The sequence below is a fragment of the Catharus ustulatus genome, chromosome 2 (genome assembly GCF_009819885.2).
Source record: "Catharus ustulatus isolate bCatUst1 chromosome 2, bCatUst1.pri.v2, whole genome shotgun sequence".
Classification (NCBI taxonomy): domain Eukaryota; kingdom Metazoa; phylum Chordata; class Aves; order Passeriformes; family Turdidae; genus Catharus; species Catharus ustulatus.
In genome coordinates, this window is record NC_046222.1 from 11,078,557 (window position 1) to 11,222,735 (window position 144,179).

The 144,179-nt window shown below is 41.0% G+C and overlaps 1 protein-coding gene across 5 annotated transcripts; it reads right to left on the minus strand.

The window, feature by feature from the left end:
* Positions 1-13,321: 13,321 nt before the first annotated feature.
* Positions 13,322-87,232, minus strand: LOC116992585 (nuclear receptor-interacting protein 1-like). Of its 5 annotated transcripts, none has more exons than XM_033052358.2 (4): positions 87,066-87,232; positions 80,300-80,384; positions 37,479-37,527; positions 13,322-22,102 (listed from the first exon to the last, which is right to left on the minus strand). In XM_033052358.2, the coding sequence occupies exon 4, from the start codon at positions 21,745-21,747 to the stop codon at positions 18,256-18,258; it is 3,492 nt and encodes a 1,163-aa protein (XP_032908249.1). In that variant the 5' UTR covers positions 21,748-22,102; positions 37,479-37,527; positions 80,300-80,384; positions 87,066-87,232; the 3' UTR covers positions 13,322-18,255. The 5 variants fall into 5 exon arrangements, with proteins under 5 accessions (XP_032908249.1, XP_032908250.1, XP_032908251.1 ...); XM_033052359.1 differs by lacking the exon at positions 87,066-87,232 and adding an exon at positions 86,837-86,858; XM_033052360.2 differs by lacking the exon at positions 37,479-37,527.
* Positions 87,233-144,179: the final 56,947 nt, after the last annotated feature.

Here is a 144,179-nt window from a genome sequence, read left to right on the forward strand (position 1 = left end):
CGGGAGCCGTCTGTCAGCATCTCTGCTCTGCGGCACACGCCAACTGCTACCACAAGCTTTCCTTCAGAGGAATTCTCCTGCTTCTCTGCAGAGGCAGTTGTGCAGATTTAAGTTTCACCAACGTGAAAAAAAAAGAGCAGCAGCTTCAGACTTTCAGAAACTTCTCCCTTCGCCAGGTGCATCTCGGTCTCTGTCACGTTCTTGGTTTGTGGAGCGGCTGAGATTCCCCCCAGAGGGTGACACTGATGGCTGTGCTGCCATTTCTCCACACGTGGCATACCTCACTGTGGAATCCTTAGTGTGGAGCCAGCATCAGCTTTTGCGCTGTCTCCTGTATTCTGCTGCTGTCTTACTACAAATTTCTCCATGACAGCTCCAGCAGGTTCACATTTCCTCAGACTACCTTCGCTCTGAGTAGCTCATAGGTGTGTCACAGTGTTTTCACTTTGTCCTAGCAACACCTCAGTTCACTGTGTTGGTGGTGCTCCAGCTGGCTGCCAGGTTTTATTGAGTCATTGGCGGAGGAGAGCTGCCATCAGCAGAAGCGCTCTCCTCACGCCCCATCTCCTCCTTCCTGAGCAATGCCCAAGTGCCCCTGAGAGTCCCAGAGCCCTCTCCTGTGACAGGCACAGCCCTGCTCTCCCAGGGCAGGAGGAGTGCCCACACCCAGCACTGTTTGGTTTCACTGTGTGCATCATCCCTGACCGGGTCAGGGCAGCGGCGTGACCCAGCCAGAGCAGCGCAGGGCACGCTTGGTGCCAGGACAAGAGGGTGCAAACGGCTTTGACACGATCCAGGCAGGCCCAAAATAATCTCAGCTCTTGGCAGAGCTGACACAATTTGTGTGAGGAGACTTCAGGCTAGTCAGAACTTGTCAGGAGACACAGCAGATCTGCTTTGTAAAAATGCGCTTGAAAGGTTTGGAAAGTTCCTTTGGGTTATCCCCCCCTGTTTTTGGATTTACAAAGGTATGTCAATGTCAGTGCTTGCACATCTTGTATGCAAATTGAATATATTTTCCAGATGTTTGGAATATATATGGCTCTCAGATGCCACCATCAAATGCCCTGCCTGGGGCCCTACCCTGTGCTCCTTCTGAACAAGGAGAATTCCCTCATCTGACATAATTTTTCCTCCTCTCCCATCACTCCAGCAGGGCCCCATGGCCAGTCCTGTCCCAGCAACTCCCCAGGGAGCAGAGGTGGCTCAGGAGCAGCACCAGCTCTGCCATGGAGGAGGCAAGGGACAGTGACAGCCTGTTGTGGTGCCAGGGCCCTGGTTATACGAATTGTTAAGCAAACAACTTCACAGAAGAAAATAATGGAAATTTGGCACCAGCCAGGACTCCTCCTGGCCATAACCCGATGGTCAACACAAATGTGGTACAGCAACAGAGCCTGCTCCTCTGCTTCAAGCACCTGTGTGCTTGCAGTAGGAATTAATGAGTTTATTTAAAATTCCCCTCCTGGTGAAATTCTTGCTCCCTCCAACATAGCTGTTGCACCATGCCAGATGCAAACCCTCGCTGCATAGAAGTCCTCTCTTATTTGTTTTTTTTTTGGTTGGTTTTTTTTTTATTTTGTTATTTTTGGTTTTGTTTGTTGCTTTTTTGTTGGTGGTGGATATTTTGTTGGTTTTGGGGGTTTTTTTGTTTGTTTTTGTTTTGTTGTGTTGGGTTTTTTTGTTGTTTTGTTTTGGGGGTTTATTTTTGGTTTTTTTGTTAAATAGGAGCATAAACAGAAGCCTCCTCAGCAAGCCATAAAATTTTTAAAATATCCATGTAATATCCACGAATGCTTGTCCACTGCTCCTGCAGAAACCTGGTTTTCCAAAAGGGCCACATGAGGCATGGGACAGGACAGCTACAGGCTCTGGGGACAGACCTTGGTGCTGTGCCTTCCACTGGATCATTGTCTTCTGTCCTGGAACCAATTGTTTGTCTACAAAAACAAATGATGGTCTGATTAAAACAAAACATAAAAAGATATGTTTTGCAAAGCTTGCGTGCTCTCCACGTTCCCCAGTCCAGGTGCTCCTAACTTGGCTTTGAAAAAATCTTCTCTCAAGTGGTAGATGCAGATTCACAGGGGACACACTGGATTTAGATAGCATATTCAAAAGCCCACAGTCGTTTTTGTAAGTAGTTTCCCTAGAACAGAGACACAGGCTCAGGCCCTGCCCTGGCAAAACCACGTCCAAGAACCAGGAGCTAATCACAAGAATGTCCAAGATCCAAATGTCAGGGACTCCATACTGGCAGCATGGCCACATGCTGGACTTTTAAGTAGATAAGGATCAATCACAACAGAGTTTATCAAATCATTTCTGTGGTATAAAAATGTAAGCCCCAGAAATGTTCACAAATTTAATGCTGTGTTCTTTCCTCTGTTTAAGCTGGAACAATGACAACTTGCATTCAAGTCTTAGGAACAGTTCAGAGTGACACTGTACCATTAAAAAAACAACAAACCACCAAGAAAGCCACCGTGGGAATTATAAAAGATGGGCCTGGCACTGGAGATGAAATTCACAGGCACGGCTGAGTTGGAAGTTGTCATGGTACCACTGCTACTACGTGTGAATCACAGCACCATCAGACCACCCTCTGGAAAGCAGCAGTTCTGCCTGCGTACAAAGCAACCAAAACCTCAGAACAAACTGTTCTCTACCTCCCAGGAACTCAACATTCACTCTGATTTAGTTGTCTGGATCCAAAGTTTAAAAAGTGGTGAGATTTAGGAAAAATTGGTAATTTTCTGCAAGCTAGGCTGGAATCCACCTTGCCATGACATTATGGAGTTGTGGATTAAGTCAGAAGCACCAGGAACAAGAACTTTGTCGATGGCAATAATAAAAATGTGCAGCATCCCTGTCAATAATCAATGCTTTTATTTCTATTAGCCCTTTTGTGCTCTGCTACACATTGCAGCATGGATAATTCATCACTATCTTGTTAAACTTATTTTGCAAATTTTTACTTGAATATGTGGGCTAAGGTTTGTTCCCTTTATTGCTATGCTCCTAATAATGGTGTGCAGCCAAGTGTAAAAGATCTTCTGTCTTCTCAATTAACAGGCTATTAAGCTTTCCCCTAAGAGTAATAAACTCCTGAAAACTGGCAGGGGCAGCAGTCTACAGACACATCTTTTTCCCCAAACTGCAGGTTTCTCTTTCCAGATCTGTGTGGAATGTTCTAAACCAGATTTTGCTGAGGAGACACACAGAAGGTATATTCACACTAACTAACATGCTAAACAGGTGAAAAGCCATCTGGTTTGCAAGTAAATATTTCAAAATATTTCTTTCATCAAGTATTTGCTCACAGTACATGAATAATCTTTAGAGACTCTTTCTCAACAACAGATATTTTTTCGAGTAGGACCACAGGGTCTCTGAGCATCCCTGGAAGAGACAGCTGGAAAAAAGCAAATATGTTGTCAGGATGGTTGAATTCACTGACTTAGAAGCATTTGCACTGTTATAAAATAAATGAAGGAGGCTATAAATTCCAGAACCCTTGCTCTGAATTTGGGAGTTGGGGAATGCAGAAACTGAAGATAATGGCAAGCTCTCCCTCCCTGCTCCCAAATGCATAGTCATATGTCTGGAAACAGCCCACAGTTCACCTATATTTGTAACTAAATGCACTGTTCTCCAGCTGAAGCCTCAATGGTCCTGCACAGAAGGTAAGCAGGATCAGGCTGCAGAGGTGAGGTGTTACCACACTCATTAAGTTACACCACAGGAGAGACAAAGATCACACCCAAAAGCAACAGGGCTGCTCTGTTTTCACAGTGCAAAAGTTAAGGCTGGCCATTCACAACTTAACAGGTCCAGGGTCAGAAGGTGTTCTTGCAGAATTTTTGAAAAGGATAGAGAATTCCTCCCTGAAATTCATGATCTTGGAAGGAAGATTGTCTGCCCCTTCTCTCCCTGGTTTGCTTAGGGAGCAGCCAGGATAATCTGCTACCTGCAACTACCAGCCCCAGTGAGTGCACAGGAATAATATGGAAAAAGAGAAGGTGCAGGGAGGTTTCTTTACAATTTACAGAGGGGGTAAGGTCTTCTACTTCATCAGACTCTGTTCAAGACTTCACCAGACTCTGGTTTGAAACCTGCCCAGGAGCCATGCTATACCAGCCACAATTTGTTATTTTCTTGTCCCTTGCAAACAGAAACCAGGAAGATTCCCTAAAATTCACTACTGGGAAGTCCCACTGCATTCTTTTTCAGTTTGCTGTGATAAGATGGTATTGTCAGCACTAACCTTTAACTAAGCAAAGCCTAGCCTTGGGTTCTGTGTGGGGACCACCCCCACACCAGGATTTACTTCTCTGTTGGTTAAAACTAACTAAGCATAAACAAATTGAGGCACTCAAGAACTCAGAGTCAGTTCCCTCCACATAGCTTTTCCTGCTTTTTCCTCTGTACTACTCATTTTTCAGACTCAGATGACACTTAATTTTTTTTTTCCCCCTTCTCTGGACAATTTAATAAGTAACTTCTTTTTCATCCCACCTTTGATCTTCCCTTTTCTTCCTTCATACTTATTTGGGTTAATAGATTTATTTTTTAAGGTATCATTGGACAACCCCACAGCAATAGGTCCCCTTCTGTTTCCTGATCACCTCCATAATATGGGCCATAGATAATAATTCTTTTTTAAATTAAGAAACAACACACTCCTGAAATAAGGATGATCAATGCTCAGGTAAGGAGTTAATTAAATAAATCTTTCCCCTTGTCTAGTCTTGTTTTATTTACAATTTTTCTACATTTCCTGTGGTATTGAATGCTTTGGATTGATTCAGTTCTCAAAAACCATCTCAGTACCATCTGCAACCAATGTTCCTTAACCAGCTCCAAATCAAGCTCAGCTGTCATTTTGTACTTCCATACATCCAAATTATTTCCCCTTTCCTTCTTATTGTTTCCTCAACTTGATCTTCAAAAGCTCCTTCAATGCCCACCATAAAACCTTTCCTTCCAGTCCATCCTGCCTCCCTTTTCTCCTCCTTCCCTCAACTCCTCTTCAAGTGGGAAGTCATCTTTCTCCAGCATCAGGGATAAAATCCACCTCGTGCAGAGGAGTTGGTGTCAGGTCCACTTAAGTCTTCCAAAGAATTTCACCTCAGATGACTTTCCCTTCTCGTCCTCCTCCAGACTCACTCCTTTCACAATGCTTTTCAACAATGACCTCAGCCAGATTCCTTCACTACTGCTAACTTGTACCAGCACTTAATGTACTTTATGTGCCCACAGTGGTTTTTTTCTGAGTTTGTAATAGGCTGCAAATTCCTTGAAGCATGTCTCATTATATTTTTGTATAGCTCGACTCACTCTGCCTCTACTTAATAAATAATGGCTACTCTACAAGAATGCTCACTACATACCTCTCCTGCTTTAGATACCAGCCCTTGCATTGTCAGCTTTCTTAATTTTTCTTTTGTCTGCATGAGTCATTGTACCCATTTTCTGTGTGTGTTTACATACACATTCATGCTCATTGACATTTCTCTCCACAGAAAGAAATGCTAAAGTAACCCTCTGCACCAAAATTCCTTACTTTGCACATAAATCTAAACAGTTTGATTTAGCTGTAGTGTCAGCTTCAAAGATTTTCCACTTTTTTATTCTATTATTTATTTTATTCTATACTTATTTTTTTTATAAAAGCTCCCCTTCCCTCCCCCCAAAAACACCTGACCAGAGAGTATAAAAGCACTGTTTGTGTTCTCCAAGAAAAGTTATTTCAGACACAAGAGCCCATGTTTAACTTGCCCTGCTGTTGCTATAAGAAATATATGGCAGATGATAAACAAACAACATGCTAAAAATACACAGAAATCTTGAATACTGGAACTAAGCCTAAGTGAAAGAGCTTTATGTTGAGAACAGTGAGGTGGAGCCTGGCTCAGAAAAACACTGGCTCCCACAAGCACAGTCACAGTAAGGCACTTTCCCTGCTGCAAGGTCTTATTTACTTGTCCAAGCCTATTAGGGGTTAGACCTGCTCTACAATTGCAAGCCTGGGGTCAGCATTCACAGGTTTCAGGTGCAAATTACAGCCAGTGTCCTCCTTCTGCTTTGGTTACTCCCTGGCTTCAGAAACCCTTGTTTCATTTTCTTCACTCACGTTGGCTTTTAAATCTGCTCATTTAATGCACTGCAAGTGATTTGCAAAATGTTTCTCCTGCGAGTACATTTTAACCTAGTTTTACTCAAAGGTCTCAGGTGAGACAACCCAAGCAGGGGCAGGGTCAGAGAGTATGATTTAAATAACCAGTGCAGACAGGAGTTGTGGTGTTCACTGTCCACTCTGTGATCTGTCACTTGCCAAGATGTTTCTGACCACATCACAGCAGTCCCATCATTGCCAGGGATGTTGACATCTGATAGGAATCCTCACGTTCAGGTGCTCTAAATTCAAAGCCCAACTCACATTCTGCACATTTAATACACCCAAATTTGAGATATTGCAAATCTCTTGTCTATGTCATATATATGTGCAGCTGATATTCCATTAGCACTGAAGTCTCTCTAAAACAAGAACTCCTTTTTCACCTCTTCAGCAGAGAAAACCTGATGTCTAATAAGCTCCCCTTGAAATTTTGTCAAACTCCAGAGCCAACTGCAATGCAAATCTGGGTTCCTCAGTAACAATTTGTGGACCATCTCTACTGTGAGGATTGTGGTAGGAAATACAACCAGTCAGGACAGGTTATAGATAACGCCTGGAAGCAATACACATCTCTGCTTTATACAGATGCTGTGGAAAGAGCCACCCTTGCTCATGGCAGGAAAATTGCAGCAGCTGCTGCAGAGACCAAGTAAGCAGAGGTGAGACAGCAGCTGCAACTTCTGCTGTGGAAAAAGAATACATGGCAAACAGAATTCCTGCTTTCACAGAAGTTTAACCATTTTGGCTTTATAACCCGACTTTGCTCAGATGCTGAAGCAAGGCATCCTGGTAACACAACACTCCTCCTGGGGTCCTTTTCTGCATCTCCCTCTCATGCTGGACTCTCATCTAGCCCAACCCAGCCATCCTTCCCTCCAGACTCAGGATGGAACATCTGCCCAGCTAGCCACTGAGTATCCCCCAACCCCAGTGAGCAGCAGCAGCCCCTATGGCCAGCAGGGCTCTGTTACACTGCCCCTTTCGTAGCATCTCTGTTAATCCCTGTCAGGTCTCAGGAACTTGAATATCAGGTAAGAAACAGTAGTTCTCTAAATACTCCTTTTGACCAATATACTGCTGCAGTTGTGTCCTGGCCTTAATGCATTTCTGAGCTTCATCACCCTCTGATTTGGTCCTCACTCCAGGGACTGAATTTTTCCCCACATATGCTGTTCTCAACCATCTGGTTCCAACTCCAGCATAATACCTGGATTCAGCAGAGGAGGAGAGTGAACTCTGAGCACCTGGAGTGAAACTGCAAAAAGAAGCTGTGCCCTGCTCTACAGATGTTTCCACACTTGTCAAGAACTTGATCTCCTGTGCTGAACACTTTACTTCCCTGCAAGGCACAGCATTCCATGCCACAGGCAGCCACGTTCCACATCAAAAGGGACAGCACCTCAGCTCCTGTGGAATGGTGTTTGCTTTAGGCCAACTGGGCACAGGCTCAAAGGGTGACACTGGCACAGCTGCACCCTTAATGCAGCCTAACAGGAACGCAGAAGATGACTGGAAACCAGCTGCTACTTCTGCAGCCCAGAATATACTGCCAGAAGTCTCCATATTCCCTTGATCTAAAAGATAGAAAAACTGAACTAGACAGAAATGCATACAGTGCTCAGAATCCCATATGGCCAACATTACCATTTACTGCTCCAGGCATCCTAGGAGCCAGGCACAGCAGCTAGCCTGGGTCAGAGGAGACTTGTGTTCCATGCAGGAGGTTCCTGGGACTGCCAGGAGACATTTTACAGCAGCATTGTACTGTGTTACAGGCATGATTTGAAGTCAAACAAGTGATAGCAAGCCACATTGTTCTAGTGGAAACATAACAAAAACGTTTATGTAAAAAAAAAAAGAGAGATAAAGATGGCAGGAAAATTGGAATAGTACCTTTCTCACTAAAGAGAACTAAGTTTTCATGTGCTAGGCAGATGTTGGAAAACAATGAAAAAATCAGTTGAAAACACTGATGAATGAATGATGAATGAATATATAAAACGTTGAGGTTTTTTTTATGCAACTAGCTTTATCCCCAGACCTTTTAAGTTTTAAAAAGTGAGATGCATTCAATACAATAGCTGCTGTCAGTTTCTAGACACTTCCACTTCTAAATTAATAGCTGAAAATCTATGCCATGCAAAAAATACAGGATGATTCTTTGGACTGTGAACATTTTCTGCAGGGGATTTCAGTGCCTTTTCTTCCTCATTCAGGAGCTGCCACGGTTTTGTCCATGTTGGGAGCAGCTGCCACCAGCTCTTTGAGTCAGATCTTGTGGAAATGGCAAAATTTGGCACCCTGGGAAACAACCACTGCCTGCACCACCATAGTGCCTTCCCCCTGGGAAACAGGTGGTGGGACAGAATGGGAGCAGGTAACAGGCTGCCAGCTAGACCATGCTGAGGCTGAGAACACTTGGAAAAAAAAAATAAAATGCCCCTCTCATTTTCCTTTTCTGACCTTGAACCAGCAGTTTTCACTACGTGCCATTTTCAAAAGCAAAATTTTTTTGGGAAAAAGGCTTTGTGTCATACACTTTGCTTCTTTCTGCCACAGTAAGCAGTATTCTAAGATAAAGGGGGTGCTGGGGGTAGTTGCTGTTAGATGTCATCACCTCTCTTCTCAGTGTGCAGGCACTATGCAATGCCTTGGGTGAATACTTTCAGAGGAGAGACCAAGACACAGCATTCAATGCAGCCAATGCATAACGCAGTACCTTAGGCAAACACTCATTTCAAAGGAGTTGTCTAAAAATATATACTTCTTTTGTCTCCTCTGCCCTTCATGGGTGATGACTGGGCTCCTGTGTAGTTTAAAGATGAGATGAAAGGACTCAAAATAATGGGTAAGAGGAAGGGGGGAAATGGCATGAGAGTTAACAGTTCCTTACACGAGAGACAGACAGCACTGTATGCAAGGATTACCTAAACTGTTCTTTTCAGATGTTTAAACATATTTACATGCTGACCAACAAAATCCTGGTGCTTGTTCATAATGAAATGTAAAGCCTCTTTAGATTTTGGAGTAGGAAGTAAGCAAACCTGCATCAGTCAGTAATTCTCCATGATTTAAATGGTGATCTCTGTACACTCAGGCAGATGTGCTGGGCTGCACCCAGAGCCCCGTGGGCAGCAGGGCAGGGAGGGGATTCTGCCCCTCTGCCCCCTCTGCTCAGACCCCACCTGCAGGGCTGCATCCAGCTCTGGGCTTCAGCACAGCAAGGACAGGGAGCTGCTGGAGCCAGCCCAGAGGAGGCACCAAGGGATCGGAGGGATGGAGCAGCTCTGCTGGGAGGAAAGGCTGGGGCTATTCAGTCCAGAGAAGGCTGGGGGAAGACCCTAGAGCACCTTCCAGTGCCTAAAGGGGCTACAAGAGAGCTGGAGAGGGACTTTTTACAAAGGCACGTAGTGATAGGACAGAGGAAATGGCATTAAGCTGAAGGAAGGTAGATTTAGATTTGGAATTTGGAAGAAAGATTTTGCTGTGAGGGTGGTCAGGCCCTGGCACAGGTTTCCCAGAGAAGCTGTGGATGCCCCATCCCTGGAAGTGTTCAAGGTCAGGTTGGATGAGGCTCCTGGTAGAGTGGAAGGTGTCCATGCCCATGGCAGGGGGATTGGAATGAAATTATCTTTAAGCTCCTTCCTGAGTCAAACCATTCTATGAGTCTACTACCTATAGCATGAATAGTTATACAAGATTTTTGTTTCCTGGATTTATCTAATTCTTGCTGCAAATGCTAGTGAGGAAGATTTCACCATGACCATGTTAAATAGCAGAAAATGAAGCGTGGTTAGAAAGTAAAAGGCACTTGAGAATAACATCTTGGAACTTCCTATCTTAAGATTCCCCTTCACTCTCTTTCTTCCCTGTCCACTTAAAATAATTGTGGCACAAAAGCCAAGACCCCCAAGTCACTGGTCCACTACTGAACAGGCAGGGGACAGGCACACAGATACACTCGTGGGGACAGCACACATCACCTAAAGGGACACAGGCTCTCTGGGTGCCCAAAGGTGAATCACAGAGCTATTTGTGAGCCTTGTGAGAGTCAGTGAGGTTTCTTGAAAAAAAAGCCCAACACCAAACCAAAGGATTGTTTCAGAGTAAAATGTGAATTCAGGGAAAAAAAGAAATGTGCAATTATATCAGCTACTGGAGGAACTTCCATCTTGCACAGAAACTCCAGCCAAAGCATTTCCCAAGTCACAGCACACAGAAGGGACTGAGCACCAGCGTATACAATTCCAAATCATCCTGGAATTTCATCACTTACCCTCTCTCAGTACCTGTGATGGGATTTGGGCATGGAATCTAGTCAGGCAGAACTTGAAAAACTAACATTTTGCTAGAGTTACAGAGGTGAAGATAGGCAAATGCTGAGAGGTAGCAACAGATGTATCTGTCTCAGTGGCTACTCACAACTCACCTGCAGAAGCACCCTTTGAGCTCTGTTACTGAAATTTTCAAAGGAATTTGAGCATGCAAAAGGGTGTGACTCTAAAAGTCAGCAGCAGCTTCAGTAAAGACTGGGGCCAGAGATCCCCCACTAACTTGGAGAGTAGCCCACACTGTTTAGTGAGAAATTTCCACCACCTTCCCAAACTAGAGTAGATGAAGAGAATCCAGAATATCTGTAACTGTGTATGAGGACAGTTATTTCTCCATCCCTCCCCAAAACACCACAATGCACTGAAGGCACATGCTGACTTTAACTGTGGAAGCAGGTATCAGGTTTATCTAACTGGCATATTCACATTATGTTTGTTTTTCATCAGCTAAGTTCTGAGTAATTTAACCAGAAAAGTAATCTGGAAATAGTGGCAAATCTCTTTATCCATTAAGAGTGAGCATTCCTTAGAAAGCCAAATCAAAGTGGGCTGCTGTGAGCTGGGATCAGCATATGCTCCTTCATTAGCAGCATTGATAGCTACCAGCAGAGAGGATTTTTATGCTCCAAGTTTGTGCCATGCTCCCTTTGAGTCACTCTGACAATCAAAAAGAAATAAAAATATTATCAGCAATTATTGCCTGCATATCCTAGCCTCTGCTCTAGGCTCATATCAGGTCCCTACAGACATTCCCATGAGTGTATTCCACAGCCCTAATGTGCCAAGCTGTGCCATACAGCAAAACATTGTCATTGTATTCTTCTCGTTTCAAACCCACATTTTTCTTGGCAAGTTTACAGTCAGTGAAGAATAATTTGCTTTACTTTTCTAATTTAAAGACGCATTTGTACTACTGCAGTAAGTTTCTCTGCTCTCATAAAGGCTTTCACAATGCACATCCCTGCAAATGATCTGAGTCCACACCTGTCCTTGACACCCACAACGCTGCAGCTCATTTCACTCAGGAGCAGAGAAGACTGGGGTGCCAAGTCCCATTAATACAATTGCTATCTCCCCTCCCATTTGGAAATCTCTGAAGCAGAAATGAAGATTCCCTCATCCAGCAGCTGTTTTGGAAAAAAAAAAAAACAAAAACAAACCCAAAAACAAACAACCAAACATCAACACCGCATGCAATTTTCATTTTGTGATGAATGAGCTGGGGACCAAGACGATTCCAGGTGACCACAGGTCTGTCTGTGAAGAGTTCACTGGCAGTGTGAAGCACTTCTGAGTGAGTTCATTCTGAACCACCAAGCTGTGGTTCAGCTGCTAGCATTCACTCACAGGGGAATTGGGACTGCACACCCATTCCACATCCTCATCACCCTGCAGGCTGTTCAGCACACCCTACCCTCAGCTCCACAGCCCTGCTTGTTCTGGTAGGCACTGTGCAAGTTTTACTTGGTGTTAAAGCACAACTGAATAAATACAGTGAATTAATAGAGCCTGAAGCCCCCACCAAATAGTAACAGAAAAGACAGAGATATTCAGGTGCTCCTTGGAACAGTCCTAGGACATAACCACTGGAGAAACAGTGTTGGCTTTGCCTGGTGGGCAGACTGAAAAGCAAAAGAAACAAAGCTCTGATGAATCCATGTATTTCAAGAAATTATTTCCAAGCTGCACTGCCATTAGAAGATTAGATTGGCTCCTTAGGGATATTGCTTTTCCAGGTGGCTGCATTTTGGCTCAGCCATTGACCCCTCACATCAAGCCTACTTACAGAGAGAAGAGTCTGTGCAGAAGCTGGGTCAGGGTCCTTTCCCTCTGAAGCACAGCTGAGCATCACTGGTGGCATGACATCCATACTGCAAGGTGATGTATCCCAAGTGAGAAAGCATCCCCATCCTGTTCCATTTTGGATACTGAACAATTAAAATGCTCAGTTATACAGTTTAGGAAGCCCTAGATGAGATCTATGGATTTGGAATTACTCTTTTAAAGTTACCTTTATGTGTTACATTTTCTTCTTTCCAGACTGCTTCCAAAGAAGTTCAGGCACACAAAGTTATTGCTGAGACCAGGAAGTGTAGGATGATTCATGAAAATAACTGTTAGTGTTACCCAAGACAGTCATGACCCATCCTATGTGCTTGCTTGCAACTGTACAGTTCCAGACACTGTCTGGACACTCTGGAACACAATTTTTCTGGAGAAACAGCACTTGCACTACCGCTGCAATCCATGATTTGCACTAATGTCATAAACTGTCTTAAGAAGTCTAAAAGATTATGGACATGCACTGTTAAACCTTTGTGTGGGCATCATGGGCAAATAACAGTGTTCACTTACTCTACATGCTTGCTTAAGGACATAACTAGAATGAACTGAGAAGTCCTTTTTGTGATAGGAACCAAAGTAGATTTTAGTGGGAAAGCAGATGTTTCTGCCCTGCATAAGGGACCTGAACAATGTTTTAACATTCAAAATTATTTTCACATGAGAATTCCCATTTAGAGGTTTCCAGTTTATGGTCACTGATTTCAAGTTAATAAGCAGAAGGGCATTTAAATAAAACATAATACAGAGCTTTGTGAAGTAAAGCTGCTAATCTGATTTAGATTGTTTCATTTCCAGCTCCACAACTCTCAGCTTCCAGTCAGTAGCCTTGCTGAAGGCTGTGTGTGTAAGTTCCTTAAGCTACTTCTGTCAGAAGTTTTTATCAACAGCAGTGATGCAAAGCGCCCAACTAACACTCCCATAACACAAAGTACACATGAAATAAAGCAGATTTAAAAACCATCAAGACAATGCATTTTTCTCATTTATTCAAATCTTCTGCAGGAAGTAAACACTGAAAGATTTAAAAAAACTTCACACTGCAGTATGTACAGTTTTGTGACATCACATGAGGAAATTAATTTCTAATAAAAAAAAATGAGACCAGTTAAATTACTGAAGACACATCACAATAAAACTGGTTGTGGTAAAATCCCGAATTCTTATGTATGGCAATGAGAATCAATACTCCTTTGTTTTACAGGGATGGAATAGTCCTGGTACAATATTTCAGTTATGCAAAATGGAGTCCTGAACTTACATGACTTATTATAGTTGTATGAGCACTTCATGTTTTAAAAGTAGTTTTGCTTTTTTTTTTTCCAGACCCTTTTGAATTGAAGCACATTCTTTCACAAAGCTAAAATACCACAGCAGAAGTCATGTCCAGAAGTGGAATACTGTTGTGTTTTGAACTGACCTGACTTGTTAAGACATTTTTTTTTTTTTTGCCAACGCACAGATGCACAGGGTCCCCCATGCACTTTTCATGCAGCAGGTAATCACAACTTTAAATAAAAGATTTTTTTCTATACATTCTTCCAGACTTGCAACTGTATACATACATGCAAAAGTTTTAAAACCTATGTGATCATATTTACACTTATACATGGAATATACATAACAAAAAAGATTAAAAGGTTTTTTTTCCTTTGCATTAGAACAATACAAAATATGTATTTTTCATTAAGGAAACCACTATTTACATCACCTTTTAAAAACCAATTTCAACATATTATAGGTGTAACAAGTCAACATATTTACATTATATATAAATATATATATAATATATACTTACCAGTTTACTCCTCTGTAAGATGTGGCAGAGAACAAACTGGTAATATCATGTCACTGACGTCAATGAGAGCTGTAATACTTTCACCAACATTTAACAGGGAAAATTTAAACCACTCATTTCTTTTGCTTAAAAACATTTGTAAATTAAAAATTTAAAAACATCACTAAGAGTAAATGGCTACGAAAAGTAAAAGTTATGGCTGAATTCCCTTTTGATCTCATAGAAACCTCTCAAACTGAGCTGCCCAGCTCTGTGGTGTCAGTAGAGAAGCCCTCCAGCTCCCCACCTTTGATTCTGCGGTCATGCGTTAGCCACCATCATTTCCTCAAGCTTTGGCAGAGGAGACCTAGAAACCTGGATATCTGAGTCCCAGACACTTCCCTCTGGAAAAAAAAGGCATATCTGCATGGCAGTTCCGAGTCAATCCCCAAATCCAGCGGCTTTGGGCGTTCCACCAGGCGCTGGTGATGCCCTCGAGCAAGGCACAGGCGCTCCACAGCCCAAGCCCTCCCCAGCTATGTGGGGCCAAAGTTAATTCAGGTTAAAGCTCCAAGGGGCTGAATTGTGGTATAGAGACAACTCCCTAAGTCCCTTCCTCAGTGCTCTGAGAGCTGGAGGCAGCTTCCCCCAGCAGTCTCAGCTGGCTGTAACTGGGATGTGCTCTCCCCTCCCTCCCTGCTCCTTTGATGGAGCAGGGATCACACAGCAGCACCCACTGCACCACCCTGCCTGTACAGCTGCTGCTGAGATCTGCCAAGACCCCAATCCATAGTCTAAAGACCTAGAGGACACAGGAGTTGCTGAGAGCACCGAGTGCTACTCCAGAGATGACCTTGGTTTGCAATCCCATCTACAGGGACTGGTGAAAATCAGGGATCTTAGAGCTGCTTGGGAAAATGTGGCCAGCCCTACCAGTCTCTCCTGGGTCAACAAATCCAGCTCCCACACCCCTCTTTTCTGATGGAAAAGTCCCCAAGGAAAAAAAAAATAGCAACTTCTTTTTACTCACTCATGCTACAAGACAAAAAATAATTAAAGAGCCTTTGGTCCTAAGGTGTCAATGCTGTAAAAGTGGATGGGGTAGATTCAAAGACCTCTCTTCCCTAGGGAGGGGGTAACACCCGTGATACTGGAGAATTCCATGTAGGAGGAGACAGCTGCCCTCTTAGCAGCTGGCTGAGCAGTCCCTTGGCATGTCCTGCCCTTTCTCAAGGGCCTCAGCCTTGTTACCTGCTGTTTGAGATTGCAATGTCTACAAGAGATAAGATTCTTCCATGTCCCAAACTTAAATTGTTGTATATTAGAGTTTACTGACGTCTGTGAGAATGGCAATACCTTTTAATTAACATCAATTAAAAAGAAAGCTAAATCCTTAACTGGTCAAACTGTTAACATTTTAACTTAACTGTTTTATAAAAATTTCAAAACTAAATGTTCAAAAGTATATATTATAACAATAGACTACCCTAGAATAAATACAAAGGTCAGAGCATTGCTCGATTCCAGTATATTTTTGTTAGGGTCAGAATCTCTTCCCTACTCTTCACCTCAACTGGACTTAGGAGAAGTTTTTTTCAACCAGGTAATTCCACATCCTCCCACACTGCATTTTCCTGTGGAGTTCTTCAAGCAAATTACAGCCTTGTATTTAGTCTGGGGACCATCTATTACTCTATATTGTATACATTTCCTACCTATATACACATTGTTTCAAGAAAAATAATCAATTAAGACTTTAAAAGACATTTAATGGATGGAACAAATACCATCTTTTTAATATTTCTGCTGGGTTGACTCATATAAAAAGAATTCAGTTCCACTGTCAATCCAAAATATACTTTATCTCATTAATGGTTATTCTATGAGACATCTGAATTGTCATTGGGCCACTTATAAATGCAATATTAAAGACAAACAAAATTTTATTTTTATATTAGACTTCAGACAATGACATTTAAAATGATATTAGATTTGCGTGAAGGTTTTAAAATATAAATCTTCTTTGTACAGCCCATTAATATATTATGCTTCACCGAAATAACATAAAAATATATCTTTAATTGCTCTGTTATTTCTCATAAAAACCAGGGGGGAATGTGTTATACCAGATACTGCCAAATATTTGTGTTCCCTAAAAGAAGGTATCCCCCAGAGGGAGGCAAAACAGAATAGTGGTGCATTTTCCAGCTGTCAGACAGGAGAAGTCCCTTTCAGTAGGAACTGCAGTGGAAAGAGGAGGAACTGATCTCAGGATGGGGACAGGGACAAGAGAGGGACAACAGCTTGCTCTGTCCCAGCAAGCCACGAGTCTGGGAAAAGGATCTCTGAAACCAAACCAGACAGAAAAGAGCAAAATGCCCCGTCACTCATGTCTGCTATGCAGACAGGAGATGGACAGACACAGCAGTTTTGTCATGTCATCAGCTCGCCACGGGGAAAACAGACAAAATTAAACCAGAGTGCAGCTTTCATTAACCGTGCAAGCCAACTGCTTAGCTGCTTGCTGATGGCAGAGAGGATTATCAGTGAAATCAAGAAGCCACAGAGAACCTTTTTTTTTTTTAGAGGAGTAAAAAGTTCAGCAGAACTGCTTGCCAATAATTCATATAATTTAGAAGAACTGGATTTTGTCCTCTTCCTCCCCCCAGAGAAATAAGGGCTGCAAATGGAGTTAACACTGACAGTGCTAACGGGAAAGCAGAGCCACGAGACGCTTCCCCAGCCAGCAATTCTTTTAAGGTGTCTCAGCTCTGACTGCAATTTTCAGTTCCTCCCATCTCAGGCTGATATCGCCAGATGTTACAAATCACAGCACAGGTGGGGATTGAGGAAAAGGGCAGGGAAGGATTTCTCAGACATATCCCACTATCCATTACAGAACATGACAAAACCACAGTTTTATCCTCAGCGCTACCTGGAAAATTATTCTAAAGCCAGATTTTCTGCAGTGAAAGGGTAGTGCATTAAAGCATGGATCAGCTGTTGAGAGAGTAATAAATATTGGCAGATTATAGATTCTTTTCCCTCGTTGTAGGAAGAGGTCAACACATTTTTCATTAAAATCCTATTCCATCTTTGAGTGAAAGTCTGATGTGCTGCTTTAGTGCAGTTGGTATTCCTCCACAGGGAAGCAGGATGGTGCTGAACAGACAATTCCGCTCATCCCCTTCACAAGCTTTCCAGCATTTTCCTCACTGAATACACGTCCTAAGCCTTCTCAATCACGCTACTCCCAGAGGCATTTTGGCTTTCCCCTTTTAGGCAGGGAAGTGACAGGAATGTGCCGACAAAAGGACTCATGCAGTACTTGCATGGCCTATGAAAATCTGCCCTTCTTATAAAAACCTAGAAAAAACCCTTAATTCTAACTAGTAACTCATAACTATGGCTAAGAATTCTGAGGAAGGCATTTGTTGAGAGGCAGGGCAAGGAAGAAAAATAGATTTTACACCACTATTCTGGCAGGACCACAAACAAGATTTAAAAATAACAATACAAATTTTGGAAGCACTAAAAAATACATTTCAGTGCACTTCAATTATTAACACTGATGCAGGTTTTCCAATATGACGAGCTAATACCTTGGACGGACTGCTCCATTTCTTAAAAGTTATTCTTAAAATTTCACAAAACATATTAAAACATTAAAAAAAAAAAAAAGTACACTTTCTCTATGCTCAGGCTTCAAAAAAATAAGGATTATTTTACAGGGAGGGAGGAAACGCAGCATTACCACCACCTAGGCTGTACGCTTACACTTTATGTTATACCAAAAGCTTGCAGATCCAAATAAGACTCTGATCAAAGAGTACTCATAACTTAATCTGATACATACAGAAACGTCTTGTACAAATTACAACCCTTCTAGTTTCCTTGTGACAATCTACTGTAAAGCAAATTTTATCTACATGTATTTTAAATAACATCACCAGAAAAATAAAAAGTTTATCAAATGAAAACATGTTTCAATTAGACCATGCTTTTTTTTTTTAAAATCATGCTCAATTTATACAGTAGTCATGTTCATACTCATTTTTCTTTTTTTTTTTTTTTAAACAAAGATTCAAAACTGCTGATTGTAAACTCACTGAGGAGGCTGCAGTTTATTCTGGCTCTTTTTTGATTGTTCGCACTTTTTCCAGAAGTCCATGCACTTCTCCATTCACACCACCATGCTGATGAGAGGTGTTGCTCCCCATATGGCTGTTGTAAGGGCTTCTTAAGTTACTAAAAGGAGTTTTAAGCTCTGTGTCAGATGTCAACTCCTCTTTGATTGTAACACGAGTTGAACTCTCGGTAAATGAAGGCTCATTCCAAATTTCTTTGTCATGTGCTTCTTGGCTGCTGACAGAGCTGCCGCCTTTCTGTAACATGTAGTACAATATTGGGTTGGTTTTGGTCAGTCTCGGAGAGTCTTTCTCATAATCGTTCTTGTCCATGCCCGTGATCACCCATCTGATGGGCCCCTTCTCACCGGGCATGGAACACATGCTGAACTGGTCGGACTCCAGTCTGGACACTGTACTGCCCAAATGTTCGGGGAAGGGGGAGCTGGCAGGACTTTTTACTGCTACGGGATACTGAAATGTTCTGTGATCTACACAATTGTTCTGTTGTTGCACAGGGCTTCCCACCAACGATCTTACGGAAGAAATGGTGAATTCAGGTTTATTGATTGTTGCACTGGTTTTGTTTCCTTTTTTCTTGCCCTCTGTTAGTATGTTATTCCTATGTTGTGACAGATCTCTCTCACAGTTTTCTGAGAGAAGCAGCTGTTTCAACACATTAAAGCCTTTACTATCTCTAGACCAACTCCTATTTTCAGTTTCACTATTTGAACCATGACTTACAGCATATTTAAATTCAGCATCACTTCTGCTGAATTTCAGTTCTTGCTGGTTAAGCAAAGGCCCGTACAGTGCCTCAGTAGGAGAAGCATGATTGTTTCCAGCATCAGACACATTACTTTTCATCTTTTTTAATGGGCTTTCCAAAGGCTCAGCGTGAAGCTTCCTCTTCTTCGGTACTGTGCAAAGACTCTTGGATTCAAGGTGTGTCAGCTCGTTGTTTCGGTGACTCCTGTCCAGCTCATCTGCGGGGTAATTGTCTTGATTCTGTCTCAGCAACCTACTTAGCAGGCCATTTTTGGAAAAAGAGAAATCTTGAGGTGAAAGCGGCTCAGATTTCACCTCCTCAGATGCTGGAGAAGTAGCTGTGTTTCTCTGCAGTGAATGAACAAACCCTTGGAATTTGTTACCCTTGCATTCTCTTACTTGTTGTGCATTTGAATTATAAGGAACATTTGATTCGTCAGATGGCTCAGTTTTTATTTTCACCGTCAATATTTGCTCATTCAAAGCCTTGTCTGTCTGTTCTTGAGAACTTTCATCTCTTAAAAGCACCCTCTCTTTCTTTTCACTTTTCCCTTTATTGGGAGTTCCCAGAAGCAGCTGAAGGACAGTGCGCCTTTCAAGGAGATTTTCTATTTCCGAACCTGGAAGTCCTTGTTCAGCGGGTGCTGGCTGACAACTGAATATTTTGTTATTTTCTTCATGCATACCCAATTTATTCGTAAGCAGAGGGCTGTTCAATCTATCAATCAAGCCCACAGGTTTATCCATGTTCCCTGCCAGCAGCTGTTTGCTAGCTCTTTGTTCCTCACTCGACATGGAACTCTGCATGCCGCACTGAGCCAGGTTCTGCAGCAGCTTGCTGGCACTGAATGCAGAGGAGTTCTGGGGACTATCGGTTCTGCTCAGCTTAGCTCCTTGAATTTCTTTGCTTTTGGACAGGTCTATCAAGTGTTTAGATGCGGAATTCATCAGTCTGTCTGGCTGGATGCTGCAGGCGAAGGGCGGCGAGCTCCGCTTGACAGCCAGCGACTGGTGCGAGAGATTTATAGGAGAGTCTGCTTTTGCAGAAGCCAGCAAGGGTGGAGTGCTTAACGGAGTCATTCTGTTGGCACTGGGACTGTCAGTAACAGGAGTCCTTTTCCCAGTCTGTACAGTGAATTTTGCCACATCAGCTGTACTGTGTGGTCCCTGAGGATCATTACTCTTGTCTACCTGTTCTTCACTCTTATGCCCAAGTAACAGCTGAAGTAGTGTTACTTTCTGGTGGGGATTCAGCTTAGAAGCTTTCGGAGTGTCTTTCTCTTCCTTGGTCTCTGGACAGGAAGCTTTTGGATCCCAGTTACGAAGCAAGGACTGAGTCAGGTTATCCAGTGATGCAGGTGGACCTGCATCTGGTTTATCTGTCCTCTGTTTAAAGGATAGGTCTATAGGAAGACAGTTAGAGTGGGAGCTTTCATCATCACTGCTGTCTTCTGTAAAGCTGGGATTGTTGTCTGAATACTCATCAACAGTTGTTGGTGTGCTGCTGTCTTCAAAAATGCTGGCTCTCTCACTCTGCTCCCGCCCTTTCACGTGCTTGGTGGTATTCTGGCTTTTCAGCAGATGTAAGAGCAAACTGTTGCTGGGAGAGGTTTTCAGGTTACTCTTTTCCACAGTACTTTTGTATCCCACAGTTTTGGGGGGCGAGTGCATGATTCCCACCGAGCTCTGAAAAGGTGCCATGCTGCCTTTGCTAGGGACTGTTTTGGGGGACGATCCTGCCTGGCCATTGAGATGGCTCGTCATCCCTTTGGCCAAGCCGAACTGGCCCATGTCCTTCTGAGCGCTCTCCTGCAGCCTGGCCATCGCTGCAAGCCTCTCGCTCGCAATCTGGTTGGCATTTTGTGCTTTTAGAGCGTGTTCCCTGGAGTACTGCTGCAAGTGGGCCTCGCTGGAAAGGAGCAGAGCCAGCTGGCTGCACGCCACGCTGGGCTTGGGCGAAGCAGCAGGGCTGGATCGTTTCTCCACCATGCTTGCGACAGCTTGTAACCTCGCAGCACACGACAGGGGCTCGTTCATCACCTTGGGGCCGCTCTGCACCGCATGAGGGGATTCTATAAACCTCTCCTTGGGCAGGTTCTTTGTGATGTCAGGCAGGCTGCTGTCCAGCTTCTGATCTTTTGCTTTGCTCTTCTTCAGCAGAGTCTTCAGGTGGCTGGATGCAACACCGTAGCACCTTAAATCTTTCTCCACTTGTAAGGAATCATGGCTAAGAGAATAACCCTGCTCCTTAAGACTCTGTCTAATCTGCTGTGACAGAGCAACACTCTGCAGCCTAGAGCTGAATGACTGAAGCAAAGAGGCAAGTAATGTGCTATCCTGTTTGCCTTTAGGCACATTTTCAACCATGCCAGCCAACAAAGCTTCCTTTTTTCCATCTAAATCCACAATGGAATCAGACAAGCGCCTTCTCTTTGCTGCATTCCAGTCTTCTGAAGACTGCAGCAGTCTTGCTTTTTTGAGGTGCAGCATGCCAGATCCTCGATATGTACTCGTGTTAAGAACTGGACCATTACTCTGACAGCTGGGAAATATATTTCCTGAAATCTTAAAGTTTTGATCCTCCCCACTATGGCCAGTGGACTTTTTGTCAACTGCAGTACCTGAGCCTCCTGCTGCTTGATGCATTAGTAATCCCTCTAGGTAAGTTAGAACAACAGAATCCTGGTGCATCTCAGAGCCAAGCTCTTCTCCATGAGTCATGTTCAATAAAAGTTTCCAAAAAGGCTCTGTTTCTGTTCACTTCAAAGACTAGTTTTGCTCAATCAAGATGCAGAGTTAATAACAGGTAGATGTCTATAGAGTTTTCTTAGAGACTTTCAGAAACAACAGAAAATGTATTATCCTAGGCAGGCTTCTCCCAGTGTACACTGTTTGATGAGCCAGGTTTCCAATCATAGCAATCAGCTGATATCTAGGGTATTTATGGATGATGTCTAGGAGCACTCAAAACATGGTTTCACAGAAAAAAAGTTCCATTAAGTATTTGCTGCCTTCTTTCTTCAGGAGGTCAGCTTGCCTTTCTTCCTTTTCCATCTCCACCAAGCACATAAAACTCCTAAGTCAGAAACACAAAACAAAAAGAAAACATTTAGGATTAAGATGTAATTGCATAAGACATTTTTTCCTTAAAAAAAAAAAGAAAATAAATCGAATCCAACCCTCCATGCATTATCTTAAGCAGAGATTCAGGATACATGAACAACACACACATTCCAGAAGAAGCTAAAAATCAAATAAAGGACAAAATACATGGAATTTAAAGAACTTCATGAAAACAATTCTGAGATAAAGTTTTATGCAAAAATTTATACAGTAAATTCACGAATACAAGCCGCACTGATTATAAGCCGCATCTCTGGGTCTTGGCAAATATTTCGGTTTTTGTCCATAGATAAGCCGCACCCGAATATAAGCCGCTTTGTCGTTCGCAGCGAGGACCCGCGTGCAATTAGTAACAGAACCGCGGGAGGGCGGGGTTTACTGGCTGAGCTAAGGCTGTGCAGGCTCGGCCCGCTAGGGGCCGCTGACGGGGCCAGATGGCCCAGCCCGGTGCTGCCGCTCGGGGCTGGCCGCCGCTGCCACTGGGCTCAGTCACCCCGGGTCGGCGCTGCCCCGCGGCGGCAGGCAGGGACGGAGCTTCCCCTGCTCCTACGGCAGCGGCGGCGGGCGGGGACGGAGCTTTCCCACGCCCGTGGCGCCAGCGGCGGGCAGGGACGGAGTTTCCCCGCTCCTGCCGCGGCGGCGGCGGGCGGGGACAAAGCACCCCGTCGGCTCCCCGAGCCGCGGCAATGGCTGCGCGCGCTTCCCCCCCCTCCCCGGGCTGCAGCAATGGCGGTGCGCGCTTCCCCCTCCTCCCTGGGCCGCAGCAATGGTTGCGCGGGGCTCCCGTCGGCTCCCCGAGCCGCAGCAATGGCGGCGCCGGCTTCCCCCCCCCTCCCCAGGCCGCAGCAATGGCGGCGCCGGCTTCCCCCCCCCTCCCCGGGCCGCGGCAATGGCGGTGCGGGCTTCCACCCCCCTCCCCGGGCCGCAGCAATGGCGGCGCCGGCTTTCCCCCCCTCCCCGGGCCGCAGCAATGGCGGCGCGGGCTTCCCCCCACCTCCCCGGGCCGCGGTAGGGGCGGCCCGGGTCCCCCCTCTCCTCCCCGGGCTGCGGCAATGGCGGCGCCGGGCCCCCCCCGTCTCTCCCCTGGGCTGTGGCAGAGGAGGAAAGAGAGCTCTCCCGCCTCTCTCCCCGCCCCCCGTGCTGCCTACAGGGAGCCAGGCTCCACCCGCGGTGCAACAGAGTAGCGATTTGTAACAATCGCAAAATGCCGACTTTGCAGCTGCTCCGCTCAGCACTCTGGCAGGCACTTCTGAGGTTGTATTAGCCACTCCTGATTATTAGCCGCATTTCCGGTTTAGGAGCAAAATCTTAGTCAAATTGGTGCGGCTTGTATTCGTGAAATTACTGTACATTATATTTATACATTATATATATATGTATATATTTATGCAAAGCTTACTTATCATAACCACAGCTACTACAAGCCTTCTCTGAATTTCACTACTCTGAAGCTAAAAACAAGGAATAGCAAACCTGAAAGGAAAATCTTGAACCACTCTAAACACAGTTTTTTAAAATCCAATGAATTTTACTTCACAGTCGTGCGAACTTTTCTTCTGTAAATGTAAATAAACAGGACACACAGCCTACTCTTAAATTGAACTAATAGGAAAAGGCAGGCCTAAAGCCAATGTTTAGTTTCACATTGCACATGTTTCCAAATAACAAAATAGACAGCATCATACATATATGAGCATATTTTTGTTTGGCAGGTGGATGATACTGCTGAAAGGAGAAACAAAGTTGTTAGTTCTGCCCAGGACTATACACCAATGCAAAATCCAGTATGGTAACACAACAGGGGTGCAATCTGTTGTTCTTACAACACCCAAACACAACAAGTTTTTAGAACAATCATGTGATAAGAGTGGGGAAAAGGTTGCTTATGCTCCTGATGCAACATAAATCCTGGCATCAAAATCCTCCCTTCCCTGGAGGATTTTCACCTTTATATCCCTTCTGTACATGAAACACATTATGGCAAAACCAAATCAAACCAGTTCTTCCCTGAAGTCTTGTTATTCTTCAAAAGTGTATAATATCTCTACTAAATACTTTTTTTTTGGATGGGGCAGTGTGGAATAAAAAGCTGTTATAAAATGCTGGATGCTGTTATAAAGTGCTGGATGCATCTCTTCAGTTTCCCTTATTGGGCTGGTCAATGGCAGCACGAACATTGCAGTCACCACAGCTCAATAATGAGATCATGACACCACACATGCATCCTCCTTCACTCATTCAGTGCTAAATTGGTACTAATATTCAACATGAGCAAAGGTAAGTGTCCTTCTGCATACTAAACTCTGCAATTTGCTTTCACGGGCTAAAACTCCATTGAAAACTTGTATTTACAAGTTTAAAAAGGATGTACACAGATGAAATCCTTGCCTCCTTAAAGTGAATGAATATTTTATGATTGATTTCCCAAAGGCAAGTTTTTAATTCAATACCTACAGGCAACTAGAAGTCAGAAAATAATCAGATCTTAAAAATGTAAAGAATAAGAACTATTAAATAGCTGTAATGTTAACTGTCCTTAATCTCCCAGGGCAAATACTCCCTTATTTGGTTTTAAGTCATCTAGAAAAAGTGCAAAAATTGATCTATCTTAAAAAAAAACAAAACACCCAAAACAAATGCAAACAAAAAATCTAATCAGCAATGCATTGTAGTGTAAATGTGTATATCCATGCATTTAAATATCAAATGGAAAGCTGTTAGCTATTACTGAGGTCTCAGTACTTCTCTCAGAAATACATGTCCACATTAACCATCATTTACATAATTAATTGTAGAAGACAATTGAAACATGAAACAAAAGTGGATTCAGCTAACTGAAAATTATTGATCATCTTACTGTTCCTTCAAAAACCTCTGTACCTCTGGCTGGGCTTTTGCAGAGTTTCAGCCCAAAAACAGAATAAAAAAATCACAAACAACAAATCCCTAAAAGAAAACCAAAACAAGACTTCCAATGAAAACATCAAACATCCAACAACAGTAACAGCAATACAATTGGACTAATTTCCTCAAACATTTGGGAATGCACTTTATCTGGAGAATTTATTTTTCCAGCTTCCAAAAGTAAACTGTTTATCTGCAACCAAATTTTCATGTCTCAAACAGCTGACAGTATGCTATTATTAACATTGCACTTGATACCCTCTGCATGGCATTTAAGACAATAAAATTGAAATTTTGTCAGGATTTCTGACCATGGGGTAAAAGCAAGGCTTACAGGTGACCTTTAAGATAGAGTCCCAAACAAATGCACCATTAAGCCAATATTCAGTATAGCCTTACTCACTACACCTATGAGTAATTCAAAAAAGATAATGCATTTATGCAAATCCCTCAGGTACTCCAAAAGCTTCTTGCAGGAGATGACACTTGTAGCCAGTACAGTTTATATACAATAACTACTCCAAGAAGTGTTCTGCCACCTTTTTAATTTTTTTATTCTATTTTAATTACCCAGTGCTAGGAAAATACTGATAAATTTAATGAAATCAGGTTGCTGTAAAGAAGCTTCTTTAAAGAGAATGCAATCTGGAAAGCACTTAACACATTAGAACAGGACATCAGCAATCCTTTTAAAAAGCCTCTATTGATCTAGTGCTGTAAGAAGTATTACATTGTTAAAATCTCACATGACTATGTCCATCTGAGGTGCAGCCATGCCAAACCAAACCAGTTTTGGAAATTAATGTTCACTAGGACACTAAGGCAATCATTTAGCTACCTTCCAAACACATATAGACTGTACAAAAGAAGTTCTGAAGTCCCACTAAAATGTTAATATTCTTTCTTGAAATTAAGTATTTAAGAAATTACCAGAGCAGTGGTAAGGAAAAAGAAAAGAAAGTTAAAAGAAAAGGCAGAAGAAAGAGAAAGAAATCATACAGCAGCAGATTTCTTGTTTCCCAGTAAGGGCTGAAGCAACTGCTAAGATCTACGAATCTCTAGACGCAAACATCCTATTTAATTACTATGACAAAAAAAATTGATAAGTTAGAGTGCATTCCTGACCACAACTACTTTAAATGCACTCTTTTTTTGTCACTTCTAGTATCTTCTCGAAGCATTCTGTACCATAAGAAATAAACAACCCAATTGTTGTGCAGAACCTCCAGGAGCACTCAGTGATTACAGCTCATTAAGCCATGTTTACCTAGACAAAACTCAAGCAGTAGCAGAATCCACAGCACAAATGCTGTAACCCGGTGAGACACTCCCCAAGTGAAGCACACTATGAGAAATCAGTTCTTCAGCCTTTTAAAATGTGCCCAAGGAGAAACTGTAGGCAATATAGGGAAAATAAGGGAATATTAAAATGTTCACTGTACTGCATAGATCCAGAATATTAATTCCACTTTTGCAGTTGAAGTTTTTCTTTGTTTGCAAGCTACAAATATATTTATCCACCACAAAGATTTTAAAGGAATAATAACAACAAACTGTGAGATCCTTTGCTTACCATAAAATATTACTGCTGCAGAAGATAATGAAATCTGACAATGCAGCTTCTAATATGTTAAAGCACAACAGAACCAATTGTTTTTTGCTCCTGAACATTTGATTTTGATTTTTAAAGAATTCTTTGAATGAATGAATACCTCAACTGCAAAACCTAACTGGAGACTAAGCAAACAGAAGACTTTTAGTTCACCCATTAGATATGCAGTTCCTGCTGTTTAAGAAATTATAGATAGTTCACAATTTAACTAGCAAAATCACATTAAGACATTTTTCCAATATCCCAGACGAGCATTTCCAGGTAAATCCTTTTGCTAAATGGAAAAGAGAGCCACAGTAAATTAAAAATATGAGACTAGCATTATTTGAGCACAAGGGTTACATAATCTATTGGGTAATTCAAAAAACATGGTATTATCAAGGTGTCTTCTTCTGCAGTCTCAATTCATAGTATCATAAGAAAAAAAAAATCTTACCAAAATCATTAAGGTATTCACTTAGGAAACTGGCAATGGCTAGCAGATTGCCTTTATGAACATTTATTAGAAGACACATTACCCAAACTCATGCACATTGTTACAATGATTAATAGAGGCTGAGATTAGTATATGTTCACACAGATAAAATATTTTTATTAACTACATTTGCAGAGTTCTTTCATGACGATTAAACTCCTGTAGCAATTTTACGTTCCATTTTTAAGTTGAGATGAATCAAAACATGCATTTGTAAAGCTAAAATCAAACTGGTCTGTGAAATAAAAATCTTCCGTTATTTAATAAATTTGATGTTCTAATGCTTAGCTCCTACTGGAAGAGCCAGAAAGTCTCTTACTAGCTTCACTGACTTCCCATTCTCATATTCCCAAGTGTAAAGGCTCCAGCCCACCACATCAGCCAATGGCTCAGACTGTCATTTTAATTATTACGGATTTGAGGAATGCAGTACAGTGATTACAGTGGCAGCTTGGGATCCAGGGGTCCAATTACTCACTGTGCTGCAGACAGGCTGGCTGACTTCTGGTTTTACTTCTCTGTACCCTGTTTTCCCAGATGGAGTAATAATAGATGGAAACTTCAGAAAATAATTGAGGATAAATATATTAAAGGCAGTGTGTTACTCAGCAGCTCCAGTACCAGCACTGAGTAAGTACCTAAAACACAGGATTTCAAGTGATTCCTCATCCTTACAGCTGCCTGCAGTGAAATGCTGAAGAACATAGTGAAATTAGGTCCTCAAAAAAGAATTCCTGGGTATTGCAGCAGAACCTTGCAGTGAACTAAGAATGAGTATGGGTAATGAGACTTATTGTCCCAGAATTATTTAGTTACTAAGCTCAATTTGCACACCTTTGATTTCAGCAGGAAGGATGTTTTCAGAGTGCTGGTAAAAGCACTTCAGTCTTTAGTCGGCTCTTTTTGCAAAGGTTCTGAGCAACAAAACAGCCCTGGCACCAAATGCACAGAGCTGCACAAACAAGCAGGTACTTCAATGATACTTAAGCACGTGCTTTAAGAGAATAAAGTATTTAAGTGCTTTGCTTCCCCAAATCCACGCTTTATTTGTGTCAGAAATCTGTTCAGATGAATGGAGCAGCTGAGACCTCTTCACAGTTTTGATTCAGGCAGCCAAGACATTTTGAAGGTTCCCTTTGCAAATGTAGTTTCGAAAAAGAAAAAGAAAAAAAGGCAGAAATTATCAGATGGGGGAGCAAAACTCAGCAATAAGTGGGTGAATTCTCCCACAGCTGCACTCAAAAGAACTTGGGAATCCAGAAGCCTTTTTGAACAACCAATTCATTTAAATAAAATAAATCAGGCTCCTCTCCTACAACTGTAGGGTATCAGTCTGAGAAAGCAAAAATAAGCTTCTTCCCAGGAGCATGGCATATTATTCACTGCTCCTAGGCTTGCTGACTGACTCCAAAAGACATTTTAAACATGGGAAGGACAGCCTATCCCTTTCAGACAGCTCACTCAGGAGAGGGCACATGAGGAATCGTGTTGCTCCTGCTGCTGCCAGGAATTCTGCAGAGGCTCCTGAGCCCAGCAGAGCTGGCATTCCCCATCCTGAGCTGGGGCTGTTCCCTCCAGGCTGGCACGGAGCACACGGAGCATCGCTCCCTCTGCGAAACACCCCTTGGATAACGCAGGATTAGCAACAGCCACGGCTCCATGGCCAAATTCTGCAGAGCACAGGGAAGGAAAAGCCTTCTCCCCTGTGTTTTGTTAAGCTGTGTGCTGCCAAGTCCAGCCCCGACCTGACTTCAAGTTTTGGACAACAGAAAGAGGTGTTTTCTTCACTATGGGGATGGGGTGTGTAGACCCCAACCAGCCTGATCAAAACCTTCTGATTATTTCAGCAGTTTCAGTAATAGGATTTTGAAAAATACTATAGCAAGCCAATTCCATTACAGATGATGAAACAGCACAAAATGATGCCACATCTACTGTTTTTACAAAAGCACACAAACCCTGAGTAACTGAGAAGCCTTCAAGTCACACAAAATCGCCAGAGTCAAGAGCACAAGACACAGTTTTTCCTCCGAGAATAAGAACATACAGACCATTGGACTGAAATGTTAGCAAAGTTAAATGGGGAAGAAAAAACCCCAACTGTTCTCGTGGTAGAGACTATTTAGTTTTACTTCAGCCTTTAAGAGACCCTAAAATGTAAATGGAAAGGCTGTTGTTAATAGCGGCGCCAGAGGCACACGAGGGAAGGGGAGGCTGTTCCTACACATTCCATTTGGGGTGTGGAAAGGGGGATTCAGTCACCTCATCTCAAGTGTCCCTCCACTCATCAGATTTCACATGGGATTCTCCAGTCCGGGAATGCGTGACTCACTCAGACCCCGGAACACCACCCCATGACAACGATGAGGAGCTTTGGGATGGTATGGCACGTAATATTTATGGAGGGGGAACACAGCATTTCCAGCATGTGCCAAAATGAGGTGTGGAAGTGTCAGGGAGATTTCCATGCCCACGCAGAGGGTTGCTTGGGGAAGCAGCAAGGTGAGGCTGCACACCCTGCCAGGAGACATGCAAGTCAGAACACCTCAAACTCTGTGGCAAACATTGCCATGTGGAAAACCCAAATTCTGAGCACTGCTGGCTACACTGAGACTCATCCCATGCTGGTGCTCAATCCATCCCAGCCACATCTTCCAGACCGTGGTGCAGAGATTGGAGAACGTTTCAGAACATTGCAGAACACAGGCAGGCATTTCTCCCCAAGTTACATGTGAGTTGTGTTTTTTGGTATCTTACTCCATAAAGATACCAGTAAGGAGTGCGAAAGAAAATGAAAAAAAGAAAAAAAAAAGCCCTAACAAAAAGCCAAACCAACCAACCAAAACCCTGAGAAATTAAAAAAAAAAAAAAAAAAATCCCTCATCCTACATCACCCCAAACCCAATGAAACCCCAAAAGAGATGAAGTACACGGGAAGGAGAAAATGGGGAGCAGACAATTGCCTTGAAAGCTGAGTTTGTGAAAGCCTTAGTAGCAGCTCTCCAAGGTTTACAAGTACACTTAAGCACCATACACAGCTTAATCCAGATCTGGCCTGCACATCAAAAGTTCCTGCTGGAAAGTTCTGCACAGTTCGGAGACAAAACACGTGTGCTGTTTGTGTAACTTAAAATTCACCTGGTGTTTCAGACATTTCAGTCAATTCCTTACCCAGACACACACACACATGTACATTTGTTCTTACAAATACTACCAGAGGAATACTTATATTTTTTTCTCTAATGGCACTGTAAAACACATCTTTGAGTTCACTTGTTGATTATGATCTGCTAACACTCTAGGCATGAACTTAGAAACACACTCTCTGCCAAGTCTTTGCTAATCATAAGGAATGAGGAAGAACAGACATTCCATTTATGAACACCACCTGTGAAGGAAGCAAGTATTTGACACCTAAAGCTGTCCCATCAGTTACTGCTCAGTGGTTCTGCTGCTATTGAAGACAAAAAGGGCAGAAACAGAAAGATAATGCAGAGAAGTTACACCCCCACCACACATCCCTTAAGGACAGGGATACAGAAATAGCATGTGTCACTGAATCTCAACTAACCTGGGAAAGGATAATGGTCCAAGCTCGGAAATACAGTGAGCAGAAATGCTTTTGGTTAATTGAGTCTTCTTATTCAAGAGACCAAGAGCAAAAAACATACAAAAATCTACACAAAGACTTGTTTTCAGAACAGAATATACAACAGAATGGACAGAGGATGCACCTTTCCAATGTTTGGTAAACCACTTCCCTATAAATAAGCAATTAAAAGGAAGCTCAACCAGATTTCCATTCCCTCTGACACCTACAAAACCAAATCACTGATTATGCATTAAACTCTACATCAACTCCCCAAGAATGAAATGTGATTAATATACAGTGAAGAAATCAATGACTTCTCCTGGGCAATCATGCTTTTGAGTTATGATCAATGCATGCAGATAATGCATTTCCACACAACTCTGACCTTCTGCTTGTTGGAAGGTTCTGAAGAACAGGCATTTATTGATAACAGTGCACTAATACAGTGTATTTCTTGGAATAACTATGTTAGGTGGCTTGGCATATGTTAAGTCACTTTATGTTATTTTAACCAAGAATTGGTTTCAGATGTCAAAGTGCAGCAAAGGACTAAAAAGTAATGCACAGCATTTTACTGACAGTAATAGCTATGTTTCACTTGGGACCAAGCATCTCATGGTTATGAATGAAAGGCACTTTGTGTACTTCTCAACAGAATAGGTTCCAGCTAACTGAACACAAATACACAGGAATTCCAGGAAAGGTGAAATACAGGATCCCAGTCACATAGCGTTCAACTGTATGTAAAACCCCCATAAATCCATGTTAGAGACTCAGATGATTTGTGGTTTGGGTTTGGTTTTCTTTTAGAGGGGACACTACAACTTCTGCTGTAATAGGAGATTTCAGTTTATTGTGAATGAAGTTTACAAAGTCTGTTGTGGACACAAAAAAGGCTCATATACCTACATTTAAGTGGGAAAGGAAAAATCTGCATTAGTAAGATGGCCTCTACCAGTTCAATTCAAATTTTTAAAAAATACGATTTTTTTTCCTGCTCCAAAAGACCAATAAAGCCAAGCAAAATTCAAGATAAAACATAAAAATCAGCTTCAGTGAAACCTTGGGAGAAGAGGCTCATAACATCCTGTAAAGACTAAAGGACAAAAAGTCCTTATCATGATGCCAGAGTTAATCTAAAAACATTCACAACATAAATCCCTAAGTAAAATGAGTTGAAGTCATATAGATGTATACAGAGCTGATTGTCTGACCCTCACACAAAGAACAGGAATGCACTTCACCCCCAGCCATGAGTCAAATCAGAACAATTAAAACACAAACTTAACTCAAAACCACTGAAAATACTATTTACTGCCACAAAAGCATAGCAAAAACAACTGATAGCTGGTAAGGGGAAGTGTTTAACTATCCCTCACTTTAAGGATACATACTTTGAAATAATTTCTTAAAATTTATGCTAATAATGGTGCCATGCATTATAAGAAGATAATATACCATCACAAATTTGTGGAAAGGAAATATTTTATGTCTGTTTTTAATGAGTTCTTCATGGAAAAAACAATTGCAATAGCAAAAAAAAAAAAAATTAAAAAGCTACTTACTGTTTGTTCCATTACTGTTAAGAGAGTTAAAACAGGCATTTATGCCAAATTAAAAAGTATAAAATAAACAAACACAGATGTGTGACTGATTTTTGAAGAAAGCATCTGATTTTCTACATAAAACAACATTGCCCCAGAAATAAAAGGCCCATTAAAATAAGTCTATTAGTCCATACTTGCACATAAGTATTAGCTAATTTGGGACCCTATTTCACAATGCCCCTGAAACCAACAACCTCACTAAGGCTTTATGAGCTTGTATGCCCAAAGTGCCAGAGTTAGACCAACCAACTCTGCTGCCCTGTGTCCATGTGTTTGCAGTAAGGGCAGTGCTCAAGAACCTGCTGAGTGCACATGGCACAAAATTCCCACAAGGAAAGCGAGACTAAGGATCTTGTCAGAGTCCAAAGAAACCCCAAAATCCTGCCAAGCATTGGTTTTGCAGTTGTCCCTGTAGGAAAACAGGGTTATGAGTGGCATGAGGAAAGACAAAGAGCAGGGACTACTTTACTTTCACTGCTGAACCTCACTCAATGCCAAAAAAAAGCACAGCCACTGGTGAGATGCTTGAAGAAAAATCTCCACCTCCAGGCAGAAGGCCCATGCTGAATTTAGAAGAGTTTATTGGTGAGCTAAAGATGTCTTTGTAAGAACCATCTCCTAAACAGAACTAAAAGAACAACAACGTCTTCAAACCCACCAAAATCTGTAAAGATGACTGAAAATTTAACTGACCCAAATATTTTAATTTTTATATTTTACTAAGGTATCTTGTGAAGCAGAAGTATAAATCCTATTAAACTGAACTTAGATTGTCCATCCCTAAAATAGATTTGACATACAAACACAAACACAAGGTCAAGGTCACAGATCAGCAAGAAAGATTACAAAGAGGACTGATGTAAGAGTTGGCATTTGATCAAAGTTCCTGGATGCATCTTTTTTTTAGTACACTTACCAGAAATATCACTACACTTGATTTTCTTCACATTGGTACACTACATGTTTTAGTATTCCCTACATTTAAGAGCAGCTGCCCCATCCTTATTTATCTTTATAAGAGCTATTAGGCAGCATAGCAAATAAACTAAGGAAAAGCTCTTATATTAAATGAAAAGAAAGTGAAAGACACTTTTTTCCATCCTTTTCACTCTATTCAGCCATTGCTAATATACATTAAATTACAAATCTAAAAGGAAAACTCACTCACATAGCAAGACCAGTGCTAAAGAGTCAGGACCTCAGATTTTAACTTGGAGCAGTCCAAGACACTTATCTTAATAAAACAATTGTATATTTGGATGTGCACTTCCAAGCACAACACTTGCTTATTTATCCTAATTACCTGTGTGCACAGCAGATATTTCTCAATTAACAAAAAAAAAACCCAAAAAAAAAAACAACAAAAAAAAGAGAACTCAAGGTCTGCGCAGAACACAATCAAACTAACTAACCTGTTCTGCAATCAGGACAACATTTACCTCCTAGAAAGCTTCTCTAATGCTGAGCACAGTAAGTGAGCAGATTAAACACAGTAGCAACAGTTGAAAGACTCATTAAAAACCAGCTGCTGAAAATAGTCAGCAATGAAAGTCATTTACTCATCCACCCATCCATCCATCCATGCACCCATACATTCTCAAAGCTTTCAACACATGCAGGAGAATATTTGGCTTACAGGTCTAGCACATGCACCTTTCTGATACCTCAACATGAGCAGGAGATGTCTTGGGAACACAATGGCACTCAAAGCTGCACTGCTGCACAAAGTTCAGATGCTCATCGTAACAGGTAGCAATTTAAAGAATAGTGTGGTTTATACTTTTAATTCTTAACCTCCACTTTCAACACCAGCACTGCTCTGATGTTAGTCTAGACATGAGTGGGAGCAATTTATATTTAGACAGAGAGACATGTCTATATATAGGAACTGCTTGTGTTAGTGTTAAAGCTTTTATTGGAACCCATTTGGGGTGACCTGCATAGCTCACCAGTATGTGGCATCTTGGACACTGCCAGTAACACCTTCATGCCATCACATACCCTCCTGCACCTTCTTTCAGCTATTTAAGATTTTCCTCTCTTTTTCTAGAGATAGTACATTTGTAGCTCTCTACCTGTATGACTGGGTTGTCTCAAATAAAAGGCCTCAAATGAAAAAAAAAAAAAATGGGACAAAAAAGGTTTAAAAACTTGTCTCCTTTTTGAAAAGATTCTTCACAAGAATTAGGTTGTCACCCTCTTAAGCTGTAGCATTGCCTGAGCTACTAGGGACAGATACAAATCACTCGAAGCCTGGGATGCCAGCTTCTCAGCACTGTGGTATAGGTGCTTTTAACTCTGATAATGATTCATCAGATCTTAAAACAGTCGCTGGTTTAAGATCAAATTGATTTAAGTTGTAGACCTCAGGGCAATACAATTCTGCTCTTAGTCCCCCTTTTGTAAACCCTTTCAGCAAAATGGGAGAATAGAGGAGGTTGGTTAATTTTTTTTTTTAAGTGGAATTTCTATCTTTCCTACTTTGTGAAAGGCTGATAAAGCCTCTCAGTGCATTGATGAGTTAGAAAGGGAAAAATAAAAAAAAGTAAATCAGGCAATGATTACAACAAACCAGCAGAGGTTCCTTCCACATCCACAAACCAGCAGCTTACTGTGAGAACCAAGCACACACATGAAAATGTGTACATAGGACATTTCAAAACTAAAAACATTCTAGGAAACACATCAGCTTATTAGCAGTACAGCTGCCCAACATGTGAAACCCTAAAGCAAGTATATTTGGAGTCATGTAGGTTTTTCAAGTTTACAAACACATGAAAACTGAAATGTGTGAAAAAGCCTTTGCTTTAACTGAGCTGTATTACAGTGGGTAACTGTTCATTCAGTGTCATGGCAAGTCTTCTCTCAAGCTTATACCATAAAAACTCTGTTTAATCTTCACAATCAAACCTCTGATAAAGCCAGTCAGCAGCAGTTGTGGGTTTGGGTTTTTTCCTTTTAAATACAAGCTCACACTCTTTACACGCATAACCTGCAGAAGCAAAAGGTTTTTGCTTGTTCTGAACTTTGCATCAAATCCCCCACTTTTCAATCAGCAGGGATGTGCAGGCTGCTGTCAGCAGTCAGTGCTGGTTTGGGCTGTGACACCATGCAGAAAATATCTGAAATCTAGTTCTTATCCATTTCTCCTTGGAGAGCTGGAACAGGCATCTTTCCACACAGTGATCCAAAGGTAAAGCACTTCAAGGGTAATGACAAACAGGAGCAAACAACCAGCCAATACAGCAGTGACAATAAACACAACAGCTAGCACAAAGTACTTCTGGTCAATTTAGTAGTCAACAACAGTCCACAACCACGGATTACGTTGCAGGACTGGATGGCTATCAATGCCCAGTCCTGTAAAGGTACAATTTTTACTTATTTTCTAGAAAAAATATTGTCTGTGGTTATATTTACATGAGTGAAATGTCAAAATGAGTTTCTAAAAATCTTAAAATACTGTATTGATGAACAGTGTAGTAGTAAGTTCTTGAACTTTGTACTTCCTTTTTACTTATTTTCCCTGACGTAAGTAGACCTATGAATTTTAATGGCACAATAAAATAATGGCAAGGTTATGCATACATACAGATCTGTGCATGAAAAAGGCATCCAAATGATGCCTCTCTCATGCACAGATTCAAGTTACAGACATATGCAAACACATTTTCAAGTTGCAAACACATGTTGATTCCAAATACATATTCAAGTTACAGATGTATGCATAGGACAAAGGGGTATCTACCACGCTAAAACCCAGTAACACATCACCAGTTTACGCATCATGACTAAAACAAACTAGTTTTGAAATATTCTTCTATCTTTCAGGATGCAGCACAGGATTTCCAAGATGTGCAACATCAGTCATCCCAGTGCTCCCATTCCTCAATTTGTTCAACATACAACCACCATCGCAGGTGATTTGGTTTCCCAAATGCTGGAAGTCTGGTATCAATTCATCATCAAATAAAACTGGTCACAATGAAAGGCAGTGGGAGGTAGGTGGTGAATTTCTCTCTGCAAATGTTGTCTCAGCTTTGGGGGAAGTATCTCAGGATTAGTTTTAATCTATTCACTCAGTTACTACTGAAAGAATGTGGTGAGAGTGGGGGGAAATTGTCGTAACAAAAGACCTAAAGGTCAAGAATCTAGCAAATAAACAGGTGAAACTGCACCAAAGTAGCTCAAGCCACGTGTGATGTAGTATAAAGTCATTATCTGAGAGTTATCTATAACCACAATTCTATCAATTCAGCTGATCAGGCTATGTAATTAATTCCAGCTTACCCTGCCATAACAGAGATCTGGGCATGGCTGACAGATCACAACCCATGTTCTTTGTGTTATATAAAGCCATCTTTTCTTGATGTAACTGGAAGAGTCATTTCTCAGCTCAATGTTACATCAGTAAGTAACTCCAGTGTTTTCTGAATCAATATATAGTAAGGCCTTGTCAATAACCTGATGTTAAGTTTCACTGACTGCCTGCATTATTACTAAATCACTTATTTGTTTATTTTCTACTCTTTTTCAATCTATACATAATCTTGCTAAAGAAGGATGGTTTTGTTCAAATTCTGTTGCTCAATTTCATCAGTGAGTGAGACCAAAAGAACTCAAATGAACACATTAATGTGATTTCATTCAACAGCAGCTAAGACTTGTGAGTACCTGCAGAATCTTACATAACCACAAACAACTCCCAAATAGCAAATAAACGCTGAAGCATATCGCTTTGGAAAGGGAGGCACAAGCGAAAAAGGGCAACAAAAGAATATCAGAAAAAAGCTCATAAAAAACCCACAACATCTTCTCAAAGGGACTTCATGCTCTTAAAAGCATACAGTTTAAAATCCATCTGTTGATAAAAAGCCAGAAGTTTTGGTGGGCAGGTGAGCATGTCTTCAGCCTCTCAGGAAACTCAGCAGATTTTTACCTCAGCACCCTAGTTAGCAATCTCAGGAGAAGGAGATCAGGACTACACAGGGATGGGAAATGAACCAAGCTCTGACTGGGAATTCCTAAGAGGGATAAGGACCAAAGCTAGTGTGAATGAGACAAAGTTACACTCCATGTCTAGGGTGAGGAAAAATATAGGTTAATAAACTTTTCAAGTTAAAGGCAAAAAGCTCATACCTTTCAAATGTCAGTGCGGGATCTTTGTGAATCTGGTTTTCACTCCTCCCTGCCAAAAATAAATACATTATAATCAGGATGTAGAAACTTATGGTAGAAAATAATTATATTTTTACAGTAACAGGAAAGTAATTCTATTAATTCAGTATCAGCTCCCAAAAGGGAGCCTGTCTTACTTCTTAACAAGGTATCAACAGATTAACAGAAAGTTTTTCCCCAAAAGTGGTTATACTTGTAGCTGATTTGTGAGAGTATCAGAGTTTGACAAATGAAACTGAGCTGACCAAGCTGGTAAAGATAACCTGCCAGGAGAGAGAGGATAGCTCTCCTTGCCTGGTTAATACTACCCACCTTGTGAAAAAAAGCTGTCATCAGGAGATTATCTTTATTCTAACACTCCCACTATCTGTTTACCCACCATGACTAAAAAAAGCCCCAAACAAACGACCAAAAAGAAACCAAGAACACACAATACACCCATGGCACTGCATCCTGCTTCTCTAAAATGTGACTCATTTTCTCCAGCTATTATCATCATTACTCTCATTCAGTCTTCCCTCAGCTCCCCACTTCCACAACTCACGCTTGTGTAGCATTAACAACATCCAAAGACCATTCCACACTACACAAAACACAGCTGTTATTGTAATCTTTCCCCTGAAGACACTCTGTTCATATAACCCTTTACTTCAACTTTTCAATTGATTTTTCTCTTGCTCTAGATTAAGTTCAGAATTTCTCATCTGAGTTATATGGACATTAATAACTCTGATTTCTATCCACGTAACCTAACCACTTACTGTGTCCTTTTTCCTTACCCTTTTGTTTCTAGAAACACTCATTTTTGCTGTAATGCTCAGGCACCTCTCACACAGGAAATTCCATTATGCTTCTGCACTGCTCCCTAGGCGAAGATCATCTACACTCTGGAGGCTCCTTCCTCCTCTCTTCCAGCAGTAAATTACCAGAGCAAAAATTAACCCAAATCCCACCAAAATACCTCCTGCAAGACCACAAGCCAAAACACAAATTATATATGTTGCTTGCCTTTCTTCACAGACTTGTTTGTTCCTTTTTCCCCCATCATAGTCTATATGAAGTTTAAAATAAATACATCTGCACCTGTGAGATGCTGACAAGTTCAGCTGGACAGCAATTAAATGAAGCCCTAGAGCAACACTAGCCTCCAAAATAAGTATGTTTTCTCTTCCTCTTACAAAAGAAAAAATGCATTTATTGGTTTTGCAGTACAACAATGCTGCTGTAATAAGAGTTTTCACCCAATACCTTTCTTTTACTACATGTGATTGGAAGGGAAAGAAAGAATGATATACACTAAAAGATCAACAGAACACAAAGACTAATGATAGGAAGAAAAGGGTACATAAGGCCTAAAATATAATGCAGAAGGGCTAAAATATAGCATCAAAGGGCTCCCCCTCTCTTGAGCTGCTACTTTTTTTTGCTACTAGTGAAAGCTCTTTCTCTTCTCCAGCTGGTACAATGACAATATCCCTAACCTGATGCAATCTGCTTTCACTTCAGAGGGCACAGAGGCAAGAATGACCAGAGAGTGAAAAAATACTGCTCCTGGGAAAGAAAGGAGGTACACTGTTTTCAGAGAGACCATAACTATCTACTTACTTTTAATCATGGATGATGAAACTTTTGAGGAGCAAGGTACAGGCTTGGGGAGCACCTGGGCTAAGCACAAACCCAGAGCTCCTTCAATGAAACAAAGACACTTTCTGTGTCCCAGCTGCCTTAATGAAATAACCTTCTGAGCCCAAACAGCAGACTTAATTCTGCAAGTTTCCATTTTTTGAACATAATTTCTTCACCTCATACCAGAGTGGTTTGATTTACTGGGTCTACGCCTGAATTCTGCTTTACTGCAAATAAAACGTAACCCTTGCTTCCAAAATTGCCTCAGTATCTCTCCACTAAATCATGTAAAGCAGAGTTTGCTTATAGCACTTTGGAAGGTGAACAGTTTAGCTGCCCAAGAATAACCTACCAGGATGCAAATTCCACTTGCCTTCTTTATATATGCTGCCAGGTTTATGAGAGTCAGTCTGTCTGTGCTTGACATTTGGCATAATTACTATTGTAAAACATTTTATATTCCCGTAAATTCAGGCTACGACCCCAAAGTGCTTACAAACTGACATGAGATGCAGAGATAACGAAGCAGACAGGAAAGATGTAGGGAAAAAGTAGGTATAAAGAAGAAAAAAGTATCAATGCCAGGAAAGATTGTGAGACTGTTCAAGCTGCCTGACCAGCATGGAGTCCTGAACTGTAAAGAATGACAAGCAGATAATGTAGGATACTGTACACTGTAAAATATTATAGTCAATTTGCTTCACTAAAATATAAAGCTAGAGGTGAAATTCCAGGTAGCATGATCCCTAAAACACCAGCTGTGTTCCTCTACCATGCTGTAGGGAGCATTTCCACTAAACTGCAATAAACTTTGTAGCAATGCAAATGGATGGAAAGTCCAAAATTTTCAGAGGTTTACACAATTTTTACTGTGATCTTGACCAAAGGAACAAGAAAGAGGAAGGACTGGAAGCTCTAAACACCTTGACTCTGTTCTGTTGAAGAAAAACAAGTGGGAGGGAAAGAAGGAGAAAAAACAGTAAATTACTGTGTAACCATCACCACTCTACACTAAAAGCTTCACTTATGGGGGGCATGGGGGGGTTCCAAAGATTCCAAAACAAAAATTAATGGACTTTAAACCATTTTTGCAATTCACTTCCACATGTAGGATATAAAGCATGCACTGAATGCAATTTATTTTTGCCAGCTGCTTGGAAAGATATAATGATTCAAGAACATGGAGTAACAAGTTCCTTTTTGTTAATGTATCTAAAACCATCTTTCCTGTCTTTTCCACAAATTCTTGTATCTCACTTCAGTTACTTTACTTAATGCAAGTGCATATTTTTCAAGAGCAAGTATGATCTATGTTCCTCACTAATAATCACAAGAAAGCCAACAGTATTTATCCAGAAAACCCAGACTACTTGATAGGGATATGTATGCACGATCTTTGCCACTTCAGGTACTAAAACCTCCCTTGTTCAACATTTTTTTGTATAATTGGCAAATTTGATTATGAGCTTAATTTTTGCACAGTAAAGCTCATCCAGTCATTTTTAATTTCAGACTGGCTTGCACTCTATCATGACTGGCTGCAATGCTACAAAAACCTTTGACATGATGACCTCATAAATCCTGGAGAACAGAAAAAAATTCTTGAAGGAGCAGGGAACTGTTGGTAAGATACTTCTTCCACTGCTGACTGTACTCTGTCAGCTGTAACTACCTGCAAGTGTCCACATTTGCAAATTACACAAAACATGCATCTGAACTACCCTTCCATGAAATTATTTTCTCTGGTAAAATGACAGTCACGGGTAGAAAAGCTGAGAGGAAGAAAATATTTGAAGTTGACCAAGCATCAGGGGTTTTTTTGATGAAACATACAACCATAATTTAAAAACTTAATAATAATACCAATAAAAAAATAATCTTGATGTACTCCACCACCAAGCTGCAGAGTGCAAGCAACATCCTAAGTACAGAAAGAACTTTCACAGACTTACCCATTCACTACATGAATCTGGAAATAAGATCCCAAACTATTCTGGATTTGCATGAACTACAGAATTAAATTATATATTGCTTATACATAAACTGAGGTCATTAAAAAACCCCACTCACAAGCAAACTAACAAATAAGAGGCATTTCAGTTACCAAAGACCTGTTTCAATCTGACATCTAAATATCTGATGTTAGATGGCTGCTGCTATTTACAGACTGATCACAGTAATTTCACTCCTCCGTTGTTCACCAGGACCTCTCATTACATGCACTGTGTGGGTCTGAACCATGCTGGAGAATACTGGGTACTGTCAAGATTGCAAGAAAAGGGATTCTGTCTTGGAACAAAACAGAACGTTTTAGGAACATCCATGAACATATCATAGCAGTGCTTTGGAATAGTGCTACTCTATGCATGAGGAACAGCGAGGACAGGAAAAGATAAGTAGCTTGCTCAGTAACACATTAACTCCATATACATAGCAAATAAATACAAATTTTCTGAATTTCAGCTGAATTACAGGGTATTCTCTCTACAGTTTGTGAGTGTTTTTGCTTTTGGGGTTTTTCCCCCTACTAGTGAATCCAAACAACAATTGGGTACCTTTAAACTTGAGGAAACAACAGTGCTTACTACTAAAGGAGTAAGAATTGCACTCTACAGTAAATGCCTTTCTCTTCCAAAATAAAGACAAATTACTGGCACTCCCAACACCCTCAGGTGGAGATGCATGTCAATCAAATGCAGTAAATATGGGTGTTCCACTACACCTGCTCCAACAAAACACCACCTCAGTACTGAACTAAAGTACCACTACTGAACTAAACATGAATGATGACATTCTGATCCAAAATTCCACCAACTTTCCCTATTTCTCAGGGAACTAACATGATGAAACAGTCCTAATGAGCTGGGCAAGAACTATACATGGACTGGAGCTGCAAAGATAACTATACAGCAGAAGCTCCCCTGATCCACTGATCACTTTTGGTCTCTTTCCTAACCAAGTACACTAAAATCCTTTCTATCCTGAAGCAAAGGTCTCTCATAGCCAAGTACATCTGTACACATACCTAAGCACTTCCTGCCCAAACATGTCCATTTTTAATTCCTTGCCTTAGAAAGGTGTTAAAACCTGGCTTTTACCAGCCTGACTCAGCTGCAATACGCTCACAGCTCAGCTGGACCAGAACACAGGGTGTGCACTCATCCCTGGTTCCAGTGAAAAGGCAGGACAGCAGCAGCCCATGCCAGCAGCAGGGCAGTGAAGGAACTGATGCTACAGCAGCAAGTGAATCCAGACAGCTTTTTCTGCACATGCTGAAGTGCCCAGTGGTGCCCAGCCTCTGGAATCCTGAACTGCACCAAGCCCGACTGAGCATCCTCTGCAAGTCTCCTGAGTAACTAGAACTAAGTCCAGGTGCAGAAACAAGCTTGCTTCCCCTCAGTAATCAATACAAGTATGTTTCCCAAGGAGTTTGTACAAACTCAAATCCTAGCTTCAAAAGTTGGGAGTTTCCAAACTGACCCAAACTCAGGCAATAACTTGGTGCCTATACCTATTCATTAGCAGAACCTGCAGACACTCTCCTCTCTTTGCCAGAGTGAGAGAAAAATGGATCAAGCAGTTGCCAGGGCCTTAAACATCCAAATCTGGGAAGAAGGGAGACATCCCAAACCTTCTAATTGCTAATAGCCAGTGCCACCTATGGTTGATGTCACAGAAACAAAGTTCCAAAAAAAAAAAAAGTGTTTGGAACTTTTAACAAGGTTTTATAAGTGGCTTCAAAATAACAGATCAGACAAAAATCAGCTAATAATTGGCATCTATTCTAGATTGTTTACCACTGTTGTACTTAGGTAAGGTGCTAGTATCAAAACCAGGTCCAAGCTTTTAATATGATTTTACAACAAAAATATCTTAAAAGCACACCAAAAGTTTTGAAGTACAGCTTTCTAATTTCTTATCTACCACATTTGTCTCCTCCAGTAAAACTCACCTCATTTTTTGTTTACAGTTCCATTTCAACTGTTCAACCTGGCCCTGCTGCTGCAGATGCTTTGTCCAGGGTCAGAAAAAAGATGTCAGAGTATTTCATCAGGCCTTACACAATCCTCCCCCATCACCCCAACAAACTATCAGCAATGGACTATATTTTCTTGGAAAGTTAACCAACACAATAGACACAATAATTCCCTCCAGAGGTTTCACAGCAGTCTCAGTTCAGTACACAAGGCCATTAATTACACAACTGCCTTCAGCATTAGGAGGATTCTGGTAGTGACAGCCCTGGTTGAGTTAAGGCTGCCTTCAGTATCTGCACCAAAAATCTATTTACTTGAAGTTATGCAACATCTCCACTTCCTCTCTTCCTTATTATGGTAGAGCATAGTAACAAAAAGAAAAGGGGTGGAGATGGGGAACAAGCATTTCACAATCTCAAGCAGGGCACAGCTGCCTTTCAAAAATAGATCTAATCTGGTATTCACCTCTAAAATCTGCCTAAATTGACAATACCACTCAAGCAACAACTCTTACTTAAAACTTAGATTAAGTATTTCCAGAGGAAAAGCTGTGCAATATAGGTAACCAATGCTGGAATCAATGCATGCTTCCAATAAATGCAAGAATTGTTTTTAAAATCTGATTTATTTGGTTGGGGTTGTGTTTGGGTTTGGGTTTTCTTCCTCATTTGGCATCTTCTCCATCCACAATGCAGCAGTCTACCCCAGGCCAAACTGTATTCCAAAATTCTCATCAAGATACTAATGTCATCAGTCATGCTCATCAGTAAAGTTGGCAGTAAAAGTTTTAATTCGACAGACATCCTTCTACTTTCCATTAAAAAAAGCCAAAACCACATCCTAACCCCTCAAAAAATCCAAACAAACAAAAAGCCCTGAACAACTGAAACCTAGGAAAATCATATGCTACCCAAGCTGATATATTCCATGGCACTAAGAAAATCAAGACAAAATGAAAAATAGCGCACCATCAGTCCTCTTTTAACTATCATCTGAAGAGTCTACCTCATATCTCTCATTATATGCTCAGAATAAACAAAAAACAAAAGGAAACAAAATCCCCACAATTCTCAAAACTGGCTCTTCTCAACAGAGGAATTATAAGTCCCAAAGCAATCACAGCAATCTTGACTGGTAAAATGTTTTCAAGGACTTGGATTTAATCACATGTCATTTTCTTTTCCTCTGATCATTTATTTAAAGTCATAGGCTGAATTATTTATGAACAAAAGTTAATTGCATTGAAATGCAGTATTGCCCTGTATTTATCTAACACTTTCCTCAGAACTCAACCCCCTGTCACTAACTGGTTAAACTCTACAAAAAATGAATACAGAATTTGAAATGAGGATTGACCATTTCTATGGCATTACTGAAATTCTCTTCCAAAACCTAGTTAAATATGATGAAGTCCCTGGATCCTCCATCTGCTGTGTAAATCATGCAACTGTTTCTACCAACTTTCATTTTTGTTACAGCATGTGTTTGTGTTAAGAAAAAACAACTCAGGGGAAGAATAGCTTATTCACAAAATACTTGGTTTGAAAAAATAAGTTTTGTAATAAAATAATTATAATACAATTAGTTGCAACTAAAGTCATCATATTTGAGTCCAAACAGTGACATCACAGAGTCTCCCAAACTGGAGTTCTTCAAAAATTTTGTTGGCTGTCAAGGGATCTCAAAGATCAACAACTTGCATGTATAAGGCTGTATTCACACTCTTTGCAAGGTGTAAAATGGAAGCTCAAGGGTACACTCACAAATACACCCCACATCCATAAAGTGTTAATCTTAAGCCAGCTAGGCCCTATGACAGAAGTAGCTATTACAGTGCATGACTGCTGCTCTGCACACAGCGTTTTCCAAGTCCCTCATTTCCTTAAAGCAACTCATTTACTTGTCACCTGCCCGGACAAAGAGTAGAGAGAGGATTTCACAAATACCTCTGTGGCTTGTGCGTGTTGATAACACACCAGGAAAGATGGATTTTCATTTTCTCATCAAGTTATTAGATTAGGTTTACACGCAGATTTAAATGCCCAGGAGGAGTCTGCCACCTGTCCTAAACTTAATTAGTTAGGAATGTCTGCATGAGAAGAGCAGATACTTCAGATGTTTTGGAGTGACCACAAGCAAACATCCAAATAATCAGCAACACAATTTCAGTGATGCCAAGAACGAAGCACTAAGCACAGCCCTCTGTGCAACAGCCTGAATTTTATTAATGGAGTGCTTCATACTTCCCACACAACTGACATCAGCTGAGCATCTGTATAACCAGAGAAGCAACTATCTAAAGTCTATAACTGGGTTAAGGAAACGAAGAGATCTAGATTTCCCATTAAAACAGGGGTGCATGTTTACACATTACTAGAGAGGGGGGTGGTGGGGGTGTATGTGTGGGAGATATGAAGACTCAAATCCTCTAAGACTTTTCCTCAGCTTTGTTCTTGTGCTGTTTATCACAGCAGCACATCTAAGATTTGCAGGTTTTTGTACCTCCCCTAACCCCCTCACATACCTCCCCCTCACACACACATAGGACCATCACAGCACATTAATAACTAGGAAAAAAACAACACATTTTCATTTAAAGAGGCAAACACATCCACATTCAAGTATATTTCACATTAATCATCTTGCAAAAAGCTAAACCCAAACCCCCTTAAAACATTAATTACAATTTTATCTGTGTAGGTATGTAGCAACTACTGACACTGATGAGAGTGACTGAACAGAATACAGAGAATTCAGTTAATCATCTCCTTACGTTGCCATTGGCACAGAAATTTGTCTCATTAGCAGGGGCTACTTAGTTCGCTGTAGTAAACAAAGCTGCCGATACGACAGCCTCACTCACACACTTTTCATTCATTCACATATTTTTCTTTCCTTAGACTTCTAGCATGTGCCACCGAAGAGCCGAATGTTAAACATTCCTGGAGTGTCACAATATGTAATACAATAAAACAGATTACAACCATACCTTTCTCTCACAGCAGTGGTGCCAAGCACAGGTACACTGTAGCAATCAATTTGTTCTGCAGACAGTAAGGCTTTCATAGAATACTAATGCAAAATCTCTTTTCTTTCTCCTTCGACTTGACTCCCCAATGCCTGGGTCCCGACCAATACAAGGAGGAGAGCAGAATGTCTTCTGCTGAGATAACCACAACTACTAATCAAGTATACGTGTACAAGGGCACAGGATTAAACCTGCACCGGGCTTGACTCGGGCACCGAGAGCAGCTCAACACACGCACAGCAAGGTCAGAATTAAACACACGCACACGCACGCGCATCTACTTGCGAGAACTAATTTATCACACTTTACCACTGACGGCTTTTTACCTCAGGGGAGTAAAATTACATCCTGGGGAACTGACGAGCCTCAGACACAACAGTTTCCCACAACAAATCAGATCTCCTGGAGGAGGGAAGAGGTGAATGCTCCTCTCCTGGCTTGTCGGGAACTCTGTGCACATCACGCTGTCTGTGCCTGTCCGTGTGTCTGTCTGCAGGTGAGGGCACACCCATGTGTGACACACACCACCAGGCACTGGATGAACCACAAAGTTCAAAAAGAGCCACTAACTCCCTTCGAGACTGTTCTCTTTCTGATTATATTTATCTTTACCTCTTCGCATAATCAATCTATCAAGTCTAATTACTCCAGAAGAAAGCATTTTATTATTGTCTAACATAGCAAATGTCAAACAAGCTGTTCATTTACCTTGAAGTTTATTAGCATAGAAATGCAACATGAAGATGCTCTCAAAACACTGTCACTTGTATTCACAACATTTTCGAAAACCCACTTAGCAGGTTTTTATTGCCTGGCATAGTTGGACACTTTTAGTTCTTAAAATAGGCAGGGCATTATCCTAACTGTATTGCCCATGAGCTGATATAAATAAGACTTTCTTTAAACATTTAATTTATATTTAACTTTTCTTTTTGGTTCTCTTTTCCCACATCCCAGTCAGCTGTACATACGTGGATACATGTGTTTTCATAGAGGTTCATATATGCGCCTTTCAAGGAGTAAAAAGTAAAACATTTGAAAGCAGGGATTTTTTTTTTTCTCCCTGTCCTTAAGTTCTGCCCTGTCATGCATCGTTCCTGTTTTTTTCCCTTCCAGTACAAGCAGATACACATTTTACCAGAAACATCAAGATGAACCCTACAAATTATCATCGGTGGGGTTTTACCAACACCTCTCTCTGAATTGAAAACACTGCACAAACGCTCCCCCAAATAACGCCTGGCACTTTACCTAGGACAAATTAGCAAAACATTTTTGAAATATCGGTGTCTTTGCAGAGACACCGGCAAAAAAGCGGCGTTAATCAATACTGATGAGTTTGTCCTTGACACGCTGACCGTGTCACCGGGCTGTTGTCATGTGATATCATGTCATTTCCCCACCTGGCTCATGACCTTGTCCTTTAAATGACCCAAAGCTTCCCTCAAGTAGCAGGAGGCCCCTCCCCGCTGCCTCAGCAAGGTCGAACGGGTCAGCGTGTCCTCATCTATAATCCAGCACCATTTGTCAGCAGGGAGGCTGGAGGAGGCAGGCTTGCTACAAGGGGAGAATGCCCAATTAGGCAGCTGTCACACAAAGCATAGGCTGCAAAATTATCCCCTGTCAAAAGAAAGAGCAGCTGCGGGTGCCAATTACAGCAACCTTTCAACCCTTTAGGTACTGGAAACTACACAGAAGTAAATGAAGTACAATTAGTGATAACAAATCGATGAATTAGGACAGTAAATTAGAAATTACTAGCAGGTGAGCTTAGGTCTCCCATAATATTAAGGGCACAGCACACCCCGGGCAAGGGCAGGAATATACAGATTTCACAGAGCACATCAGTTTTGTCTCATCCGTGCCTTCCTTGTATGGAGCCTGCTTCCCTCTCTCGATTTCTTCTCACAAGCCTCGCCTGAGCCAGATGGTGCAGGAAAAAAAAAAAAAAAAAAAAAAAAAAGACCAACCTAAAGAAGAAAGAAGTTGTAGCACCCGATCTTCCCTCTTTATTCTGGCAAATGCAGTTTCCTCCTTTTTCAGGAGGTCCTCAGAGGCAGCACAATCTCTTTCTAGTAAGCACGCTCCTAAAATCTGACATTTACTGCACCCTAAGTTCCAGCTGAACAAGGTTTTACTGCCCCCCCCAAAAAAACCAAACAACCAAAAACCAACAAAACAAGAATAAAAACAAGCATCCCAGTAAATTTTATGTCAGTTACTCCTGAAATACTTATATCTGAGTTATGTGCCAGACTTTTGATGACAAGGAAGACTAATTTCTCTACATTTCAGTTCTCAGACAAATCACGCAGTGGCATCTCTGAGGATATACAGAGCTCAAACTTTGCAAGCAAAGTTTATACTCCATGATTTTTTTTTGCCTTTTTCCTCTTAGTGAACAACTCACAAGTGTTTTTCAGCCCTCACTATTTTATTAAGCAGACAAAGCTGGAAAGTTACTGTGTGCTGGCACCAAAAGGCAGGTCCTACAGAACACAGTAAATCCAGGTCCTCCCTGGTGCATCAGGTCAATCCTTTTTACAGGAGAGTGCTACCCATGGATACCTGGGGCTCTGCATGCCCAAGACAACCACAGAAAAGTGGTCACCTTACCAGCCCCTGGCATATACAGGGTAAGAAGCTTAGAAAACAGAGTAAGGAAAAGAATAATAGGAGTATAGAATTAAAAGTATGAATAATTAACATACAGCCACATCAAACCATGGTGGAGACAGTGGTACCATCACCTTTGCATTTAGGAGCTTCAACTCAAAGTGACAAGCAAATTTGAAGAACAAAATTCAAATTCCAAGATGCCATCTCCTCTTCCCGGTCAGCTCACAGTCACTTCAAACTAAGTGAAATTGCCATTTCTTATCAATTCTCTCATTTCTCATTCCCTAATCCATCTTTAGTATGTTCTTATGCCTTGCAACCACACTGAGCACTGAGGACAGGAGACCAGATTCCTCCCTGTATTTCATACATGTACTCACACATGCACACATGTATTTATGCTAATACATTAATCAAGATATGAGAAGGAGCAGAAATTAAGCCACTGATCTCCAACAAACTATTTCAAACGGCTATTTCTTGATCTGTAACCAGTGAGTATTCCACTGTTTAATTAAAAAAACAAACCTTGCTGCCATAACTCTGACAAGAGACAGGATAATAAAACACTAACTATAAATAGATGCAAAAAAAATGCTCATTTAACAGCAGTTGCAATAATGCTCATCAAGTTTGACATTTCCTTTTGAGTAGCATATGGAAACCATAGAGTACCGAAAGAGTTAATGCGTTTAGAATTCAGTTTCCATCATACTTGGGTGACTATCTCTTTAAATAATTTAAATCCTCTCCATCAACTACAAAGCTGTTTTGAAGCCATTTAGCTTTGTTCTTTACATGTGTTCTAATTAAGAAATGACCTTGTCATCACACACACCAGAAATCCTGGATTATTTCCTGCAGCAAAAATCTACGAAGCCAAAAAAAAAAAAAAAAAAAAAAGACTAAAAGGAAAAAAAATATATACTTTTTCCTTTAGTGAGGAACTGAGGAAGTTGTTGGTTGGCTGAATGCTGAGGCAGTTTCACCGCATAATTTCTGTGTGTGTGTGTGTGTTGCTGAATGTCACAGGGCGGGTTAGTGTGACCTTGAGCTGCATCAGCAGCACAGCAAGGGTCGAGATGCCTGCAGGCGCCCTTGTACTGGATTTGCAAGACAAAAACCTTCAAACTGGCTGAAGGACATCTTAAATCTCTTCAAAGGTTTTCCCGAACTAATCTGGGCTGCTCTTAGCCGGATCTGTGCCAGTGTGAGAGGCAAAATTAAAAACAAGGTCTTTGACAGGATGCTGTCTCCTCTTAACCCTTGCTGTGCAGGCAGCATCGCAGAGGGACGCTCTGGAAGGCACAGGGGAGGCTCAACCCGCAGCAATTCTTTCATAACCAAATTATGTAAGGCACCATTCACTCAGAGCAGGGCTCTTCCTCCCTTTGAGCACCCAGACAGCTCCCAGCACTGCCAGCCCATCCCTCGCCTCCCCTGCTGCTGGAAATGCCATTTCCAGCACCCTGGGGGACACCCTGCCTGCCTCTGCTCCCTTCCACAAATATCCCGGTAGAGATGATTTTTCCAGGTGGAAGCATGCTGTGCAGGCTAAGGCCAGGCAGGTAAGGAGGAGGAGGGTCAGGAACATGCAGATGGTTGCTGTGGCAGGCATCAGACATGTTTTAGGAGAAGAAATTAAAAAGTGACCACTTCTCATCCTAACCTGTGATTTCCTTCTCAGTCATCCTGAGCCAAGCAGAAAGCAGAGCAGGGGATATTAACATCCCACAGGCCTAGAAGGAGTTGAAGAGGATGACTGTACACACAGGGGGGAAAAAAAACCAAGTAAACCAACTGCCCAGCCTGCCTGTGACTGCTCATCATCCCACCAGTGACACAGGCAGAGATAACTTCTAGGAAAAGCCCTAGGAATACATGTTACTCTACAAAACCACAAGTGTACCCAATGGATTTAGCAGCTTTATTCAAACACAACTATGGGCACATGGAAGGGATGGGTGCTTCCTTCTGAAGTGTATTTACACACAGAACTGCCAACTCCACCTCCAGCAAAATTTTGCCAAGTAGGAGAATGCTTAGTTAGAAAGCAATATGAATCCCCACATCTGAATGTGGAGAAAAAGGCATCACCATGTTTTCCAGATCTGTTTGAGTGGTGGTATGTTATTGGTCAGGTTAAACTGTCTACTTCTAGAAGAGAAAAAAATAAATACAAATGCGTTAAAATAACCTCAGCTTAATCAAAAGCAGCCAGCATTATACTTCAGAACTATCTTTTACTGTTTTCTAGGATATCCACCAGGCAAGTCCTTGAGGAGAAAAGGAAGGAGTCACTCGCACCAGCAGAGGGTGTTGTGATTCTTCTCTGCTTGAGCACAGAAAGCTTCCTTTAGTCTGGTTTTGTACAGTCATTTTCTAGGCACTATAGTCTGGTACACGGTAACAAAACACATTTGAGTTTACTGAAGAAGGACACAGCTTTGGCAGTTATGTCACAACTGCTATAACACTACCCTTCACCTACCACTAAAATAGATTCACGCCCTCCCTCCCAAGAACCACAGCTCCTCTCACCAAACACCCTGCTTGTTAGAAGGCTTCAACAATTTTAAGCATTAGTTTTTCAGTAACATCAGTGACGGTGCCTTCTGCATCAGCAGCAAGAAGGCACTTGCACCACACAAATGGCTTTTCTAAGGTTTCCCAGGCATTTGTTACACCTGGACAGAAAGCCACAGTGTTCCCACAGCACCTGGCTGTCAGAAGAACCCCTGTGATTACTCAGAGCAGTCTCAGGGACTGTTCTGCCCCATGTCTGCTCTGCAGCCCCAGGGAAGCAGGAGGCTGGGGGTGGCACACACCTCGTGTGCCTTCTCCAACACAGCACAGACCCCATCAAATGGGGACTGACCAGACCCACACCTGGGATTCACTGATCTTCCTGCACAAAGGTGCTTTTTCTGCACCGTTTCAGTGACAGGATACCATATAGGCAGCCAAATGTGGGGGGTTTAAAAAAGAAAAAGTTACACAATTATTGCAGTACTGCATCCTATGCTGTGCTTACTAGAAAACTTCCCAGTTTACCCCAATTGCCAGGAAGAGGGATAAGAAGAGACCAGTAGAAGCAGCTCCCATGTTACATGTTAGCCTAGCAGAAAACACTAAAATGAATTTGCATGGTATGGCCATGCAACATCTGTGATTTCTTAAGTTTCTCCAATGTGTAACAAGACAAAAATATATTATGGTTTTTCCAAACACCAAGTGTTGTGAAAATCCCCCCAAACAAAAACAAAGAACTCCTATTGCAATGCTCCAGCTGAGCAGGGTGACTCAAAGATGCAACAAAAGCTTTCAAGCCACACAGTTGTTGCTGCCAAGTATGGGACACGTTGTGTGGCCCTGCCAAAACTAGAAGCCAAAAGCCAAAAATACAAATTAGCAGCTTTCTTCCAGGGCCACAACAGTTCAGTAGAAACTTTCCAAATCAGGCTGTCCCTAGGAGGTTCAGACAGAAGCAGTGAGTGCAGTTACACAGCACCAGCACACCCACCCAAACCACAGCCATCTGACAATGTCACATCTGTGGAGCTGGGCAGTCACTCATTTCTGATGAAAGTGGTCTTTGTGACTACAATTTCTCAAGGATGGCAATCTGCAGAGACTGAGGCTGCTCCCTGCCTGTTCCTACCACAGCGATACTCACAGCAGTACACACAAGCTCTATCTGTGAAGGACAGGATCAGCATTTTACAGACCACCTAAATACAGGTTGGCCACTCATTCTTAATTCTACCCTTTTCTAACTTGATTCTGAATATTCTTTAAACCTATGACTTATTTTGTATACAGTGCAGCAGAAGAAAAAGGATAAAGATAGCAGAAGGTAATACAACGTATTCTCTTTCCACTTGGACACCATCATTAGATTAAAAAATACCTGCTAAGGATGCTACTGATAAAGCCATTCTCTTGGAAACATACATCCCCTCAGCACTTGCAGAAACAGTTGAAAAATCACATCGTGACTGATCACATCTCCCAACATTTCTGGCCTAACTTCCCAGCAGCACCCAAAGAAGCCCTTGGTCTACCAGAAAAATGAAAATTATTATTACAACAAAACATTAGGAATACCTACTTTTTAAGAAGTTTTATCAGTAGTTTATTAGTTTTAAGCTTTATCAATATAGCTGGCCTTCTTATACTAGTATGCAATAACTGACTTATACTAGTATAAAATAAATTAATATTGTAATTACTTGCTGACAGTAACAGGTAAGAGCAAGGAGTACTGAATAATGTATATCAAAGAGATTGAATACTGTGATTCTTTTCATATTCTCCATATGGAGCGCATCTACAGGAGGGCCTCAAGGAAAGGTCTGGAGGGGAAGCCATATGGGGACTAGCTGAGGAAGCTTGGTCTGTTCAGCCTGGAGAAGAGACTGAGAACAGACCTCATTTTGGTCTTCAGGACCTGAGGGAAAGGCTTGAAGCTGAGTCAGGGGAGGTTTAGGCTGGATATCAGGATCACCCGGAGAGTGGCTGGGCACTGGAACAGGCTCCCAAGGGAAGTGGACAACACTCAGGCACATATAGAGCTGCATCCAGCTCTGGGCTCCAGCGCAGCAAGGACAGGGAGCTGCTGGAGCCAGCCCAGAGGAGGCACCAAGGGATCAGAGGGATGGAGCAGCTCTGCTGGGAGGAAAGGCTGGGAGAGCTGGGATTGTTCAGCCTGGAACAGAGAAGGCTCTGGGGTGACGTAACTGCTGTTTTCCAGCACCTGAAGGAAGCCAATAGGAAAGATGGAGAGAGACTATTTACAAGGGTCTGGAGTGACAGGACAAGGGGGAATGGCTTCAAACTGACAGAAAATACATTTAAGACAGAATATTGGGAAGAAATTCTTTCGTGTTGAGGGTGGTGAGGCACTGGAACAGATTTCCCTGAGAAGTTGTGGATAACACATCCCTAGATTGTTCAAGGCCAGGTTGGATGGGGCTCTGAGCAACCTGGTCTAGAGGGAGCTGTCTCTGGCTCATGGCAGGGGGTGGAACCAGATGATCTTTCAGGTCCTTCCATCCCATTCTGCTGGTACAAATGAAATAACCTTATTCTCCTGAGATCCCAACTATCATCATCTTCCAGAACTCACTAGTAAAGCCCAGTGTTTAATTCAAGTCTCCCACTGACTCAAATTCTCACCACAGCAACTTTCTGCAGGTGTTTTATTAAAAAAAGTAACTCCCAAACCTGGTACGCCTTTTCAAAAAGTGGATCTCATAAAAACAAGGCTGATGACCCACCCAGATAGCCCCATTCATTTTTGGGGGGGTTCATTTCCTGCTTCAGCCATCTAAGACACTAGCTTATGGACATTATCAACACTTCATACTACATATATTCACACATAGGTTTTATTCTAATATTTAACTTGTGTCCTGATCATGAATTACATGAACATTTGCAGAAGAATAAGGACTGTATCAGTGTTTAAGACTCTGTTTTGCTGAATCAGGCCCCTGAACCTTAATGCAGGTTTTTCTCATTGCTGTGCCAGTTTATTTTATTCAGTACAAAGCCACCAACAACCTTTGAGTTCTTCTGCTCAAGGTCATTTTTAACATTCACAAGCACAGCTTTTTGGCTGTCTGCAGAGCACAGAATTTTTTTTTAAAGTGGATTTCAGAGCAAAGTGATGTCTGGAAAACACCCTTTAAAGCTGCCTTAATCAGTTGCCTGTTAGTAATTCTACTTGGCTACCTTTAATCCATAGGCTCTAATTTCATCTCCATCTCTGCACCCACCCATATCTGGAAGGTATAAACACGATATAAAATCAGTTTCAACTCCTGCAATCTCAACGTCTAAGCTACACCTCCCACTCTTAGCCTTTGAAGGCATCCAGTACACAATCAGGTCCTTGAGCTCCTTCCCCTGTTTCCGCCAGACACAACATTTTCTAAATTTGCACTTAAAAGGGGGTTAAGGGTGGGGAGCAACCTACATTCAACAATAATTTTCAATATTAAAAAAAAAAATCCAAAAGTTTGTTTATATTATGTTCTGTAAAGTTAAACATAATTCCCTATTCCTCAGTCATCCTCTTCCATCACCCCAGCTAACCTCCTTAAGCTTCTGTATCACTTCCTCCTTCTTATAATTAAGCATGTGGGATTGAAGGCGGTAATATAAGGAAGTATTTATTTTATTTACACTTCTGATTGTACTGTATTAAATATTATTAGTATTTTATCAGCACCTGACTGATAAAGAAATATCACAAGCCTAGGAAATGAAGACAACAGTATGTTTTGGGTTTTTCTGTATTTTTTAAACAAATATATCAATCTCTGCATCATCACAAACGCTACACAGCCAAAGTTCACCTTCAAATACTCCTGTTTAAATACTCTTTGTTTTGTCTGTGCAAATCTCAGTATGAAGCAAGAAGCAGCATACTGATTACAGAAAATACAGCTAGCCATGAAAATGGAAAAGATGGAAGTGTCTGGCAGGCAGGCATGTTTTGTACACACTACTTCCACATGCGTGCATCTACGTTAGCCATGCACACTTCATCCTGGTACCCCAGGCCACTCAGAAGAGAGTAAGAAGCTCTCAACCAGATAAGCCCAGCAGAAGAGTGAATTACACTTGTGAGGTTCCAGCAATGACCAGACTGTAAGGCTGTTTCTGTGTGTCCAGCAGAATAGCTGAAGCCAACAGCAGAGATTCCTGGTTAAGTGTATTTGTGTACTCAGCTGCCAACAGCACTTCCTTCTCCAAAACAGCCTTCATTAATTCCTAGGTCGTGCAGTGGCTCAGACTCGCTGGCTCTCCAGCTAGCAAGGGTGTCAGAAACCCGCCCGCCACAAGTGTTCTCTTGCTATTTATTATTTCACTTTACAACAGCCTCAATTTAGAATTACAGGTGTCTTGTATTATCCTCAAGCCAGAGATTCCCACCTTATTGCACACACATCTGAATTTGCAACGTTTAGGCTGTCTTTCTTTAGTCTTAGAAATCCAAATGGTTATGAATCTCTTTACATTTCAGATCTCTTGACTACTTCTTAGAATAGAACTTAAGTGGTATAAATCTCACATTAAAGTTAACAGAAACTCAAGTAGAGGAAAGTGAGATTTATCCTGTTCCTCATCAAGCCATAAGCTTAAGCAAGGACCACTTCTTCATTTACTTAAGAACCAATAGTTTTAAAATAAGTAACAACAGAAATAACAAAAAGAAATGGAAAGAAAGTTCCTAGATGGGTCCTTTTAGAAACAAAGCCTCTGATCTATCTTGTAGCAAACATAACCACTCAGCCCAAACAATGCCTCTGTAAAACAGATATGCAACAGCTCCACACTCTCAAGCATTTTTTTCTAATTACAGCAGGTCTTGCCAAACTACTGGCTTAGGAAAATAGAGAGCACACTAAAATTGTTCTGCTTTTTCAGAAGATACATTAGGTTTCTATTTAGTACATACCACAAGATGTAAGACAAATTTCTCAAGGTGTGCAATGGTCCATTCAGGTTTGTCTTAGTATTTTGCCAATACTATAATTGTTACCACCACACCACCCCCAGGCTGGCTGATTTAAAGAATCAGAAATATGAAGCTTTCACAACTTTTTTAAATGCACCCAAAGATTTCAAAACATTTGCAAAACCCCTGTCACTTTTCAATTATTTTCATTTACGGATGACTAACAGTATGTCTTTGCCAAGCACACACATAAAACACATTCTTCAGGAGGCATGAATCTACATAAAAACACAGATTTGCTAAATTAAAATACTGGGAGAACAACTATTTACCTCAAACAAGAACAAAAAGGAACTTCAAATTAATTTGTCAGTTTTCCAAACTTCCATGAACATCACAAAAACGTAAATGTACATAAGGTATGTATAATGCATAATGTACATAAGCATAAAAACCAGCATTATTCCACTGTTTCATCTTTCCTGCTGTAGAAGTGAACCACTGTTGAGAAATCATGGATAAGCAGAAATGCAGCACTGGGAGAAGGCAATCTGAGTACTAATTTGAAAAAGATGAAGATGGAACATTACTACTCTAAATATAACTTACATAATTTATAAAACAGTTGTATAGATAAATATCAGATGTCCTCCTACAGGCCGTCTTAACTTTCTGTGGTTAATGGATCAGCCATAATAGGGAGAGAACTGACAAAACTGTAAACCTTTCCTCCTTGCTATGTTTATGTGTTGGTACTAACAAACACCAAACAAAGCATCAACAACGAAGCACTGTCCACAAAAAAAAATAAAAGGACCCAGTTTATGTGCTCACAAGAGCAAAATAAACATTATAGTACTCCCCAAAAGCATGAGATGACCAACAAAAACAACTGTACATAGAGTTCACCTACACAGATGGCTCTGTGTTGTGCATCCCCACATCACCCAAAGGCTCTCCCATACTCATGGGGCAGCCTCCTCTCATGTCACACTGACAACCAGCATCTAAAGAACACAAAAGAAGAACCTCACGGAAAATTTCCTTCCCTTAATTCTCTTATGTATAAAGTCCACAGCAGGAACAATTTGGCTGTGGAATATTCATGCTCACTACCACCTGACATCAAGGTTCATTTCTCTGTGAAAGAGTCTCCAAAGGATAATAAAGTAAAAGCCTGAACACTTGCAAGAAGCATGTAATAATGCAGAGAAGCAGTAAAGATTACTCCTGCCCTAAGAAAAGGGAATAAATAGATAATTGTGGAAAAGAAAGTACTAAGGTCTTTCAAAAGTCTGCTACTTAAGAATACAGGAAGAATCTGGTCTTTCAATGTAATGACCATCAACATCTAAGGTACATCTTTCAAGACAAGCTCGAGTCATATAAATTAATATAAACTTCTTTTTTTGTGCTCAAACCGGAATGCCTGAGCTGCAGCCTGCTGGCCAGATCCAATCCAGTGCAACAATTCATCTGGCCAGCTGCCCACTCCTTGCTGTCCTCCCCAATGGCTAATTAGATATAGGAAGGAAGCAGGCAAGGGCTTGGGGAATTACCCTCACATCTGATTTCCCACTGCTATGTTTCACCAGGGCCTGCAGCCTCTGCTCTATCAAAAAACAGGGCGGAAATTACCGCGTGCAGCAATGGTGCTGGTGTAACTCCATATGCCTGCTGATAAACATGAATTTTGCTCCATGCTTGCTAGTACTGCCAGCCCTGTGTCAGCACTGTGTGTTGCCCACACGTTTGTGTTACAACACAGGTTGCACACACCCTACCCCAGTTCTCCACACCTCTGCACACACTGTCATGTGCATTCCAGATCCTCTGCCATCAGTGCAGCTCCCTGAAAAAGCTGGACACTGGTTCTCCAAACCAACAGGTTTTACACCAATCCAGGCAAGAAACGTCCTGAACTGGGGTGAGTTTCTTCCAAAACGTGCCCAGCTCATGGAGGAAGGCACTCCATGCTCCCTGAGTAACACTTAGAGCTAAGTTGAGAGTGACTGCTAGCTGCCACCACAACTCCATCAGGCCATGCATACTAATGCTCTTGGACTGCTGCCATATCATCCATATATGCTTTATTGCAGCTCATCTCCTTAATGTGCAAGACATTTATCTTTGATTCTTTCAAAATGAGAAAGGAAAAAAAAATCCTGATACTGTAGAACTGGTTTTAGTACTGTTCAGACCATTTAAACTGGGTCACTGCAAGCTCTTCAAGCAGATGTTTCTTTGTCACCACTTTTGCCTTATTAAGAAACTTTTCTGGATTGTAAGAGCTAGAATTCTTAAATAATGATCAGGTAAGCCTCTAGCCACAGTTTTCCCATTTATCAGCAGGAAGTTTAAACACTACAAATACAGTAAGAGCAGGTTAATCACATCAATCAACCTACCAGCCCCAACACTAGTCAGTCATGGGCAGCAGGGACGACAGATGGGTGATGGGACAAACACAAAACTCGCAAAATTGAGTCCACAGATTCAAAGGCAGATCAATGACCATGACTGACAGAAGAATAAGTAAATCTCAGAGACATCAACCAATCATCCTCAGAAATATGAAGCTCTTCCCATTCCTTAGGTACACTGAGATCAAGAAATGCAACTGAGAAACAGCAACACTTTAACAGCAACACAGGCTCATTGACATCGCCTTTTGGAACAAAGGTACTGAACTAGAATATGTTATTTTAAAGTAATGAAACCTTTTGTCAGTAGGGTTTTATTTTGAAGATTAATTGTAACAATTAATGTCCTGCAAAAACATGACCTGTCCTAAAAGCAGGTGTGGAAAAAGAAGAAAACAAACAAAACCACCAGAGTTGAAATGCATACTTCAATTAACCAATTATTCATAAAAATTTACCGACCCACATGAAAACAGGATTTGCTAGTTTTTCATAATGATGAAGAACCTTCTCTGTTCCTGCTCTCCCCACATCCAGTTTCCTGCCAAAAAATGTATAGTACAAAACATTCCCACAATCTCTTCTAAAAAAATTTAGAGGTTTAACAAGCAATGATTACAACTCGCTAAACTCAATAATGTCCCTGTAAAAGATTTTACCCCTTTAGTCAGATGTCTTACATCTTAACTCTAGTTCTGTGCATGTAAACAAAACCACTGAGTAGACAGTCTTCTACTCTGAAAATAGGATTCATTTAAGAAAGAAAGTGTTCTTGGCAGTTGTTCCCTTGAGAGGGAAGCTATGCCACATGATGAAGCTGCTTCCCATGGAGGCTGGCAGGTAAGAGGTGAGCCCTGGGATCTGCTGCTCCCCCTTCCAAGAGCAGCCTCTAGTACAACTGAGCACCTGGGCTGCTACTTTCTCTCAGACCAGCCAAAGAGAACAGCAGAAACCAGAGTTACAGTTCTCCATCAAGTTTTGTCTCACATAACAAAACTTTTGCAATAGGCATATGTAGTTGCAAAACCCCAAAGAAATTTTTGCCATGCCGAACTTGGTTTTTCATCACCAGATTCTTTTTTTTTAATTTCCCCACAAGTTTACAGAAAAAAAAAAAACTTGCTCTAGGAGAAGGTCATAGGGGGAGTGTATTTTAAATAATCCACACTAAATTTAAAAAGAAAAGAAGCAGATGGATACAGCTGTTGAGGGCAAACAGAAAAAAATTATTGGTTCTCCTTCATGGTCTGAAGAAGGATGAAACATCAACAAAACACAAAAAAGGTGATAGCGACCTCACACATTTGTAATGAAGAGGCTAAAGGAAACAGATTGTGTTCTCATCAAGAAAGAAGACATTCTGAAATAATAGCTATTCAAAGCACTGATTGAAAACACTAAATAGACCAGTCCTGCAGAAGTACCAAACGCTAAGAGTGGCAGAATTAATTACTGCAGGTGGTAACTGAAACAGAACGTTTATACAAGTTCAAGAAAACCCAAAATTAGTTTCCAAGTTAATGATGGAGCAGCAGCTTCAAATACAGTCACTTTGCTTTTTGTTCACACAAAGTAAATCTTATTATTACATGCCACCATTTTAGTGCATTTAGACTTCTAGGTCTTTAATATTGTACACCATTTGCCATTTTTAATAAAGCAGGTTGTACATCCATTTCATTAAGATGTAACAGTGATTAATCTCTAGTAGGAAACACTGACACCACACCAACGTGCAGCACTCATACATGGATCCGACCAATCTTCCCAAAAATTGTATTTTATACGGATTCAGCCACCCCAGACCTCAGATATGAGTGAAATGCATTCTGAAAAGGATGAGCCCTGGTACTACAGCTCCCCCAAGCTGAATCCCACATACCAGCCAAGTCTGATGTCTATCCCACCTCATTTTCCCTCCCTCTGCTACACAAGAGGAATCATTATACAGTCCAAGGCTGTGAGACTATTTCAGCATTAATCTGTGAAGACAATATGAGCACAGACATCCAGGGCTATGCTGAGCTTGGGCACCATCAGAAGTTTGTCCTAAACTCTCAAAACATTTGATGTTGCTTCTGTAATTTTCCAGACCTGACTGAAGAGTAAATCTCTTTGAATATGCCATGAAAGAGACACAGAGGATATACAGCAAAGTAAACACTGCTTGGGGATAAGGCATAAATAAAGAAAAAATATTTTTTAAAGAAACAAAAAAACCCAACAAAAAGCATCCAACCCAGATTTAGAAGGGGAGAAAAAAAAAGGCAAGGATTCAGAAAAAAAACCAAAAAAAACCCCAAAAATGCAACCCAGACAAAAAACATAAAGAGAGCACTTCATCCCAAACAAAATAAGCAATAATAAAATGAAAACAGAGAGATTAAAAACTAAAAAAGTATATCAGATTTAAGCCAGATACTTCTGGTCAGCTATGTTACATTATTTCCTACATTTCAATCAGCATGCAAGCACTCACCCAAATAGCTGTATCTTAATCCACATCAGCTTAGTTCTGCTACTCAGCTCCAGATGATGTCCTTCCCAGAACTGAGAGACTTTGCTAGAGTTTGGTTATATAGCCTAGCTTATCACCCTGTCCACTTTTTAGGTCAACAGAGGCACCTTCTCTCAGCTCTCTCCAACCTCCCCAGCAGCATCTTCTTCAAGCCCTTCAAAGTCAGTGCCTGGGTCACTCACAGCCCCAGTACAAGAGCAATTTGTCAATGGCTGAAGGTCAGAAAACACACATGAGGACAGGGAGAAGACTGGTGGAGGGTTGGGGAGCAGGAAACAGGGAAAAAAATACTGGAAGAATAAAACAAGGGAAAAAAAGAAAGTGGTATTTCCAAAAAAGAAGTGCCAATTATTGGGGGAAAAAAAGTGAGAACCATCCCTTTATAAATGTAACTTTAGGCTTTAAAATATATTAAAGGTGAAGAATCAGCCTTACTAGTCAATTAGCTACAGCTTTACTGGGTATGAATTCAGCTGCTACTATTGCTTGAGCTTTCTCCACCCCCGCCCTCCCCCCAATCACTGTTTCATTGTGAAAGAATTTAATTATTATTTTCATTAGCAGATGCATACATTATAAAATGAGCCTGCACAGACACAACGAGCACTTTAAGAAAATAGGTGTAATAATGAGAATGATATGTTTACATTTTTCTGCAATAAAAATGAAGACATTCTCAACAAGGCTACTTTTTAAAATATACTTGAATAAAATAATTCATAATAGTCATAACACTAAATGTGATGCTCCTTTTCTTAAAAAAGGATTAGTCCAGTGCCTTAAATTTTAATGCAACTTAAAATCAAAATAAAATAGGGGTTTTATTAACTCCTCTCTTGGATACTTTCACAAAAATTTAACTTGAACACATTTCACAATGACAGAATATTAAAGCTTTCCTGTTTTGTCCTTAAAAAAATTTAAAAAATCTGTTCCAGAGACATCAAGTATACTGCATACTCAGGGAAAGAATACTGCAGTCACTATATAATACACTATAATATGCTGGTATTCCAAACAAACCACCAAAAAATCAAGAGAAAAAAAATAGAGTTTTCAAATGAAATACAGATACATGTGTATAATTATTTGTGAGTTTTGCAGCATAAACAAATCTCACAGCCATGAAGCAACAAAAACATCTGTATGGATGTAACAGAAACAACACTGTGGTAACATCTGCATATTACTTATGGCCCAAAACTACTGACATGGTAACAACAAAACCTGAGCTCTTGTGCTTTATGCGACCCTATTTAACAACACAGGGCAACACTCCAATTTCACCCAGGAACCAGGTTCAATAAATCATTTGCTGCTCATGGCCCACCAAGCACGCACTGGGTGATTTACAGGTAAGCACCAGGGCTGCCACCAGCACAGACCCCCTGCTCTCACTCACAGTGTCCCCAAGGAGCTCACCCACCGTGTGACCGCCCGTCACACGCACACATCTCACCTGTAAATCAGTCACTGCTGCAGGGGGACACTTAATAAGCCATGCTCCCAGCTCCTGGAAGGTTCCCCCTGCTCCACAGCTGCCCATGTGCGCTCCTGTATGGCCAGGACTGTGCCTCCTAGCTGGGATCTGCCCCTGGTGTCCATGGGCACCAATGCCAGAGGAGCAAGGAGTCACCCTGGGCTGGCTCCTCTGCAGAGGTGGCACAAGGGCGATGCCCTCAATGTCTCAGCACGCAGTGCTGGCCATACCTGGGCAGACCTCTGGAGGCCCTGGAATGCCAGCTTCCATTTTGGAAAGGTGTTGAGTCTTTACTCAAGTAGGATGGAGGGCATCTGACACTTAACCACAAGCCATAATAACAGAGCAACCTTCTCTTCCCATTCTTAGATGTGGATGCCAAGCCAGGATTCACTTGAGCAAATGAAGATGTTTACAGTGTAGGTGTCTGTATCTGAGCAGGTCATGTTGGTATCCCTGTACAGCCCATGGGAAGAACTCAGCTCTTGGACTGAACTTCTCCTACAGAACATGTCAAAAGGAGGTCAAATGAATCACATCCTACAAGTGCCTGCTTCTCCCATCTGACAATTCTCCAGCATTCCTGTCTCTCTTTGCTGGATACATTTAGGGTTTTCCCTTCACTTCCACCCAAGAGTTAGACCTTAATAACACAGGTGAGACAAAACCCACGCTGTCCTAACATCAGCTTAATCCTCCCAGTTTAAAAATGAGTAACAGAGCACGTTGTGTACATTCCCAGCATTTCCCACTCAATACAGTGGGTGCCTGCTCCCAGGTAACACCAGCCCTTCACATAACTGCTTTTAGTTACATTACTCCAATTAGTGTGTTTGTTTCAACATTATTTGTCAGCTTGCACTTATTCCTTCAGTACTTTTCCTCTCAGATGTTGCAAGCATTGCCTGATTCTCGGCAGTAACTCTTCTCATTAGCACAGAAACTTCCTCTTTTTGTCGCCAGTCTTCAAAAACAGACATACCAAAAGATCTCTCTCCTTAGGTGTGACCTATATATTTTCTTCTACCTTATTTCCTTAAGTTCTCGATTTCCTAAACCTTTTTCTTTTGTTCCACACTTAAAAATATTATCCAGTAGCTGCTGAAACCTGTGAATCTTCATCTGACTTTGAAACATGCCGCCTGCTCAGGTTTATCACCTCCATTATCTCTTATTTTTGACTGTAGAGTCCTCCATTTTTTTAGACAGACAAGAACTAAAGCAATGAATATTCTCGAGTTCCCTAATTCTACTTCTGATTTTCTTCCTCATCTTTTCCAGAAACACGTAACTTTTTTTCCTTTACTTCTAATTCCTCCTCTTTCTTCTCCTAAACTATATTCCCAAAGGTCTCCAGAAACCAGACTGACAGGAAAAGAGTTAAAATGTATTCAAGAAAGGGTGGTAGGTAATTTTTTTTCTATCCTGTCCAAAGCAGACACAGCAAGCTGAACTCCCTCATCCTGCAAGGCCAAGCAGTGTCTCACCTCAGCAAAAAGAGACACGATATTGATGTACTGTTAGAAATTGGTTCCACACTGAATTAACAAGTCTTAGCTGCTTAAGATGAAATTTATATCCCCTCTTCCTTTCTTGTATCCTTCTATACCCAGACTCATCTTGGTTGGCTGTTGGGCATTTGCCAACAAACCTGCAGACATCTCACAGCAGTTGTAGAACAGAGCTTTTCCAGGCCAAAGTTATGTCTGTATTTATATTCCAACAGTTCGTCGCTCCAGCTTTGGCATGCAGTTGCCATGTAGCACTCCAGACAAAATCCCTCCTCCTCAAAACTACTTTTGATCCTGAACATCTTGCTTCAACAACTGATCAACGAATGGCACAGCTAAGAAAAAAGCACCAAACACCCTCCCCTGGGGGAAAGCGGGCCCTATTACAGCCTGTTCAGCTGTGAAACCTGGAGATGGTGCTTTAACTTAAAGCACTTGGTGATGGTTTTAATGCTTTGACAAATCTCTCCCAGCAGGAAGGAAACTTTCCATGCCTGGCTGTAGAGTCTTTCACAAAGCTGAAAGAAAACAGCACTTATCTAAATTTAACTTGCCATACTTTTAAACTGGTCTGTGTGAGGAAACATCTTCTGCTTTCATTTCATGCAAAACATTCAATTAAATTCTCTCAGGAAAAAAGCTCTTCCATACTAAGGCACGTATGCTAATTTTTCCTTCCACATGTATTTCACTTTTCTTCCCACGTGCCTCGAGTGGGAAAAAAACCTTGGTGCGGTGATTATAGACCCACATCAACCTGCCTTTCTTCAGGAGCAGAAGAGGAGAAGCACTGAGCCATTCCTCATCTCCATAGGCCAAGAAATAAGATAGGCCTGGCTCAGAGCCCGCCCAGAGAGCCGACTCCACCACACCAGGTTGGGAGCACATTCCACAGGCACAAGTACTTCTCGAAGAACTTCCTGCCAATGGCTACTTGACATTAAAAACTAGGATGATCTAGGTCAAGTATCCCAGTTGACATTAATTGCTATGTTGGATCAAAAAAAAAAAAAAAGGCAGGCAGCCTCTCAGCCGTAGCTCAAGTCACATTAGGCTTAAAAGTGACCGAGGCCAAAACCTTGAATTGTACCCAGAAGGCAAAAGGAAGCCAAGCAGCTGTTGAAGAACTGCCCGAGCATGTTCTAGGGCTCCTGCCCTCCCTGTGCACGGCCAGGGCCGAGGAGCAGCGACTCCATGGCCTCGCTCCGAGGTCACACAGTCACAGACAGCCCTGGGACATGCCACCCTCTGCCTCCTCACGCAGGAGGTTGGGGCCTGCTGGCTGTACCTACCTCAGAGAGCCAGCAGATTACAAAACACTTTGATAAAAGGACAGGAGAAACGCTCCAGAGGCTGGTAAACTATAATAGCACTTCCCTTTACTGCTTTATCTCTGTTTGCTGCTTCTTTTATCTACATACTCTGAAGGTAAAGCTGTGCCATGTCCAACTGGCAAGGAAAGATTACCTGGAAAAGCAAGTCATCTTTTGACTGACCAGAAAACAAGACCAGGTGACTCTCAGTCACCTAGAAAATCCAATGGCAAGAAGTCAGATTCTGGAACAGCCGCTACCATGTGAAGGGTATGTCCTTCCTCATATTCTTCCAATCATCACCAAAAATGTCTTACAGAAGATGGAGATAATTTTCAGGTACATAATGAGTTCCTGACAAGAAGAAACAACTCCATGAGCCCTTTCAATTAATACAGCTACAGCTGAAAGAGAAAACAACTATGGGCTCATCTTACTTATCCACACACCTTGAACAATGCAGCCTTTTATACAACAGGCATAAAAGGAACAAATTAATTTTTAAAGAGCAAAAGATGAAAATATATAGCTGTACTCCATAACTCATAGCAGGTTTCCAAATTGTAATCAATATTTTCTTTTGCATTTAAGAATTGCTGAATCTTAATGCTTTTTAGATGTCCAAGTACCAGAAATAATAATTTTATTATAGATAACTGTATGTGATTAGAGTCTGACTGTAGTTTTTGAAGTTCTCTGCAAAGCCAATATGGGTTAAGTGCCCATTTGTATTGTTATAAAACTTCTTTACAGTACTGTAATACAATACTCAGACAGCAGACTCTGAGCTAATATTTAGTATACAACCTGATAACCTCATACAGACCCAAGCACAGCTGGAAAACCTAAAGTCTACAGCAAGTTCAATGATATTTGTATTATTTTATTCAAAAGTCTAAAAATACAGGTGTTAAAATAACTCCTCAAAGCAGGAACAGTATTTGGAAAAAGTAACTTATCAGTCAATTTAACTATTCAACAATGTGCAGTACTATGGACCATCGACAGCTCATTTAGCCCAACAACAACATAAAGTCTTTCTTTCGCCCACATACAAGCTCTTTAGTCAGTAAAGGTAACTAGTACTTTGTCCAAATTTTACAAATAACAGTCTGGGGCCAAATACAAAGCTATGTCAAGGACAATTTTCGAAAAACCTAGTCAGTGCCATTTAAAAATAAACAAAATCAAATAAACAACAACAACACAACCTCAACATAAAACACAAAATCTGAAACATATTTACTTAAGAAGGTGAGGTGTTTTTTCTGCTTTACAGATCAGATCCAGGTAGGGCATCAAATGTTCAAATATTATGACAATAAAAATTAATCTTGAAAGTACTTGTAAGAAAAAGTGTGTAGCATTTCTCCATGCATGCCAACAGGAAGCACCACAGTCTGTTTGTATTACTGAGAGAAAGTCTGTGACTCTCCCAGCAATTATGGACTAGAGAAGATCTTTCCCATGCCCATTTGGACACAAGGAAAAGGTTGTTCACTGAGAGGACAGTCAGTCAGTGGAACCAGCTCCCGAGGGAAGCAGTCATGGCACCAAGCCTGCCAGAGTTCAAGGAGCCTCTGGATGACTTTCTCAGCCCTGTGGTTTAGTGTTAGGTAGTCCTGCAAGGAGCAGGGACTCTGACTCAACAACCTTTATGGACCGCTTCCAAATCAAGATATTCTATGGCTTAATACACTATTTTTTCATCGTCAAAATGTTGATACTCTATTAAGACTTTTCAAAAGGCTTTTTTGGTTTGGAAATATCCAATCATGCTTTTTCTACTTCATTCACAGAAGGATGTCAATACTCTTGTGATAGGTCTCCTGCAGTCTTCAGAGCAAAGCTCATGAACACCATTTATTGAACAGGAGTTACCTACAGGAATTCCTAATGCACGGTTGATCAGCTGCACGGGCTAAAGATAAAAATGAGGAGTCCTCATAAATTCTTTTTTGTTTGTTTTTGTGAGTTGGCTTTGTTTGTTTAAATTAGTTTCCATTACCAAATGCATTCAGAAGTTCCTGTAGCAATATTTGCCTTTTCATCAATACTAGGCTAGAATGGTCACTTATTAACAATGTAAGAGTTGCATTTTAGAGTGAAAGAATGTAACACAGATGAGTCAGGGCTCGTGTTTCAATAAAATTTCCTTCAGCAAAACTGGAGCAGAGTATCTCATAAACCTGATTCAGAAACATCCTCTACTTAAATACCTGATTATATGTTTGTTTTGGAGAAGTGTTAAAAATAAATAAAACTGGAAAACAAAGACAAAATAAGAGGGGGGTAAAAAAACTCCCAGACAGCATCCACCACTGACAGTCTCCCAGAAGGAAACAGTCACCTTTTTGTTCAGAGAATCACCTAACATATGCTATTCATTTTATTTATTAACTTTTATTTAACCCAGCTCTTGCTGCTGTTCCTGATTACCTGCAAGGAGGCTCAGGTGAGCCTACTGAGGAGAAAGGCAGAAATAAAATATATAAAAATTATCACTTCCAGTCTCCTACTTTCCTTTACTTGCTCTCATGCAAGAGACATCCTCCAGCTCTCCCAACTCTATTCACTAACACCACGCTGTTTTCTCATCCTGCAGCAGGCTCAGAAAATGAAGATGGCACAAATATTTATGTTCTTAATATGACAAATAACTGCACCTCTTTAAAACTGCTCCCACGAGGGCAATACCACAGCCCATGCCTGTACCAGTGAAGTGGCAGGACTGAAACTGAGCTGTAATATCAATGTGTACTTTGTCTTTTTGTGTAAGGAGTCACTCTTGCAATTCTCTTGTATTTCCATATCTAAGTGAATATGCCCAAGCCTTCTCTCACATGTGCAATGCCAGCCTTTCTGCAAACAAAATCTCTCATTATTTGGCAGCGGTTTAAAATGAAAATTCTTTAGTGGGGGTAGACAACAACTGTAACACTGAATCCTGATTGCATCATTGATCCACACAGGTAGCAGAGCCTCTGCCTCCATACGATGACCTCAAGTAACAGAGGTACTCTAATTTCTCAACCAAAGCACAGGTGCCTTCTAATCTCCAAGTCTAGCAAGAAGAAACAAACACAAAAACCAAAATAAGGGATATTTGCTCTATTTCTATATAGACTGTCTGGTGAGAGGGTTACCTGTTGTCACACCTGGCCTTAGTTTTGTCCCTGTCTCTTCCACAGGCTAACCTCAGGTGTTGCCCTTCCTGCCAGTTCTATGTAAGCATATTTTTCCAGCATTCTATTGTTAAATAATGCCTGCATGCAACTACAACCAGGTGTTTGTCAGTGCTAAATTGAAGTGGGACCCTGGGATGGCTCTCTTGCTACAGACTTCCCTTCTGGATGCTCTGCCCAACATGATACCCCACTCATTTTAGCCTGTCAAATTTTAACAGTCCCATTCTTACCCTGTTTTAGTGTGTGCATGTGGTTTTCTGCTCCAAAACACAGTGGAGTGCTATTTCCAGCCACCATTTCTGTTACAAAACAATCATTAGCATAGCAAATGAAAACCACAGCCACACCTGGGGGGTGGAATCGCTTGTTCCCTAGGTCCTTCCAGCAAAATGAAACAACAATACCTAAACCACTGACTCACAGAAGACCCTCCAGTTTCACCAATTTTCAAGCTAAGCTCCCCCTGAAATAAGTACGTGGTATGGGGGTTAAGGGACCCACTGCTCCTTGGAAAAGGCACATTTACTGCAATGCTGCTATTAAAAGGGACAATTAAAACTAATGTTAGCATATTAGAAACAATGTTAATTGGTCACAAACTCAACCTTCACCTCTAAAAAAGAGCTCACTTTCTGCAGGCAGTAGGGATATTTCCCCTAAATTTAGGTGTGTTCCATTTAAGCCTGATGCTCTCTCACACTCAGTGTCAAAGCTTATGAGAGGAGGAAGCACTGAAAGCAAACCAGGACAGGTTTCCCTTAAAAACAGAATAAATATTTTAAAGCATCAGAATCATGCAATTTGGCATGCTGAAAGATGCAAACAGCTATTCCTTTAAAAAACCTCTTTTAGGACCAAAATATTTTACGTTCCCTTTCTCACAGCTACATGTTCACATGCTCTGATCTATTTTTAGAATGTCCTTCCTAGATTAATTTTTAAACTTGAGTCTGGACACTTTTCACCCTCTCTGCACCCAGATATCCCTGTTGAGTCTGTTCCACTACTGAAGGCTGCAAGGACATGGAAGTCAGCCTGCCACAGGTTTGCATCTCACCCTTTCCCACTAAAAGCAGAAAAAAAACCAACTCAGGGATAGAGAGCCTGTAAGAGGAACAGGGCACAGCACTTACAGGGCAAGAGCCATAACTTCCTACAGCAGGCATGCCATTACATGTACTTTCTGTCACAGTAGATGATGACTTAAAGCCATCTCATTAAATGCTGCAAGGCGTAAAAAGAAGGAAAAAACCAGTTGTTTCCCAACTTTCAAAGAAAAGAGTATAAATAAGCATACCTGCTTTCATCCCTAAAGTAACCAGCCCAGACTTAGGCTTGACTATCTCTCTAAGAAAATAAACCCACCACAGACTTCACAGGATAAATAACTAAACCTTCAGGCAGATCTTACCAGATATAATTTTACAGCTTTAGCTATGTTGGCTCAAGAATGTGACAATTTTAACCCAAGCCTGTTTATATTCTTTTATTTAGAAGGGTCTTGTACCTGAAACTCTGTATATATCACAAATCTTGAAAGGAAATAGATTTCAGGCAACCACTAATGTCAATGTGAACTATTTAAGGAGTAGTAAGTTGCTTTAGACTAAGCCAGTTCTTCCTATTCCACTTACAAACAGCTGGGATAAATAATGCAATGGTGATGAAAAGGAGTGGGTAGGGGGAAGGGATTTATTTAACCAGCTACTTCACATAAGACGCTCAATGAGCAATTTCTGTGGACTAAAATTTAATCTGACATTAGTTCACGCTTCTGTTATTTACATGTGTAGTCCCAAGGAGTGGTAAACAGCACTTGTAAACTGAGAGGAAGCTGTGCCCGCAGACCACAGCGTATCAAAATATCCAGTGCTGGTCAAATCCAGTGGGAGACAAGTCTCCCAGCCATACCATGGCCACTGAACTCCTGAAACAAACCTCTTCTGCATTTCCAGACAAATACATTCTCCACATGAGCAATCTGCAAAGACTGAAGAGCACACACAAGGTAACCAAGGAGAGCTAATACAAGCGCAGATATTACACTTCTTTCTTCTCTTCTGTGATCTCATTTTAGTAATTACCAGTTATTTCTACGTATCTTGAGAGACACACTTGTAAATAACAAATACAGGAACACAGTGCTGGAACACACCAGCACACATACAGGCAGGCAGAACTCAGGAAAGTAAGTTTACCAATTATGTTTACACATTTTTAATATAGCCTAATGATTAAATCAAAAAGGAAACTAGTAAGAATATTTGCCCTTATCTTAATTAGCAAGGCTGTTTATGCAGGCTGAAAGGTAAGCATGTGTTTGTTTCTCCATCTCATTTTTATGTATTACAACTGAAGAGCATTGCATTATTTCAACTCTTGAAATTGTAAGAAGCCTCCAAACATTTTTTCCAGAAATGAGACTTTAAAATTTCACATTTGATCCATGCAAGACCTACTTTACCAAGAAAAAATAAGGATCTCACTTAGCAGAAAGATTCAAAAGCATGCAAAATAAACAAAACTCCTTTCCCAAACTTCTATCAATACATTTTCCCCCCTAAAATTTCTACAAGTAAATCTCATTGCTACAAGTTCAATTATGTCAATGTGGCTTTTTGACCTAATTCTTCCAAACAAGAATCTATGAGGTCATTTGATTGATATCTCAACTACAGAATCTATACTGGGATTGAAAACCAACCAACAAAACACAACCCCAAAACTGATAACACCTAAAAAGCTGATCACAGTAGGTGCTTCATCCCAGACAGATGGAAGGGGGTCAGAAACTGTAAAAATGGTTCCCATCCATTACATCTCTCTCACTCGCAGAAGCATTTGCTGTTCCTGCTATCACCAGCTCTACTAAACCTGTTGTTACATGACCTTTCACACAGTCTTTCTTCTATCTATGTGATATCTGCAATACTCAGAAATATTGCATTATCTTAAGTTACTTTCCTGAATTATTTAATCCACCACTGCTATTTCTACAATGCAGGACATCCTGCCAGAGTTTTCCAAATCCTGAAGATAATGTCCATGGGACACAGGCAAGTTTTTAGATTTCAAAAAATAAAAAAAAAAAAAGAAAAAAAACCCACACATAGGACAGCTGCATCTCCAAGCAACTCTCTTTGCTCAGCAAGGTACAGAAGTGAGGAGACAACACACCCTGAGTTGTGCAGGGAAGAGACCTTCTGCACAGGAATGGAGCAGGTCACCAGGGTCAGCAGCACCGCCACGGATAAACCTGACAAAGTCCACCTGCCACAGCACCAAGCACTAAGCTAACAAAAATTAGATCAGATAGCAGACCTCCAAGTGTTTATAGCCCATGACTCAACTTTCCCTCCTGTACAGTGACCTTTACGGAGGACAGGAAAAGGAGGCGAGCATGCTTATATGTTAAATTCATACAATCCATTATCCAAAAGAGTAACTGTTTTCAGAGGCTCCAAATCTACTTAAGAAGCAGAACAGCAGTGGCCTATGATATCCCCAGAAGGCTAGAACAGAGGAAATTTGATTGTTTTTGTGCTCCTGGTATCTTGTGAAGCATGCACAATTTTTCTCAAAAAGTAACAACAAAGTCATAAGATAGAAGACACAGAAGTAGTGTCATCATCAGCACAAAGAGGGTATTTTAAGACCTGCCCTAATGCTCAAGCTCAGTTTTGCAGAGAGAGAATACAGCTGACATTTGCCTGGATAAGACATCAGAGCCAGAGAAACCATACAGCATTGCAACCCAAAATACTCAACATTACCCCAAAAATAGTGTCCAAATACTGTTCACTTTCTCTATCAAGTGTTAGAAAACTCTGAAAACAAAACCAGAGCAGGGTAAGGCAAAAGTGAAATTGCCTGGAAAGCCTGAAGGGCACACTGAACAGATCCTTTTTTCCACTTAGGAAACTCATAGTAGAATATCACTAATGGTAAAACTTGAGGTCCAGAAGATAAAGTTCAGCAAAGTGACCTTTTATGCATTTCAGATCAAAAAACCAGTTGGGTCATATGCATGCTCAGATAGCCTTGGGCACATGACAAACAAGCTTAAAAAAAAAAAGTTTGTGAGCAAGCACTCCAGACAGCTGTGCTCAAGAGCTATATGCACGAGACATGCTCAAACTTTCATGTTTGATATTGCAATCTAAAGATGAGCCAGAGTTCAGTAAACAGTAAATGTGATTCTGCACAACCTTGTTATCTTCTCATCTCAACAGTTAAACCTATGTGAGGGAGCACAAAGAGGTTACAAAATACTATCAGCACAGTTTATTAAATGGTCTTTTTGCATTTATTTTGTAGCAAGATAAAATTTAAGGCAGCAGACACTTAATCATCAGTAAGTCAGAGGACCAGGACAGATTGTTCAAAAATCCTCTGGACCCCCAGAGGCAAGAGAAAATTTTTCTTCAAGAAATTCTGCACTCTTATGTGGCCACTGTTTACCAGATTGGAGAAATTTTGCTATATATGTTAGCTAAGTAAAAGTGATCAGCAAAGTTGCATTGATTCTTCCTCTTATTTTCCATAAATAGGACCCAAAGTAACAGATTATGGGGATTTTTCTGCTGGTTTTGCCTTTCTTTCCCATAGCCATACACCTCTAGAGATCCATTATTCTGGGAGTTCTAGAACTTTAACATATGATCTTGGAATTCAGGTGAAATTTTGGACTTAGAGAACTCAACACCACCACCCCTGACTTCGAAACAGAATGACTTCACACTTATCTGTGGTATTCCAGCTCCCCAACCCCCTCAATCCTTTTGGATCATTATATTCTGGTTTTGAATTTTAGCTTCTTATCCTTCTCACAAATCACCCAAAAAGATTTTGCTATCCACCTTCTGAAAGCACCTTTAGATCATTTCAATTTATGGTTATTATCATAAATTCAAGAAAAAAGAAGCCATTGTTCTATCTTCATACTTAGGAAGAATAGAATCTGAGACCTTCAGTTCTTGCAAAAATGGGAGGGCAAGGGGTGCTCTTGGGTTTGAGTTACAGAGTACCTCCACAATCTAGAAACAGTCAAATAACACTATGCATTGAATTAATGAGCGTTTGAAGGATATTCACATTGTTGCATAATTACTTTAGCACATAAAATTAAAAAAAACCAGAATAAAGTTAGCTACCTCAACAGTGAGGAGCACACATGCTTCTCTTGTTTGAGAGAAATTACAAAAACCAAATACTCTGCAAAATCAGGTAAACATAGCAAGAAGTCCTTGTTGCCCAGATGGATCCAGAAATCTGTGCAGGATCCAAAGTTGTGTCCACATTTCACATGGCTTTGTCCTTCCCCACCAAAACTCAGTCCAGTAGAGGACTGGCAGAACACCCTTGCTTGGATTCCCCAACCCAGCAGGGATGTCTGCTTCTCCATCTGGAAGCTGCAATCCTAGAAAAACACCACGACACAAAAAGATGTGGGAAAAAGTTTTTTGGGGTCCTTTTGTTGTGTCCAGTATGACACTTGTCACGTACTCATCTCTTTGCCAACTACAAAAACTCCTAAGTGGAGAGGAAAAGAAAAAAAAAAAAAACCCAACCCACTCAGACAAGCAATTTTTTCCATAAATGATAAGCAAAAACAACTATAGTCAAACAAAGTTGAAGGCTACTGGTAAGAAGAGAGAGGCCTAGCCCCAGTTCTTTCTATTGCCAGAGAAATGAAGGCAAAAACCAGAATCTTTATATTCTTCCCTGCTGTTTCACACTGCTTTCTCACTGTATTTCTGCAGCAGTGGGAATAAAGACAAAAGAAGCACCAAAGAACAAAGCCTGAATCTCATTCTGGCAAAAACAGGGAGGGGGAACAAAAGGCAGAGTGGAAGTGGATGGACTACTTATAGCAATTATTGTCAAACATTTCTGCACTTCCTTCCTTAATGTAGCTCCTTTTGTACACAAAGGCCTCCAAATAGTTCTGAGAGGTTCCCTTTGTAAAAGGAGGAGAAAGGAAAACTGTAATAAGACTATGCAATGAAGATAAATTTTCCCAATAATGCAAGCTACAGGAAACACATGGAGGTCAAATAAAACTATTATTTGCCTTTTTGAACACTATTTTCTTCAGCTGCTAAATAAAAACATTATGAAGCCATTTTACACAGTAAAATTTAACCTTCTATTAACCTTCCATATTAAGTAAACAAACCTTTCTAGCCAATAAGCATCATTGTGAACTCTCTGAGATGATAAGCAATACCTTAATTACATTCATTTACATGACTTTGAAATTGTTCCAGACCAAAGTCAACAACTACAAGGTCAAAGAGTATGGAAATCTAAAATAAGGAGAAATCCATAGTCGGCCAGTTCACAAGGATTGTGCAGCATCCTTTCTAACCCAGTCTGCAAAGGGTCAGGGATACCAACCAAGTACTCGCTTTTCGTCAATTAGATTAAAAAAGCAAATCCTCTAAAATACCAAAGACCAAGTCCATCCTTTTTTTTTTTTTCCCCTAAGACTACTCAAAGTTGAAAGCAAGGGGCACTTGAGAATTGTTTTTAATGCCTAATGGACAATCAAGCTGTATGAATACCTTATGCAAGTGTTTTATAATATTCTAAATGAAAGCCACAACATAAAATACACTTTTAAAAGTACATCTGTACTATGGAGAACTAGCAAATATTTGGTATAGTGCCTTTATACTTGTGAGTGCTAAATTGACAAGTTTACAACTTGTAGAATGCTACATGAAAACTAATGCTAATAATGCTCAAACAGCAATTACAAAAAACTTTTAACAATGACTACTGCACGCAAGAAACTTCATAAAGTATGACATGCCCTGAAACAGCAGAAAAGTTAAGACACAGTCCATCCATTCCTAAGACATTAGATAATGGCTCAAATATGATCAATAGCAATCAAATTAGCCAAAATGGAGCACACATGCACGCTGCACTGATGGATCATTTCAGTATTACATTTTGTGTATTATAACCATGAAATTAATACAAATATACATATACAAAAATCAAAAGTACAGCTTTCGGATTTAGGCAGTCCCATATCAATACACTGCAGCTGACAACATTTTCTTAGTATTAAATTAGATAAATCTCCCTGCACCCTATTTTACTAGCCAAGCACTTTTTATACAATTCTCAAGCCAACAACCTTCTGCAATTTAAGTATGATTTAGTGCAAGAGAAGCAATGAGTATTATAAAATTTATGCTTGTTCACCTTCTCTCCCCACAGAGAAGGGCAAGACGTTTTTTCATGTAAATATGTATTAGATCCAAATCATTTAAATAGATATTATTCCATAGAGAACATGATGCTGCATATGCCCATTTCAGCTCCATGTTACTAAATAAACTGCAAGATAATGATGTTGCCTTGCTCATCCTAAAGGACACTGAAAATATTTCTGGGCATTTCAAACAGAAGTAAAAGGAGGAGACTTTTACAAGAAAAAAGAAAAACTAGGATGGTTCTTACAGAGCTTCCTAAAGTGAAGACAAGTTACTGGCAAATTAGGAAATCTCTTTAGGAACAGGTCACAGCTGCCACAGAAAAAATATAGTTCAGATACATGGAATCTTTACAGTATGAATAGCAAATCATTGCTATCATCCAATTTCATTTTCTTTTAAATGGAGAAGAGAAAGATAATCACATTTGCAAGGAGAAAACCAAGAAACTTTAGACAGGTGACTAATTCTAAAAGTTAATGTAGAAATGCTAAATGCAAGGTGCCAAATGCTAATTTGTCTCTAATACGTCTCAGTTATATTTAGCTACAAGTGTCACTGCTTGAATGGAAAGGAGACAGAAGAGGGAAAACTTGAACAATGCCTTAAAAATGAGAGCTTTAAGCATGGCTTTGAGGTGAATGCATGTATCTCCCTGCTTTTCACAAAATGCACCAGAAGTTAATCAGCATGTTACACAAAATGCAATTTAAGTTAACAATTTGTTTCTAAATCCTGTATATATTTAAAGTGAGGAAGACTGTCATTTGACTTGAAGCTATCACATACCATTTGGGCTACAGTCAGTTATCTTACAATACAGTCTGACCTCTACTTGATTTTAAAATAGGATAATCACCTTCAACTGTGTATGAACCTTGAACATTATCAAAAACAGTTTTATTGCATCAACGATTTATTAATAGTCTTTTATTAATAGTAATGTAACTTTGACTTTACAAAGTCATAAAGATGACGAGAAACACAGTCAAGACTCATTGTGCTACCCACTTTATTTTAGGCTTCTAAGGCAACCTCATGACACAATCAGAAAAACTATCCTGCAAGTAAGAGCTACAAAGGAAAAACAACAGAACACGCATGTGTTCAACAGCAGAGCAGCAAGGATACAGACAGCATAATGAGTTCAGACAAATGCTGAAACCTTTCAAGTACCAAAACTGTCCTGCAGCCAGCTGTGCCTGGAACTGGGGAAGTGCTCGTGCTGAGACAGGTAACCATCCTCTGGAGAACACAGCAGAGGTGTGAGCCTGGCGTGGGAACGCGCTAAGCCAGGCTCCCCTTCCAAGCACAGCGCTGCAGAACGCCCAAAGCCTGCAGGCTCACATTCAAAACAAACCTGAGGAAGGAGGAAATGTTCCTCCCAGAGTGCTGCTGGCTCCCAGCACTCACCGTGGCACCCCTGCTGCGCGGTCACTTTTAGAGCTGCTGGCCCCGTTGCACCACAGTTTAAACAAAGAGCGGCTAAGAAAGCACAATATTCTATAACTGGCATTTACAGCATCGGCCTTGGACTCCTAATCTTTACCAGACGGGCACACAAATCAATCTATCAGCTCATAAAGGTATGCTTTTTAACCTCCAAAACAGATGGGATTGGCCAGAAACGTCTGGCATGTCAAACTGCTAATCACGGCTGCCCTTTGCACAAAATAACCCACTTAAGTTGAGGCATGGTTGCACTGTAACAGACATTAGTCTGTGGGAAACCCATTTAACTGTCACACACTCCCGCCACTCTTGCTCTCCCTTAATTAAGCCTAATGCCTTATGCTTTGACCTTTTGTTCTAGCCTATTAACCCTATCTAGTACAAGTTCAAATATGTTAAACCTAAAAGTTTGCTTTTAGTATTAAATGCCAAGCTGCAGGAGGAGTGAGGGATGCTTCTCTACCCTGCAAGTTAGCAACCCCTGTGTTAGTCCCCCAAAGGTATGTCCAAATATGAATCAGTTTAACAAAAGAAGTTGAGTTTCTTCCACTGGCATACCCTACTTTTTCCTCTTCAGAGGAGAGAGGAGGGTGAGGAAAAAAAAAAAAAAGATACTAAACTTCTGCTAGCAACTTCATATCCTCAGGCTTTTGGGTTTTTATCCAACAAGAAAAGCACATGCTATCAGCCAAGATCATACTGCACTCATTTGCTGTTCTCTGAAACCCATCATTAAAAATAAGACATAATTGGTTTACAGTGACCAATTTCTCCTCAATTAAAGGCTGCCTCTGCCAGCCCTCCTCACACTGAGTCACCATCTTGTTCTTTTGACAAGATAGTTACACTTACTATTAGTCTGTAATTCTCATCTGCATCTCCAGGTGAGTTGCATCCTTTGAAGTTTCTCAGACTTGCACAGACTTCGAGACATAATTTATTCATTCTAGCTACACACTTTTCCTTTTATGCAAGCTCAACTACAGCATGGCTGCCTTCTGCTCCACTATCTATTAATTCATGAAGGCTACAAAGCATCAACAAGACCAGCAGATAGGTTTCTAATGCAGTACTCCTTTGGAGAAAGTCTACCCTCAGGGTCCAGAACTCTGACTTAAGAACTCTAATTCCAGTGACAATAACAAACCTCTGATCAAGACACTACTGCACTCCACAATAAAGCTATTTATGTATGCAAGCAAGCTTGGTATACCAACAGAGGTATTCCACAATTAGTGTTCATAACTAGTAAACAAACCTATTCCCCACTCCAAAAAAAACAATGATGACTGCCCATAACTGCTTTATAACACAGGTTAGGAACAGAAAACAGAATGCAAACTGTGTGGGGATTACCAGCCATGCATACACTGACAAACATGTTCTCAAATCTTTAGTTTAACCACTCTACTGACAAGCTGAACACTTGGTGCAACATCCTTCTTTACAACTTATGCTTCTGTAACTCTGACTAAATAGAACTCCTTTTAAAAAGAGGAAACAATCTTGAACCAAAGCTTTGAATTACTTTAACTGTTTCTGAAGATGTGAAAGATTTCAAAAGGCTTGTTGCCACAAAAGCCACTGTCTACTAAGTTCTATTAAAGCTGTATAGGAGACCATCTGGTGCTGATCACAACAATTCTCCAGTTTTAAATTGCTAATTAATTAATTATGTTTTAATTCCAAAGTGCTTGTCTTACTGATTCTGAGACCAGCAAGTAATACCATTAACTTTTCTGTAAATACAATTGCTCTGATAACCATAAGATGCACTAGAACAACATTCAACTCCTTTTTTCGAAAAGAGAAATAGAATAAAAAAACATTGTGGAGAAAAAAATGGATCTCTAAGCTCAATTTCTGGTTATTTCCAAAGCACTGATTCTGGTTAAATCCAATTCCCTACAATTTAAAAAGTGCATATATTTTCTAATGATTTCACTTGGCTATATTCTATTGTGCTGGAGATGCCCAAACAGAACTACACAGACCAATGCTGTATTTGAGTAAAGTCAAGCAATGCATGGATTTACTTAAAATAAATAAAAGAAAAATATATCCTTGCATCTGCAATCTGTGTCATTACAATGGATATGAGAAGCTCTGCAGGCTGGGATTTGGTATGACTGCCTCCAGCTTCTAGACCTTCCCTACTAATGCTCACAAAAGTTGCCACTGGAGGCAATGCAAATGAGTCCTAAGAGAGACCAGAAACAAAACAACAACTGCTTGTCAACCATTACATGCCCAAATTGTATTCTTTATGCTCATCAGCATTCTCAAGTTCTTAGGCACGCATGCAGGCCCACCGAGGACAGTGGGGCTACTCAAGTGAATAAAATGACTCACAAACCAAAGTACATATACATAAGCAATCACTGGACAACACTCAGGGAATTATTCCCTGGTATCAAAGAGAAATAGGATTTAGGAAATGGGAACCGAGGGAGCAGATCCAAACAAAATGACAGTGATGCTAAATGTCTACAAGCCATTGTAACGTAATATCTAATAATGATTTTACTGTGACGGTCCCTTGCCACAGAAGCTCAATTTGGATCTGTTTTATTTAAAAAATAAGAGAGATGATAACACAGTAAGTGTTATTTAATCTTCTCTTTCACTCTGAAATTACATGTAAATCAAGCTCTTCACTATTTAGCTACCTCTCAAACAAGTGGTCTAAACCTTTAGAACTTAACAGCAAATTACACACAAAAAGTTCAGATGTCACAAAAATACTTTTTTGCTTTAATCAGCACACGTTAAAAAAAACCACAACTCCTACAGTAAAGGAGATGGATTAGCTTGAACATTTATCACTTCAAAACATATTATAATCCTAAAAGGCTCATACATGGCACACAGTCATCCGACAGCTTTGGCAAGACAAAGAACAAACCCCAAACCAAAGAGACAAGGTAAACAACCCAAACAAATTATCTACCTTGAATGTGGTTCCATTAGGAAAGTTCTTCCTTCAGGAGTCCAAGGATGCATTAATTTTCTTCCTCAAAAATTTCATGCTTGATCTGAAAAGAACAGCAGAAAATGTCCTATGAAATTCTGCAAATCATTCTTTCCTTGATCTACTTTCTTGCTGTTGGTGTAACAGAAAGCAATAGTTTATTTTGGTTATACAAACTGCAAATAACACTTTTATATCAGAAGAAAAATGTAGTTCCAAACTTCAGAAATCAAAATTTTCCAGACAGAACCATGAGTAAAACTAGTAGAAACAACTCTTGTTGTCTTGACTTGTACTAAGGGACATTATTCTGCAAGAACAAAATCCACATTCAACTCTAAGCCAGAATCTCCTCTTTTCCTTCCTTTCATTCAAAAAACAGCTGTGACATGAAAGCCCTCTTTCCTATGTAGTGGTTACTGCTTAACACTTCAAACTTGCACCCATGAACATCAAAATCAGTTTTTAAAGAGCCTCTATTAATTTACACATACGTAAGGAAATGACAAGAGTATAACAGGTGAGTGTATTGCCAAACACAACAAAATTAGTTAGAAAAAAATAAACTAGAAGAAATTGTACTATTTGCTTTTGAGAAATTTCAGAATAGCATATAACACTACTTTATTTTAGTTAGAGAATGCTACCCATTACAATCACAGCCTTCAAAGTTCTTCTCAGCACTTGACTATTACTCTTAAGTGAAACACTGGTAAAAATTGTAAGATGCAAACTTACAGCTAGCCTAGATCATTCTACTATTTCAGCCTCATTGCTGTGAAAAGCCTCACTATTAAAGGTCTTCAAGTTACCAACCAAGCAGCAGGCTTATTAGGCATAGAGTCAACTTTAAATACAATAAATTACACTAAAAAAATGAAAAATAATATACTTTCTCCACCACTTAGCTGAACTTTCCCCTCCCTCCTTCTGCTTGCCAAGGGGTGAGTTCCTCTCCTTATTTCAACACTTTAGCCTCTGCTCCCACAAAAAATGCATACAAAAGCTTTTTAAACACACAAGTCCTCTAGCACCAAGGACCCCAGAGGTGGGTATGGGTGGGTAGAGGATAAAGGGGAAGAGTGGGAAGTGTGTGTGCTGGGGGCACATTTCTCCCTCCACAAAACCACTTGGGTCCAAGCCAGATGAGACAAAACATCTAACTCTGACCACTGCAATGTGCTTGCTAACTGGGAAAAAAGATACAGGTGTTGATTAATGGGTGACCATCCCAAAAAACACCAATTCAAAGCTTTCAGGTACATGAAATAACAGTAGCATGCTGGACTACTGCCAGCACCAAGACCCAACAAAGGATGCCCAACAATAGGGCCAATTAAGCTGAAAAATAAGGAAATACCCTGGAATACTACATGCAGATCCATTTTAAAACCTTCCTCCATATACATCACAAAATGCAAAGGTAAGCTGCACCACAGAAGGGGCACAATCCTCAAAATTCATGTCCAGTTAGGGGGGATATCACAGTAAAAATTAACAGAGAAGTGATAGGTACAGTGACAAAGGTGCTAAAAAACATAGTTCAAAGCCTTCTACACTCCATTTTACTGAAAGGGTAAATAAGATGGATGTGGAATCTTTTGTGGACAATGACAAACAGGACAAGAGGTCCCAAAAAGCAGAAGAAAGCAGTGCTACTAAAATACATTTTCATCCTTCCAAGCCACTTGAATTTGAAAAAAAAAATTTAATTCCAGTATTACTGCTCTATACTATAGATGTAGACAAAATGTTTTTCATCATTGACAAGTGGGTGAATTTAATCATTCCTACTTCCAAAAGAAGACTGATTGCTACGTAGTAGGGAAAAACAAAAACAAGGCAAAAAAACTCCCACTCCATCCAGTATTGTCATCAAGGTTGAACGTATAGATGGGTTTTCCTCTTGGTCAGCATTTGACAGTCTTTTTTGTACTGTTCCAAGTGACTACAAAAGGTTTGTGAGATTTCAGTGAAAAGACAACAACAGAATTTGTTATTTCTGGGAAAAAATCCATACTCCTATGTTTTAAAAATTAAAGAGAAAAAAAAAAAACTTTTCTAGAAGAGTATTTTATTGCCAAACACTTTGCATCTGAACCACTTGCTTTACACACCTTATCGTTTTTGGAATGTTGATTGGTGTTGCTTTATATGGACTACCAAATTCAGGATAGGTGATAAAACAAAGACCACCAACAAGGGCAAGGGCACCTCCTGGGCCAAGAACCATCATTTCTTTCTACATCTGAGGCAAGCCCTGCTTTTGACATCACTGAAAAGGCCTTTTCAGTTCATTTCTCCTCTCCCTTTTCACAGTGGGATGGGACACAGAGAAGAAGCAAGTAGCTCTGAATCTTAGTTTGCTATGGGGGAAAAAAAAAAAATCAGAACAATATCAACCAATAAGAACAAAAATACTGCTCACCTGTGAGCAAGACTTACAGCTTGGATACATTTCAACACAGAACTTCATGGACTATTTTTTGGGGGGCAAATTAAATACTCCCTTATTTGTTTTCAAAGAATAGTTTCATCCTAGACTGGAACACACTTGACATCTAGCAGCTGATCTCTTCACGAGGACTCCCTCACAACTTCCTTCCTTGAGAGGAGGAAGATCATCCCCCCAGAAGTGTTTCCCAACACCAACTTTCTTCCCTACATTAAACTGACCATCTTAGAACCCAGTGACTAAACCAGAAGATCTATAGCTTCTGCTTTTAATCTGATTTTGTCTACAAGCAGAATTAGTTTTCCTCTGCTGAAGGCAATGGTATTTAAAAAACAAGTGGTATGAAAACAAAATTTCACTCAAGACAGGCAATTAAACAAGAGCAATGAGCTCCAATAACAACTTAAGTATGAGAAGACTATGCCAGGAGGGGTTTGACCCAAGCTAAGATGTCTAGAAACTGCTTCTTCCCCTTTCTACACATGAATATTTATTTACATGAGTTTTAGTTTCTATTCTCCTTCTTCAACCATCAAGCCAAGTGACCTGCAACAGACAGCCAAATAAATTACCAAATTAATTCTTTCAAGTGCTAAATAGGTCTGCTAGCATTTCCAAGTATTTGAAATAAATAATCCAGAAACCCTAAAGAGCAGGCATTCATCTTTACCAAAAGAGTCCCTCTGCCCACTTTTCCCAAGGAAAACCTTCCCACTGGGAAACACATGAGCTTACACATGATCCCAGATGTTCACCCAGAGGTACTGGCTGCCAACCCTTGTAATGCTGTTTTCTAATTCGGTGTTTTACAATGCAACTGGTGAACCCCTAACACCAAAATGTCCAAAAGCAATGCCACAACCCTGTTTGAACACTTTCCCCCAGCTCTCCCCCTCTTTGTTGCAGGCAGGCCAGCACAGCTCAGAGTTACTGTTCTTATCATTTTGGCCTGTTGGCAGGAAGAAAGAGCAAACCACAAACGCTGTTACCATTAACCTTTTTGTCTTTAGCTCAAGACTGTTTAGACAGACTGTCAAATTTATGCTTCCTATCTTTTTTGTACATTTATGCATATTCTGTCACACCTTCTCTTGTTCAGGCTTCGTTCCCTACCTACGCACCTTTCTGCTTGTTTGACATTGCCTGCCCTCCTGAGCAGCAATGATTTATACTTCAAAATTTGCACCTCTTGTCCCAAAAGGGTATTTATCCTTTTTAATCCATAGGATAGCTATCCTATTAACCCTGCCTGCTGCTCATGACCCAGCCCATCACTCAGCAGGTGGGAGACGAGCCCTGCCCTGCCAGACCCACGCATGGTGGCCACCAAAGCCCCTCCCTGGAAAAGAGGATTGTGCCCCTAAAAGCCCCTCCCTGGAAAAGGGGATTGTGCCCCAAAAAGCCCCTCCCTGGAAAAGGGGACTGTGCCCCCAAACCAGGCACCCAGCTGGGAACCCCACACTCCCCCCAGGCTCTCCTTCTGGATCCCCTCCACTCCCTGTACAAAAGAAACACAAGACACAAACATTTGGGATCTGAGATAACAGGCAAGCTCTGAAGAGCTGTTCTAAAATGATAATTCTCAAAAATCTTCTCATCTTCACGTGTTCTCTGATAGCTCTGCACGGAGGTGTCAAGCACAGCCCTAGAGCAGGACAGCTGACTGGGGGAAATGCAACTCCCTGGCTTTGCCTTGGACAAGTTTATACATGTGCTCTGCACAAGGCAAAACAGGGTTTATCTTTTATTATAGTCATGTCACTGGTAAAATTAACAATGCTCTCAATGCTAATAATAATAAAGCTAGCATCACATAAACTTTTAGCCAATGTTCAAAGCCTGAAAAATAGAGTTAGCTCTGAAGATAGAAAGTAAGCTTTAAGCAAGCAAGACTTCATCAATTCTTTTAAGCAAACCCAGCAATAAGCAAAACTACAGGCAAATACGAGCACCATAAAGTTAATTCACATCTGAGTTCTACAACGTTTACTGAATTACTTAAAAAAATTTTTCTTGATGTCTTTTACAGAACAAATTTACCCCAAACACAACTATTAAACAGTGCAGGTGATACAGCCAGTGATTAGATTACCCTTTTAAGTTTACAGTACAAAAACATTTTTACTTCTACTTATCAACATAGTTTTTATGACTATAATAAATTTTGGTTAGCACATCTTTCGCTTTAGGAAAAGAAACAAGTACAGGAAGCAGAGCAGAAAAGCATGTTTTCACCTGCAATTTTCTGCCAAAAGACTAAAAGGGAAAAAAAGCCAAAAACCTCAATCCAGCATGGTTTGGCATTTGACTGCATGTTGTATTCTGTGCATGCCTGGCCTACAAACCCCTGAAAGCCATTGATAGATAGCTCTTGCTCATTAGATAACCCAGAAGCACAGGTTGGTCTTACAGATTATAGGTCAGATTTCCCCCTGCCCAAAACACACAGACACCACTCCTCACCTCTCCCGTGGCGCTCACAGAACACAAACACCTTCACACACGCATTTCACTCATGACTAACTTGCTTTGCAGTCCATGTCAACTCCATCTCAGGAGACCACTGACAGAACAACAAGTCAAACTTCTCGACCACAAGTTTCAAGCGGCAAAAACCCCAAAAGCTGCCTGAACACTGCTCTCTATGAGTTTTGCCTTCCAAGATGTTAGCTACTGATGCCCAGAGAGTAGGATTACTCAGATGCCATTAAATCTGATCCCAACCACAAGATATCCTCAGCTCAGAGAGCTTTTGTCATCTGGCATCTTAATGTGTCACTCTCTCATGCGTTCAGTCAGCCCTAGAAGCAGTAAATCGCATTTGTGAATTAAAGAAAATGTTTCCTACTCGCTCAGGAACACGCCACCCCCTTTCCACAAGTGACTGCCTCCTCCCTATAGGTCTTCGCAGATTGGATTCGCACTCTTTGTTAAATAAAGCTTTACGGTATCTCTGAACATTTATAGTGCCATGACTCAGTTAAATTCTAATCAGCCTGTGAGCTGTCTGACACTGCAGCAGGTCCCCTCAAAATAAAACAAGGAATAATATAGTCTCCAGATTCCAGAGAGATGAGGCAAAAGAGGACAACTTCCACTTCAGCCTTCTTAACAACAACACAACCCCAAAGCCAGAAATCCCACTGTTTTTTTTTCCAACACCTTCAACACGTGTCAAACATTTTAGCTGAATCCTTCTTGAAATTAAAAGGAAATCACCAGGATGCACAAGACAAGAAAGGTGCAGCACAGACACAAGGCTGGCTGCTCGCTGTTTTGCCTTAGGTTTCACTACCAACTTAATCACCCCCTGACACTTGGAAAGAAGAGCCTCAAACAGCGTGTTCCGTAGGGAGAAACGGAGGGGAGAGAAGAAATTTTAAAATTCACCTTTAGAGGGCTTCGGGGACGCGCACACACACACACACAAAAAAAAAAAAAAAAAAAAAAAAAAAAAGCAGCACGTCTGGAAAAGTAACCTTTAGTCTAGAAGGGAAACAGCGACGTCCCTAAGGAGCCCGAAGCGATGAGAAGGCATCTTTGGGGGGCGCAGGGAGCCGAGGCTGAGCCGCGGCCGAGCGGCGGCGGCCCCGGGCTGGCTGCGGGCCCGCAGGTGGCGGCGGGCGGGCAGCGCCAGGGCCGGGCGGCAGCGCCAGGGCCGGGCGGGCGGCGGGGGCGGCGTGGCCTTGCCCGCAGCCCCGGCACGGCGAGGCCGAGCCCCGCGCCGCCGCAGCCGCAGCGCTCCGAGCGAGCGGCCCCGCTCCGGGAGGGGCAGCGCGGAGTCCCTGCCACAGGAGCGGGGTGGGGGGGGCCGAGCGTGCGGCCGGCGCTCGGTGAAACACTCGCGGCTCCCGCGGGGACGGACTAGTAACTTTTGCGTTCCGGCGGCTCCCCCAAACCCACCGCGGCCGGGCAAACTTTCCGGCCGGCCCGGGGGTGCCTCGGGGCGGGCGCCGCGCCGGGCTCACCCCGGCATTGTTCCCCGGTGCCGCCGCCCGGCACGGCGCGGCCCCGGCCCGCCCCGCTCGGCCATTTCCCCGGCGGAACAGCGCCGCACTCACCCCGCAGCCGCCGCGGCTCCTCCCGGGCGGGCTGCCCGAGCCCCCCGCAGCCGCTCCGCCCCGCCGCCGCGGCCGGTCCCGGCGCTGAGCTCCGGGGGAGCGGAGCCGAGCGGGCGGAGGGGTCCCCGCGGCCGGAGGACAGGACGGGGCTGGACAGGGCAGGACGCGCCGCCTCCCGCCACCCCCGAGCCCGCGCGTCCCCCCGCCCCGCGCATCCCCGCGCACATACAGGGCGAGCCGAGCTCCGCTGCGCTGCTCTCCGCGGCTCGGGGCTCTGCTGCAATGCCTGCGAGGCTGACTTTCAAAGCCTAACCCGCAGCCGCGATCCTCCCTCTCCGCCTTCCACCTCGCCCGCCGCGGCGCAGCCCGGCCCCTCCCCGCGCCGCGCCATTCATCTCTCCAGCCAAGTTTCTTAACCCTTTGGTACCTCCCGGCAGGAGGCAGGGCGGGATGCGGGCGTTCGGGGATGCGCCCCCCGCCCCGCCCGGCGCAGGGCAGGGCACGTACGCGGATCCCATCCCCTCCTGCCCGCTCCGATTAATCTGACCGAAGCGCAGCCCCGGGAAACAAACTTAGGAGCCACAGCACTGGAGGACCCGTATCTAATGAAAACAGCAGTGGCTTAAAAATAACACTTTTATTTTGGTCTTTTTTTCTTTTTTTTCTTTTTTTTTTTTTTTCTTTTTCCTTTCCCCCTTCGGCTGCTTTGGAATAATAAGGGGGGAGGGCGCTTTTAGTATTACTAGTATCTGTCGGTTTAGAGCTTATATTTTCAGCGTTTCCTCCGAAAAAACACGTGCTATTATTATTATTATTATTATTATTATTATTATTATTATTATTATTATTATTATTATTATTATTATTATTATTATTATGGAAAAGCCGGGATGCTCTCGGTAGCGCACCTGCAGCCGCTCCCGGCTGGCGCTGCCCCCGCCCGCCCCGGTCGCATCCCTGCCGGCTCCCGACATCTCTCCTTATCCCAGCCCCAGCTTTTCCTGCCCCCGGGAGCGTGGAGCATCCCTGCCGGCTCCCGGTACCTCTCCTTATCCCAGCCCCTGCTTTCCCTGCCCCCGGGAGCGGGGAGCATCCCTGCCGGATCCCGGTACTTCTCCTTATCCCTGTCCCAGCTTTCCCAGCCCCTGGGAACCAGGAGCATCCCTGCCGGCTCTGCGCGGTCCCTGTGCTGCAGGGGAAGGAAGACAAGCAAGGGGAAGACCGGGGGCAGACCGGCTCATGGAAGCCCAGCTGTCTGCCCACGTGGCAAATAAATATAGTTTTGGGGGAAAAAATAAAAACCAAAACCAACCCGGAGTTGGGCAGTGCTTCCCAAGGAGAGTCAGCCCTCCATTTTGGTAGGCGACGTCCCCCAAACCTCTGCTGTCAGAAATTGCACTAAATGTCAAGTTGTTCTTTAGACTTTGCTGCCACCAAAGAAGAGAGTACACAGAGATACAGGCTGAACTTGGCTGCATAGACGAAGCTACAAAGTGCATGCGACCTTCATCACACCTGCAGTGTGCCCGTGTTTAACAAACGTCTCGACGTGTCGCACGCTGTCTGCCAAACACTTTGCAGAATACTTCATAATACTTTATTTCTGCGAGTCAAAGACTGACGAAAGAGGAGCAAATTTGCTTGCAAGTCACATATAAACTGCATGGTAATTACTGCATTAACACATGCCAACGTTTTAGTTTTACAATTCAGGTAAAATAAATGATCTATTCAAATGATCTTTTTAGTGAGAGACTAATATGGTTCAAGAGCACAGGAATTTCCACCTTAAAGAAAGCAAAAAGGAGTCACATTTATGAAAAGCTAAATATTTTAACTGAGAGATACCATGAATGAAAGTAGATGTAGGAATGTTAAGCAAAACCTCTTTCACTTTGGAATGTACGGGTTGTGTACAGGCTTAGAGTGGAGCTAGTAATGTATTACTTGACCTATTTTTTTAAGCCAATGAAAGATTTAGGTTAACTTCATCATGTGTTTTTAACCACTTTCTTCCAGACATGCAGCAGCATTTTCTAAAGCCGCTGCATGTCACAGTGTTTATGCAAGTCTATTTTTTTGAGTGCATATCTCATTAAATAGCCTGATCTTACTTCCATTAAAAGAATGGGTTTGCTCTTCATTTCCATTATAGGCTCATTAGCAAATTTTGATCGTAAAGAAATTATCCTTAATTTTTTTTATTTCACAAAGAATCTTCATCTCAAATTTTTTTCAATGCTAAGCAGCTGAGTTATCTAGGGAAAAGGAAATTTTCTCATTACTGCAGCAATTTATCTGCTATTTCAATCAAAAGTGTCTGTAGTAGAGACGTCTTTCATTCTTAACCTTAGGGAACGTATTGCGTAGATGAGAGACCTACAAAATGAGGAATCTTGGACAAGCAACAGAAAAAAAAGGTGTGTGTGGAGTATTTGTTCAAATGATTGCTGTCAGGTAACCCATGGTTGCTTGAGGACACAAGTTTCAGGAAGATACAATCAACTGAGACTGTACTAAATAACAAAACATATAGATGTAGTAGGTTATTTCCACCACTTAATAGTTGTATCACAATGAGTTGTGCCACTAGTCCATGTTTACTTAACTATGAGAATTCAAACAACATACCAAATAAATACCCTGTACAAGTAAAGGAAACATTCCATCACACAGTGAAATCCACCCCCCAAGAAGTATGAAAGTGCTGATGTTTATTTGTTGGTCCTTCCTGTGCAATCTTCAAGCAAACATAAACACACACTCACTCCCCAAACATAAAAGTTGAGTATCCATGGTTGTACCTATCTACCATCTCTGGGGGGTGTCTGTACCTTCACTTTCTTACAGACATCACAAAACAGGACACTTGTTCAGTGTTTTTTTTCAAAGGGAATTCATCACTATAAGATGCTGTTAAATGGAAGGCCAGTTGTGACAGGGAAGCATAAACTACCTTAACATCAGTCTTGGAAGGGAAAAACGTATTTATAGAGCTTACATTAGAGCTCACTCCCAGAACTGCAAGCACTTAGTGGACAGCTATTAGTGTCACACTTTGGTAATATCATCGAAACACTTCTTTTTTATACATCTAAAAATGTATAATAATGCACCCCCCCTCCTTTTCAAGACAGAGAGGTGTATTTTTGACCTAGGAAAACTATCAAAACCAAAATATAACTATGATTCTGACATTCTTGAAGAACAAAATTAATCTGTGTGACCATTTTAAAATGGTTAAATAAATAATTGATGTACCTACAACTTTTCTTTGATCATTTTGATGATTAAAATACTGCATTTAAAAATTATGAGCAAAGCTGCATCTTCATTAACAAGCTTTGTCTTTAACTTGCTGAAGCAAAACCCATTGGTCTGTGCCATATAGTAAAAAGACACATATTACTATCAAAAAGTAAATGCAAATGCTATTTTGTTATTTCCAAACATTTTTAAGCTAATGCTAGCTTATTTTTAAATCACATAAAGTGCTTTGAAGAGCTTGGGAGAACTACAGTTGCTTTTATTTTGATTTTTCTTTAAGGTTATCTCAGCCTCTCAAAAAGCTAGCCACTCTGAAACTACCTTTTTCAATCACAATAATTAAAGCCTTGCTTTATGGCATCCAGTCGTGATATGAGAGGCTTAGGATGTGGTCGAGAAGCTAGCTAGCTTTACAGAAATGCATTTCCAGACCAAATCTTCCTCTAAAATAGTTTGTCAGCCTTACATAGACAAATAATGAAATTCCGTCCTTGACTCAGCCTAGTTCAATTCACGTAATATGTCAGATTAGCCACCATTTCAAAGGTGCCTTCACAGAGCATTAAATCACCTAGTTATTCCAGAATTTAGGAATACACACACACACACACACACCAAAATTAAACAGAAAATAAATATAAAATAAGAAGGAAAAAAGGAATTATTATTAATTCTGTTTATTCAATAAAGGACCTCAAAGGAGGTTTGCTTAAATTAATGATCATCATGTAGCAGTGCTCATAAACCTGCAGTAGTAAGGTGCAAAAGTCTGCTGTTCTTCAGGAATACTGTCTGGGAGCACCTGGAATCAGTGGGAACCCTAAAAGTGTCATCAGAGGAAGAACTGGTGCAGGGAAGGGTTCCTGCAGGGGGTACCATAGGGCATCTCCTGTTTTCCTCATGACAGCAGCAAGTCTGCAACTGTTGGTGGTGGAGTTGAATTACACAATAACATGTAAAAGGTAGAGTAATACACTCCATAGCTGAAAGTTATAAAACTGTACACCTCTGCTTTTTCATCTAACTACATTTAAAATTATAAAGGTGTTTGCATGCATATATATATCATTCCCTACTGCAGCTGTTTTCCACTCCCTTTATTTTATTTTTTTTTAATTTTATTTTTAAATTAGAGAGCCTACTTCCATTTTTACAAGTACTTCCAAGCAGGTCATCTGAGAGGAATGCACCCTTAGCAACTTAAATTAATTTTTTTCCCTGCATTATTTAAAAGTAGACTTCAGATCGTGACTATTTGTTCTAAGAGTAATAAGCAAAGGACCAGATGCTGGAGTCTTTTCAATTACAGAAACATTTAAAGACAGCTGTACCATATAAACTCTCATGGAGGAATCATATGCTTGCAGCATCTGGTGAGTTTTGGCCATGCCTCCAGCACGCCGTGTATGCTCTGAGGCAGGAGCTAGGGTGAGGCTTACTTTGCCATGTGTGTTTTGGGGGTAGGCATGTGCTGTTTTTTGACCCCAAACAAGGACTAACACTTCAGTTCTTACATTTAGTGGCAGGAAATAAACATTTTTTGTAACACCTTTCATAGAAGAGTCAAAGGGGCTGGTGCTAAATTGATATGACTACCTCACATTATTTATTTTACCAGAGTAAAATACCAGGGTTTTTATCCAGGAGAGAGCATCCTGTACTTTTGAATTTTCTGCAATTTCATCCCACTTGCACAAATATGAAGAATATATTGTTCTGATGAGTCACGTTCCTGGTAGTGTGAAAGCACATCCAGAAAATAACCACGCTGTTCATAAACTGGCATGAGAAGTACCAGTAGGGCAGGTATTACACTGCATAAGCACTGCTCCTGCATGTGGGTTGATGGCCTTGCAAAAATAACGCTTGAGAAGGTTATAGGCATGTAGATGAACTGCTCAGAGCACTCGTTTTCCTTTCAGAATTTGTATTTGCCTCTTTTCTCTGACAAAGGACTTCCCCATGTCAGCAGTAACAGATTGAAAGAGGACTGAAGAATCATGCCCTCTTTCACACCCTGCTTTCAGAAGTTACTCTCAGTAACAATTTTGTTTCACAGCCCCATTTTTCTGGCTGGCTAGCATGAGCTCTGGGTAACCCTTTGTCATGGTTCTCATGATGACACAAGGCATGTTGTTGAAACAGTATGTTCTAAAATGAAATGAACAGTACGTACGAATTATACACACACGATCTGGCAGCCAGTACCACACTGCAAATGAATACAGCTCTGGACAGGACCATTAGGAAGCACCTAAAAAAGCAAAGCTTAAGTATCCTGTGTTTGTCCTTCAAAATAACACAGGTGCTGGACAAATATTTTAAAACATACGAACGCTTTAATTACGTATTAAAATTGCAATAATATTCTTTAGTACAAATGATACTAAGTGCTCTGACTCGAGTACAGGAAACTGCTGTGTTAAGCTAAACTGTGCATCTCATGTATTTTTATTAAATCTATTTCCCTCCCCACGTATTAGCTTATGTACAACCAAGAAATTGTGAAGAAAATCTGGCTTCTTTGTCTAGGCACCTAGAAAGAGATCGTTTTGAAAACATGGCTCCAGTTCTGAGGATGAAATATTCTGAAAAAAGTTGTTGCTTACCTACCTGACATCACAAATTTAGTCACAAGTGATTAATTAGTGTTTCTGTTTACATACAGATGCCTAATGAGAAAATCCATTCAAATTGTGCATCGAAAAACTTTAAGAACTCAAATCACTGGGCCATGTAAAGTTAGATAAGTTTCTGCTTGATTGTATTTTACATAAAGAGTTTATCAGAATCGTATTAGCTGTGCTTTTATAACTGATCCAACTATATATCTTTTCATATTTTTATTAGCATACAAATATCTAGGTTTTATTAGGAGACATTAGCTCTGCTAAATGTTAGGTGTACAACAACTCCAGCTTTGATGCTGTTGATCATCACACCAGCAGTTTACATCTGACATAAAACTGTCAGAGGCATAGGAGCGACTCAAGTCACCATAAACCACAAAGCAACAGCTCTGTTCACATAAGTTACATCCCTTTGCAGAGCTGGGAAATTTCCTTTGCCACTTTTTGCATATATTTTAGAGAGCTGCCTAGCCAAGACTGCCCTTGCTTTAAAAGGAGGGGGAAACGTGAGGATACTGCCATATATAAACAGCAGACACTATGCTCTGTTTCTATATATGTAATTCTAATTTTGGAATAATTGCATCTCTTTTTTCTTGTTTGATATATGATTAAAAAAAAAAAAAGGTGGAAGCGTTTTCTGTGGAGAAGAAAATTCATTCTGAGTTTTGATGACTTAGCAAAGAGAATATCTGGGTTACATCCTTAATTTGAACAACATTCATTTTGCTGCATTACAGTGGCCAAAACAGCTACTCTAAAATAAAAGCCTGAGTAGAGAAAATAATTGCATTTTGTTTCATGTTTATTTGGTTTGGAAACAACATTTTGAGTTGAATTTTGTCTAAGCTGTATGCCCACTTTTTGCTTTGTTTTGTTATTTTGTTCAAGCAGAATACTGTCATCTTACACAAAATGTAAATGGATCCATGTTTTTTCTGAAAACTTCTTTCAAAATTATTCCATCCCCTAAAATCCCTTCTTTAATGTAAACCATACTGAAACTCTTGGTAAATCATACTATTGTTAACTTTCTTAATATAAGGACTCACATTGCTCCATACAGGCAGCTCCTAAAATATGTTATGTCCTACATCCCTAATAACTCTTAAATATTTCAATGGCCTGGCCAATTGTCTACCAGTAGAATCATACAAAAACAGTTGCTTGAAAAAATGTGTTTGAAAAAAAAGAAATAATTGTCTGTGTGGCTTGCCTAGAGCAGATTTAAACTCTTAAAAAGGTGATCACTGGTCACAATTATTTAACTAATTGTTAAATAATTATTACTTAACAAATAATTATTAAGCAGTTCAATTGGCCAGGTTGAGACAACAAAAAATAATTAAATCCATAAACATTTTTTCACCTCTCCCAATCCCGTTTATTAACCAGTTATTTGTAATTTTCCACTCATGCTGTCTGGTTAATGTCGCTCATATGGATGCTTAAAGAAAGCTAATAAATGGCACAACAAATCAGGTAAATCCTTGGATTTTTGAAACAAGTATTTTCATGTGCTTTCCAGAGTTATTACTTCAATTGTAAGTAGATATTGTTCATGCCCTTTCTATAAAGAAAAATAAAAGGTAGAAACAATTTACTATCTTGAGTCTCACTATTCTCCACTGAAATTCTCTTTCCCAGTATCAGAGGTGTACTGCAATTCCAGTAATAAGCTGTACTTGGATTTATGAGCAAAACACAGTGTAAATCATGACATGAGGACATGTAATTTTGTTTTCTATGACTCATCAGCTTTTTTCCAGCTCCCACCTGGATATCCAAAATCCCCACTATTTTTTAAAATTTATTATTTTTGGGATAAATTGTATGGGCCAGACACTCCAACGAGAATACTTTTCCTCTGATTGCACAGCTGTTCTCTTCTGAGTTTTCATTCTTTGTTTTCTCCATCTCTTCTCTGAGAATTGAAATATCACTGAACATTTTCATTGACATTTTCTGATCCTGCTAGAATGCTTCTGGTAGAAAGAAAATCCATAAACCAGAAAATAAAAAGCAACCTACTGAATTTTTCCTAAATGTTGAAAACGGATTTTTTAAAATCATTATTTGCAGAATCTGTTATCTTATTATTAGGTTTAACTGTCTTTTTATTATCCCTTCTGGGCTTAAATGAAAAAAGTGTACCAATAAGCATTATTCAGTTGCTCAAATCCAGAAGAAAGCAAGAAGTGCCACACCATGCAATAATTCTGTTTGTTATAGGTTGATACACAACAAGAAGCATAAAATCCCTCCAAGAATTTCTGTGTTGTTTTACATCCCCAGAAACCAGCATCACCAAAAGACATAAAAGATTTGTTTTTGACTTCAGTGAGTATGGAAACAGATTTTAAATTTTGGGTGAGGTTTCCACTACTTAAAATTTTCTGCAGGATAGCAAAAAGATGTAACCTTCTCCTAAAGATAGGCTCTCATACACCAGCTACTCTCATTTTGCTAGATCTTAATGTTCTCCTTGAATGCCTGAGGAGCTTTATCTTCCTGTTTGGCACAGTTCTAAATTGGCTTAAATCATATTTATCCAACATTTACCTGCATTATATTTTCAAGGGTAATTTGTATCCTTCTCCCACAGCCTTTTTTTTTTTTTTTTTTTTTTGTGCTCTGTAGGGTTCCACTGTGGCCCTGTTCTTACTCAGCAATCTGAGTCTGCCTGTGAGCAGTGTTGGACCTTGGCATCATCCTGGATTTCATTTCTATGCTGACAAGACACAGGTATTGTCAACCAAACCAGCAATTTCAAACGATGCTATTACCATATTGACAAGCTGGTAAGCATAAAAGCCTCTACAAGCCTCAATTTTCCTCAGTTAAAATCAAAGAAAAGCCCTGAGCTGTTCATGGCTGGCTCTCGCCATCAACCCACACCCACTTGAACTTCTAACTCAGCTTTAAAATTCAACGTAGGTTCTTTGGCTCAAAACCCTACATGTTTTATGATTGCAAGCTCTTTTTCAGTGTTGCAGTCAAAAGATAAGGCTTCTTATTATTAATTGAACTAAATGTGCTTTGCTTATTGCTCGCTCATGATTTTATGTTCCCTAGGTTAGATTATTTTAATGCCCAGCTTGTTGATGCACTGAGGAGGCCGATTATCAAATTTCATCTTGTGTAGCAAGTGCTGCTTCCAGAGCAAGTATTGTACAGACTAATGCATGTCTCATACCTGCTGCTCTCTCACGGTGGCTACTAGCACACCACAAAATCTTTTTAAGCTCTTACTGCTCTTGTACTACCAAGTTTTTTCATTAACTTTGACTTATCACAAGACATATTTGTCAGGGGGCTGATTCTACCAGGTTAAGGTAAGGGAAGCTTCACCACTGACTTCAGACAGAAAAAACAAAAAAAAGGAGATGTAAACACCCATATATTGTCTACTCATGATCTTAAATCTGTTGCATGGGCACTGGGTGTGGATTTCTACTTGTATCCTATATCTATTTCAAAAAGTGTTGGTGTGTCCCAACTGGCAGATTGATAATCTCCTGTTCCTGAATCCTGGTGCTTGAGCACTGTGGTTGTACCCTATGTACTGAAATAAAACTGTGTAGGCACCGTTCCTTTGCAAAGTCTGATTTTCTTCTAAAGGAAGACTTCTCCTGAGTCATCACCCTTCTGCCAGGCTGGTCAGAGCACTAGGACTGACAGGGGCAGGCTGGGCTGCTCTGCCTGGTGATGGCATTGTTTTCTGAGGGGTTCTGGCTTCAGCTGTGTCTGTCAGCTGCCATGAAATGCTTAGTAAGTGTTTAATGTCTAAGCTGTTCACTTTTATTCCGGTATTTCCTGTGAAAAAGAGTATGGTAAGGGTTTTGTTCCCAGGACTTGGCTTTTAAATGACCAGAAATTAAACCTACCAGAATAGTGTCATTAGAACCTTTCCTGAGAGCACAGAACTTCATGAGTGGTGGGGAGTGAGAGGATTTATAACTCTCTAGCACTGATAATTTCACAACAGACTGCAGAACTTACTTGTTCATAGGAAGTACTTACAAGAGCTCGAATTTCTGCACAAAGGAGTGCCACCATTTAAAAGGAAAAGAGCAGTTGTAGAACCCCTAAAGTTGCAGCTCAGAATATGGCCCTACAGGGATTACACTGAAGATTAAAATATTTTGGCTCTAGTGTCTGCTGTAATGAGAATACGTATAAACTGGCAGAGCTGAAAAGTATTTAATTTAGATGGCAGCCTTAAAAAATTAATGTGAAAATGAGCATTGCTTAGGGGTAATAGATTGAGGGTAAAAGACTCATATTTTGTTAACCTTTTACATGACAGTGTAATACTGTAATTAAAATGGCAGCATTCTTTGTTTGGGAAATTTTTTTACATTCTTAATTGTTTTGTAATTCCTAGGTTATGATTTTTTTTTCTGGTAACTTCTGACTGACAGAAGTTGAGGATTTTTCATATCAATACAATGGAATAAGTGAGCTTCATTGTACCGAGCAAAAGATTAAGCAGCAACTTGTTGTAATTGTTGTAAATTATTAAATTAAACTATTCTTGAATATTAATATTTGCTCTGGTCTATCGTGAATATGAACATGGAAAATCAATTGATTTTTTTTTCTAGTAACTGGATCCTTAAGAACTTACCCCAAACTTTGAGCCACTTTGATGTTCAAAGGCTGAGATCAGAGATGAGAAGAAAAAGAATGGAGACCTCTTCACAATATTTTTACCTTTGAAGTCTCAGGTTAAAAGTACTATTTCTGTGTGCTTAAACAAGCAAGAGAATGAAGGATAAGATCATGAATTATGATAACAGACAAGTGACAAATGTTTTGCATGGAGTACTTTTCCTTGTCGGGGGAGAGAATGTTCTTCTAAGAGATTTCCAAAGAGATTGGCAATTTGTAGAGTCAATTATTGGGAAGGAAGAGATATATACTGTATTTGGGTTTAACTGTTTAAGTGGGAATAAAAGATTCATTTGGAACTTTTCCCCTTATTTTCCCTCTACATTTTATGCAAGTGGTAGCAAACACGCACATTATCCAACAGCAACAAATCCCCTAGATTCAAGCCTGGAACAGTACATCCCATGCTTGCCCCCATGAAAGTCTTTCATGAAAGCTCCTCTGTCATTCAAGATCATACTATTCCCTCCTCTATTTATTTCTAAGTGTCACTCAGCTCCATTCCACCAGCTTGGAAAAACGTCAAGAACTTTTATCTTCAGAGTCAGTTGCCAGTTCTGTTTAGTGAACAAGCCAGCAGGGACCTCTGGTGCCATCAATGCAGCTCTGTCAATGCCCCCCTCTCTTCAGGGATGGAGTATATCATTATCCCGATGGCTGGACAGAAAAAAGCTGCATTTTTAGAATAGTTCTCAGGGAGCAGTTACTGGAAATCTCCTCCCTTGAGACAGACTATTGGCAACAAGTTTTGCTGCTGTGACATGAGGTATTGCATCAAGGCCCAATCCTGCCACTAATAAAGTTAGTGGGAAACGTGCCATTCTTTTCAAGTGAAGTCAACAGGATTAGTGTAGCAAATCGGGACTAAAAAACCTACCTTGCATCTACAAATGCAAATGGGAAGTCATGTCCCAAGTGAGAATGTCATTGTACGTCTGGTTTCAGAATCTGGCAATGTGTCAAATCAGAGTAAGTCCCTTCCCCAAATTTGAAATCGACATTATAGAAAAGCGAAGTTTTATTTTCATGTTGCAACACTTCCATTTTGGTTTCAGGGGTGTTTATTTAAGTTTGAGTCTAAAATAAGCCAAGAACAGACTGTTTCACTGTTGGATTTCTTTTTCCTCTTTAAAAGAACAATTCATTTCCTCTAATACAAGGCATACGCATTGTACAGATTTTAATTCTTTACAAAACCATTCTCTGATAGAAAATGCTTCACTTTACGCTTTTCCTTAACCAGCTCTAGCAGACTCTTTTAATTACCAACAGATACATTACACAGCTGTGCTAGGAAACATTACTCAACCTGCTCAGCCTGAATGGAGAATTTCTGTTGATGTCAGCTGTCAGACCCACAGGCTCTTGACTGCACTAACAGGTAACAGTCCCACTCTCTTGGCAAGGGCCCTTTTCATATAGAGAAATAACATGGTGCTGGGTTATTTTAATTTATATATATATGTGTGTGTGTGAGAGAGAGAGAGAGTTTGTTCATTCTTTTCATGAGATATTATCATACTTGGCAATACTGGCTTTAATTCTACTTAAAATGACAGAACTGGATTGTCATCATTTTTAATGGGTAAAATCTATGCAGTTCATCAGAGGTGCCATAAAACCTAATCAGAAATTAGACTGTAAAATTAATAGGCCTATATTCCCTATAATGCAGTTTTATAAATCTGGAACTGTAGATTTGGAGTTCCACACAGAGTGCAATTTAAACAAATAACGTGTTCAGTAGCTGGTGCCCCATGCTAAAGAGCTGCTGGCTGTGTTTTACTTTGAGTAGTAGGGTACCAAATCCTTTCATTCCATGAAATTCCATTCATGACTGGGCTTTCACCTGAGTGTGCATTTCTATACCACAGCTATAGGTCATGGGATAACTTACCCCAGTTCATTTCTATGCAGCAGAGGTCAAGATTGGCTGTGAGATGCTAATTTTGGACTGCACAGCCCTTGTGTATGAATACCCAGGTGACAGAAGGGCAGTGATAACTCGGCTGGCTAGAGGGGAATGATGGGGAGCAATGGGCAGGGGAGGGAGGCTGGGAGAGGAGGTGAGGAGCAGCACTGTGGAAAAGGGGAGCAGAGCCAGCAGGTCCCCAGCAGGGATGGCTGATGGTACCAGTGTCTCCCGCTCCAGAGGGTCCCCAGCAGGGATGGGTGATTGTGCCAGCCTCTCCCCTCCCAGTGCCTCCCCAGCAAGGATGGGTGATTGTGCCAGCCTCTCCCCTCCCAGTGCCTCTCCAGAAGGGAGGTTGATAATGGTACCAGCATCTCCCCTCCCAGTGCATCCCCAGCAGGGATGTTGATGATGGTACCAGTATCTCCCGCTCCAGAGGGTCCCCAGCAGGGATGTTGATGATGGTACCAGTATCTCCCCTCCCAGTGCATCCCAGCAGGGATGGGTGATGGTACCAGCATCTCCCCTCCCAGTGCACCCCCAGCAGTGGGATGTGGGTGATTGTGCCAGCATCTCCCCTTCCAGTGCATCCCCAGCAGTGGGATGTGGGTGATTGTGCCAGCGTCTCCCCTCCCAGTGCATCCCCAGCAGTGGGATGTGGGTGATTGTGCCAGCGTCTCCCCTCCCAGTGCATCCCCAGCAGTGGGATGTGGGTGATTGTGCCAGTATCTCCCCTCCCAGTGCATCCCCAGAAGGGATGTGGGTGATGGCACCAGCATCTCCCCCCCGTGCCTTGGTACCCGCACTGACCGGGGCTCCCGTCCCCCACTGCCCGATGGGAAAATCCCGAGCGGGACTCCGCGGGGTTTTCCTCCTCCCGTGAGCGCAGCACAGCCCGCCCTGCCCCGGCAGGACCGGGCAATCTGGCGGCACATATGTGACATATGTGACATTATGTAAGGAGCGGCTGCTGCCGGCCCCGAGCCACGGCAGGGCGGCCAGAAGAGACACAAACCCTCCTTCCTTCCCCGCACTTCCAATGGGATTGGCGCCGCTTTAACGCCGAGAGCCTCCCGTGAAATGGTTGTACACTGGCACTGTAAAACCTCAGCTTTCATCTGCAGAAACTTCCCTTACGCCGGAGCTCTCTGTGGGGACGCACTTAGAAAAATTGGTGTGAGGGGAAGATTAAATGGATAAGAGCATAAAAACAGATTATGGAATGAATGCAGCCTTGTGGAGCAGTTCAGTGGGAAGGCAGGAGCTCACACTCCTGATTCTCCTCCTGAATTCTGTAATACTGGGCAGATTCCTTCACCACTTCTCCCACCTCACTTTCCCAGATGTGAAATGCCTGTTTCAACTCTTTCTCTAAATGCTCTAACACAACAGAAAAACCTTCACTGCTGTCTAGCCTATGGAATCTGGACCTCAGTTTAGTCTTCAAACTTGGAACAAACAATTATCATGTTAAACAAACATATAAATATGCTTCCTTTTGGTTTTGGATTGTGTACTCTTTTCTTGAAAATCCTGCTATTCATGCCATCCTTTTTTAAACTACCTGATAGAGAATAAAACTACGAAAAATACACTTTTAAAAAAATCCAGTTTAAAAACATCTTCAGTAATATTTGTTTATATTAATAAAGCCATTGCCTGAAGTAATCATATTTTACACCATTAGTGAACAGCAATACAAAACAAGGTGGAAACCTTTGAGAAAGAACTTAAAGGAGTGAATCTGTAACAAGAAATACATTTTCTCTCTGTCATAATTGCACATTTAAGAGGCCTCTGCTTTACCATTGGCAATTCAAAGTGAAAATGCCCGGCTTAATTCTGTTGTCTTTTAGCAGCTATTATAGAAATTGCAGCTACACAATTTTCAAAGTGAGCAATTTTATGAAGTTAATTGTGTAACATTGTTTATGAATTTTAACCACACAATTAATGTATTATTCACAGACCTGCATAATGGACTCTTTGTACTGAATGATGGTTTAAGAAAAAATTTAACTGATTTTGGAGCTACACTGATTGATTTATGAGGTAAAATTAAAAGTCCTAAGTATGTATTATTTGTCTACTCACCAGCTAAGTGGATGGGGGTAGTATGAAAAATATCTATACATAACTAGTCGCAATGCATGGATATCAAGGAATCAAAGAAATTATTTAAAGCAAAGCAAAATATTGGACTAGAAGTAAATGGTGAAGATTTAAGAAAGACAATTGGCTATCAAGGGAAACCAGACAAGAATTAGATGTTCTTGCCTATAAAAATCTTCTCTAATATTAGTTAATGGGAGCTTTATTCTTAGAAATTTTAAAACAGCTTGGTCGAACAATATCAAATTAAAAGACAGCACTCCAGTAACATCTCTCATTAATATCTTGCTTTTTAAATAATGTTGGGATTTCAAATGAAATGGTACCAAATATGAGTAATGGAAACTACCTGCCTCAAATGAAGAAAGGACCTCTGTGGTACCGAGGGATCTGACTTCTTGGTACTTACCAGGAAGTACTGGAAGTACTTTCCATTTTTAATTCATTTGAAAGAAAAAGAAAATCATTATACATGGTGAATATCATATGAGCTCACAGGCAGTTTCATTAAAGAGATTTAAACCAAGTAAAAAGATCACGTAATATGTCCTACTATTCTGCTCTAGTTTTTATACTAACAAATTTTAACAACAAATCGAAGGAGGTACTTGTTTTATTTCATTCTCTGAGCTGATAGTTTAACAAAAGTACTTAAAATCATATTAATTCACAAGGCCAGTTTGGAAGAAACACACCAAAGCAATGCACTAAACTTGTTGCTTCCACCATCCTCATCACTCCAACTAAGCAAAAGAACCTCAATTCACTGTTAGCTAAATCCCATGAACATCTTGCTATCCCTTATTTGAGCTAGCCTGCTTCAGGGTAAAAAAATTAATCTACAGAAAAACTACTCTAGTAAAGGACAGTTCTTGACAAAGGGCAGAAGGAGATGGGTTTAGGAAGGAAGTTTGTATAATTTAATACAAAAGTTAATCTAAATGTAATAGAAAAGTCAATCTAAGTGTTCCCATATTGATGGGTCTTGATTTAAACTCTAAAATTAAGGAAGGTTCACATTTCTGTGAAACAGCCATGAATTGCAGAATATAATATAACTTACTTTTAAGCTAGAGTAAAATACCCCATTTTTCCTAGACTGGTAGCAATCACATATTTTTACATAGAAAGAGGACAGATAGATTACTTTGATTTTAGATACCTAATTCCATCAAAATATTACAAAGCAAAAATATTGCGTCAACATAGAACTTTTTATCCCTGAATTTTTGATGGGCAAAATTCAATAAAATTTGCTCAGATCTTGTGACTTTTATTTTCTGTTGAACACACACACACACACATATATATAAATTTCTATGCTACACTATTTTTTGTATAAACAGTGAAACATATATATAAAAGCAGTTTTCTCTTCAGTCAGATTCACATTATTGTCTACATCATATGAGTTGTAACTGGGTAAGTATCAACTTCAGTTCATTTTACAACTCAGCTTTGTACTCCTTATCCATCCATTCTCCTGCCAAAGCAACCTGACCCTACTTCCACCCAAACATTAACGCACATTATAAGTTTCAATTCTTCCTCTTTCTGGAAATTTATCTTCATACTTTGTGAACTTTGTAACTCATATTTTCATCAAGTTTCAGTCACGACACTCTTGTGGGTCTGAGTGACCGCATTTTGAGTGTGTTTACACTCTTATGTCATGTGTGCTAGGATGACATTATGAACTCCCATAAAAAAAAGCAGACCACACTTACTGTATATCAGTAATGCTTATAACATGTGGCATAGAGATGAAATGGAAGTTCTGACACCACTGCCTTTCCCAGTGTAATTTATTGAACTTGTGGCCACCAATTTGAGATGTTTATACATGCTAACATTTCTGTTCACCCGCTCCACTGGCTCAGGCATGGCAATATTCTCCCAAAGAAAGGATGGCCATTAGGCACAATACAATAACTAATTGTTATTGTAGAAGCTCTCATTTTGCAATCCAGCAAAATATTAATAGAACACCAGTTTACAAATAAATAGCTGCAGTTGTCACAAATGAAAAAAAAAACAAAACAAAACAAAAAAAAAAAAACCAAAAAAAGCACCCAAATGTATCTGCTAGATTTCATTAGTTATTGAGTAAGTTAGAGTACTCTCTACTACAGATGACCTGGTGACTGTCTAGGATTACACACTGGAGCATGGGCTATCCAGCCCAAAGGTTAGGGCCTGTGTCCAGAACTGGGAAATGAGCCGAACGTTCATGGCCAAAAACCAGGAACCACAAAGTCAAACCAAGGGTCAAGCAGCTAGAGATAGGAATAAGCATCTGCCCAGGAATCACAACCTGAAATCAGAAACCCACGAGAAGAAACTGCAACCACAGGGCACAGTGAAGAGGTGGCTCTGAAAATATACACTGAGATGTGTGAGAGGATGCACTGGGGTTCCACCTTGGAGACCTGCTCCCGAGCCATGGCTGATGTGCTCTGACTAATGGGTCCAAACTGCAGAGACCCTGATTTACTACTACAGAAAAAGGTCTTTTCACAGATTAGCAATTTTTTCCTGAAAAACGTGGCAAATAAACCCTACCCTCCAAAACTCTGCCCTCCAAAACTCTCTGGATGTTGAGAAAGATGGAAAGTCTTTTCTCAGTATCACACTTATTTTGGTAGATTCATAGAAGGCTTACAGCTCTGTTGCAACCAAATCAAGCAAGTTCCAAAGGAATTACATCCACTTAATACTAAATTTTGTACTAAGATGCAACTTCCAAATCTCTTAAAAGCAGAAATGAATTAAAATAAAAATATCAGAGTATGGCTCATTAGGGTTTTGATAATTCTGTGACCTTCTTAAGGGTTTTTGTAGCACCACTGGAGAGAGGGGTGCCAAATGATCAGACTGGACTTCTACCTCTAATTGTGTATGCCATGAAGCAGCAGTGAAGGAAGGTTGTGTGCAACAGGGCCTGGTGTGACAAATCAGATTAAAAGATAAATAAATGGTTTGGGATGGAGGTCATCTAGTCCAACCCCCTGGAGCAAGCAGGGACATCTTCAACTAGACCAGGTTGCTCAGAGCTCCATCCAGCCTGGCCTTGATCAGCTCCCAGGGATGGGATTGCTCTCTCTGGGCAATCTGTAACAGTATTTCACCACTCTCATCATAGAGAGTTTCTCTCTTGTCCCTAGTTTCAATCTCCCTCTTTCAGTTTAAAACCATTACATCTTGTCCTATCACAACAAGCCCTGCTAAAAAGTCTGTCCCCATCTTCCTTATGAGCCACCTTTTACTGCTAAAAGGCCACTGGAAGGTCTCCCCAGAGTCCACTCTTCTCCAGAGGCTCCAATTCTCTCAGTCCATCTTCACCAACTTTGCTTAGGTATCTAAGGATGTCTTAGGCACATAAGAATTTAAATATACAAATATTGTGCAGTGGGTCAGAGCACCCACATATTTCTTAGAAAAAAATCATGTTGAGGATTTTGCTATGACCTCACCCTATTTTTCTATGGGAAAGAAAAATATTGTCTGACTTCCTTCACAGCATATTCTACATCTTATTGACAAATCACTTATGACACTAATTTATTAGCATGGAAATATTACTACACTCAAGACAGCCTGCTTTGATTTAGTACATCAGGGTTTTTCATATGCCAAGGTCCTATCATCTCTGCTGGATCATTAAAAGTCCCTTGGCTTTTTTTTTTTTCTTTTTTGTGCAACATAAGAGTTTTGCCCTGTGGCCCTGGCTAAAATCCTGAGTATTGGAATGGATTTGCTGCTCAAAGGAAGAGTCACTGAGCTGATGCTTAAGATATACAGGACGTGTTTATCAAAACAATCTTTACATTAGCTCCTTGCCATAAAAGTCAATGGCAAAGAAAGGGAAAAAGGGGGAGCATAAATGCAGAAAAATAAAATCCAAAAATTAGAGACAAGCTGCTTAAACTGTAACAGTTTTATCCTCCTTTTGGGAAAGCTACATTTACAACATTCAAAGGGAAGGAATGCAACTAAATCCATTTATTCCTTTTCCATACAGTTAGTGTTTCGGGGTCGATATCTGCTAGGTTTTGTGAAAACATCAACACCACTTTAAAGAAGCTGGGTCTAATATCCAGAAGCACCTGTTGAATTGCACAGAGATGTGAAGCATTTTAAGATTCAAGAGTCTTTTGGCCATCACCATTACATTACAAGGAATCTGGGTGGCCAATTTCATAAGCTGTTGTTCCAGCTTTTTATCTTTCTTTCATGGTTTCATTTCACTACGTGCACAAGCAGTGACTGACCACTAGTCCTAGTCAAAGTAAGCCAGCCCTGGATCACCAATATTCCAGACTACAGAAGTCCATTCAGAAAGCACACTAAAAAAAGAAAACTTGAGACTGAAATGAAAACTTAAGCTCTGTCCCTCGCATAAATCGATTTGGTATTTTGAAAAAGAAATCAAAGTCTCATTGACCTAAAGCTTGTGGCTCAGATGAAATCCATAGAAAATCAACTGGCTTATTTTTAATTCAAGGATCTTTCCTGGAAAAAGAAAAAAAAGTACGTCTTAACACCTAGTTGAAGATAAGCAATTATTTTATCTTGTCTTTACTTCTTTCAAAACCAAATAAGCCCAAACAATTTCACTGTTACTTAAAAATGAGCATTGAAATGGGATGAGAATTTACAAAGCAGACACATTTTCAAGTCCTTCTTACATTCTCAGAGTTTTTTATATGTATTTCAGCAAATGCTATTGTAGCTGTAGCAATAAATTTAAACACCTGTTGTTTGTGTAGTGTGTACCTACCAGTCTGTCAGACAGAACAATTCATGCTATAATATAATTCCAAAGAGTCTGTTCGTATTTTGTCTGAAAAGTAAACAATTCATCTGCTCACAAGGAAACAAGTCTGCTTGTCAGCACAGAAAATAAATGCATAATTTATTATGAATGCTATATATCCAGAATATTGTGGTGCTATATACCCAGCATAAAAAAACAGCACAGAGTTTTGAAATAAAAATAAATTTATCAAAACAGTTCAGTTAATGCAAACAAGCAAAATCTAGTTAGGGAACTTTTCAGCTGCATTATGGAAAATGGGCTACTCATGCAGGCACACACCTTGAAGTCTGTGAGGAGCACATTTGCTCCTTTTTGGTCCTCACACCAGCCCCCAGCCCTGCTAAGGCACTGAAACACCCTGATGTTTTCCCCTCCCTCTCCTCCCCAGCAGATACGGGAGATACCCGGCTGCGTCAAACGATCGCGGGGGAAGCAAAATCTTCAGCAGGAACTTTGTACCCGTATATATCAAAAAGTCAACACGGCTCATTGTCGCATTAGGGAGCTGCTGCTGTCCCAGGATTGCTGAGATACTTGGCAAGACAGACGGGCAGCCTCGCTGTCTCCCCGACGGCGTCTGCCTTGCTGCAGATTTGTCATGCGATTCATCGAGTTGAACTGAGCACATAAATTTTCAGTTATGACTAAAAAGTTGGAAAATTCTCCACGGATGAGAGCTGCATATCCTTGCTGATAGTCAGGCAGGGAGCACTTTGGGGAGCAAGAGCAGGAACAAAGGATCACTCCCAGAGTGCGAGAACGACTTAGAGAAAGGAAGAGCAAGCTAAAGGTAACACTGGTGAGAAATTAATTCAGTGTTAACTGCAGAAGACGCTTCTACATTCATTCATTTTCCATTCAAAACATTATTAAATATTTAAATCACCCCCACCACAGGTGGCAGTTTATTGAGATTTGTCTTTGAGAGCTGAGAGTTCAGTAAACCAAAAGCTGCTACCACAATCTCAAGTCTGAATTTAGAACCAGCAAGTTCACAACAAACCACTGATCTCCACCCTTAACTGTGCCAAACCAGCAGCCAGACACACTACAGAGATCATGTAGAACCCTCCGCTTAACACAGAACCAATACAAAGCTGGATTTCCATATAAAATCTCATGTCAGACAAGAAGGCCAAAAACAACAAGGTCCTTAATTTCAAACCTTTCCCATATCATATATCTTATATGCCATCGATCATAATTCACACGTTGTAAGCAAATTTGGTTATTTTACTCTTTTTTCTTTTCCTAGAAAAGCTTATTTTCAATCTATTTTCCATGACTGAAGTGCAAAAACCTTAACTTCTTGCCAGGGAAAGACTTAAAACCTGAAAATGAGGAAACAGACATTCCTGTTGGAGCAACTCTTTTGAAGAAGTTTGTCAAAGTCCTTACATAGTAAATATCTGTAGACCTATAAGAATAATTTCATTTTAGTCCACTCTTTCCTTCTAATTTTGTAACAATGTGTGCAATTTGTCTAACGTGTACTTGTTTCCTCTTTGCCAACATATAAAGTAGTGAGCTACTCAGAACCCTCTTCTAATTTTAGCATTTATCCGGAGTAATTTGTATTTTATTTGAAATATGATTTTTTTAAAAAAACTGGCAAAGTCCTAGCGTGCAAACAGCTTTACTGAATATGACACCAAATGATCAATGTCTATTTGCTTTAGAGAGCACTCTAAGCATCTCTACAAGCACCTTCTTGCTGATATAACACAACTTACGTTAGGAAGAAGCAATGGGTGGTGGAAAGTTTGCCTTAACTACCCCAGGAGAATAAAGCAGTGAAACTGTAGCTGCAGAAAAGCCTCTTACTTTACCCAGCTAGTGTGGTCAAGATTGGATGAAGAAGACACGCAGAAAAGAAAGGAGAGAAAAAACAAAAAAATAATGAGAAACAAATAAAAATGCCTTTTGGACTATTCTGGTTTGGCTTTTTTCAGTATTCCAGCCAAAGGAAATCCCCCTGCATTTTCTTTAGACACCTGTATTTGCATGGGAAGGAGGAAGCAAGATGGGAGGGCTTTTCTGATAGCCTTACCTGGAGGGGTTTGAAACAGGGACTGGGAAGTGTGTAAACTGAGAAGAAAACATTTCACAGGCACAGATTCTTAGTGTAAAGGTACTAGTTCCCAGATTAAAAAATATTCTGCAAGTTATATTTGCATGCATACACCATTTTCTGGCCACATTTTTCAGAAGGGGCAATAACAGTCTTCTCTTTTAAGAGTCTCAGTACCTTGAATAAATTCCAACTTTTACTTACCTGTTAGATCTCTCTCAATATTAGGATCCCAGTAGATCTGAAAGCAACTAGTATGGCACAGTCCTTCTCTAGGATCTGGTTCTTGGTTCAGACAGGCAATAGATACCTGCTGAGAAAGAAAATAGGTAGCTTCAAACAAAAGCAGGTACACCCAGGCAAACATTTAAAATATAACAAAAAGGGGCAAAAAAAGGAGAGAGAAAAAGTAAAGAATCAGAAAACTGAACGCAAGAATTGACCTGCAAGTAATTTTCCTGTTTATTCTTGTATTTCTAACTGAAGCCAGGTGACACAGGCACACAAGACTGTGATGAAAATGGGGCGAGGGGAAGGCAAGAGGGAGATGCAAACATTCACCTATCTGCTCCAGTGGAGCCAACAACCAGCACAGCTGCTACCTTGCAAACCCAGTCCCAGTTGCTGTTTTGCTTGATTTGGACTATGTACCTGAACTTCAGCCCACTGCCCTGGCCCATGAAACCTCACTAACCACGAGGCTATAGGCACTCTCCTCCTTCCTCCCATTATACCTTCCACTGTAAATATATCATTATTAATATGTGGTCACTGCCAACAGAAAAGAATGAAGGATCCCACTCCACACAGGAGTAATGGCCTGACAGGGCTCATCCTTTCAGATGAGGGAAGCCAAGGCTCAAAGCTGTAGTTACCACCCAGAAGAACTCTATCACCTGAAGGATTTTATCAGTGCAGCAAGCAATGTACACATTTTATAGCTGTTAACTTTATCATCTTCTCCCCACCTTTTGTGTATTTTCAGTTGCCAGAAGTGCTGGGGAGGGTAGAGACAGTCAGAGTTTCTTAGGAAACAAGGATTCCAAGGCCAGGTATAATCAGCCTAGCAGAGAGAGGCCAGGGACTCGGGTGGAACTCAGCAGTGGGAGTATCATAAAATGTTACTCACCATTGCTGCTATGTCAGGGGTTTGCATCAGTGCAGACCAAAGGATCTGATTACAGATGTGCTGTGCCACAGTCACTACTTCCAGCTGTGTCTCAATGACTTGGTCTGTTCACTGCACCAGTTCCATGCACACAGCAAAGAGTAGCAGGAAAAAACCTCCCCTAATATTCCTGAATTTCTACAGTCCAGGACAGGAATGGAGCATTACAGGTGCAATTCCTCTTATTTCTCTTTCTCAGCGTTTTCTCAGGAAGAGCTCAGCCATTCTAAAACATCATTTTGGATCTGTGGACCTTGGCTGACTTTTTCACCCCCCCATTTCTTTCAAGCATTGAGTAGCTCATGCTCTCTTCCAAGTCCTCACAAGCCATGGTCAGGAGTGTTCACTGCAGGGTCCTTGTTATTTTCTTAAATATATTGCTTAGAAGGAGAAGGTCAGACCTGAAGTAATAACAAAAGCACAGGACTAACTCATCAGAGGAAGGCTCCTCTGGTGTTTGGTGGACTCATGAATGTTTGCAGGAAAGAAAAGATCATAGTTTCTAAACACACAAATCTTTTGGTCCAGAGCTCATGTTTTTTGTTACTACAGTCCTTCCGTGAAACCTGGTTTTAATTGTGGCTCTCAGCAATTAAGTTTATTGCACCCAGACTTACAGCAGCTGTGATACAACGGGGGCAGACTTCTGATGTCTGAGAAAGTTTTCTGAGCACGCATGTTCCTTTCAGTGAGGTGAGCTGACAGCAGTCTGCAGCATGCTGTGGGCACTGAGCACTGATGACTTGCTTTACCACCCATGGTTTATCATCCTTTCCATGATAAAGGATGTGGCAACAGACAGGAAACTTTTCTCTATCTGTAATACAGCTACAGTATTGCCTGAAGTATAAATTCCTCCAAGGGTGTTTGTACCAGCCTTTGCTCTCAGCTGTCAGTCTCCGTTCCCACTCAGGGTCTGTGCTTGGGTACAGCAGCCTTTGATTTGACCACTGCTAATCAAAAAAGCTGCACAGGTGGGGTTTTCAGCCCTTATGAATAAGAAAGTTGGGGTTGGCTTCGAAAAAGCCTCTGAAGGAGGTGGAAAAGGAGGATTTGAAAGCAGGATATCCAGACATATTAAGTTCTCTTCACCCCCATGGTGTGGAACACCGTTACCGTGACACAAAGGGAACACAGCGACTAGCTTTTTTTACTTTCTTGTTTCTTTTTTTGAAAAGAGTTGTTTCATCTCTTTGGCTATACAGAATTAGCTCTTCATTTTTCCTCATTTAAATACATCTCAGGAGGAAGGAGAAGGCACATGGGCACTACTTCCCACATGCATCATTCTCCTAGCCTGCTCCTCCAGAGGGGTTTGCTGAGGTCACTCCATTATGCAGCACGTTATTTTTAAACACTTCAGCGACTCCTTCCAAAAGGTTCCCTCTCTAATGAAACCTGACACACCAGAAAAGGGAATGGGAAGTTTTTGTGGGTTGCACTTTGCAATCTGAAGTTGCTTATCCCGAGTGTGTCAGACAGCAGGGCCATGGGGCCAGCGAGGCTCCAGCCACTGACCTCTGAACCCTGGCTGGACCTTGCCCGGGTCAGCTCCATGGCAGGAGAGCTGGCAGACTTTGAACCCAGGCTTTGGGGCTGCAAGCAGGGCAGCAGCTGCACTTTGCAACACGAACTTTGTACTTCGACACATGGACATTTAATCTCCATAAAAGAGCCTTTGTTTCATTACTTATTAACGTCTCCTCCTTGAGTAAAGTTCTTTGTTAATGAGGCTTTAAAGCATGGTGTGAGGGTTTTTCCCCCCACCTTCCTATGCCCAGAAAATAAAACTCACCATCCAACTTGATAGGATTACATTAAATGTTAAAGAGTACCAAAAAAAACCCACCACCAAAATCCATTTAAAACTTTATGCACCTTCTGAGTACTCTGGATATGTGCTGTGTGCTCTCTTCTGAGTGATCAGTTCTAATAAATACAGAGCTAAACACAGAAATCAGGGAATGTTCTGAGGCCTGTCTTTGCAGACATCACTTTTTGAGATGAAACCTACAGCAATTCAGCCCACAGCGACATCCAACCTTATTTAATAAATCAGCTAAAAAGATGAAATAGTAGAAAAGTGTCAGCCCATCCACACTAAAAAGCCATACTTTATGACAATGTCATGAGTTTTATAGTTGCACAGCTTTTTGCTACCGGTTTTACTTTTGAGCAGTGTCAGTTCTTGGCTTCTGTGTATTTCATCATAAAATATGCTAACACTCACAGCCCAGCAAATTTGAAGAGAAGACATTTGTGCCCTGTCCTTCACTAAAATAAATCTTTGATCAGGAACAGAAACCTACCTAAACATCAAATGAAAACCTCAAGAAAGAGGCCACCTAAGATGCTTTAATCATTTCTGTACCAACAGCAAAAGCTCAAGATGCCTGTATGCATTTACTGTAACAAAACCAAGTGACAGAAAAGTACTGGAAGATCCTGATAATGCTCCATTATATCTGTGTTGTCATAAAGATATGGAGCAGCAAAAGAAGATTAAGAAAGTAAAGGTGTACTGAACAATTCTTCATCTGCAACTAGAATAAAACAAATACTTGGAAGTATAATATTTGTTACAGCCTCTTAGAAATAAATTATCCACAGACAGAGGGATCACAGTCACACTCTTCCTATTTTTCATCACTACCATCTTTTCAACGTGAATTTCCTTCCATGCCTCTCTGGTGAGCTTTTTTCTCTTCCTTTTTTATTTCTCTTCCATATGATGGGGGAAGACATCCTCACACACACCTGACCTAGTTTTCCTTCATCTTCATTAACAGTACAACACAAAAAAGGAAATTTCCAACTAGTCTAGCAAGTCAGGTGGGTAAAGAATAAACAAAGTGAAGCAATATCAAAGCACTCCCTGCATGAGGCTGGGCTAGCTGGACTCAGAGCAATAGGATGAGGATGGTCAGCTCCTGCTTCTTTCTAAGAGAAACCCATGACTTTTCTCGTTTGGATGTCTTTGTTTACCCCTTCAGGGCACTGCTTTGTCAGCATCATCATTCATCTAATCCTAGAGTTTGACTTGCACTCTTTGCAGAGAGTGGACTGACAGAAGATGACACAATCACTTTACTTCTGTTATTACATTTTGAGTAAGAGTACTTTTCCCCTGCTATGACCTGCAGAGCAGCTGGCACAGCCACTGCTGTGTTGCACCTTCTTTCCCTCTGTAAATCCAGCAAGCTGTGGGTTTCTCCTCCGTGAGGAGCCCCCCATGATAAGGCAGGCATTATGCATTCCTCATCACTGGAACTCAGCCCTCCAGTCACACGGACCGACCATCAGGATCATAAGATTTAGCTGCTGCTAAGAATAGGCACAATGGTTTGGAAGAGCTCCTGCTTAATTCCTGGGTGCAGCTTCTGGATGGTGTTAGACAATAAAACCCTTTGGGCTGGATTCTGGATGGCACCTGCCTGCTCTTTCCATCAGCCCAGGGAGGTCAGACCTCTCTCCACGAGGGCAGGCACCAAGGTCTGTGCCATTTGTTTAGTTAGGGACAGCTGCAGACATCCACAGGAAACCATAATGTCTCTGGGAACAAAGCAGGAAAGCCTCTGGGAAACGACAATACTTTTAATTTAAATAAATAAATAAATAAATAAATAAATAAGCTTGGAAAGACAGCTGAGAAGAGCAACAAGAATTATTTTGTTCCGCAAAAAAAAAAAGTCTCCTTCCAGTGAGACAATGAACCAAATGTATTTTGCTTCAAAGACAAGATTATAATCTTTAAGGAACTAGACAAGAAGAAGATATTTCATAAGACTCTAAATTAGTGGGCAGACACACAACAGAATCCAATATTTGCAAGTTCAATCTGAAGATAAAAAGCACGTTTTAAGTATAATTAGCTACTGAGATGAATTGTCAAAAGATGCAGTAAATTCTCCATCACTAAGAAGCTATTTTAATTATTATATGCTTAGCTTCCACTAGAGCCCAGAAGTCTCAGACAACACAAGCCCAATAATCTTTAAGTTTATCTAACATCTAGCACAAGCCACCCCCTCTGTCTGAAAATTGTTCCTGTTGCTAATTCCAACGAGATTATATTTTCCCCAAGAAATTCAAGGTGGGAGAATTATGACAAGTGGATAATTAGGGCATACAACATCAGGTCACGTAGACATTATTTATATAATAGTAGCATTCCTCAGTTCAGTGCTTCCAGGGAAAAAAAAAAAAAAGAGAAAAAAGGTATTCCCTAAAGTCTAATTCAGGTTAGAAAAGCAAAACAACAACAACAACAAAACCCCAACCAAACAAAAAAGGACTATCATGTTATAGATAAACTTTAAAATATACAACCTTGTATAGTACTGTGATGTGATTTTATTAGTTCCAGAATTCACCACAGAGAATGGCCTGGGTTGGAAGGCACCTTAAAGATCATCTGGTTCCAAACCCCTGCCATGGTCAGGGACACCCTGACCAATATCCCAGGTTGCTCAGAGCCCCATCCAGCCTGGCCTGAACATTTCCAGGGATGGGACATCCCAACCTTCTCAGGAAAATCTGTTCCAGTACCTCAGCACCTTCACAGTAAAGATTTTTTTCCGAATATCTGATGTATTCTAAACCTGTTCTCTCTCAATTTGAGCCCATTCCCCCTTGTTCTGTCCCTACATGCTCTTGTATATAGGAATATTTACAGTATTTACGTAGCTTGGCACTATCAGGCACTCTACCAATTAATTCCTGAAACATTTTAGCATTGTTCTATACCCTAAACTAAAAACCACAGCAGAACATTATTTCTCTTTTGGTCCTCTAGGAGTTTACTTGGGTAGCTCCTATTAACACCAATCAGAGTTAAGGGCAGAAATCCCCCATGGACATCCATGTTGTCTGGGGATACGTCCATAATTAATGTGCTCTAAGAGTCTAATTTTGAAACAAAAGTAATCAGGCTTAAGATGAGTTATATTAAGAGCAATAAACCTGTGATTGCATATTTGCCTATATATATATATATATATCTACTGTATCCAATGTCAGACCAATGTATAATTCACAAGACAACTACAAAAAAAAGCCCTATCTTAGCTCAGATTGGGAGCACCATATGTGAATATGCAAGAAGAGAAAAAACACAGTGGGGCTTGTCTTCCTTCTGGTCCTTACTCTTCTTTGCACCACATCATTATTGTGTTAATGCTCATCATTGTTCTTCTCCACGTCAGAGTGCCCAGGCTCAGCAAGCTAACATAATCCTAGCACTTCTGATGTTACAAATTAAAACTAACCCTGCAAAACCTTGGGAATATTTGTAATATGAAAGATGTGGAATGGAGACTTTGTGACAAGTACATGGAGGAGATGAATCTAGATTGCTTGAACATGAATGGTTTTGCAAGTAAGAGATACTGTAATGGGACAAGGAATACAAAATAAAACCGTGCCAACAGAACTTGGTTTCAGCATTATTTAGGATTTCTGTCACAGAAAGAGACATTTTCAAGTCTGTGGCTGCTGATGCTCCAGCACAATTGATGCCCAAGTCATACATAATGTATTATATACAACACAGTATATTAACTCAGCTTCAAAGTGTTAATATGTCATGAAACTTAATTCAGATATCACAGATTATGCAAAGGAGGTAGAGATGTGGAGACACACTCTCGTTTCTCAAAGGTGTCAGCCAGACAGCTTTGTGTCCCCCAGTCCAGGAGAACACAGCAGCAGCTTGCTCTAAAGCTCTTTCATAAGGTGAAGGCTGTGTGGCTCTTCACCCCAGTGTTTTTGACAAAGAAATCCCATACTCAGGGCAAAACTATGCATTAAAAAAAAAAAAGCAGAAGAAAACAGCCCAGGTTTTGCAGTGTCACAACTACCAGTATATTTTACACTGCAGATGTGAAAACTGTACAATATAAACACAGAAGAACTTATTTTCGTTATCTACAATAACTCCAAATCCTAACTAGCTCTCTAAAGGTAAAAAATCCAGCTGTACCCTCTGAGTGAACATGAATAGATAGCAGCAATGGAGACAATCTGTTTTGCTGGTCAGATGCTGGGAAGAAAGATCACAAACTAAGTTGGGAATGGAGATTTATCCATGCATGGAGACTTATCCAGTGCCTCTGTCAGCTGGAACAGAGCCCACAGAACTTAAAATGGAGGCAGAGACCTTCTTCCATTTCCACACACACTGTCTTTGAGTCTCTCACTAACTGTTCTCTCCCTGAGGAATTCCATGCTTCACATAAGCTGCTACTAAAGGAGACCATAAACAACACCCACCAAAATTACTTTGGAAGAAATAGAGGGAAAGAACCTACAGGAAGTTTTTGCTCATGGTATGAAGCTTTCAAAATCCCCTTTGGAGGCACTTCAGCTGAGGGAAGAGGAATGTGATCTACATCTAAAAGTGAAGTTTAGCTCCTGACACTGCCATATTATTTTTGCATGAACTTGGGCCCTGATGCTTTTAAAAACTAGTGGGAAGAGCTGGATCTAATTGTCTCTGTGGGAAAGGGAAAACAGATGAGAATTTTCTGCCTATAGAGACAATATAGGTAGATAACATGAAGCACTGAAGAAATATTGAGATACTCTGGACATGTGTTAAGTCTTTAATATAGACAGTCCACTAATATCTATCATGTTTGTGGAAGTTTAACTTCAGGTTACAGAATGCAATTAGAAAACACTCTTATACAAAATACTTAATGATCTTATTCAGAAATTCTGTGGGACTCCCATTATTTGAAGCAAGAATACAAGATATAAACCAAAGTTGGTTAAATAAGTGCTTTTTGCTTTGTTAGGAAAAAGATCCACCTATTTTTAATTAAAAGGCAACTCTGTCTCAGAAGCTACACACGCACACAAGAACCCAAACCAAAAAAAACCCCGTCCTAACTCTTGAAACTCTGAGGAATCTACTCTTAGTAAATGAACTGGGAGGGTTTAAGCCTCCATGATTATCTAGGTTATGGCTTTTTTTCTATTGTCTGTACTAAGCCAAGAGGAAAAGGGGATGCTTTCATTATTCAGACTTAATGAACACGCTCAATTTAGACTGGCTAGATAATACAGAGTATTTGGAAACAAAGAAAGCTAAACTAGGAAAACACATGAAGCGCAGGATTCCCTGGAAGAGAAACCAGCTTGCAGTGCTGATCATAGCCCTGTACACCACCTGATGCAGGACATGTCCCTCCTCAGCGACCACTCTGGGGAGGACAGGAGGAAATGAATCAAAGCAAATCTGCAGGAGAGGGTCCACACACACAGTACAGAAACCTTGCTGTCATTAAACTCTGAGAGGTAAAGGAGCTGCACTCTCATTACTTCTGTGATGAACTAAATGTGTTCTTTCTGCAAGATCAACGTCTAATGCTACCAATCCCCAAAATAACAATTTCTTGAACATTTTCTCAAGAAAACACCATTCATGGTGGCTGATAAACAATTTAAACAATTTGGGAGTCTATTAAGCCCTCCTGTGACAAATTCACACCACCAATGTAGAGTTAAACTTTTTTTTTTTTTTTTAAATGACAAAACAGTAAAGTACCTCACCAGGTCGTATTTGAACATCACCTTCTCCCTTAACTACATCAGGGGGTGTCCAGCCTGCACTCACCAGCTTAATTCTGTCCCATTCTGTGGTGGCAGGAGCTCCAGGTTCTCCTCATCTCCTCTTGGCCAAGTCAGAGCATCCTGATGCCTCCCAGTGCTCCTCATGAGGGCTCACTTCCTACTTTCTCCTCTAATGGCAAATCTTATTCCAGAGCTCCTGCCAAGTATTTCTGTGAAGGCTTAGTTTTCCCATCCCCTGTTTTCTGCAATTAAACTTAGGATATAATAGAGGACTTAGGATGTGTAATTAAGGCTTAGGTTGTAATAAAAGGGACGCTCTTTTGTTTAAATTCTCTGCCTTACTGTGGCTGCTTTAAATTTGTGTTTCTATCATTCTCTAATTAGTATCTCTCTTCTGTCTTTAGGCTGGCTTTTCCTGTTTATAAAGCTGTGGTAAAACATTATAAATCATTTAACCTAGAAAAAAGTGATTGTACCAACAGCTTACCAAAGCTACAATTATCAGTTTGCTCTCAATACTACCTAGAAAATACAGGCAACAACAACGAGTGTGAGAAAGGGGTTACAGGAATTATTTAAACTCTTCTTCCTACACAGACAGCACAACTTCTGGGGACTTCCTCACAGTAAATAAAAATATCTCTGTGAAGATAATTGGTTCAGGTGTGGCAGCAGTCTAGAGGGTGGTTCACCTGGAATCACTCAGGTATTCACCCACCACCAAACAACACGAACATATTTTCCCCATCTCTCATCCTTGTCTCAGCAAGCATCCTGCCATGCAGGGAAAGGCAAAAGCACAGGAGCCAACACATCAGGCTCACCAGGACTAAGAGTAATGCATTAAAATATATATAAAGGTCAGAAGAGTGGAGGAATGAGGAACTCATAGGAGTCATTTCCCTCCAGTTCCTCTGCTCATCCATTTTCACACATCCCTCCCCCCATTCCTCTGGGACAGCTCTTCAGGTTTTGTTCTAGTTTACCCTATGGAGATCCTAGGTCAGCTCCCCCAGGATCAGAACCTGTGAAAGGAAAAAAAGCTGCAAAGCAAATCAACCACCAGTTTTACAACAGCACCCTGCAAAACACTGATTCCTTCTCCACCCTTTCTGTCAGTCCCACAACACTCTCATGTGCTCCTCAATGTGAAAATAATTGCTGTCCAACACACAAAAACTCTCTTTTTCCATTTAAAATGCACACATTTTCAAATTCTGTCCTCTTCTGCAACAAGGAAAGCCTGTGAAGCTAACCACATCCTAAAATGGACTTTTGGTTCAAAACAACCCAAACATGGCATATACCTTCAATGTTAGGATAAGTCAGGCAATTAGGCACCAAGCACAGCTCAATGAAACCAGTCACAGCAGAGCTCTGAGAGGTGTTCACAACAGATTACACAAAAAAATCAAAACATCACCATCAACTCCTGCACTGGGAGATGAGACCCAGCTCTCTGAGGCTGGGCCATGTGGTAAAGAATCTATTATACACCTTTGATCCTGCATTCCAGCCTCTGCCAACAAATCCACTTTGAAGATACTCTTAACTTTCCAAGTCCTGAGAAGCTTTAGTCTGTATTAATTAATTAAAAAAGGAAAAAAATTAGACAGATATCCATGTGCCTTAGGGTGATATTCAGCCTGATCCCTCTGACAGCTTTCCTGATGGCTTTGAAATCTATTATCTTCTGCAAGAGTAGGAGTTTTGTGACAACTTTCAAAAGGAAGCTTCTGCCTTCAACACAGGAACTGTATTTGTTTCAGTGGCAGATCAAGGTCTCCATGTACAGAACAGAAATTATCCTGTGAACATAACAAATAGGCCAGAAAGCACGTAGGAAAAAAAGTATATGCAAAGTCAGAATCTAGTCAAAACTCATCCCAGAAACTCTTTTCTGAGCAAAAGTTTGTGGGAGAAGGGAAGGGAGGATTAAAACAAGTCTGGTTGCACATCTTGAACTTGCTGAAATCTGAAGACATTTAAACCAAATACAGTAATTTACTCATAGAGGCTGAGCTCTTGTTTGTGCAATGACTGGATGGGGAAGAAACAGAAAACTCCTGCTAAGAATTTCTTCTCCTGGGTCAACTGGACCTAAAAGGATTTAAAATAAATTGGATGCCTGCTCTAAGGAAAGCCATTACTGTAAAAGCTCTACCAACCTGTAGATTTAGGAGAGCTGTGACCCCATTTAGGGATGCTAGACCAGAACATTGGGCACGGGCTCCTTTGCTAACCTGCCACAAGAATTGCCCCTTTAGCAAGGTACAGACTCTAAACCCCACACAGCCAACAAAACAGGTGCCAAAACCATGCCAAAAACTTCCCAGAACTTTTCATTTTTCAGAGGAGGAGGAGACTGAGATTAAGTCTAACCTAAGCATGTCTCCCATTCCCTCCATGTGAGCCCCCTTACCTGCCTGCCTTCCTTTCTAGCTGAGCTGCAGTACCAGTTGTGGGCTTTGCACCTCCCAGCATGTGTCTGTCAGTAGGGATGGGTGGATCTTCTCCCTCTGCCCATCATCCTTTCCAAAACACAGGAAACAGCTGTCAGGTCAGTTCTGAAAGTTGGTTAATAATTACACAGACTAATTATTAGCCTTTCATCTTAATAATTAGCATTTCAAAAGTATTTTATTAATCCATCTTGTTGCAGGTACAGACTATTGTAAGCTTTGGATTTTTATTTTTTTCTTCAATGCTTTTAGAGTCTTTTTTTCATAATTAAATCACCATTGAGGTTTCCAGAGGTGCTGTTACAGAGCTTGTAATAGCTTGACATCCTCCACCCCTCTTTCAAATCCAATTCACTATCTAGGTGAATGACTATCTAAAATTATCAGCATACTCTCCAGATATCACTATCTAGAATAATCTGACTCCTAATGCTTAGCAGATACAGTAATAACGTAGCTAATTTTTAACTTTCATAATAGGGCTCCCCTGGGAGAGAGTAGAAGGAAGACTGATTTATTATTAATATTATAAATAATTAAAATTAATGAAATGCATGAAAAGTGGAAAGTGTGAACCAAAGGAAGAACTAGCACAGAAGCCTTAATGTAAATTATAGTCTCTGTGTCTGTACAATACCAGTCTGTACTCCTTTACATTCCTGCAAAGCATGCATAAAACCTTATTAGAACAAAGTGATATAATTTCCCACTCATTTTCCACACATAGAAGTATCTACAGAAGGTGCAAGGCAGGGGAGAGAGTGGTCAGTCAATCGTGTTTTAATTTACAGCTATTTTTGTCTAAGCCCTGAATGGCCTGCCAATTATGAACAGTACCAGCTGGGCTGTCAGGAGAGCAGGCTAAGAAGGACACACAGAAAAAGAAAACAATCATAATGTGAAAATGAAGAGCAGGAGAAAAGTTTGGAGTGGGGAAGACCCGATGGGAAGCCCAACTCTGGTTTTACAATGCTTCACTACAGTCTTCCAAAACACCCAAATAAAAACATGACTATAATTTATCACCATTATCTGGACACAGGTCTATAACACAGCTAGGATTATATTTTTGATTTCTTGGGGCATAATCCAGATACCTATTAGTTACAAAAACTGTGACTTTTCTGTGCTTATATAAGCAGCAAAAACAGGAATTTCAAATGATAAGGAGGATGAGAATCTTTCAATGGGTCTTCTATTCATTTTTCAAATAAGTAACAAAAACTTGCCTCTGCTTTTTAAATTTTTTAAACACAACAATTTTACAAGAGTTTGAAATGAAATGGAAAAACAAAAAAATGTTAAAATTTTCAGTAAAATGGAAGCCCTGCTGTTTTAAGAGCCTCTTTCTCCAGACTGTCTTGCAGGGACAACATAGAAAACAATTCTTCTAAACAAAACCTTATCAGCAGAGTCATGTCTTGAGCAGCTATTGAGGGAACAAGGAATAAGCATAAGCATTAAAAGACAATTTTATTCCACTGCTATTAGGATGTCAGTGCTGGACCACACTGGTGTATATATAGAAATGTTTCATTTGGCAAAGGAGCAGTTTTGGAAGCTGACCTGCTTTTCATGACTGCTCTTCTCTGTGGGAAAAAAAACAAAATAAGAGATTTACCCCATGCTTTATTGTAATCTGCTTATTTGTGGGTGCAGATCAGTTTAAAAAGGAGAAGTATATTTATACTCACCCACTTCACTGTATATCAGCATCACACTGACAAATTCCACAGCATCCTCCCCTCCACTCCTCCCCACAGCCTTGCAGGAGAGGCAAGGCAGACAAGGCAGTCTGAGAAGCCAGCAGGCCATAACTCCTCTCCTCCAGACAAGCAACAATTAATCACACTCGCCAGCGAGGCAGGTAGCTCTTGTCCTTTCACACTCAGGGAAACATCAAGCTCCTTTCTCTGAGCACTGATTGTCCAGTTGATACTGGAGCTCTCAGGAGCAGCGACTGAGCTGCTGAGATGCTGAAAAACAAGGTAACCCAAACCCTAAATATGCCAGTCTTCTGCTTTAATAATCCTGATTTTTCAAGGGAGCAATGAAAGGACAACCAGCGGCTGGAGTACAATGTTTATCACCACTTTTCCCTGCAAGGTCCCAAGGTGCTCCTCCCCTGTCCGTGGTTCAGGGCTCCTGGGGGTCACTCAGGCTCTGAGCACAGCATCCCTGCTCAAAGGGAGCCACCCCACTCGTGTCTGTGGGAGTGCAGAGCCAGGGATGAAGAGACAACCCCTCCTTTGGAAAAAGAAGGAAGAGAGCAAGCCACAACTCTATCAAATATGTCTGCTGTGGGACTAGGAAGAGAAGGATTATTGCTCTTTTTTTGGTTTTGCTCTCAAGCAACTAACCTTTCTGTTTTAGTTTTCTCCATAGAAGCGTAACTCATTGATTAATTCTGAAAATTGCATAATTCTTTTGAAGTGCAAAGAGAGACCAAAGAGCATATCCAAAATCTGGGACAGCCATAGCTCATCTGTTTCTTATGGCTTCCTAGCATAGGTTTTATTTCCAAGTGAGTAAGTCACATTTCAGTGAGTACAAGAGATATTTTTGTAACCCTTCCAAAAACCCTTCCAGTAAGACGAAGTGATGTCCCCCTTGGAGGGGGAAGGGATGACAGATATAATTTCAGGAGACCATACAAAAATGATGAGATTATCTGTGGAATCCCTCCTTCAGTCACTCAGCAGCCTCCAAGCACTTAGAAACCCACCTTCTTGGAAAAAAGAAAGATGCGAGTTTTATTTCAGTCACTGAAGATTATTTGACCCAGAATTGCTGAATTAAAAAACTTTTACGTGGCAACTTGATCCCCAGGCTGAGGGAGCCCCTTGTTGGTTTTACTAACTCAAGAGTAATCCCAGTGAAAGAAGAGAACTGCAGTAAGGACGCGTGAAACGAGGAGTCTTGTTTGTTGTAGAGGTGCTCTCATCTCACTGTCACACAGGCTCCAGCCTCCTGTCGACCCAAAAGCTGACGAAAGGAACATTTCAAGCATGTAAGCCAGAAGTGTAGGCAGAAATGGGTGATGATTGGGGCATGTCAATAATGTCACACTGCTGGAAAGCTGCCCAGTACGTGGTGAACAGCTGCTCTCCCAATGACTAATCACACAGGAGGAGGGAGACCATAAAATTCTCCATTTTCAGAGAGGAAGGTTCTGTTCCTCCTGATGGCACCTCTTGCAATGAGTTTCTCTTTTTCTTTCCAAATCCATGCTGTAATAGCCCAGCCACAATGTTTACAGCAACATCTCATGCACCTAAGTGTGAACATCAAGCGTGCCAGTGTTTCGCCTTCAAAAAATTGTCAGCAGTGCTGCACTCTGGATGTGGAAGCATCAGTGATCAGTGAATTAATTTCAGAAAGTTCTGAAAACAAAAGCAATTTATAAGAGCAGTTTATAAATATTCTTCCTACTACTGTTCAGTTACAGAGAAGAATACAGTGATGTTATTAAGTTGTAATAAATCCAACTCAAAGTTCAGTGCTTTGTCTATTGAAATTATCACTTCATTAATGACAAAACCTAGAGCCAAAGAGGTCCCAGGGTGGAAGAAACCAAGATAGAGGGTGCATCTGTTTGGATGTACCTCACATGTGCAATGACAAATTCTGTGAAGAAACTAAAAATTTGAGAATAGAACACATGAAATTATTTTAATTTTATTTAGAAACCCCGAGTTAGTCCATCTAAATGCAATGCTATTTCACAGATGCTTAAAGATGATAGCAGGCAGGATAACATCCATAAAGCAAGACAGAATACAGCTTTCATCATCTCAAGTGTTTGAAAGCCCAGCCCATGCCAGGACAAAATGGCTGTGTCTGTGCTAACCATTCCAGTCATCCTGTTTCTGAGGATGGCAGTGATAAACAATTCCCTGAAGTATACTGTAATTCTGCAGCACTGATGAGCCCAATATCAATGCCTGTGTTAAGGGCAAGTTCAAAGACTCTTCAGTGTTTGCTTGATAAGCTTCTCAGAGAGGTCATTCACTAGGACAGCTCGAGTACTGTACTCTTCATGCAAATTTTCTGGGGTTTTTCTTGGTTTTTTTGTTTGCTTTGTTTGGGGTTTTTTAAAAATATTTTAAAATCTTCCCCAGCTGCCTTGGATGACCTAAAGGGAAAGGCACACATGTAGCTCAAGTTGAGACTCACATACTATAGCCTGTGAGTCTAAAGTATGTTTATGGTTAAAGACTCTTACCACATGAGACCCAGAAAGGTTTCAACTGGGTGAAGCACAAAGCTCTTACAGGACTGAAGACAAGACAGGAATGGAGTGGAAAATATTTGCAAGGCTTAGATCCAGTAACAAAGTTATTACAGGAGATGCTTAGGGAAGCTCCTGGTGATTCTCATCTCTAGTACTTGAGCATTAGAAATAAACAAATCCAGCCAGATGAGAATCTTGGTGCTACCTCATCCTCCAGAGCTAACTGCTGCTGCTAAAGTCTCTAAAATCACTGTGGTGTCATCCTGGCCCTGCACACGGCAGGGCATGGAGGTGACCAGGCTCAGCCCCAGGGATGCAGTGCTGCACACAGCATCCATCAGGACAGCTCTGGCTGTCACAGCCAGCGTGGGACAACTGCTCCTCAGCCAGCTCCTTCCAGCAACCCATGTACAGAGTCTGAAACAGTTCCAGAAGAGCCCCTCACTGACACAGGAGTGCTGCTTACCACACCATCATTTTTCACTCAACAGAGCAACAAGACAGAAGCAGTTGCTGCTGCCAGTGAACCATTCCCAAAAATCTGCTCCAACACAAAGATTCAACTGCATCCATGCAAGGTGTCTGCTGGTCAGACAACACCAATCCCCCTAGCCAAGGGCAAGACAGGCCTGCCTAAATCCATCACAGCTCCACAGGTCTGAGTAAGTGGCAGCTTTGTAGGGGATCAGCTTCTGTCTCATGCAGGGCCAGAGGCTCCTGCAAAGATCTTTAAGCAGCTCCAAGACCCAGAAGCAACCAGAGCTGCCTGAGGCCATCCCAGGCATCAGACACAGATTATTCACCATAAAAGTCTCAGGGAATCCCCAGATGACTCTGAAGGGTGGCTGCTGGCTGTTCCCCAGCCCTGTGGAGCAGAGACAGGAGCAGGATCCAGAGGTGCCATGACTCAGAACCACCAGGAGAACAAGCTTCCTGAGAGGCTGCTCCAAGCAGGAAAATTAAAAGTTAAACCCTGAAAGATTTCATTGCCAGCTTTTTAGTTTTATAGCAGAAATTAATTCAAGCAGGGGGGGCAAGCCAGCTGACCAAACCAGCAGGACAGAATTAAAGAGAGATGAAGAACCACAGCAGGGTGGGCATCTCCCTCCTCCACAGCAGTGGTGGCAGTGGGAGGACCCAGGATGGCTCTGAAGGGACCTCTCAGCACCTGTGTATTGCCAGAGAAATTTCAGCTTTAGGACTCCTGCAGGACACACGCAAAGCTCTGGCCCCAGAGGAAAGACCAAGTGTAAATCTCTTTTTTCTTTTGTTTTGTTCTTTGTTAACAGCTTCTTTTAGACTGTGCATTCCTTCCTAACTGCTGGATAACCAGCCAGAGCAGACAGATCAGATCTCACACACAAATGCTTTTCATCTCAGAAGATCCCACTTGAGCAATGTCATCAAGTGCCCAGGTTTTGACACTAGACTTTACCCTCCTAAGCACTGGTATTTGTAGTCAGGATGATATGTAGGGAGAAGAAATATATATTGTAGATATGTACATATGGGGGATGAAATTCTTTACCATGAGGCTGCTGTTGTTTTGTTGTTTGTTTTTAATTTAAACTGATTTTTGCAGTGACAACTTCACTTGAAAGAAAAAAAACCCAAACTTGCTCAGGTCTATAAATGATGGATAAAAAGCTGCTTCAAACAACCTACAGTTACTCTGGGCAATCTGTTCAGCTTAGCTAAATACTCTAGAAGTTTAGGTTTATGTAGTTAGTCAATATAAAAGATAGTGATGTCAGCCTCTCTCATTTATTCAAATATCCCCAGCCCTGTGAGCCTCAGATGTTCCCTTACAGGAAAAGAAATGGAAACAAAGGGGGAGAAGGAGAGGAAGGGAAAACCATCCTGATACACACTTCTCTCTAGACTTCCCAACAGATGTTCCTCAGAGAGGGGCTGGCCAAGCTTGGATACTGGAATAGCCAATCATTTATTGATATGCATTTGTTTGTAATTAGAATTACAGGATATTCCCATGGGAAAGAACCCAAAAGGATCATCAAACCCAACTCTGAAGTGACCCACAGGGGGATCAAACACACGATCTTGGCATTATTAGCACCAGGCTCTAACCAAATAAGCTATAGAACCTTACCAGACATCCGAAAATATGGATCCGAAGGAACAACACATCCACCCTGGAAGGCAGCATTTTGACCACCCTCAAAGCTGTGAAATATTTTAAATTCACAAATTTTCCACTTCATGCATATTTTGAGGTTTCAAAATGTAATACTACATTTCCCATTTCTAAAGCAATATCAACAACAATTTGAAAAAAATATATATTGTCAAGACTGAAGAACAGCAAATCAGCTTTCCTGGATTTTACTGGTGGGTGGATGAAAAGGATTGAGAGGGGACATGCTGTTGATTTTTATTTTTTTCCTCTGGCCTTTCAGCTAATGCTGTAAAAGAAACATTTTTTGAAATCTCCACAACTCTGACACAATAGGGAAGAAAAAGAGCACAACCAAATCAATCACCCTGCAGCTGATACTGCTGCAGAATGAAATCCATTCAGAGATCTCCTGGAAGCAGAACAACACTTGTGAGTTGCAGCAAATCAAATCTGGCGATAAAGGGGCTGCTCTCGCTTCCTCCCTCCGTGACAAACAGAGGCACAGGTTATCTGCTCCACCATAGTCAGAGCAGCTGGAATTAAGCAAGTCAGTTTTTATTATCAGTCCACCTTCACTTTATACAACTGCCTGCACAGCTGCTTCTATGCATTTGTCTGCCTTGCAAAATAACTTCAGTTTTCCAGGGTGATTTCAATGAGATTTTGACAGAATGGTAGCAATTATAAAAATACTGTTCTGATCAAGTTCTGTACGTGTATGGATGGCATGGCAGAGGAAAGATAATGTTCCTGCAGAGGGAAATTTCCTATGTTAATCTATTGGACACAAGAAGATTCACAAATTAGCACAAAGCTACAGGAAATTCGATTTCATAACCTCTATTCATTACGGCACTGCTCTTCTTCCTACAGTTGTGAGATCCCAAAAGATTGCAGAATTTCAGGCAATCATTTTGCACTGTATCAGCACTGATTTTTTTATATAAAATACCAACTAAAAGTATAATAGTAATATAATATAATACAATATAAAAGTCACTGAGGTGACACAGTAATTTAACAAATCTGCAATGGAAACACATGTACCTGATGAAACTACAGAACGGTCCAACAACAAAATCTCTACTTGGATTTTATGCCTCCATCTGTCTCTATGTATGTTTTTATCAGGGATTTGGCTTAGAACAATCTTTGCTGTACATACAGGATATCAGAGGGAATGATTGTTGAATATACATCAAAATGAAGACACTAGTCACATCTCTGTCACATGTCACTTTTCACTTATCAACATGTTTCCTTAAATCTGTCCAAATTTTTATTCTGAGTGAAGATTTTGGTGTGTAAAATGGAAACCAGTCTTTTATTAGGTCTTATAACCTCTGAGTTAATACTGTTTCACTGGGTCTCAATATATTGTAAGTAGGAACAAACAAGCAGAAGTATATTAATTTTTAGCTTGCAGTTCAATAAAAGAATCACATTTCTCAACAAAAATGTGAATATTGGGCTACAAATTATTACAGAAAGTCAAATTTCTTTTTATTCCCTCTGCAGGTTACTGGGTGAAGAACTGTATTTGATTTTTGTGTTCTAACAAAAATTGTATTTTGTCCATTGAAAAAAACCCAAGCTCTTTTACCTAAAGACGAGGTTATCTAACCATCCTTTATTTGGGGCAATCAGCCATCACAAAAGAATTCCTGGGAGTAAACACCATAGTTAGAGACATGCAAACAAAAACTAGCATCATAAATGATAGCACCACACATGAAAGAGAAAGAAATCAAAGGCATTACTACATGAAGCAAATCTGTATTATGCCTCCCACTGAGTTGTAATATTTTCCCTGTACTCTGCTTTGGGGGGTTGGTGTTTGTTTGTATGTTTTTCTTGTTTGGGTTTGTTTTTTTCTCTTAAGCAAAACCATGTGTACCAACAGGGTAAATCAGGTAAAACCATTATTTTTTTTTTAAGTTTTGGAAATGGCATAGGGTCTACCTCTCTTCCAGCATGCCACTGTAATAAGTGTCTCAGCACAGACATCAAGAAGATTTAATAGAATTTAATATTAAAAAAACCCTATGCAACAAAAACTAGTGCTACACACACATTTTAAGATTTTGTCAAGTGTTAAATTCTGGAAAACAAGAAACCAAACAACAACCAGTACCAGTCACATAAAATCAAGTATAACTTTCCTATTAATTTGTGAAAAGTTTGCCTTTATGCAAATAGCCAAAGCCTTGGGCTTTGGGAATGGGCATTAATCTGCCACAGGCAACAAAGCACTGCTGATCTGCACCAGTATTTGATTTGGCCAAATATCTGGAACAGACAATTACTACCTCAAAATAAGAAGTCTCTTTGCTGAAAGGAAGGGGTCCTGTTGAAATGTTACTGGCTGAGCAGCACGTCATTTCTGAGTTTTATGCATGAATCAGCCTCAGGGAAGATTCACAAATATACTCTTAATTAAATGCTTTTCCATTATTCCACCAGCCTAAAAACATAAAGAGAGGAATTAATTACATAGGGACAGACCTTGAATCCATTAGTTGTTAGGGATGTCCTGTGTATCAAAGACTAGATACAGTATGTAAAATAGCATTAATATCATTAAAGCTTAGTGCATTTCAGCTACTGGTATAAGTTTAAAAAAATGAAAATAAAAAAGAACATTCCCTGAAAAATTCAAATAAATTTGCTTTCTGAAAGACTGGTGTGAGCCTACATGTAATCAATCAGCTCAGTTGCTACAGCTGCACTGTCAGAAGTGCAAGGAGAGATTTACTGCAGGAAGGTACTGAGAAAGAGCTGTGACAAAGACACGAAGATGCACCAGAAACTCTTTCCCCCACCTATGGTCTCCGTCAATTAAAACCACAATTCACCAACAGCATCAATAACAAAGCAACACTCCTGAAAATTCAGCAAGAAAGTGGAATACCAAGTGGATGCTGTAAAACAGAATCCCTCTGCAGCCAGGCATAGCAGCCCCATAATAGCTACAGAGTATCAGGGACTGCACTGCTGTAATTCACTTGTCCCTCCCTCTCTCTTCATACTGTCTTCATACATTGGTGTAAGCTATATATCCATCATTTATGGGAGAAATGTGGGTTTCTGGGCATGAGATAATCTATTTTATTGTATGCTCTTATGTTCTCCAGTTTCTTCTTCCCACATCTGTTTTTGTTGGCTCTGTGTGCACAGCAGCTGCATATTTGGGGACACCAATTTAAAACAAAGGAGAAGTATTCCTTACTTTTCTCTTAGATCACTCTTCAGACAGTATACAACTCCAGAAATTCAGATAATTAGGCCATATCAGTTATTTTTTTCCACAACAATACTATTCAACATTATTTCCCTAGTGATATTCCCCTCCTCTACCTAGAAAACAAACTAGATAAGTGCACTTCGAAATCCAATTGTTTATATCTACTTCTGCTCCATTAATTAGAGTCCAGCCTTTTATACAGCTCATTTCATGCCCTATCATTATCACTTTCTGGACTGGAAAGAACCTGAACAAACAATAAGAATCACAGTCTTAAAACACAAGGAATGGAAACTCGTTGTGGTCCACAGAGAGGATGGCAGGATCCACTTTCCTTCCCCGAAGGAGGATAAAGATATTGACCCCAGAGCAATTTCAGCCAGCATGATGCTGTTGCTTCTCAAAAGGCAATTCTCAAGCACAGAGAGTGAACATGACAGGAGCACGTCACCATCAACACAGAAGAGCTGACAGAGCATCAGCTCCTCTGAATCCCAAGCCTGTGTATTCCTCATTTGCTAAACCCTACAGTCTTCATTCAGGCCACGTTACTGCTCAGCTTAAAAGGAGTTACCATCAAGGAGATACACAGCAAGGTTTTAATGACAAAGTAGAATATGCAAACACTACATCTGCCATATCATTAATAATTCTGTAATAGAAACCAAATTATATATGGCTAACATTCCCGTGCTTAACCATTTCATATTTATATAACAAAGTGAAGATACTGTGAAAATGCTACACAGAAAGTGTATTTCGTTCATTAGATGCCCATGAGACAGTTAAGAATGTACAAAGAATGTGAAATTAAAACCAGCAAACCCTGAGCCAAATGTTATGGATTCCATTAGTTTAACACCCTTTCCAAAATCTTTCGTAAAAATCTCAATGCAGCTTCACACCCAATTCATTAATTGCCCCTCTTTTTTTAAACACCAGGCAGCCTGCAGGCCTTTTGTTTGTTTGTTTGCTCTTAATTCAGAGACTGATGGGGCATCTGAGGTGGTTTAATAACAGCCCTGTACACAATCTAATTTTTCCAGTCTATATAGTTTGAATGTTTGTTTTGGGTTTTTTTTTGAGGGCATGACTGGTGTTCCTGGAGTTTATGTGCAATAAAACATGGCCAGCTCATGCTACAAGTACAGCCAAATATCTGGTTTTAAAAGACAGGATTGAGCAGACTATTTTCTACATGAAACAACTCCTGCACACAGTAGGAGCACACGGTAGCAGCACTGCAGCAGTACACTATGGCTGCACATGCCTGACATGCAGATTTTCAAACTGAGTGCATCCATTAGGAAGCTGTTTGCAACAAGCATCAGGTGAAACTTCACAACCTGTCTGAAGAAGAAAATTTTAGGCACCCTTATATGTGTGTGCTCAGCCCAGTGCTTTTCTAATCCTGCTGCTACTTAGAGGAGATTGTACTTTACCACAAACCTGTAAGAGGCACCATGGGTGGTCTCTACCTCTCCAAGATGGCAAAAGCTGCTTGCAAGCAGGTCTGCTGGCTCCATTCAACAAACAAACAAACAACAAACAAACAAACAAACAAAACAAAACTACAACCTACTAGCAGTCCAGATCTTCTGGTACCATCAAGACAGATCCATAGAAGGGAAGGTCTTAACTAATGCCAAATGCCAATGGCCTTTGCACTGCACAAATTCCCAAAGGCAACCACAAATCAACCCAATCACGCTATAACCCAAAAAAAAAAAAAACAAAAACAAAAACAACAACAACCAAAAAGAAAAAGCAGAAAAGGTAAGAGATTTCTGCTCTGCCATTTGCCTAACCCTCATTTTGCAGCTGCTCAAAGAGAAACTTCCCTCCTCAAATAGTGCACACCAAGAGTAGCTGGGGACTTCGCACCTGGGGGGATCAGCACTGGCAGGCTGAGCTGAAATGCTGAGGCATCTCTCATCACAGCTGCACAGAGCCAGATCCCAGGGTTGCTAATCAAGCACAAGTCAACGGGAGCTTTGCCCAGTTAAGTCACAGAGTTTGGCTCATTCCAGCAAAGGATTACACTACAACAGCAGAAGCCCTTCAGTAACCAACGCTGAGGTCAATGCCCCTCTTCCCTCTTCTGGTTAGCTCCCTTCCTTTATCCTCTTCTCTACTAGTCCTGAATAAGAGGATTTAAAGACAAACTGTGAAGTGATGCTGAGAAAAGCAGAGATGCAATCCACAGGAACATGGGGCATTTGGTTTTTAGTTCTCTTTATCTCAGTTTCACCACCTGCCCCACCTGCACCATGAAGTTCCCCATTTTTCTCCTCTCCCCAAACAATTAGAAGACAACAACGTTTATGTGCCCAGCATCCTCAGGTATACTCCAAACCCCTGTGCAGCCTCCCAGCCACATGCAGCTTGGATCAGTTTGTTTCCCCTCCTGAGACCTTTCTCTTTCCCTCCAAGGAGGTTCTCACCAAGGTTGGCTGACCTACTGAAGCCTGATGTGTCTGTTCTTTGCTAAAATCCAGTCTCTGGCTTTTTGCAAGATACAGAACCTTATTTAAGAGAAGGAAATTTTTCTTACCCAAGAAATGAAAATATTAACACAAAATTAAAAAAAAATTTAAAAAATCAATGTATCTTATTAAGTGGCTGAAGTGTTCAGACAGCATCCCAAGCTGCAGAGAAAGTATCCTATTCAGGAAAGCACACACTGCAGAAAGAAGTGCCAGGCTGTATTTGCTCTAATCCCACATTACCCTCTTGGATCTTTGATTACTGGAAAGATTACTTACTCTCAGGAATCTGAAGATCTGATCCTGCACAAAATACAAGGGCACAGTAAAATTAGAACAGGTTCAGTGAGAAAGTCAGTAATTCTCACCAAAATAAACATTTGTTGAGTGTCTACCACTAGTCACTGAGAAGACAAGACCTACAAACTTTTATGATCACCTTTATTTTGCAGCAAAATTTGTATAAAACCAGCTCCCAATACCAGATTTGCAATAAGGCCTGACTTCAGGATTTTCAAACTCTGCTATCAAGAGAAAATGTTTCTTGTCCCTTCTCCCCTTAAATAAGAAGCCTGAATTACCAGCTATACATTAAAATCTATTTTTTTATTTACATTGATCTTCAGAAACGAGTGCCATGATGATTTACATGCACACACTGCCTGTGGTCCTGCTGAAGCCAGTGAGATTACTCTCAGAGCAGGGAACCAAGCATGTGAATAAATCTTGGCAGGACCTCAGCCAAAGAAGCTGTTTTATTGGGAAACAGGAAAGGGAGACTCTGAGACACTCTATTTCTCTTTGGGGGTGTGGGGTTCAAACACCCAGCCTTGGGAAGGGAGGCAGGGACAGGCATGAGCCCCTTCACCTGCAGAGAGCCACAGTCCATGAAGGAGCTCCTCACTGCAAGGACACAGAGGCACCCTGGTGAAATTCAGGCGCAGTTTTGGCTGAACACTCCAGGAAAACATAATCCTCTGTGGTCTCCTTGGCATTCCATGGTTCTCATTGCTATGGGGGTCACATAGCAGGGATGTATCCAGGTAGGTTGGAGAGGCACGTGCAACTTTTTACAAAGGATAATGGAGCCTACATTATTCATAGCATAACTGATTTCAATTGCATTATGCTTTCCTTTCCAGATTTTCAAACAAGGACATCCTAATAGGACTGTACAGGTATATTTCTTCAAAAATTCATGCCCTACACTGGAATTAGATGTCTTCCACCACAATTGTTATTAAAATTAGCACTACACATCCTTAGATTGGGGCCTAAAATGTCATGGTTAAAATGTTGTCTACAACACTTACATCTTCTATTTCTCTAAGAGAAACACAGAGAATAATGTAAAATTTTAAATTAATGACAAGGACAAAAATATTTCTCAGGAAAACAAGAAGCAATACAGATCTAAAAGCACTGTTACTGTAATGTTTGATGGTTGCTAAATGAAATAAAATAAATAAAATAAAAATATGCTTCTGAATCACCCTAAACCATCTGTGAAACAGTAAAATGGAAGGGAAAAAAGCCCAAAACTAACCAACAACAGAATTGCCAGGGCAATGGAGAATGGCTGGGGGAGGATATGAATTGAATTCTCTCCCTTCAAATTTATAACCATATTTTTCTTCCCCAGAGATATTCTTCATGTGCAGCACCTTCACAACGTTTCCTTTGGAAAAAGAAAACCTTGCATGTAAACATATTTTCATTTGTCACAGTCTACACCAGGACATGGCTAATTCAGTAAATCTGTTCTAGAGACTATTATTGACAATCCACTGAGAAGAAAACACTGATTTTCATCTTGAACCAAAACATGACACAACCTTTTGTCCATCTATTAGAAGAAACCCCATCACAACCCTCCCCAAATCAAACAACCCACCCTGGTAATTGCAGACCCCCACACAGAGACAGCAGAGCTGAGCTAGATCCTTCATTCTGGACACCCAAAAATCTGTTCTCTTCCCAGTATTAAGGTGAAATTTTCCTTGAAAAACAAAGCAGAAGGAAGTGTTCTTACTTGGTATTACCACTTGTTCACACTGTATTTCAAGAACTGCTGTTTTAAGACAACCAAGTTGGGTTTTCTTTCCTTACATTCACAAGACAATATTAGATGTTGATTAATACCAGTTTGATCAACTGGAAAGGGTCCATCATTGTCAGCATCACAAAAACAGGCACTGAGACCCTGTTCTGCAGTGCTGGAGAAGAAAAAGAGGCTCCTTTAAAATCATCCAAGCAAAAAAAAAAAATAGTGCAAAAATCGGTATTCATGAAATGTTATTGTCCAAGATAGAATAGTAGAGGCTGAGGAGAACAAACAATATAAATAGAGAACACATTTTTCCTTGCCTGCTTCACAATAGCTAAGATTCTTTAAAAAAAGAATAGGTAGAAAGATAAGACATGCATGCCTGATGCTGAAGAAAAGACTGTTTGTGCCCAGCACATTGGATAAATTGTTCTAGAACAGTTCAGCCATGTCAAGAAATGACCCTTTCATGATGCCAAGGTCAATTAGACCCGTGACCAGTGTTAGTCAAAAAGGTCATCACCACTCATATATTTAAAACAAATTCACCTGTTTTCTCCTAGAAACTTAACAGAGACCAGTCAGGTAGGAGATTTTAGGTGTGATATTCTATGGTTGGATGTGGTTTATTGATGGATCAAGAGTTGCAGGCAATATTTGGCCCAGTCCTAAGACTATCACAAAGTCTGCATGCTGCTGCTGCAGCCCCCAGTTACAGATAGAAGCAGGAGGGTGACAGATACACCAACAAAATGGGAGGCCTGACCCCTAAACTCCTAATTCTTCTTCCTCCTGGTGTTCAAGACAACATTTGTTTTAATCTTAACCTGATCTCTGGTAGACATAAGGAAAAAAATTAATATAAGTCTATTCCCATGGAAATTCATTATACAGGTGCATTCTAAGAAGTAGTTTACTTGAACAGGAAAAACAACAACAGTGCATTAAGATGTAAATTAAATGCATGATTGTAGTTAGTCTTCCACTCAAGCAATTCCCATTGTTATTTTGACTTACTGATCAACAGAGAAATGCTGGAAAGCAGAAGCTTTTAAACATCTGCTAATCAATTATATTATTTCTCTAATTCCACAGTTTTGTTTTAAAATACTGGTTTCAAGGGCAATTTATAGCTGGAATTATCTGATGCTTGCATTGAAATGGGGATGGATAGTTTTATGGTCCTCACCTGTGTGCATAAAGAGTTAATGAAGAAACAAATAAATAGGAACAGTTGAAACATCCAGACCTTTCCAAATTTATAAGCTGCTCTTTTGAGACAGTTGCCTTGCAGGGTATATAGGGAAGAGAAGGCTCAGCTGGAATGTCTCTCACACAGTGTGAAAGAAATAACATTCAGCTATGCCATGATCCCCAATGTTATTTCACAGCAGCTCTGGCAAAGATTCCCAATCCCTACAGAATTGTTGCCTGCAGACAGTGAGGTTTCTGCTCCTGAGGTTGCCTTGTTTTTCCTAAGGAGACCTTTGTGTAGTTATGCCCACACTTCCACTGCATACACTAACTAGGCAGGATCCCTGTCCGGAGCAGAGGAAACTCAAGGCAGGCAGTGGAATTATAACATTTTAAACAAGCTGCAACTTTGTCCCATGATGTCTAGTCAACAGATATGCACCATTGCTAATTGGCTGTCTGGTCTCATCTGTCCACAGTTGAAAGATAAAAGTGCAAAACAAACTCCTCTAGAGTTTAAGGCCAGAAGACACTAAAGTTCAATTCATTTCCATGTGGGTTTTTTTCCAGTGTTTTCAGAACCTGAATACTGAGTAGATTTCTCCTTCTAGAAACTTCCTCTAGAAACTGCCTTCCCCAATGAACTCATTGAAAATCTACCCACTTAAAGAGAAAAAAAAAGAATAAATAAATAAAGTATGATGGAAATCACAGATCTTTTTTGTGTTCCATGGTTTGGCAGCAGTTAATGACATTACAATGGCTTAGGTGAGAGGGTAGCAGCATATCCAGTACTCAACAGAGAAACAAAGAGAATGGAGAGGGAGGGAAAAGAGCCTTTTCTTCAGTGAACAAAAATGATGACAGAAATCAAAGTGAAACTAAATCAAAATGTGCTGGGAACCTGTGATATTTGCAAAAATGGAAGTACCCAGATACTCCAGCGCTGAATCTGGGCCATCTGATTTTGGAGATTTTCTATTAACTGCACCTGCCAATGATTACTCATTGAGAAAATTTTGTACTCATACTAGAACTAAAGTGACTGTACTGTGCACTCACTGTCCTGCCTCAAGAGTGCTCTGGTAGAGCTGAAGGCTTGAACAAGCAGTGCTGAGGCTCTGCCTTTCCCAGACACAGGCTGGAGGGACTGTCCCGTGCTGCTGGAGCACAGGGATGCACAGGGTGCTGAACACCCCGCACTCGTGCCCCTCTGCTGCCTGCACACAGCTCTTGTTTGCTTTGAACAATGACTTCTGGCTTAAAGCACGAGAGCCAGCCCAGACCTCCTTCTGCTCCCACGCCAGGACACCCAGTTCTCTGCACGACTGAGCTGCAGAGGCCAGCACAGGTCCTGCCTGTGCAGAGAGCTGTTTATTTCTTGGGCTTGGTAAGAGCAAAATGAATTTTCAAACTGATCAAGAGTATGGGATCTGAGGGTAGAAAAACAAGGGGATTTTCTTAAGCAATATACTCAGCAAAAGGTTAGAGATGAAGTAGTAGCAGAAAGAAATTCCAGAGCTGAACAGCAATGACTTGTATGGTAGACTACAAAAATTACTGTTGATTAAGAAGAGAAGAACTCCATGAAAACAACATTACTTTAATGTGCAGAAGCCAGCACAGTCCCATTTCAGAAGCCCTGTCAGTGCCACCCTTCCTACCTCCTCTCCTCCCAACTTCTGTGGTCACTCAGCTGTGAGCAACCATCACTGAACAGGCACTGAGGCAGGAAAAGCAAAAGAGGTCTTTTTTAGCCCATGAATATCTGGAGGAACTGAGAGGAGGCTGAGGAGCACAGCCTGGGGAAAGATCCAGTGTCCAGCTGCCTGTATTGACAGGGGAGTGATGGAGAAGATGGAGCCATATCCTCCCATCAGTGCCTGGCAGGACGAGACCCTGCAGCTGAAAGATGAAATGAGAGTCAGACTGGATATAAAGAGCAATTTGTTGTCCGTGAGGGCAGGCAGGCAATGGCAGAAATAATCAGACAGTCTGTGTAGGCTCTGTGGCTGGAGGCTTTAAGAGCTGCCTGGACAAAGGCTTGAGTAACATGGTCTGGTGTCACAGGTGACCCTGCTCTGAGCTGGAGCCTGGACAGCAGACCTCGATAGCCATCCCAACCTAAATGCCCTTTTGAAAGAATTAAATGCAGGGCTTTGGTTCACATGAAGACCTGCCTTCTCTCTGGTGCATCAGAGAGGTCATTTCAGGACAAAGCAGATATTTTCTTCTTCAAAGCACTCCCACTCCTGCGTGCTTTGTGAAGGTAAGGCGTGGGTGCCCTGACCCTTGTGTGGGAGCAGATGAGGAGCTCCCAGGAGACCAGGTCATGCCATTTGGAAACATGGGCAAGCTCTGGCTGCTGTCACACGCACAGTGACCCCGCTGGAGCTCAGTGCAAGATCTTCTTGGCATTGACAGGCAGTCCTGCCATTGCTGCTGACAAAACAGAACCTAGCTCTGTTATAGGCAAAAGCCTTAGAGGCTTAATTGTTTAATGGCAAGATTCTCAGCAAACACTTACCTGGTAAGACAATACAAATGCATTTTTGAGGCACCTCTGATATACCATATTTAAAAATGGCCTCCACACAAAAAGTATTTGCAGATGCTACATACAAGGTCAATTAAAATGTAAATAGACAAAACTATTTAAGCAGAAAATGCAATCTATTTTTGAACAGCTCATAATTTAAGATCAAAAAACTGAGAGTGACTGTAGGGCTCCAGCCTGTCACTGGTTTGAATTCCAATAAATGTTAACAAAGCTGGTTGTCTCAATTCAGCAAATATCATGCTATTTCTCACCTACCTTATAGATCCCACCACTGCACTAAATCTCCTTGCCATGATTCTCCACAGAACCATGGGATGGTTTGGGTTGGAAGGGGACCTTGAAGATTATCTAGTTCCAACCCCTCTGCTGTGAGCAGGAATGCCTTCAAACAGACCAGGTTGCTCAGAAAAGCCCAGAAAACAAAAAGCCAGAGCCTCTAAAAGGCAGAGTGGTTTCAGCATCACACCAAGGCCAAAGCAAAACCAAAACAGTGTCAAGGGAGATTTGAGTGAGTTTTCTGTCCACTTCATTTATTTGGTGTGTGAACACAGGTCCTGATGGTCCTGAGACGGACTCTGAACACAAACATATGGTTTGGTAAACTTCAAAATAAGTGAATGGGGCTTTCCACAATTCAGGCCAGAAAAACATACTTTTTACAATAAGATTTGGAAATTTCTCTTCAGAAACAGCCTTCTCTTAAAGCCCCAGATCAATGTCATTAGAGGACAATACAACTATCACCATTTGTGACTCTTAATTTTTACGTGCATTTTGTCTCCTTGAGTACTGTGTTCAGGTTTGGTCACCAGAGCATAAAAAAAAAGACACTAATTATTACAGAGTGTCCAGAGGAGGGACATGAGGATGGGGAAGGAAGGGAAGGGAAGGGAAGGGAAGGGAAGGGAAGGGAAGGGAAGGGAAGGGAAGGGAAGGGAAGGGAAGGGAAGGGAAGGGAAGGGAAGGGAAGGGAAGGGAAGGGAAGGGAAGGGAAGGGAAGGGAAGGGAAGGGAAGGGAAGGGAAGGGAAGGGAAGGGAAGGGAAGGGAAGGGAAGGGAAGGGAAGGGAAGGGAAGGGAAGGGAAGGGAAGCCTTATGAGGAGTAGCTGAGGACACTTGGTCTGTTCAGCCTGGAGGATCCCAAAGGGACACCTCACTGCAGTCTTCAACATGAGGGAAGAGGAGGGGCAGGCACTGATTTCATCTCTCTGTGACCAAGGACAGGAGGGAATAGCTGGAGCTGATGGAGTTTTATGGAGCTGATACTCCACAGCCAGGGTGTGGGTACCAGCTCCATAAAACTCCATCAGACAAACCCCAAGCACGCACCTGGGGATCCCACAGAGCAGCAAACCATGTAACAGAGCTGGCTATAACATGTAAGGGAGCCTAATACCTTTGAGGCTGAGAAAATTACCACTCATTATGCTAAGTAATGCCTTATATCAGCATGTAAATAACTTTTCTTTGTAAGCAATCACCAAAGCATTCTCAACAGAAAATTAATATATCTGATTTGTTTATGTATTCACCTAATTTAGGGTAGAAAGATTTTTAAACTGAAACTAGATATGAAAGTGTGTCACCAAAATTTTTCTGAGCTATGTGTACAGATCCATTTATGTTTATACTTACACAGACCCACACACACAATTACATGTTCTGTCTCTGTGTTAAGCTGAATCAGATAAGATGTTAAATATACAGTCCTGTGCTGTAGATTACAAGAGATTTCACTCATCTTCCTACTTCTGACAGCCAGAGTTTTGGTGGGAAATTAAAAGTTAATTTTGTTTTTTTGTCCCTTTGTCTTCTTCCTTATCAGCAGTGCCTCCAAGGCATGTGAAAGTATTCTGAAAGTGACCTTCATTTTACTCATACCATCCTGACACAAGTGATTTAGCCTCCATGCTTGTAGGAGTAAACATAAGAAACACCCACTGACTGACAAATATTTCATCAGAATTCAGCCGCCATTTGTTCCTGGGCATGGAGGGGAGGGTGTGTTAGATGATGACCTCATTTAGTGAGGCATCATCATTTAAGTTCACCACTGTATATGGATGCTACCACTACCTTTTGCACTCTCAACCTGTGTCTTCTTGTCTTCCTTTAAGGGTTGTTGTATTTTTGTAGCCCATTCCACACTGATGTCGCTGTGATTTCCCAGATGGACACAGATCTTTTAATCAAACCTGACTTGGACAAGGATTTTCAACCCTACTCCCAGATCAAGCAGGCAAGCATATTTTGAATGCTTAAACATACAGAAGCTAGGAAAAAAATGTAGGGAAGAGCATAGCCATGCATGCAGCTCTGCTGGGGCTTGTTTTTTCCAGGACAGTAGTGACACCACTGCTCACAATCACCAAAAACTCTGGACCATTAAATCCAGCAGGGAAATCTGTGCATTCCCAGCTACTCTCATATAGAAGTCCTTTGCTGGACTGGAGTCTCGAGGGCAGCTGAAACAGCTTTCAATATATTAATCACTTGTGACTTGCACTTGTGAGGTAGTGGTGGTAGCTTAATAGATACAGTACAAATGTGAAAAGCAACAGAGATGGAAAAAAAAATTGATGGAGATAAGGGCTTTAGTCATTGACTGGGGAAAATATCTAAAGAAAAAGAAACAAAAATCTGACATGTAGCAATAAACTGAGTCCAACAGGCTCTTGAAGACACAGCACAACATTTTCTGGACGAATTTAATACTCGAAGCATCAGAGAATACGTTCTGGGTTTTACAAAACAGATGTCACAGGATTATCAAGAAAGGTGATTTCAGCAGCACTATATCACACAGACCTGGGCTAGAAAACCATATGAAAAAGTGAAAGACTATTGTGGCAGACACAGTAAAGGCCATGAGGTTACAGATACAGAAGGCAGAACACATGCACTGGAGATGCTTTATGAGTGCTTTTGGTATAGTGTCGAAAAAATAGTGTATCTAAAAAATCATGAAAAAACCACCTCAGAGACACCACATTCAAGAGAAGCTTAAGACAGCACCCAAACAACAACCAAATGAAAACTCAGCTTTGGCTGCAGAGACACCACCACAAACAATTTGTCTGTGTAAGGTTGAGGGCACACACAACCTCTCACTCCTGGGCAGAGAGCTGCTACAGCACTCATGTGCATGGCACCAAAATTACTAGATTTTGCAAGAACTTCATCCTGCTCACAGGAGAATGGGCAATATCTAAATCTTCCATTTGGCCTGGTGATTTATTGTGCTGCTCACAGCTGCCTGTGCCACATCTCCATGCACCACCTCCCCTGCTGACTCCACAGCAGACGAGAACTAACCCAACTGGAAGTGCCTGTTCACTCCTGGCTTAGCAAGAGTGCCCCAGATGACTCCCTGGACACAGAGTCAAAGCAAGAAGCTTACAGAATTGACCCCCTGCTCGTTTAAGTCTGTCTCCTCTTTGCTAAGAGGATCTCCCATCTTCTGCTGAACGCTTTGACAGAGGGTGCAGAGTTCACGTCTCTCTCAGAAATACCTTATCATGTAGCACCTTTCCATCACATACAGTGGAAAAGAAAAACCATGTAGGTTCATGTGAACCTCTCTTTCTGACTCACATTTACCCACTGCCAGGCCTTTGCATGCTGTTGTGGATCTTGACAATCTATTCTCATTTTTACTTCAGATCTATGTTTTGACTCAACAGTCAGCAGAAAAATAGGTCACAGAAAAATGACCTGGATACTCAACCACTTAAAGGAGATTTCTCTCTGAATTTTAAGGGAGAAAAAAATTAGGTACTGTCCATATAAAATGAAATAAAAATTAAAGAACTCCTCCAAACAGCAGGAGCTATGGGGGACCCATCATAACAAAATTGATACAAGAAGAATCAAGTGTCTTGGATTTAAATTTAGTTTAGCACACTTTGAATGCAGATCTACCATACAAGGGAAACATTTTCATTGCAAAATGCAATGACAGTTTTATCATTCAACAATATTACGTGTGGGGTTTTATCAAGGAAAAAAACCACCTTGTGAAAAACTTATTTTGAAGAGTTCATACCTATCAGAGCTATCTCATCCAGAACAGGATTTAAGACCTGGCCACACAGATACAGCAGTTAGGAACATGAGTCAACTTCATGAACTTAAATGAGATTGCACAACAGCTTAAAGTATTTGAAGGACATGAGGCTAAACCAGTTGATCCCTAGGAAACCCGAACTCTTTGGTTGCAAAGCCTCTTGTTACTATTTTGACATATTTAGAAAGAAACAAAAAGTCCTAGCAACAAACCCAGCAGGTATGTAGGTGCCATGTCAGAGAGCATGAGGATGTACTTCAATCCTGCTGCAAGGACCAGGATATGAGAAAGCAGGGAAATGATTTCCCAAGTCAGGGCACAGAGTGTGCACACACAGAGCCACTTGGTGTTTCAGGACACAGCTGCTGTGGGAACATCTCTGTGCTCTCCCCATCGACACAGACAGGTCTTCTGCAGCAACAGGAACTGTCAGGAGCAGGAATCAAGCTGGAGTTTGGGTATCATTTGTTTGTTTTAAAAAATCAAACCTAGTCTTGTCTTTGTGTACTTGAACCAGAATCCAATTTCTATTAATCCAGTTAGGGATCAAAAGCAGAGCCTGTAACTAATCTGTGTAATTTAACTTGTAGCTTTAATTTTGAATATTATATTCCTCCAACAAATACTTGTTTGCAGAAATTGTTTAGCAAATCCTGCTATGTAGCACATAAATCAAACTGAAGTGGAAGCAAAACTAATGAAGGACTAATAGCCAACAAATTAGTCACTGAGCTCTATCCAATGCCTTGTCTCCAACACAGCAAAATACTACATATAAATAATGGTGATACTTCTTTCCACTCTCCTTCTGTCTTTTGTCTCTTTCTGTCCTTTTGTCTTCTTTTAAGGGAGAAGTTTGGTTGATTTACCATCATCTTACTAGTTAAAACATCTTTAATTGCATTATAGTCACACTTTATTTGTACATGTCTCTTAAACAGAAAAACATGCAAACACACAGTTTGTATTTTCACCTCCATTTTGAAGACATCATCTACAAATTCTTATTTTGCAAGCACTTGAATTTCTGAATGGTTTCTTTTTCTTTCTCTGACACCTGTCACATTCCTGAAGGGTTTATGCTTTGTAAAGGGCCAATGCAACTGCAAAAGCTGTAATTTCAGATATTTTGACATATATATAGTACTCAAATCCAACTCAATCGGGTCTGAAAATTTCCTATCGACTTCCTTAAGAATTACTTTTAGAAAATTAGCTTTATATGTGAGAGAGTAGAATACATTATATTTAAGAGCTCATCTAATAGATTAAAAAATAATAGCTAACTTTATTGAAAAATCATATTTACAGCCTACATAATAGATTAAAAATTCCAATTAATGTTTTTAGTCCTTCTACCCAGTTTTCCTCTTTCTTCCATATTCCTACCACTTTACTATTTGCATCCATGCTTCCTTTCCCTCTTGCTGAACTAATTCTGCATACCTCCAACATGAAAATTGACTTTCTACAAAGTCTTTTCTTCTTGCTTCCCTCTATCTTTTGAATTATTTTCAGCCCTTTTTCCTTGGCCTGTCTTCTCCCAGGTTAGGGACAGCCTGGCCAGGATGTTTTGCCCAGGATGGACTCCTCTCCCAGCCCTGTGGCGCCAGGGGCAGGTGGAGCCCTGGCTGGGCTGTGCTGCCCTCCAGGCTGGCTTTGGGTCAGCAGCACCAGCTGCACACACTGGTTTCCTTCTCACATGGGCAGGGAAGGAGCCCTCCTGCCCGACCCAAGCAAGGGGAGGAATGTTGTGAGGGGTGATGCTGTGGACTACCCCAGCCCTGCAGACACAAGGGTTGAATCTCAGGCTCCAATGTCAAGATTTCTTCTTTCAGTCCTTGCCTTGCTCTAGCTCTGGTTTAATTTTCTCTTCACAGACCCGTTCTGCACCTCATTTGTCTCACCAAAAGGCACAAGTTTAACAGAAGCTTTAAGCTGCAATGCCTCTGTTATTACATGACCTGCAGGAACACACGGAGCATCCTTCCCTGGCCTCTTGGAGAGGGACTTGCCTGCCTCATAGTCTGGCACACATTTCATACATGAGGAGGATTTCAGAAACTCGTGGGGCATGCTGAGAAAGAGGGGCTGGGTGGCTGTGCCCACCTCAGCTCTGAGACCACAACCACCACCAGCTCTAAGACACTATCTCTGATTCAGAATCCAGAGACACCAACAGTGTTGGTGTCAGTGTTCCCTACCGAGCTGAATCCTTGTGGAGACATGCCAGTTTTACAATGTATTGCCTGGAAGGAGGTAAACTCCTCAGGCTCAGGCTGACCAGAACCCAGTATGCTGCTCCTTGTCTCCACTTGTCTTGTACACTTATGGCCATGGTGGTGCTTGCCACATTGGATTTGTAGGCAAGAGCCTCCAGTGGCACCTTCCACACCCATAAGCAGAAGCTGGAGAGCACTAAGCCAGAGGACTGTCCTCATGCTCAGCCTCAATGAAAGCCCTGCTAGTTTGTCTATTTATGGCATGTCCAAGTCACCCATCACCATGGCAGCTAAGCACACAGGGGAAAACGCTGCAGACTGGAGCAGATCAGACAGCAGCACCTGTAAGACATAACCACAAGCCTGTATGTCACATCCTCCCCTGGCTGCTGCCATGACCCATTTATGATTTCTACCTGAAAGCTGTGCACTACGGAAAAGTTTTATTAACATAATCAAACTAT

What these genes read in the sequence shown, in the direction of transcription:
- LOC116992585 (XM_033052360.2), bottom strand. Translation starts at nt 21,747, where the DNA reads ATGACTCATGGAGAAGAGCTTGGCTCTGAGATGCACCAGGATTCTGTT.